General features: G+C 43.3%; 7 protein-coding genes across 9 annotated transcripts; 5 read left to right on the top strand and 2 right to left on the bottom strand.

Annotated features, from left to right (window-relative positions):
- Positions 1-2,090: 2,090 nt before the first annotated feature.
- On the bottom strand, positions 2,091-22,049 carry C1AH12orf4 (chromosome 1A C12orf4 homolog). Of its 2 annotated transcripts, none has more exons than XM_030960973.1 (14): positions 21,916-22,049; positions 20,549-20,743; positions 20,147-20,292; positions 18,868-19,049; positions 17,316-17,415; positions 17,115-17,236; positions 15,799-15,905; positions 14,095-14,292; positions 12,431-12,559; positions 11,318-11,386; positions 9,629-9,831; positions 4,640-4,697; positions 3,318-3,385; positions 2,091-2,336 (listed from the first exon to the last, which is right to left on the bottom strand). In XM_030960973.1, the coding sequence occupies exons 2-14, from the start codon at positions 20,724-20,726 to the stop codon at positions 2,244-2,246; spliced, it is 1,653 nt and encodes a 550-aa protein (XP_030816833.1). In that variant the 5' UTR covers positions 20,727-20,743; positions 21,916-22,049; the 3' UTR covers positions 2,091-2,243. The 2 variants fall into 2 exon arrangements, with proteins under 2 accessions (XP_030816833.1, XP_030816831.1); XM_030960971.1 differs by lacking the exon at positions 21,916-22,049 and adding an exon at positions 21,650-21,877.
- RAD51AP1 (RAD51 associated protein 1) lies at positions 22,041-28,382 on the top strand. The gene is made up of 8 exons (XM_030960974.1): positions 22,041-22,095; positions 24,071-24,120; positions 24,373-24,499; positions 25,150-25,259; positions 25,583-25,657; positions 26,089-26,241; positions 26,872-27,018; positions 27,868-28,382. The coding sequence occupies exons 1-8, from the start codon at positions 22,076-22,078 to the stop codon at positions 27,993-27,995; spliced, it is 810 nt and encodes a 269-aa protein (XP_030816834.1). The 5' UTR covers positions 22,041-22,075; the 3' UTR covers positions 27,996-28,382.
- Positions 28,383-41,460: 13,078 nt separating this feature from the next.
- DYRK4 (dual specificity tyrosine phosphorylation regulated kinase 4) lies at positions 41,461-58,490 on the top strand. The gene is made up of 14 exons (XM_030960237.1): positions 41,461-41,484; positions 45,067-45,150; positions 46,504-46,653; positions 47,733-47,868; positions 49,032-49,195; positions 49,555-49,691; positions 50,524-50,664; positions 52,294-52,432; positions 54,660-54,741; positions 55,466-55,638; positions 56,234-56,294; positions 56,828-56,957; positions 57,676-57,821; positions 58,264-58,490. Exons 1-14 carry the CDS (start codon positions 41,461-41,463, stop codon positions 58,488-58,490), a joined length of 1,794 nt encoding a protein of 597 aa, XP_030816097.1.
- An 11,108-nt stretch (positions 58,491-69,598) lies between these two features.
- Positions 69,599-76,470, top strand: LOC115910462 (C-type lectin domain family 5 member A-like). Its single transcript, XM_030960640.1, has 7 exons — positions 69,599-69,717; positions 71,748-71,822; positions 72,395-72,481; positions 73,906-73,965; positions 74,525-74,667; positions 75,313-75,422; positions 75,976-76,470. The coding sequence occupies exons 1-7, from the start codon at positions 69,636-69,638 to the stop codon at positions 76,115-76,117; spliced, it is 699 nt and encodes a 232-aa protein (XP_030816500.1). The 5' UTR covers positions 69,599-69,635; the 3' UTR covers positions 76,118-76,470.
- Positions 76,471-77,871: 1,401 nt separating this feature from the next.
- LOC115909995 lies at positions 77,872-89,324 on the top strand. Its single transcript, XM_030959766.1, has 11 exons — positions 77,872-77,953; positions 79,379-79,480; positions 80,762-80,878; positions 82,295-82,387; positions 84,964-85,056; positions 86,373-86,446; positions 86,494-86,506; positions 87,363-87,405; positions 87,746-87,887; positions 88,520-88,629; positions 89,183-89,324. Exons 1-11 carry the CDS (start codon positions 77,872-77,874, stop codon positions 89,322-89,324), a joined length of 1,011 nt encoding a protein of 336 aa, XP_030815626.1.
- A 6,055-nt stretch (positions 89,325-95,379) lies between these two features.
- LOC115910212 (C-type lectin domain family 2 member L-like) lies at positions 95,380-103,140 on the top strand. 2 transcript variants are annotated; one of them, XR_004061184.1, is made up of 6 exons: positions 95,380-95,717; positions 96,367-96,450; positions 97,250-97,434; positions 98,146-98,246; positions 99,884-100,109; positions 101,676-103,140. XR_004061184.1 is itself a non-coding variant. In XM_030960166.1 (5 exons), the coding sequence occupies exons 1-5, from the start codon at positions 95,669-95,671 to the stop codon at positions 99,999-100,001; spliced, it is 537 nt and encodes a 178-aa protein (XP_030816026.1). In that variant the 5' UTR covers positions 95,380-95,668; the 3' UTR covers positions 100,002-101,655. The 2 variants fall into 2 exon arrangements, 1 of the variants encoding a protein (XP_030816026.1); XM_030960166.1 differs by lacking the exon at positions 101,676-103,140 and having other exon boundaries at positions 99,884-101,655.
- Positions 103,141-103,336: 196 nt separating this feature from the next.
- LOC115910211 (killer cell lectin-like receptor subfamily F member 1) lies at positions 103,337-111,726 on the bottom strand. Its single transcript, XM_030960165.1, has 7 exons — positions 111,645-111,726; positions 107,390-107,467; positions 106,138-106,236; positions 105,376-105,516; positions 104,873-105,024; positions 104,331-104,443; positions 103,337-103,726 (listed from the first exon to the last, which is right to left on the bottom strand). Exons 1-7 carry the CDS (start codon positions 111,724-111,726, stop codon positions 103,594-103,596), a joined length of 798 nt encoding a protein of 265 aa, XP_030816025.1. The 3' UTR covers positions 103,337-103,593.
- Between the last annotated feature and the right edge of the window lie 22,977 nt (positions 111,727-134,703).

Below are 134,703 nucleotides of genomic sequence, written 5' to 3' on the forward strand. Positions count from 1 at the left end.
CAAAGAGAAGGTACAGCTTAGGTCAGCCCATCTCTATATTTTGCTTTTCTCCAAAGACAGCTAAAATTCTGCTGTTAGCACCACTTCTTTGAGAACAGGTATGAAAAATGGGAATATTAAATGCTCTGTCACAGATCCTCCAAAGATTCTCAGGCAGGCTTATTCAGCATTTACAAGGGTCACACTTCAGCAAGCAGAATTAATGGTTTTCCCATACCATTCCTTCCATTTTGGCTTTCCAAAACCTCATCACTAGAGAGAGACCAACTGGTTCTTCTGATGACTAGTTTGGATGCAATCCTCTGAAGACTGAAAACAAACATTTCAAAAATAAAAGGCAAAAAGCTGAGTTATTTTCCTAGAATTTAGTGGCAGTTTCACCCAAGTGGTACTAAATTAAATGGAGTCTTCACGCTTTGGCAAAAATACAAGGCATAATTTTTATCACCAAAAAGTCTTGAAGTAGATGCAAGATGTTTGCTTAAGAACTGTTGGTGCTCCTCGTTGGTACATTTACTGACTGAAGGAAAATATAAAAGTTGTGTAAGTAGGCAGCACAGATCTTTTTCACACACAGATAAGCATTCCAGCTTCTAAAAAGGAATAGCTCTGCCACCACACCTTTTCCAGACAGAATAGTGTTAGAGCACTTGCTTTTCTGGGACCAGAGTTTGATTTCAGTTTAAGGCCAGCAATGTAAAATGAGCTGTTACAGGATTAATCCAGCTCCTTCTAGAGGAATTTACATCCTTCTTTTCTAGAACACCAAATTAGGTCACGTTACTTGCATGATTCTTCTTTAGAAGCTGCTGGCAGAGGAAAAGAAAGTTATGTGACAGTTCAGCAAGAGATGTTTGCTGGGTCACTTACATGGCTTCCTGCAGCATGCAAGACTTGATAAAAATACTGAGTCTGGTAATTACACAGTGACTTTACAATCATCATAAAATGGTGAATATTCCTTTGGTTCTCTGTGAGAATTTTAAATTATACAGCTTCCCCAAAACAGAGCTTTTCAATCTTTGCCTTTATTAAGCTAAATAACATTTTAAAAAAATAACTGTGAAGAAAGAAAATAATTAGGGTTTTAATTGGCTTCCAGGTTCTCCAGTTTCCAGTGCAGAATTTCAGCAGTACCTAGGAAGAGGTTTCTGATTCAAAGCCAGGTCTGCCAGGATCACCATGATTCCCATAGAACAGAACTGTGGATTTGGAAATCCCATCATCTGGAGCCCTCACACCCACAGCTGCTTTGCTGTGAGCCCAGTGGTTCTGGCAATCCCAAGAATCCCAGTTCCTGACAGGACTTTCCGTGTGGCCATGGAAAAGCTGCTTCCAGCTCCTGGCTCCACAGCTGAGTGCCAAGATTGTCCATGATGGGGGAAAAGCAGTTCCCAGGGTCCCCCTTCTCCCACATCACTGGGATGCAGGGGGTGTCTGGTTGGGGCTTTTTTGACTGGATTCAAGTTTGTCCCAAGAACTTTCATAGCTGCATCCTGAATTGTCTCCCTGGCACTTCTGATTAGTCATAAAATGTTAATAAGCAGCAAATTTTATCTGGATAACAGTGTCCAGAACACTTTAGTGTTTCTATAAAGTTTTTCATATGATAAACTTCTCAATCTGAAGTCTGGAAATAAAGCAAAAAGGATAAAAAAAAGGAACACCTATACTTCAAAATTTCTAATTATTGTCACAAGTATATATTAATTTTTTTAAGCACTTCCACAATCTACAAAATGCAACAGGGTAAATGTTTGATTCAAGTCTTTCATTTTGCAGCAGTAAAATGAGGCAGTAATACATTTTATTCCATGGTCACTATGACAAATTCCACGGGTTATTCTGACATGCTCCATATTCTTCTAAAAGTCACTAAGAAAATTCAGCAAATGTTTGTAGAAGGCAGAAGACCCCATCCCTAGCATAAGCTCTTATTGCTACTACCTATGTATGAGAATCACCTAGATATTTCTGTAGATTTCTTACAAGTTGTAATGAATGTTTTTCAGATAAAGGTGAGGAATTCATCATCAATCCTGTGCTGAAACAAAACAGAGACCAAAATCAGCTGCTACCAGCCAAGAACAGACAACATTTATCTTTTATTACAACACAATTCTTGAAATTGCAACAAATGCCACTTTGGGGTCATGAGTCCACAGGAAAGAGAGACATCCTAGTCCAGAATCTCCTTAATCTCATCCTCTGCCAATAGGATACAGGTTAGTGCTCCACAGAAATCAGTGCTTGGAGGTCAGAGTCAGTGTGGAGGACACTCTGAAGATCTGTGGCAGCATGTTACTCAGCTGGTAAAACATTTCCTCTGAAATTGTCTGGGGAAAAAAAAAAAACAAAAAACAACACACCAGTAAGCTTTGTCTTTTTGTAGTTAGGAAGAATTAAGTCTCTCTCAACTTTGTTTCTTGGTATTTAAGAGAATTGCTGCTGTTCAGAAGCCAACAAAAGTAATTTCCAAACTGTGTTATAATCTGAATTCAATTAAAAGACTGACCTAAAAATACTGGTTGTATATTTATGTGACATACCCACATAACCATTTCCAGTAGATTTCTTGTTCCAGGGATTGGTTACTTCTGCCAAACATAAGCAGGACAGTGATGCTTGTTATCTACAGGACTCCTGCTCTCTGCATTTCAAGACTAGCTTCAAATTTGGAATTTATTTGTGGCTTCCTCCTTGCTCAGCAGCTTTCTAATTTGTCAAGAAATACATGTTACTCCTTTCCTAACATTAACTCTACTTTTACTGCTTTTTAGAACAAACCTCATGCTGGCCACCTTTGGATATCTTCCTGTTTCTGAAGATAAGCTAGAACTCCAAATTAAATAATTTCAGAATATAAATCAGAACTAACTTCAAATACCTGGAGTAATTTTTTTTTGTGAAAGCATGACTGAACTTTCTGCATTGCAGCTTTCCATGTTGTTAGACAATAGGACTAATAAACAGCTCAAGTTATGTAACACAAGGTTGGACCACTGGAGTAATTAACAGAAAAATGTAATTAAGTAATTAACAGAAAAAAGTACCTTTTTTCAAAGGTGATGCATTCACTATTTGTAAAGGTGAATTTTGAAATTTTAGCATCCTCTCAGAAAATACTGCTGGGTATTCAAAAATATAAACCCACCCTTACTCCTCTTTTATAGGCAAGGAAACAAAACCAGACAGATTACATTAAACTCACTCAAAAGGGGCAGGCAAGAGCAAAAAAAATCACAACTAGATCTGCTGACATGTGACTTCTTACCAGCAGTCTCTCCTAGGCTGGATATGACTTTGGTTTCACCTACCTGTGGTACCAGGAATTGTACAGTCCGAGAAATTCCTCCATCCCATGAGGCCATTTCCATCATGAAACCTAAAAAAACCAACATTGACACAGTCTGGATTACCTGTGCAACACTCCCCAGCAGTTACAGCATGAGCAGGCAGTGAGGGAGCTTTCATACACAAGTAGGGTGGGAACTGCCTTAATCAGGGATGTCCTCAACTGCCTTTAAATCAGACTTGGGCAATGTGAATGAAATGTAGAAAAATCTAACGATGAGTTCTGCAGAATACCTACACTGAGGACAGAATTATCAGTCCTTCTGTGCAGCACAGTGATGCACAGAAGAAGTGAGGGTTTCTCCAAGCAGTGTGCCAGGAGTTCTTGCTGTGGCTTCTTTTCACTGAGAAACAGGGATGACCTCACTGTGGCCTCCCAGTGCCTGAAGGGTTGGAACCCACAGGAAAGATGGAGAGAGACTCTTGACAAGGGCCTGGAGTGACAGAAAAGGGCAATGGCTTCACACTGAGGGAGAGCAGGTTTAGATTGGAAATGAGGAAGAAATTGTTCCCTGTGAGGGTGGTGAGGCCCGGGCACAGGGTGCCCAGAGAAGCTGGGGCTGCTCCAACCCTGGCAGTGTCCAAGGCCAGGTTGGAAGGGGCTCTGAGCAACCAGGGATAGTGGCAGGTGTCCCTGCCCATGGCAGGGGGTTGAAATCTTTAAGATGCTTTCCAACCCAAAAAATTCTGTGATTCTATGATGATTCTATACGGAAAAACCTCAGCACTAATTTATTGCTCAAGTAATGAACTACCAAAGGCCACAGGAATTCTCTTGTGGCAAATAACGACACTAAAAAAAATACTTGTTTAGTAGAAGTGGATGATATAGATGATATATCTATTGTGAACTACTAAAGGTCAATTACTACAGGAAGAGGTTCCTCAAGCAGGTGGTTGAAAGAAAGTGACTGGTTCAACTATTTAAGTGCAGCTCTAAAAATGCAGAAAGTAAAAACACCACATGGAAAGACAGAAAACCATGCTGAGTCATAAGGACTATTTTTTCCAGATATCCAACCTAAACCTAAACCAGTGTGAAGCCATTACCCCTTGTCCTGCCACTCCAGGCCATTGTCAAGAGTCTCTCTCCATCCTTCCTGCGGGTTGCCTTCAGGCACTGCAAGGGCACAATGAGGTCACCCCAAAACCTTCTCTTGTCCAGGCTGAACAATCCCAATTTCCTCAGCCTTCCCTCCCAGTAGAGCTGCTCCAGCCCTTTAATGAGTTCATGTCCCTGCTCTGGACTGGCTCTCCAGATCCCACTGGGGCTCCACTCCCCTACCTTTGACGCACTTGAACACGAGCTCTGCCCTCTTCAGGCACCATGGAATGGTCATCTCCTAAATGAAGAAATAAAAAGCCTCAGTGCCCCACAAATCTAAACAGCAGGAACAGCAGGGAAATTATTAAAAGCAATACGTTTTTTGCCCTAGAACATAATTTTCAAGCAGGATTTGGACTTAGTTTTCAGAACATTCTAGGCAGGTGTACACACCTTACAGGTGACCATAAAACACCATCACTTCTTATTTCTAGGAGAGCCAGTGTCAGAACAATATTAACCATTTTTAAACTGAAGGGTTGAATAAAAATGCTGTCAAACTGGAAACTGGGCTATTCGATTCCCCTGTGGAGCTCTAGAAAAAGTCAAATATTAAACTGATAATTGTCAGGTTCATGCTTCAGCAAATCAAAGGCAGGCTCCTGACCACATCTTAAAAGCACCACGATGACTTCTAACTGTTCTTGATTTTGTTTAATATTTCTTTGCATTCCCACAACCTTCAGTAAAACCTTCTCTCTAATACTGGAACTGGAAGAAGCCCTTCCTCCTTAAGATGCATTTATGGTAAGAGGGAGAACAAACAAATCATCTGCATCTGATGAAGGAGTTTCAGATAGCAACAGCCAGCAAATCCTTACCTGAACTTAAATAGCAAAACATGATATGAAAACCACAGTGGTTTAAGATATGGCAACAAGCACTGGGATAAATAATTTAAGATTAAAGTTCATGAAACATATTTTGGCTGTATGCTAGAAAGCCAATTACACCATGATGATGTAATTCCATCAGAGACAAAATGACTCACTGCAAACACTTCTCAGGAAGAACAAAACAATATCTGTTTGTTTCTGCTGTAATCTTCAACATGAAGATGAGCACTTCCTATTCCAAATACAGGAATATAGATGTGGAAATTGATTTATGATTCCAAGTACCTTTTCAAACTTAAGCTTTACATATTTTTCTATTCACTAAAGCCCAGTCTCTATTTTGCAACGTCAAACACACAGTGCAATCTGTTGTTATGAGAAAGCTTAATTTCAGGATTAAAGAAAGTTATTTGAGAGGCAAGGTTATCTAAGAATGCTCAGTGATAGCATAACTGATAAACTGGATGTGTGGCTTCATTAAACAACTACTGAAAGCCAAAGTTCCTCCTCAGGTGGGACGATCTCCTCAATCCCTCAAAATACACTGTATGTTAAAAACTGGGTAAGTTTGAAATATCTTATCCCTACATGCTGCTTTTAGGGTATACACCACATTAATCAGACAGAATAGTGCTGGACAAGTTTGGGTTTGTACTTTTGTTGTGGTTGCTTTTTGACTTTAATTTTTAAGCATTCTGGAAGCATCACTTGGTGTTTATTATAACTCATCTGCTCATGTGTGCTTTCTGTCAAAAGTAAGGTTTATAGCTGGTTTTGATCACTGCTTTGGCTTAGCAAAAAACAAGTAACTAAGAACATTCTCTCTCAGGAGCACCTTGAGCAATCAGTGATGGGAAGTGAGCCTTAAACAGACTGGTCAACACAGCAGGATATGACACCGTTCCTTGGACTATTTTAGAGGAACAGAGAGATTAAATTTTGTGGGCATCCAGGGAGATAACAGAATGTTGCTCCATGCAAGCCACAAGAACTGAAAATGACATAGCAGTGATTCAGTTCTAATCCATCTTCACACACCAAAGTTCTCATGAATTCACCACATCACCAGGAGTTTTCTCTGGTGTGGAAATGGAGGCTCAGCTAAGCAACAAAATACAGAGAAGGACATCAGAAAGCAAAAAAACAAACAGCCAACCTCTTAGAGGGAGTTTTGGATAATAGCGTTCAACAAAGTTAAAAAAAAAAACCCACCTGGAACTTTGGGTGTTTTTCACTAGCAGAGACATTTCAACCCTTTTTAAGAGACAATTCTTTTGTCAAATTAAGATTTCTTTGACTCATTTAGGAAAAAAAAAGGGGGGAGGAGAGACATCTTTTTCACAGTGAGAAAGATATGCTGCAATCCTTTTGATTTTGTTTTCATTTTATTTATGACAGGCTCACTACATGGGGCTGCTTAGGGCTTGGGCCTTTGCAGAACCACGTCGTAATCAAGTGAGTAAAACAGTAAAGTCCACATACATCATGTGGAAAAATATTTCAAACTAAACTTCAATGGGTGATTTCAGTAAGAATTAGCAAGGTGTTTAACTCAGTGCATCTGTGCAAATCCTAAACACTGGATGAGCAGAGAAAAATTTAAAGGCAGGAAACTCAGATGAGAAACATTTGAGGTCAATACACCCATCAGTAAGCTCTCTATGGACATAAAAAATGTTCATAAATATTTGTTACACAGCTTACACTCCTTTCATTTCTACTTTTTAAAAAATTTTTATTTTAATTCATGGTAATAGAGACTACTGGACTGAGATCACTGAAGAGTCACATTTTTGCCACTGTTGCTGTGTGGACGGCAGCAATGTTGAAACTACCAAGGGAGCGTGCCAGCTGTGGCATTTTTAGCTATGCCTTGCTGTTAGAGCCATTTCATTCCCCAGTTTATGGCAGATTCCAGTGATCAGTAACACCTCACTTGGCCTGAAATCAAACTTGCCTGCTTTTGCCTTTTTCAGGTATCAAATCCAGTTTCCTTCCTTCATTTAATTTAAGAGAGATCTGTTTTGGTTGTTCTTGCCATAAGAAAAACAAAGGAAAACAGAACTCTTGATTTTATTTTTTTTTTTTCATAGAAATAACAATGAAATCTAACAGCTTCTTTGAGATCAATACAGTCAAACTGACAGAGAGCAGATTTACATTGGAGGGTGGTGAGGCCCTGGCACAGGTTGCCTGGAGAAGCTGTGGCTGCTCCATCCTTGGAAGTATTCCAGGAAGGGTTGGATGGAGTTTGGAGCAACCTGGGAGAGTGGAAGATGTCCCTACCCATGGCAGGTGATGGGACAGGATGAGCTTAAGGTCTCTTCCAACCCAAAGCAGTCTGTGATACTGTAATTACTTTTGTGAGGCTATAAACACCACTCTTCCATCTACATCAGGAGAAAACCTTTGGAAAAAGCACAGAGAACACTGCTAATGAATGCCTGTCCCAGGGAAGCATGGAAACATCTCTGCAGCTGGGCTCCTGGTTAACCACCTCACAAAAATGTTCTTCTGTGGGTGGTAAATGCAGAGTCAGAGCTGCGGCTGCCAAAGGCACCGAGTTCAGGGTAACTTTCAGAAATCTGTCATTACTCACTTTTCCCTCAACAAGGAGTTACAGATTTGTGTGTTTCAAACCAGGTCAGCCAGCTGCCAAGCACTGTAATAAGCAAGCTGCTAATGCAAGTCATACAAAGCAGTTGTGCCTAAACACACAGTTACCATCCAGCTCACCTTCTGCTTACTCTGCTAAGACTTACAGCTTAATACAAAAGGTAAATTGTTTTACCAGGACCTTTTAAGAATCCAGCACTAGACAAGAAGATAATTCTTCAGTTTCACACATCTCAAGGTGTGCTGAACACTTGATCATGTGCTTTATTTGTAGTTTAAAATAACAAACAGAAGCTAAAACTAACCAGGTTTAAAGGAAACAAAAACTAGAAGAACATAATCAGGTGGCACCTTGATTAAGAAAAAGGTCGATATATTTAATAAATTTCTGAAACACAGCAACTGGGTCCCATGAGTGACCCAGGCTGCTGTCCTGAATGTTGCTTACTTACGTTTGTGCCCAAAGAAAGGTCTTAGTACAATAGATGAAAAAATTCATAAATAATCTCATCTATTCCTAAAAGTCTACTTTTATGTATGGAAACACATCCTTTAGAAGCTTCATTATTGTCTTTTTACCTTTTCATTATGATAGACCCTGATCCTGCAAAAAAGGGCGACTTCTACTCTGTGTTCCAGTAAATTATATTATAAAACCTGTCACTGTTAAAGGTAATCCACTGGTGAGCATTTATCTTTCTGAGTCAGCCACTTTCCACAAAGGAAAGGCAACACTGAGTCTAAAAGTGAAAAACCAAAGGGTTATTTAAAAAAGAAACCTCTCCAACAGACTGTAATTATTACTGATATCCTTGCATGGATGACAGAATTATCTTCCTTTTCTCATTTCTTTAGGTTTACAGACTTTCTAGCTCTTCAGGATAGGAGGCATATGGCTATGCTCCCTGCCCATCACTTCTTTCCCTGCCTTCCTACTCCTTTTCTTCTCTGTGAGCCAGGTGTGACAGAGAAAGGAAGCTGCCAATAGATTTAAATTGCTGTGCACTGAGAAATGTTACAGCTGATTGAGAGACAAGCCCTACAGCAGAGTCCCACTACAGAAGAAAACACAGAACTCAGCACAGTAAGTAAGAACACAGAGCATCAGCAATATGCTGCCTCTTGCCCAGACAAGGGGGGGACTTAGGGAGGGAACAGGGACAGAAATAAGGCAGTGAAGGAGGAGACAGTTCAAAGTGAAGGTGAATTTTGGTTGCTCCTGTGTAGGGCTGAGGTGGTAGAAGATTTACAGAAGGTAAAGGCAGTGTTTAGATTTACAGAATTCTAAGCCAAGCTTTGCCAGTTCTGCGGCTCCTAAAATTTAGTTTTAATGTTTACAGCTAATGATAATTAAAAGAGGGGATCTGGTATCACTACTGCATCAGCAACTCCAAAGGTAGAGTTTCTGAGCAAGAGCTTCCAGTTGTGGTACAAGTATTAATAGAAGATGAGACTGTACTGCAGTGAGATGGATCTAGGAAGTCAATTGTCCAAAAGGAGGAGTGGGAATAAAAACTTTGAGTGATTGAGCTGCCTGAGATGTTTTTAATTGGTCTAGCTCCTTAATTTGGGTCATCATGTAGATACAAGTACCATGTGGTGGGGCAGAGGCCTGTGAGTGAGAAAAACCATCCCATTTGGCCTATATCAGCATGAAACACACCATTTGCAAAAATCCAAGGATATAAAACCAGCCCAAATGTTTCCATTTACTTACTTCTGACATTTCATGCACCAGCAGGAGGGGAATGCTGATGGTGGTGATGTCGTGTGTGCAGCAGACCTTGAGGATGTTCCTGAGCCCCATGATGGCCGGGTCCCGGGCAGTCACGTTCACAGACCTGACGTTGTCATCCACGCACAGGTGAAAGGCAACGTGGATTTCTGAGAGGTTTGAGTGCCGTGTGATGTAGAACTCTCCTGCACAATAAGGCAAAGCAGGAAGGGAAGAAATCATGGTAGTGACCTGTACCGAAATCCAATTGTTTGGAAGTGTAAGAAAGATAAAAGGCAAATACAAATATACAGCAGAGATGAGGACGTACACAAGAGATCTAAAATCTCTTGGACTGTCACTGTTTTACATCCATCCCACACTCTCTCCCCTGCTTTGATGGGTTCCACTGGCATCATGGCCACATGGTGTAATGAACCGTAACAGTGCCAGTACAGGATATGATCTCTATATAGCACAAAACAGAAAAACAAACCCAGAGGAGGTGCAATACTCAAAATACACAATGCAAGCACGGAATTGCAGACAGATGTGGGAGGCGGAAAGGCCAAAAAAGGATGGGTTCAAATAAAGGATGCATAGAGCCTGTGGAAAAAGATAGTGGGTTATGTAACAACTGAGATATGGCACTGGAACACAAAGGGATCAGTGACCATTAGAATTTAAAATAATTCAGAGTAGTGGGAAGGTGAGTGACAGAGTTGTTTGAAAAAAGGAACCAAGACATCTTGTTGGGGGTATTTTTAGATTTAGTATTCATTTATCAAGGGTGAGAGGCAGTGAAATCCAGGTCTCTCCATTGTTCCTTTGCACTGGAGATCTAAAGGCCACAGTACAGTCAAGGGAAAAGCAGATGTGCAATGCCCCCACTGTTTCAGTTAACAAATAAACATCTTCCTTCAAACCTATTCCCACTGGCCACTGAAGTTAAGATCCTTTCTTTGAACTGGAACAGCTGCAGAATGGGTCTGTACCCCTTCTGGGTGACTGCTAAGGAGGCAGGAATCCCCAGCAATGGCCATCTATGAGCAGTAACACAGGCCACTGCTACAAGACACCTGGATTTATCTGGTCCAAGTTGATTTACAATCCACTCCCACTAAAAATATTTAAGACAGTCATGAAATCAATTTTAATAAGCCCTCACTCAACCATGGGTTGTATGGACTTGACTCCTGCCCCAACTGCATATTCATCTTCAAATTCAACAGCAGCTTTCCTTAGTAAACATAACAATATACACAGAAGATACTTCCCCTGAGAGAGGGATTTCCAAAAGTTAAAAAATCCACTCAAAACTGCTTTTCTGTACCACAGCAATGATATACATATAGCCATTTCCAAAAATAAAATTAGCTGCTAGTATTGAAGTTTCACCTTTCCCCCAAGATTCTCAGAGTTCTTTTTTTTTCACCCTCAAATTCCAAAAGGAAATTTTAGGCAAAGAGAAGTGATTTGCCCCACGCCATGTGATGCAGTGGCAAAGCTGGGAATAGAAACCAGATGTCCTGACACCCAGTTCTCTGCCTCAGCCACAGGAACATCCTTCTCCTCTGATGGAGGTCAGCTTGGGTTCAGTTTAAAGTTTATGTTCTGACTTTAGAGCTAAAAATGTGGATGTATAAAACACAATGTGCTTCAGGAAGAGGGGGTCAATGCCACACAACTCACCCGGCAAAATGTTCGACTGGTTTCGTTCGATATTCTTTAATTTATCTTCATTCCCACCGATTTTATTTTCTGTGTATGAACACATGGAACAAATATTAATCATATCCTCTATTAATTACACTTGGGCATGAAAAGGTTTATGTACTGATATCTGGCTTGAATTTTGACCACAAAGTTACCAAAATGCAAGGGGGATGTGTAGAAGAGTTTTTGCTCTCTTCAGCACATCCCAGACTGAATCCTACCTCAAATCCCTGCCCTTCTTACTTACCATCCCATGATATTTCTTCATTTGGACAAAAGCAAACAATATTCTCAGACATAACATGAAACTTTGGAAGTTGCCCCCACAACCACATAGTGTCTTGCTATTACTCTTTCAATAATGTAATAAATTAAAACAAATTTGTTCCTAAGAGATTTACAGAAATCAGCAGCATAAAACCAGCTTTCACCATTTCCCTTGAGAGGCAGCAATATGCAGGTTCTCAAGGGAACTTGTTTTTCCGTGTACTCATAAGTGTTCATGTTCTAGATGCATTTAAATCACATAAGTAGCTCTCTGGAGGGAAAACAAAGTTACATGATGTACAACTGCACTGCCTAAACACCACGTGGTCAGAGCATTTCCCAGCCATTAGCAAACACAAATGTAAGGAAAACCATTCCCAAAGCTTTGGCCAGCACAAGAAAGCTAAATACACATTTAGTCAATTTCGTATTTGGTTTTCAGCATTCACTTTCAAGGAAGGGGGAAAAGTAGTAAACTTCTTTTTCTGCAATTTTAAAAGATTTAAATATAAAGGGCAATAAAAAGGTAAAGACAGATAAAGTTTGTGCTGCTACAGGCAGTTCAGGAAAGCAGAATAGCCTGATGTACTTCCCATGCTGTTAAAATGTGACTTTTATATGTTGATTCATTTTAAAGGAGCAGCAATGACACCACCCAAACACCACATTCTCTGTGAATTTCGCACAGCTTCTTGATGAACCCAAACATTCCATTTTGCAGATGAAATAACTGCAAAAGAGTGGCATGGACTCTGCCCTGCCCACAAACATCCCTCTGACCACTGTTCTATTTCAAGGAGGGTAATTTTGGTTGTCACTGACCATGGTGTCTTTTTGTCTTGCTGCTACGCTGTGCTCTGGCCTTAAGTACAACCTTCTGGACAATTTCAAGTTGTTCTTGGATTCCAGGAAAATGGAAATCCGTGCATTCTTGGCAAACGGTTGCGAAATCTAGGAAAAAATATAAGATTGAAATGCATGTCCTGAGGTTGTGCTCAGTAACCTTATGTAACTCTACTCTACTGATCAAGTAAATCCAGCTATAAAGGCAAACTCTCCAAAAGCAGATAAAGCCCTACTGGACTTCTCTTCCAAAATTTATCGAGGATTATATTTGACAGATTGTGACATGGTCCCATACTTTCCCCTCTACTGTGGCTACAGGATCTAGTTGGTGGCTACAAGATGCAATTTTGTGTTTAATGGCATGATTTAAATTTCTGCCTTCTCTCATTGCCTAAAATTTAGTTTAAAACCAGATACTCTCCTTTTGTTATTCACTTAAATACTTAAACAGTTTAAAAAGTACCTGCAAAACAAGTACAAAATAAAATTGTTACAATTAAACTACTTGGAAACCATGAACAGCAATCAACAAATACAATTGCAGTTTTTCCTGGTTCACCTCCCTCTCCTTCTTGCTACAAGCCTGACTCCAACTGCTTCCAGGAAGTATCAAGCACAACTGGGCATTTTTTTTTATGGCATGCAAGAATAATGACAAGTAATAGTCAAAAAAAGACATTCCAAGTGTATTTGTAGCAGCATATGTCACAGATGAGACAGCCATGATACACAGAGTACCACCATACAATTTCCAAAGGCTTTAAGCATCAGCCAATACAGAGTAACACCAGATGACTTCAGAGGGCTTCAAGCAGCCACCCCCTTCTGGTTCTTTAGCCCAACCTTTCATACCCCTCACATTCATGCATTGCACCTGTGTGCCCTCTGCTCCCTTTGGCGATTGGTCAGCACACCTGAGCACTCCATGGCTCACTGTCTTCAATGCTGTTCCCCTGTCCTGCACAGCTGTAGCCACTGGGGATGAGGCTGGGCCACAGCCCCACTCCCAATCACCACAAACTGTGTGCCTGCAAGTATTTTGGTATTAAACTTAAAGACAGAAGTGGGAGAGTCAAGCAGGAATAAACAAAAGTTCCTTTGGTTAACCTTGATAGAAAACACCATCGTTGTGCTCACTTACTCAAAAGACATGCACTTGAAATGGCTATTAATCAAACTTCCCAGGAGTAGGGAAGTCATATTCCTGTTGTTCATTTTTAATGGCATTCACAGTATCAAAAGGATATGCTATTTTTATATATTTATCTATCACTTTAAAATCTGGGCATATTTCTTTTTCATTTTTGCAAATAGGTTTCAGTGTGATAATCTGGTATTAAAGAGTTAGAAACTCCTATAATAAATTTGTCTAAATCAATATTGAAGGGTCCTCTTCAATATTGTTACTTAGACACAAAATGTAGGGAAGAGATGAGAGATAACAGCGCACTATCCCCCATCCTCATCCTTATCTCTTTTTGCATTTGTAACCCTTTTGTAATACATGTGCAAAACATGAGCGCCTCCACTGAATTTTAATTTTACAAAGAATATTTTTCTCTGAGAAAAGACAGCCAGATTTTATTCTAATTTATTTTATTCATTTTCCCTGACATGATACCTCCCATTCAAAGGCTCACCTCTTTTGATTCCGCTGTATGAGCTGATCCTGTTATCCACCAGTAACACCAGGCCACAGAGGGAAGTTGAGTAGAGGGACATGGCAGTCTGAAGCCTGTGCAGCTTCACCCCACTGCGCTGATTGCGCTTGTGTTTGCAGAAATCCAACATATCAGCTCTCAGCAGCCTCAGGTTGTGCATGGTCTTCAGCTGAGCTCCTGCACAGAGCAAACGTGTCTCAATCCCAGTGGAAGTCTAAACTCAGGACTGGGATTGAAATGCAAGGGCACAAAGTGCTTCCCTAAAGATCTGGAAGGGAGCTGTAACCAGTAATACCCAGGGAAGTTCTCAGCCACACATCCGGATTTACAGACACATCAGCAATTCACAAAGTAGCAATAAAAACGCAGTGTTTTCACAAAGTGAGCCTTGTTCCTGCTGCAGAATCACAGATTTATTAAGCTTGGAACGCACTTTCGAAATCAAGTCCAACCTGTGCCCAATCCCCACCCTGTCACCAGCCCACTGAGTACCATGTCCAGGCATTCCTTGGACACCTCTAGGGATAGGGACTCCCAACCTCCCTGGGCAGACCCTTCCAACCCTTTCTGTGAAGCAATTCCTCCCGAGGAATACTGCAGGGCTAGGGATGAAATACTGATGTGTGGTGGTGTATCCTTCCCCATCCTCCCCAGAACCACTCCACAAGCTCAGAACTCCTGCTAGGCCTCAGCATTGGTGCAATGAGCTGGGCACTGAGGCACCCCTGGGCCATCCCAGGAACTGCTGCATGGCTGAAGTGGGAGCTGCATGGAGAGGAAGAGATCATCAGTCAGCCCCTGACAGCCTGGAAACATCCCCTACCTGACCCATGGCCCAAGGGGAACAGCACCATTGCTGCTGGAGTTTTGGAAACTCCAGCAATTCAACCTGAGGATGAATATTTTCCAAATGACTAAAGGCAATCATCTCATGATCCTATGGACCATGGTCCTAAGGGATGTCCTTTGAGCTTTCCTGCACCACAGCAGGCTGCACCAGCATCTCCCTCTGACAGAGATGCCTCTCAGAGCTTGCAAATTCCCAAGTTTGTGATACTGGGAAGGATTGTTGCTGCCCATCTCTGCCTAAATCATTTTAGATTTGGTTATAATCCAATTTTCCTCTCTGTGTTTTATCTATACAGTATAGAGTGAACCTTGCCTTTGAATGTTTTGGCTCTTTTGCAAATCTGTATCAAACTTCCTCAGCCTGATGCCTTTGCTGATGATTTTTTAAGTGACCTAAACCACTCCTGCACAACAAAACATGGTGAAAACAGCTCAAGAAGACTCTACTGCACAAACAAAAATACAAATTGCAAGTATCTATTCTGCTGTCAACTGATCACAGGAAGTGAATTTCGTAAACACATTTTTCTACCAAATGTAAGAAAAGTCAAAGCATCATTTTTGGGCAATATACTTTGCTGTTGCTGTGCTTTTTCATACGAGTCACCCAACCAAAATGGATAAAAATTTGCTTCTAGAATATTTTCCATTAAGATTGCCACCTATTTCAGACATTGCTTGATACAGTTTATGCTGCTCTCTTACACATGTAAAGAATAAACACAAAACAACTCCAAACTATGGATTATACACATTGAGAGTTAAATAGTGTAAATAATACATGCCTTGGATATATTATTAATTACCAGCTTTACTTGGGTTTACTCCACTTACCTAAATGAATAGTAAAGCTTTCTTCTAACAGCCTCTGCTCTTCATAGATTCTCCCATTTCCTTCCACAGATTCCCTCAGCTGGCTGGGCTGAACTTTAATTTCATCACTGAAATAATAAGAAAAGTACCAAAAAGGTAATCCTAATTCTTATTCAAGACCAACAACTTTGGGAAAGTTATCCCAAGTTTTCTCAGCTGGTCTGTGGAAACCAGGAGACCAAACCTATGAAGATGAGCTCCATTCATGAGGTTTCACCTTTGCCTTCCTGGCAGCAGGAAGAGGAAACTTCATTGTTAGATTTACATTACTTGGCCCATTTGTAAAGCATTCCAAGACTGAGAATTAAAAATAAGTCACAATACCTAGTTATAACATAGTAAGAATGTAGGAATAAAAGGAAAACAAAAAGAATTCTCTTCAACCTATTTACAGCAGCTAAAACCTTATTTATGAAGTTATTGAATAAAGCATTTCTTTTCTTCTTCCCACACAAAACGGGAGATTAAAAACCACCTTATCAAATGTTCCACAGTGTTCAAACTACCAGGAAACATTTCAGATATCAGTTTTAATATTTTCCCTAAATTCAACTGTCTGGTAGTATACAACAAATACTGTTCCTAATACATGAAAGAACAGCATCCAGTTTGTCTCTGCATTAGTGAGAAGTTTCTGTTTTCAAAGTGCCTCAGCTCCAAAAATCTCCTATAAACTTGCAAGCAATTCTACTGATTTCAACTGCCAAGCATCAATGTCCTAGACAAGAATAAGGATCCCATCCAATTTACAAATTCTAATTTCCCTGCCATTTCCTCAAACAGAGGAAAGCTTCTCATTCAACTCTCTCCACAAGCGTTCATGCTAAAAAATTCCATTTTTAGCCGTCCAGTGCCATACATACAGAAAGAGAAAAGAGGCTTGTTAATTCAAACCATTGTTAACATTTTTTAAAGTACCATTATTCTCCAGAACATGCTTAGGTGGTAACAGAAAGCTTTGTGAAACAGCGTTAAAGACAGATATAGGAGAGGAAGGCAAAACAGGAGGAAATTCCACTCATGTCAAGCTGCACTTTAGTGCATTACAACACTTTCGGGTACAGAGATGTTGTAACATCACACAATGAAGAAACTCCTGAAATTATACATGTTCCTTTATGATGGTCTATTTGTCTTTGATTATCCTAAGCAAATTATTTATAGATATTATAATGTCATAATAAATAGGACTATAGTACCCTATTTAGAAGATTATGTAAACACAAATACTTTGAACTATTTCAGCTGAAATTCAGCATCACAGAGGAATTAAATACCTGACTGAGGTGTTGTTGGGATTCTTTAGGTCTTGATGAAGCTTTATCACCCACTCCTGATATTCCTGCTTCTGGATAGCAGTAGTCTGTTTTAATTCATTGGTCCATTTGTTCTCCAAATCCTGACAGGAAAGCAGTGATAGTTTGAGTGGTGTGGGTGCTCTTTTTAAGGTGATTATGTGCATGGCATATTCCAGTTACCTGCTGAGACTCAAAATGCTGAGCTGCTAAGGAATTCACATCCTGGTCAGTCAGGGACTTCCCAAGCTCCTGCATCACCTTATCCATTTCAGCTCCTTGCCTGAAAGAGAAGCAAACACAGAATTCAGAAGACTGCCAGCAGAATACCCTTTGCTGTGATACAACAACAAACTTGGTTGTTTGTTACTGACAGAATGAACAATCACAGATTTAGCAATGAAAATCCACAAAACAAACTGGCCTTAAGTGTCAGGTCAGTCAGCCCCTGTGTAAACAAAACATCATTTACCCTCATCTGGGACAGGCTCAGCTGCCACCAACATAGAGATGTGATAAATTCCAAGAGAATCAATACACAGCTACATTACACCTGAGCTCTACAACAATACTGCTCTTCCTTGTGTATGCGTGCTTGAGAAGAGGCAATAGCAACAAAAAGATTTGCTAACACCTTACTGGCAACACTGACCCCCAAACTAGAAATACATACAATTCAGTCCAGAAGAAACCATAGCATGAAGTGATTATGCACTGTCTAATGTGAGCTTAGACACACACAGCTCAAGAGGAATAGTGCTACTCAGAATGCTAAACCAGACCTACTGGAATTCCTTTGACACAAAAAGAAAAATCCACACTCAACGTGTTCCCTCTTGTGGATAAAGGAGTCACCTGCAGCTATGCAAGTCTATTCCAGAACTCCAGACTCAAACTTGTCACAACATATGTCACAGTTGAGATGACCATGACACACAGAGTACCAACACACCATTTCAGAAAGCTTCAACCCATACAGAATAACATCAGTTCAGAAAACTACAAACATCTGCTCATCTTGTCCTTCAGCCCAACCTTTTACACCCCTCACATTACATGAATTGCACTTGTGTGTCCCTTTTGTGACTGGTTAGCACACCTGGGCACTCCATGCCTCATTGCCTTCAATGCTGGTCACCAGCTTTTCACAGCTGTAGCCCACGGGGGATTAGGCTCAGTTGCACCACTCCCAGCTACCACAAACTGTGTGCCTACACAAACTCAACACTTTCTGGAAATCAGAACTTATATTCTCCTCTGTCACTGAAAATAATAGAAGGCCACCAAAGTCATATAAAGTAGCTGACCCTAATGACATCGTAGAATCATGGAATGGTTTGGGCTGGAAAGGACATGAATGTTCATTTCATTCCAACCCCTGCCATGGGCAGGGACACCTTCCACCTGACCAGGTTGCTCAGAGCCTCGTCCAGCCTGGCCTTGGACACCTCTAGTGATGATGGAGCCACAGCTTCTCTGGGCAAGCTGTACCAGGGCCCCACCACACCCTGAGTAAAGAATTTTTTCCTAATATCCAATCTAAATTTTCACTCTTTCAGTTTGAAGCCATCCCTCCTTGCTCTAAATACTCTTGTGCCAGCCAAGTGTTGTCTGACTTTGGGTTTACACAGACAAATACAAGCTACACACGTTGTCCTATGAGTTTACACACCCAGTGGCACGTACCCCTATTTAATAAGAGAAAGGGAAACTTAAATAATAAAAAAAGTAATACCTTTCACGTAGCTTTTTCAGCTCCACGTCCCTTTCACTTATTAATTCTGAAATGCTAACAAAATAATTGTGTTCCAGGTTTAACAGCATTTCAGAAGCTGGAGAATGGATCAGATCATGATAAACATCTGCAAAATCTTCATCCCAGCTGGTTTCTTCAGGTTTGGCATGTTCTAATGTTGTCTAAAGAAAAGGTAAGAGATTTTAAAGGATAAGATTCCTCTTAGGACATATAAAGATCCCTCATGATGGTGGGGTAAAACCATGGGGGTCCACACACAGCCTGTACCATACAGAAATTATTTTCCCTAATTTAAGCTTCCGGGCATTCTACTTTAGCTTTCAATTTTCTCCTCTCCCATTCTTTATCTTTCAAAGAACTAAAGTCAGAATCATTAAGGCTTGGACCACAGTAAGGAATTACCAATTTTCACACAACACCAGCTTGGAAAGAACAGCAATATCCACAATAATATTTGCACCTGATGAATTTTAGATAAGGCCCAGAACACCAGCTGTGCAAACAAAAATGCTTTGCTAGTGAGGATGACTAACTGCTGATGTCACTAAGAATTCTATCAACAACACTGATTTAAGAAAAGCTATTTTTATTGAACAAAGAACAGCCCAAGAAAGCCAGTTTTGCAAAGTTTTAGTGGATTTTTTCACATTTTTCTATATTTCATGAGAAGCAAATTCAATTCCTATAAACTTTTCCCCAAACACTGCAGGCTTGTCATTAATTTTTTCTTTTCACTAGGACTCCTCCAGTTCTTTTAAGATCCCATATGAAACTGGAGACATTATTCCAACTAAAGCCTCCTAAATAATCCTTCCTAAATAATATGAACCCAAAAAATGAACTGAAAAGTCTCTCTCAACTATACACTTCCTCCTTCTAGCTTTAATTACTGGTACTGAGTTTTAGGATAGGAGTGTCACTTCATTACCTCTTGCTTTAATTCTAAGCCACCATGAGCCTTATGCCTATGTTTTGTTTGAGTATCAACTGTTGAATGAACAAACCTCCATTTTTTACCTCTCCATTTTTTGCCTCTCCATTTTCTATCTTTTTACTCTATTAAATTTAAGAAAAAGATGACTAAGAACTTGTAGAATGAAGACTTGATGCTCACTTTCAGATAAAAAGAAAAAAACTGCAAGAATTACAGTGAATTTTAGTGTAATAATTCATCCTCACAACTGTGATTGCACACACACACACACACACACTCTCACAAAGCAAACCCTGTATATTAACTTTCCAGCCTTAATCTTACCTCTTTATAAGCTTTAGCCCAAGTATCTGCCAGCTGGTTGATGTCTACTTTTCCTGATTTCACTGCTTCCAGAGCCACTTCAGCTTCTCTGTCATAATCTTTTATGGTTTCCTCTTCTACAAATTTACTAAGAGATTGCTTCAGGTCTATTACAACAAGAAGAAAATGGTCTATCAATAGAACACATCAGTAATCACTCAGGAAACCTGTAAGTAAAATTTTTCACCGGAAAACATTTTCCTTGCTAGCACTGACAGTAATTTTCTCTGAAGTTCTGCTGTTTAAAAACCAATTTTGTAAACACTGTTCCAGTAAAACACTGTTCTTTTGGTTTCTTAGAGCAAGCTGTAAGATACTTGTGGACAAGGATACATGAGATTAATTTAAGAAATCAGTTCATACCATTTTCTATAAAGCATGGCAGGTTGTGCAGAACCATCAGACGTCCATGTAAATGACTGATATTCTCTTGCACAGGGAATTTGAGAGGCACAGTAAGCACGAAATGTTCATTTCCAGCGCTGAATTTGTACACATAGTCTCTCTCTCTAGTTAAAGTCTTTCCTTTATTAGGCTTCATCCTCTTAAGTTTGTTTCCTGCAACAGAAATGGAAGTAACAAGAATTACATTTTCATAAACTCATAAGTAAAAAATGATAATGAAAAGCCATGGCTTTGCTAATAATTAACAGCCAAAAATACTTAACTCCCCCCAAATTTTCATAGATACTCAGTTTTGACTTCCAAACACATGCATCTGGAACTGAAGCATAAACACCAGTTTCCAAAATATCAAATGCTTCAAAAATGTATTTGAGTGTGTTAATATAAAAACGTGGGTAATTGCTCTTAAAAATTACAGAGCAAAGTCTCCTGACTTAAAAGCAGAAGCAGGGCAGATGGGAATCCTGGTAAGTAGAAAATTAACCAAAACACCTTGACTTCTGTCATGGATGCCTCAAAAGCTAAAATCCTGCAGAGTGCACAGAGATTTTATTTCCTCCTTTCTGCAGGTGCAAGGCCTGGGGAGTAGGGGAGCAGATGTTTGCAACCTTTTTTAGAAAGAGCTGATTTTGTCTTTTTGTAACCTGCATTAAAAATAAGCCAAAAGAGATGCAAAGGGGGCTATGTAGAGTGAAAATACAGGCTGAGATAACTGTCCTGGTATTTTTACCCTCCACAGGCCTCCTCTGCTCATTCACATGCCTCTGTTTTGAACATCACCTACAAAGCTGGACACATTGATTCAGCTGAACCCTCCCCAGTGCTAAAAACCACACCCCGAGGAAAAGAAAAAAACAATAAAAAATTCTACAGCACAATTCACGGTTTAGGGTTTGGGTTTGCTTTTTGGGAGGGGGGTTATGTGAACAAACATATGTGTTAGACACAGACGAAACAAGTCAGTTTCAGAAACATCTCAGGACAGCCAATATTGATGTGAGGCTGTGTCCCGGCCTGTCTGTGAGTGGGATTCAAAGGGAAATCCTGGGAAACACAAACCCGACCACGCTTTTTCTGCTGCTCCCCGATGCACCAAGGAGGTGGGGGGGAAGCCGACAGAGAGGGAGTGGGGGACAAACCCCGTGTTCCAAAGAGGACCTGGAACCGCAGGCTCGAAGCCGGCAGGACACGGCCTGCGGGAGCCCATCCGCGCCCTCCCCGTCGCGGGCAGCTCCCGGTGCCCGCATTCCCTCCGCTGGAAGCGGCAGCGCCCGCGGGCACCGGGAGCCTCCCGGCCGTGCCCGGCCCGCTCCGTCCCGGCTCACCTGGCTCCAGGCGGGCAGCCGCGGGTTAACCGGGCCGGAGGGAAGGGAGAGCCGGGATGTTCCGCCTCCCCGCTCCCGTCATCGCAGCTGCGCGTCCGCAGCGGCACTTTCGGCGCGGCGCCTGTGGCCAGGGCGCCAAGCGGCGCCGGCGGCGGCGGGGATGGCGCGGCCGGCCAGGAGGTGCGTGTGCCGGGCTGAGGGACGGGGGGCTCGCCCGATCCCCTCGAGGCCTCTGCGGGATTCCAGGGTGGTCCCTTCCCCTTCCAGGGGAGCGGTCGTGATCAGTGGCACAGGGTTTGTCGTTTGCGTTGGAGGCCCGGCATTAGTGGTGTCCCCCGGGGTTCTGTCGTAGAATGGTCTGGGTTGGAAGGGGCCTTAAAAACCATCCAGTTCTAACCCCCTGCCATGGGCAGGGACACCTGCCACTATCGCAGGTTCCTCAGAGCCTCATCCAGCTTGGCTTTGCACACTTCCAGGGATGGAGCACCTAGAGCTTCCCTGGGCAAGTTCTGCCAGGGCCTCACTAGCCCTCACAGGGAAGAATTTTTTGCCTCATATCCAATCTAAACCTCTTCTCTGTCAGTGTGAAACCATTGCCCCTTGTCCTGTCACTCCAGGCCCTTGTCAGGTGTTTTTCTCCATCTTTCCTGTGGGTTCCCTTCAGGCACTGTAAGGCCACAATGAGGTCACCCTGAAGCCTTCTCTTCTCCAGGCTGAACAATCCCAATTCCCTCAGCCTTTCCTCCCAGCAGAGCTGCTCCATCCCTCTGATCCCCTTGGTGTCCCTGCTCTGGCCTGGCTCCAGCAGCTCCCTGTGCTTCCTGTGCTGGGATCCCAGGGCTGGATGCAGCCCTGCAGGGGGGGGTAGTACTGGGCTCATTATTGTTTAAATTGCTCATCCATGATTTGGAAGAAGGGTTTGATGTCCCCTCAGCAGTTCACAGATGACACAAAGCTGGGAGGAGTGGCTGATACCCCAGAGTGCTGTGCAGCCCTTGAGAGGGACCTGGACAGATTGCAGAGATAGGTAGAGAAGTGTCTAAAATTCAACAAAGGCAAGTGCAGTATTCTGCACATGGGAAGGAATATCCCCATACACCAGCACAGGCTGGGTGGGACCTGCTGGCCAGCAGCTCTGCAGAGAAAGACCTGGGGGTCCTGGTGGGCAACAGGCTGTCCATCAGCCAGCAGTGCCCTGGGGCACAAGAAGGCCAATGGAATCCTGGGGTGCACTGGGAAGAGCATTGCCAGCAGCTCAGGGAGTGATCTTGCCCCTCTGCCCAGCCCTGGGAGGCACATCTGCAGTGCTGTGTCCAGTCCTGGGCTCCTCAGGACAGCAGGGACAGGGAGCTCCTGGACTGGGAGTGGAGGCTGCAGAGATGATTTAGGGCCTGGAGCATCTCTGGCAGGGAAAGGCTGAGGGAGCTGGGGCTGTCCAGCCTGGAGAGGAGCCCCAGCTGAGAGGGGCCTCAGCCCTGGGTGTCCCTGTGTGCAGGGAGGGTCAGAGCAGGGCCCAGGCTCTGCTCCAGGGGCCCAGCAATGGCACCAGAGGAACGGGCAGGGACTGAGCCCAGGAGGTTCCACCTGGGCAGGAGGCAGCACTTCTGTCCTGGGCAGTGACTGAGGACTGAACAGATTGTCCAGAGGGTGTGTGGAGTCTTTTTAAAAAAATCTACAAGCTATTCCTAATAAGCCATTGTGTACAGTTGCACTGGTTGTAGATTTATCTCTGCTCTCTGTGCCCAGGGACAGGACCCCGGGAACAGCTGGAGCTTTGGCAGGGGAGGGTTTGGGTGGATATCAGGACAAGGTTCTTCCTCCAGAGGGTGGTGGTGGAGTACTGGAACAGGGAATGGTCACGGCCCCAAGGCTGCCAGAGCTCCAGGAGTGCTGGGACAGTGCTCTCAGGGATGCACAGGCTAGAACTGTGGGGGTGTCCTGAGCAGGGCCAGGAGCTGGACTGGATGATCCTTGTGAGTCCCTTCCAACTCATGGATAATCCGTGATTCTGTGATTCTGTCCACTTGAACATCTATTGCTTTTATTCCTTGTAAAACATGATCTACCCAAATGTGTTACCAAATCAAGATGCTCAGTCAGAAAGGATTGATAGTGAGTTTTTTTGTTTTTGTTTTTGTTTTTGTTTTTGCCACAGGAACAAGAAAGTGGTTGATTATTCTCAGTTTGGGGATTTGGAAGATGATGGTAAGTGGGATGTTCTTGTACATCAAGAATTTGAAATCATTGCCTCTTACATAAGAGCACATGTAAAAGAGCGTCTGTTGAATTTTCATTTTAAATACTTTTAGGGATAGTGCAGTTGTGGTTGTTGTGTTCTTTTAAAATAGGATCAATTTCTAGAAAACGTTATCTTGATATATTTTCAGTGTGCAATGAAAATGATGAGATTTAAAAATATAGGAAAACTCATGAGAGCTTGTTGCTGTTTTCCAACAGATGAAGACTTTGCACCTTCAAGCAAAAAGTCCAGAACACAGCTCAAGGAATCAAAGAAGGAAAAAAAAGAGAAGTCAAAAAAGTCAAAAGAAGTGACTCCATCACAGACACAGACACTTAGTAAGAGGTAAGAAATGTTGTGGTCAACTCTGTATAAAACTGGATTTCAGTAAGAATATTTGGGTTTGGTTTCTTTCCCCTAGAGTTTTATGCAGCTGAGAACAAACAAGGAATACATGACTGTAATAAAGATTTGAGCTGTATTAATGCACCTTCAGATAACTGGAAAAATTCTGAGTTTCTTAGGGACTCCTAAACCAGAGAAATATAAAGACAAATTTGATTTCTTCTAAAAGAACATATTTAAAGGAAGATACAAAGTCAGTATCAATGAAAAAGAGAAATCTAATTTTTATTAGTAAAGTTGTGTTTAAATATTACATTTTGGTGTGGCATTTCAAGCAAAGACAATCACATTTTTTCTATAGTAATGCCAGTCAATAGTTCATATATTTATATATATATAGGTATATATATGCACACATACACTGCTTTACAATCATAATGCTTTAAAGTATAGAGTACTTTAAAAGTTAATGTGTGTTTTGTCTAAATAATTTCAAAATGTAATATTTTAACAATATATGTTATAAATATGTATTGAAATATTAATCTCCTCACAAGTACCTAAATTTAAAGAGTTTACTGAGCAAGAAATAGTTCTATAGCACTCATGTGATTGTTTTATTATTTAACATGTTGTCATTTTTTCCCTAGGTTATCCTTGGATGAGAAACTTTATAAAAGAGATTTGGAAGTTGCCTTAGCCTTATCTGTCACAGAAAAACCTGCAGATCCTCAAGAAGTGCAAAATTCAGAAGAAAAAGGTTACTTTACAGTTCCATGCAACACTCTTTATTTATATGCAGTGAATTTGAACATAACAATTTATTTTACACTGAAATAGATTGAAAATGATATTTTATTTCAAGATGTCATGACAAGAGAGAGTTTCTAGGTATTGCCTGTTTTCTTATATTCTTGGGGCTTTTTTCTGTGAGAGAAGTAATTCTTCTATAAGATTATCCAAATAGATACTTGGATTAGAGACTGATAAAAACTTCAGCTATTTTAATTTCTTGCTGTTTTTACTTTTTATAGTGTGTTTTTGTATAGTATTTTTAATTTTTTTCCCTGGATGTTAAAACAGGTAAAAATATTGAATCAGAAAATACTCAGAGGAGACCCCCTTTTTCCAACTGCAGTGTAGACAGTGAACTTTTAGGTAAGTTGTTCTCACACTCTTTTCACAAAAAACATTTAAGTACCTTATCTCTTCTTCGTTTCCATTGGTTTCTCTTTTTTTTTGTTTGTTTTTGGTTGATGTGGAAAAAAGGTCTTTATCTTAAATAAAGGTTGAAGGATGTGTCAATTCTTTCATTAAGAATTTGGCCCCAGTCTTAAAATGAGGAAGCCTGTGGATTGGTGAATTTTTGGTCTCTGTTTTGTTTGCCTGATTACAGGTAAATGTTGATAAATTTGACAATGAGAAAATAAAATGAGAAGCACATGAAAACAAGTGTTAGTGATGTTTCTGAACAGTATAACTTCATATCACCAAAATGAATTCTGGGCACTCGGATACCAAATTATTGTAGAGGAGGAAAATAGATTTACTGTGAATTTGAGCTAATTGATTCACTTTCTGTTTTGTAGGTCTCAATCAGGTTATGGATGATGATGAGGGTGATGGGAGGCAAAGGACCGAAGTTCCAGCAGCAACCGAAGTTCCAGCGCATCACAAGTCACTGGTGGTTGACAGTGATGACAGAGCCCATGATCCTGATTCTGACCCAGAGTCTGTACCCAGTAAGTTCTTCACCAAAGCCCTCTCCTTAGATGTGCTTTGGCTGCGATGCATTACATTTAGTTTGGATTTTTAGTGGAATTTGTGCTGCTTTGATTGCATTTTCCCTTACTCCCCCCTTATTTCCCCATACTCATGGCATCTCATTTGCACTTTGACACTAAATTTACTCACTGGAGCTTATTCACTCCCAAACCAGCAAAATGTCACTGCTTCTCTGCAGTTTGTATGTGAGGAGAAATTCCTTCTGCCCTCCTTGTCCAGGAAAGTTTAATCTCTTTAAAGATCCTCTGTTCATTTTTGCAGTTGTTTTCTGGCGTTTGTGTCAAAACAGTGACTCTGGGGTAGTATCAGGTGTTGGAGCTTTCACTGTTGGCTTTGTTTAAGCTTATTTTAAAAAGCAAGTAGCCTCCCTTCTTTCCTTCCTGTGACTGTCAACTTTTGGAAGAGCAAGCTGCATCCATGTCTGTGTCATTCCCTAACAGGCAAGGTGTCTGGGTAAATATTTACTGCTTCAAGATGGGACAGTCTAGTACCATCCTCATTATTCCTGCTGTGCAATGGTCTGTCATCTTAAGTGATAATTTCTCTGCTAAAGAGCATCTTTCTAAAGTAATTTTTTTCCATCCCAGCATCACCTATAGTTTCTCCTTCCTGGATAATGGAGCACAACTCTGAGCCAAGGCAGAAGGTGATGTCCAGTCCCTTGGAAGCAGCTGGGAGGCCTCTACATGCATCAAGTCCTGTCACAGACAAAAAGCCTAAATGGACACCGCCAGGTATGGGTGAGGTTGCAGCTATAGACACATACATGAGTTGACTTTAGCTTTTAGCAATCTCTCCTAAAAAAATAAAACAAAAAAAAAAAGCTATTCCAGGAAAATGCCTGCCCTCTGGATACATTTTATAGAGATCTTCTTTAAAACAAAAAAGAGAGAAAGGAAGAAAAGCTATATCTATGTTTCATTGACAGTATTATCCTTAACTGCTTTATCTGCATGGGGCTTACAAAATGTTTTCCAAACTGTGGATCAGACCTTAATCAAAAGATCTTTTCATGTCCGTTTCTCATTTAGAGTTTGTTTTCTTTCTGGCATGTGCTAAATTATTATCTGTTCTAAACAAAGAATATTTAAAAAATGCTGCAGTATTTTAGCTGCACTAATAAAGCAAATGCTTAAAAGTTTTATTTTCTCAAGGTGTTTGAGCATGCAGCTGCTGACTCCTGATTCTTTGATTTTTCTTCATATTTGCTTTTCTTTTCTGTACATGGTTCTTTCTGTTTGGCTACTTTCTCTCAAGTCCTCGTTTCCCCATTGGAGTTGTGTTCAGTATTTCTCTGTGGAGTGCCTGAAAATGCCCAGGACACTGGGAACAGTTGCCCAGTGTTGCTACAGTGCGTGGCTGGGTAATTAACCTTTGCAGCATTCCTGCTGCACTGGCTCCCAGAGGGAGGAATCCCTGGTGAGTGATTTCCATGTGCCCCTGTGCTTTGGACCTTTTTGCACTTGCTTCAGAATGCTTCTTTTGTCCTGCTAGGAAAACTATTAGAAGACAGCAGTCATATGATACTTTTTTTCCCCCTTTAAACCTCTAATACCTTCTTTTTGTTTCAAAATCATCTCCAGCTCCATCAGGAAGCAGTAATGCCTCGGTGAAATGTGTTCCTGTTAAGTCACCTACTCACTGCCTAAGACTTGGCCTCTCCAGACTGGCAAGAGTCAAACCTCTCCATCCCAGTGCTACCAGCACTTAATGGTCAGTGACAAAGTGCCACACAGAGGAAAGGACTGTGGAAAGGGTTTTACTGATAAACAGAGGGTGGGCAGCATCCTGGAATCATCCATTTTGGAGGACTCTTATTACAGATGTGTCTGATGTTAGGATGAGTTTTTATTCGGCAACTTGCTAGGCATCTTTTAAGCGCTACTGAATACTAATGTTGTTTAATCAAAGTGACATCTGGCCACCAGCTTTTTTGATGTATTATATTCAGAGATGTTGGTTTGTGATAATTTTAATTCTTTAATACCTACAGTCTTGGCATTAACATAGTCTAGACAGCACTATGGCAGTATGATGATAGGGAAATGTTTTTTAGAATGTTGTATTTTTTAAAAAAAACTAAAATAAAATATTTTATAATGTCTAACTGTATTCCTTGAATGTATTAATTTTGAAGGTCACTTTAAATATTGGTTGCAGTCTGGCAGATATTTTTGCCTGTGTATGCTCTTACTGGAAGTCAGCAGCATTAGTCAGGCTCAGACAATGAGGAATTTCCTTGGAGCTCCTGGGGCTTCATTGAGGATCATGATACCGTGCTAAGGTAGGGGTTTTGTAAAGCAGTAAAGTGATTGCTACTGATTAATGAAACTGAGCTTTTACTAATCCACAGTGTCAGTAATTTCCTATCTAAGCCTATTGATTACAGGGGATGGCAGCAGATCCATTTATCCATGTATTACTTGTGACTCAGGGAATTGCATTAACAAAGGAGTACAACAGAATCATGGAATGGCTGGGGTTGGAAGGGACCTTAACGATCATCCAGTTCCAAACCCCACCATGGGCAGGGGCACCTTCCATTGTCCCGGGTTGCTCCAAGCCTCATCCAGCCTGGCCTTGGACACTTCCCAGGGATCCAGGGGCGGTCACAGCTTCTCTGGGCAACCTGTGCCTCAACCCTTACAGGGAACAATTTTTTCCCAATACCTAATCTCAACCTACCCTGTGTCGGTGTGAAGCCATTCCCCCTTGTCCTGTCGCTCCAGGCCCCTGTAAAGAGTCTCTCTCCATCTTTCCTGTGGGCTCCCTGGAAGGGCACAATGAGGTCATCCCAAAGCCTTCTCTTCTCCAGGCTGAACAATCCCAATTCCCTCAGCCTTTCCTCCCAGCAGAGCTGCTCCATCCCTCTGATCCCCTTGGTGTCCCTGCTCTGGCCTGGCTCCAGCAGCTCCCTGTGCTTCCTGTGCTGGGATCCCAGGGCTGGATGCAGCCCTGCAGGGGGGGCTCAGCAGAGAGGGGCAGAGGGGCAGAATCCCCCCTGCCCTGGGGCTCTGGGGCTCTGGGTGCAGCCCAGCACAGGGGGGCTCTGGATTGGGGCAGGGCCAGCTCTCACCCACAGCACTCCCAAGTCCTTCTGCCGGGGCTGCTCCCTCTGCTCATCCCCTGCCTGGATTGATCCCAGGTACAGCACCAGCACTTGGTCCTGTTAAGCCCCATGAGATTCCCATGGGCCACTTCTGCAGTGTCCAGATACTTCAGGACCACATCTCATCCTTCAGGTGTAATCCATATCTTTGCAAATCCTTCTGTTAATGGTTTCAGTGATGCCTTGCAGATTGGTTGTCTGTTTGCTCCTGATGCATTATCATAAGGCAAAGATCACTGTTCCAGCTTTCATTATTTCTGAAGAAAACAGAATTTCATTTTTATTCAGAACCCCTTAGGTGTGTGACTATTACCTTCTGTAATTCAAAATATCCCAAACCTTAATTTCCCAGGTCTGTGTGGGTTATTCTCAGATATTCTGTTAATATGAAAACTTGTATCTTTAAAGTGGCTAAATAATAAAAATGTATCTTAATCCTCATTCAGAGACGTGGGATTTAATAAGGGAAACAAATCTTTTCCCATTATTTTCCTTATAGAAACAAAAATGCTCAAATGTCATTTCCTGAGATCAGTTCCATCAGGAATTCCATAAACTGCTCCTTAATTTTTAGCAGAGGGGTGGGGTGTAATTTGCTCTGAGCAGATAAATTTATTCTGCCTTTCATGTCAGATCACTTTTGTTGTCCCAACTTTCGTTAACCCAATGGGCTCGAAAGCGTATCAGTGCAAACCACAAAGATGAAAACAGGATGTAACCACTTCTGGTGACCCTCTGAACAAAACCCTGCTCTTTGCATTTAAAACACTTTGTCCTGCTGCTTACAAAGAATTTCTGTCTGTCTCCACTCAGGTGTGACATTATTCTCTTGAGAAGAAGCCAAAAAGCTGTGATTAAAAAAAAAGAACTTTTTTGGGTCGAGGCTGTTTCTGCTCTACTGAATCTGTCTTCACACCCCCAATATTTATAACACTTGTGTACATTTAAATGAAGACTTGGACCATGAATTTTTCCTGTACATTTGGGTTATTAAAAAACAGAAATTTCTTTTTCTTGCATTTTGTATTTTCCTCTTTGTTTGGTTTTGTAAAAATTGTTTTTGAATGTAACTCAAAATTTAAGGGTTGATTGTTTCTAGCCTCAGCTGAATAAGAGCATAGAAGGACTTAACTCACCTCGAGTTTAAAAGAATCTACATGGTCCTTAGTGTATTAAAGCTCTATTTAATGCTCAGGCATCTCAATTCCTTCACCAAATTCTCTTTCATACTGACAGCCCTTGGGGACATTTACAATACTCCAATGTGCAAAGAAATCATGAGAAATAGAACTGATTAAAACCCAGATGATATTTATCTGCTTGGTGATAGACCATCTTGATAGAGCCAAAGATGACAGATTCTCTTTCTGTTTGTCTCCTTGAACAAATGAGAGATTTGTTACACATTTTTTTACTTACAGTAAATCTGTGTAAGTCTTGCTTTCATTTTATTATCTTTGCAGGATTCATTAAGCTGAAGATTCTAAAGAGTTATAATCAGGCAGTTCTTTCAGAAATACCTTGTGAACCCCATCCCAGAATAAAGGTTAGTAGATAGGTGCATATTTTTTTAGAATATTAGAAGTCTGTAACTATGTAGGAAGTCAACATTAGAGGGCATAATAACATCAAGTTATCATTCCAGTGCAGTGGAGCTATGTGGCTATCACTTGTATTTGCAGTGTTTGCAGGCTGGAGGGTCACATGACAAGTGTGAGGAAATATCAAGAACAGAAAAACAAATTTAGGAATTTAATAAGCCTTAACCATCTTCACTTTTGTCAAGTATTATCAACAATACAGCCTCACTCTAATACATTTTCACAGATCAGTGACTTATAATGTTAGTAGGTATTCCTTGCATTATTTAATTCAGTTATAAGCTTTAACATACAGTTCTTCTACAGATGTTTGCTATAATTTTTCTTGAGCATGAATTAGCCCCTCCCTGGTTAAAAGCTGTGTTGATGCAATTTGTGAGTGGGGTTCACAGTTGCTTCTGAGTCTCTCTCACGATTTCATAAGGAACAGAGTTCCCTGTAAGTCAAAAATGTAAGAATGGGCAAATCTTACTCAGTCCTGGGAGGCACATCTGCAGTGCTGTGTCCAGTCCTGGGCTCCTCAGCACAGGAGGGACAGGGAGCTCCTGGACTGGGGCCAGTGGAGGCTGCAGAGATGATTTAGGGCCTGGAGCATCTCTGGCAGGGAAAGGCTGAGGGAGCTGGGGCTGTCCAGCCTGGAGAGGAGCCCCAGCTGAGAGGGGCCTCAGCCCTGGGTGTCCCTGTGTGCAGGGAGGGTCAGAGCAGGGCCCAGGCTCTGCTCCAGGGGCCCAGCAATGGCACCAGAGGAACAGGCAGGGACTGAGCCCAGGAGGTTCCACCTGGGCAGGAGGCAGAACTTCTGTCCTGGGCAGTGACTGAGGACTGAACAGATTGTCCAGAGAGGGTGTGGAGTCTCCTCACTGAGAATATTCCAGAACCATCTGGACACAATCCTGTGCCCTGTGCTCTACGATGGCTCTGCTGGAGCAGGGAGGTGGGACAAGATGACTCACTAGTCTCTTCCAGCCTTATGCTTTTTTCTGGGATTCCTTGATCTTCCCCAGCATATCTAAGTCAGGCAAAGGGATGCATTCAGGACAACAAAGTTAGGAGAACTGCATAGACCCCAGAAGACAGAGGCAGAAATGGAGCTCCCCAGGAACTTAAAGTGCTATGGTGCTTCCCTGTATTAAAAATATGCAGCAACTGGCCAGTTTTTGGAAGAATTTCTTCACAGAAAGGGTGATTGGACATTGGAATGGGCTGCACAGGAAGGTGATGGAGTCACTATCCCTGTGAGGGTCATGAGGCACAGGTTGCCCAGAGAAGCTGTGGCTGCCCAATCCCTGGCAGTGTCCAAGGCCAGGCTGGATGAGGCTCTGAGCAAGCTGGGATAGTGGAGGGTGTCCCTGCCCATGGCTGGGGAGCGGAACTGGATGGGCTTTAAGGACCCTTCCAACCCCAGCCATTCCATGATTCTATGATTCTTTGAGTACTATGATGGACCTGCTGTGTCCTCACACACATGGATACAGAGTTTTAATACACATCACCATCCACACAGGGAAGAATTTCTTCATAATATGCAATCTAAACCTACTGTCTTTCAATTTTAAGCCTTTCCCCCATGTCCTGTCACTCCATGCCCCTGTAAATAATCTCTGATAACATCTAGAAGTCCTGCAGTGATTTTAGGTAGAACTCAATTCCCTTGTAAAAAATGTTCCCTTTGGCTGTGTTCACGCAGCTGTGGAGATGTAACCATGAAGTTACTGCCAGGTTTTGGGAAGGCAGGCCAGCTGTTTTGCTTGAGAGAAAGATCATTAACTGAAACTCTTTTAAGCTCATTTTCGTGCAACATGGATGGGTTCTGGTGCTCCCACCCAATCCACCTGCACTTCCACCTGCACAAAGCCTGTTCTAGGAAGGCTGAATCTTGCCCATAAATCAAAGGCAGATGATATATATTTGCCCAGAGTTGGCTGCAGTTAGGCTACCTGCAGAGGAACTGCAAATGTGGAGAGCTGCCAAAGATCCTGGGAACATTCAAACCAGCCAGAGAGATATGTAGCACTGAATAGTTTGGAAGTGATAATTTTAAGAAGAATCATGGCCAGTTGGAGATGTGTTTTCCACCTCTGATTTGGGTGGGGGGTTGTGTATGGAATAAAGTCTGATTCTCCTCATCCATCACCTTTGTGCTCTGTACCTTCACTACCCCCAGTGAGGTTGCAATAATAAGTGATGATGGAGAACACATTCCCTGCTGAGCTATATCCCCTTTGGAGCTTGTCTGAGATCAGCTCCTCCTTCCCCTTTCCTCATTTGCTTTGATTCATCTTTCTTGCCAAAGAAATTTGGAGACAGATTTTTCCAGCTGCTCCCAAAAGAGTGGGAAAGCGTGTTATTGAAGTTGATGGGAAGCATTCTGTCCTCCACACATCACAGCCTGTTCCTAAGTGGGAACACTGCCTAACTCCTAATTTTTATCCATATCATTCCTGAAACATGTTACCCAGCACAAACTGCCAGTACCTCGTCTGTATACTCTTCATTTCTTCTGTGCAAAGGAAAAAATGGATTTATGAGCAAATTATGCATTTGTTAACATGTAATATGATTTATTACTGTCCTGATGATTACATTAGTTTGCACTCTGTAGCTGAACATGCAGGGAGGTCTTACAAAGGGTTTAAAGTGAGTGTTGTTGTGCAAAGAGTGAGACAAGGCTGGGGTGCGCTCCTCAAAACATGGCTGGTGTGGTAAGAGTGACACTGCAATATCATTATCACGGAATTGTTTAGATTTGAAGCCACTGCTTGAGATCCTCTACTTTAATTCTAATTATTCTTTGTACAGTAATGTGTATGAAACAGTTCTCCTTTGAAATCTCCCTAATATGCTGAGAATTTATAATTCACATTAGCAGAGTACTATTAAAATATTTTCTACAAATAATAGGAAAGCTCTTTTAATAAATACATATTTCTCCTGAAACACCACTGGGGGATGATTTCTGACAAATTTCTCCTCCCCAAAGAGAAAGTGAGGCAAAATACATACTTGAAATCTACTCTTTAATGAAGGACAGCAATACACATGTACCTGACATGGACTTTTTGGCCCAGTTATTGTCAATATATTGAGATTACTGTACTAAAATTCAGTGTATGTAGATACTAAGATAGATACCTAAAGAGTGAGTCCCGTGAGGAGTGACTGGAGGTGTTCAGCCTGGAGAAAAGGAGGCCAAGCACATTGTTCAAGACATATCTGAGTACACAGCATGTGAAATGCAGACAGCAGCCTGAATCCCAGGGGTTTCCAGGACTCTCTACTTCCTGGGAGTGGGAAGAAGTGGACAGCAGTGAGCCGCTGCACCAGGCATGCACCTGCATTCCTGATACGCCCAAGTGTCTGCAGTGCTCCTGAAAACTGGCTTTTGGCCTGTGCAGCTAAATGCAGACATCTTGCAAGAGTTAAAAGTAGATTACAGCAGAAGGCCATCCAGCCTCCCTAAACAAGATCCCTGGGCTTCTTATACAGCCCTTGCAAGAAGACAGAGCCATCCAAAACACTCAGAGCTGGTCTAAAGGAAAATGTAGGCACAGGGATGTCCTGGGAAGTTGCATCCTGCCTTTGCATATTTCCATGCAATCAATAGATATGTTTTTAATTCTGTTTAAAAACCTATGGATAGTACTGTCCTTATTTTTTTTTTTTTAGTAGGAGCCATGTAATTGCAGTTGTGATGATTGAGGTTATAAGTGAAATCAGGTTTGGAGAGAGAAGTGATTTCTTTCATGAGCCAAATTCAAAAAGTTGGGAAGGCACAGACTTACTTCTTTTTTTTAGTTGTTGTTATTGTTTTTTTGTTTGGTTGATTTTTTTCCTTTTTCTGGTAACAATTAGGCAGTTCACTTACAGAGATGAAGTTCATTCCTGTATTTATCCCATCATTCTGATTGCATTTGTCAAATGCCTTTTCTGTTAAATGGTTCACTGGCACTTTCATGTCAATAGAAAGTTTTCCTCTGGTTTTCCTCCTGTGAGCAAAGGCTGAGGGAATTGGGATTGTTCAGCCTGGAGAAGAGAAGGCTCCAGGGTGACCTCACTGTGCCCTTGCAGTGCCTGAAGGGAGCCCACAGGAAAGATGGAGAGAGACTCTTGACAAGGGCCTGGAGTGACAGGACAAGGGGCAATGGGTTCACACTGACAGAGAGAAGGTTTAGATTGGATATTGGGAAGAAATTGTTCCCTGTGAGCGTGGTGAGGCCCTGGCACAGGGTGCCCAGAGAAGCTGGGTACTGCATCCCTGGGAGTATCCAAGGCCAGACTGGATGGGGCTCTGAGCAAGCTGGGATAGTGGGAGGCGTCCCTGCCCATGGCAGGGGGGTGGAACAAGATGATCTTTTAGGTCCCTTCCATCCCAGGCCAACATATGATGCCATGATTAAAAAAGAAAAGCTGATTTAAAGATCTCTTTCATGTTTTTTTAAAATTCCAAACCCATTGTGGCTTTATTGTTTTAAGGCTGGCATTGCTCCTCGGCTTTTAAAACATTTTTCTTTCATTTTAATAAAATTTGTGTCCGCATTTTTTCTGCATTTTTAAAAAATATGAATTGCTTTATTATTCTCACAAGAAAAGTAAAGAAAATAAGGAATTGAGACAAAGCATTAGATATTTCCCCATGGAGTCTGCCAGGAATACTTGAATAAAAGACCACTGAGGTCTGTTCCTTTAATATTCCAAGCTGAGGCTGCTCCAGCTGCAGGCATTTTGCTGATGGAATATCTAAGGGGTCCATAGAGGATTGGGGTGTAAACAGAGACAGGACTATGTAGAAGCTCTCATTCCAGGATTGTCCAGAGTTCTGAATGCTAAGGGGGACCTGTGAGTGTGGTGCTCAGGGGCACTGCTGGATTCTCAATAACGCTGGGAATTACCTTGGATTCACCCTCATTAGACAGTTCATGTTCAGAGCAGGTGAGCTAAAGCTGCAGCTCTGTCTTTGAAAAAGAATTTAAAAAACAGAAGGAAGGAAAGCAAAGCAAATGAGGCACCCCAAGGGATGGGTTTGTAATGCTGCTGAGCCTAATTGACAAACATGTTGTGCTGGTGTAAAGTCCTCAAAGATTTCATAGAGCATCAGCTTCCCAGTTCAGCTCAGTTTGGTTTGTGTCATTGCTGGGGAACATGGTAAAACAACCTGGGACTTGATTCCAGCCAGCTCACCCTAAAAATCATCAGTCAGCCCAAGCTTTTATTCACAGAGGGGCACAGGTTGGATCAGATTATCTTCAGTGTCAGGTTTAAATCACAAAGAGAACAATTTAATGGAGACTGATTTAAAACACGGAGCTTTGTCATTATGGGAAAAGCAAGAAAGGAGCAGTGAGAGCTGCTGTGATTTCAGCTTCTTCAGTAACTCTTGTTTACAAGTGAGAAGAAATAAAAGAGTCCAGCCTAAGGTAATCATGGTTGGCATTTTTTTATTATTTGATGTAGAAATGTTTGTATTAGGATGTGACATACCCGTTGTGAGGAACTGAAAATAAACAGAAGGAAGATAGTTCAGTCCGTTGTACCACCTGCCATCAATTTCATATGATATTTTTATTGCATTAACCATTATTTAAATTTCTTTGGAGAAGTAGGATTAAGATGTGTGATTCTTGAGACTGTCCTGTGCAGAGCTTTAGTGATCCTTGTGGGTCCCTTCCAGCTCAGGATACTCTATGAATCTATGATTTTTTGATGGCCATTTTTAATGACAGCAGTATCATTAGTATTGCTGCAAAGATAAGAAATTAACATTTTTAAATTACAGGGGGATCTTACAGGTTTCTGCATAAATAGTAAGCAAATAATTAATTTATAGAATCACAGAGTACCTAGGGTTCTGCAAAAGACTTCAGATTCACCTTTAGGTTTAAGTAAAAGGCTTTGTGGTATCTTAAAAGTATCTGTATATTGTAGACAGCTTTATTTTTTATTTTTGGTTTATTTTGGTTTATTTTTTATTTTAGAGGGGGAAAAATGCTCTATAGAAATACTTACAGTAAGTTGCTTTACTCTGAAATCAAAAGTCCTACATTATTTTTTAAAAGTGTGTTTCTAAGTTTAAAACTGACACATGATGCTTTTGTTTAAAGTGACTTTCTGGAGAAAAATTACTGTGAGAGGTCACTCATTGCGGAGGTACTGATTTCATACCCCCTCTGAAGTGATGAGGTTGGGAAATTATTTCCCTGGTTTTCCTCCTCAGAGGGCATTATTTAGGAAACATATCTGAGTACACAGGTGAATGTGTGATGTCAGTAGGATTTGGGGAGGTATTTAGTAACTGTAATTATGAACTACACAGGTTCTGAGAGACCTTGGTTCTCGTGGAGTGGCCTCCAGCTTCCACTTGAGGCAGCACAGGGATAACACAGGCGCTCCCCACATTTCACCTGCAAATGGGTAGAAACAGATGGAGCTTTTTCTTGAAGGGAAGTTCTTGCAAAGCTTTCAGAGCTTGAGAAGCAAGCCAAAAATCTTCCATCATGATCTTACCAAGCCCAGCATCGCTGGCAGAGCCAGGGAGGGGATTGTCCCACTCTGCTCTTGGGTTGGCCTCACGTTGAATATTGTGTGTGGTTCTGGGTGCCACAATATAAGAAAGATCTAAAGCTGTTAGAGAGCACCCAAAGGAGGGACATGAAGATGGTGAGGGGCCTGAAGGTGAAGCCACACAAGGAGCAGCTGAGGGCACTTGGTCTGTTCAGCTGGAGAAGAGCAGACTGAGGTCAGAGCTCACAGCAGTTCTGCAGCTTCCTCAGGAGAGGAAGAGGAGGGGCAGGCCCTGCTCTCTGCTCTGTGTGACTAGGAACAGGACCCAGGAACGGCTGGAGCTGTGTCAGGGGAGGGTCAGGGTGGGTATCAGGGAAAGGTTCTTCCCCAGAGGGTGCTGGGGCACTGAACAGGCTCCCCAGGGAATGGTAACGGCCCCAAGGCTGCCAGAGCTCCAGGAGCGTTTGGACAGCGCTCTCAGGGATGCACAGGGTGGGATTGTTGGGGTGTCCTGTGCAGGGCCAGGGGTTGGACTGGATGATCCTTGTGGGTCCCTTCCAACTCAGGATATTCTATGATCCTATGATATGTTTGCCTATCAAATTTTGGGAGTTTTTTTCCTGCCAATGACTTTTCAACTTATCTAGACCTACATTTCATCTGTGCACCCCACTAGATTTAAATCAGTTTATCTGGTTCATGTCCAATTCCTGCTTCTCATGTGATTCCTCTTCAGTTTGTGAGTCCAGGAATAACCACATTTTTTTGTTTTTGGAATAGTCCTGAGAACAGATTGATGCATTAGAAAAATCAGTTGGAGCACTGATTTCTGGGCTGTCATTTCTTTGCCCCGTCTGTTTCTAGAAATGGTGATGTCGCTGGGGTCCTTTTGGCTTTATGCAGTCAGAGAGCTGTTTGGAAAATCCCCATGTCCCCAAATTCTGTTTGAATTCAGTCAAGGACACTTACTCAGATGTTAGGAATTATCTCAAAAGGTTCTGGCAATTACATCCTTAGCAACACAGCGCCTTAATTCCCTCCTATGTAAAATCGCATTAATGATTCTTACTCAGCTTTTGAGCACATTTAGAACAAACAGCATTGTATTTTTTTTTCTTGTTTGCTAGGAGAAAGAGCAGATCGTAAGTGTGATAGGAATTGTTAATAAACTTTATAGAGCCAATTTACTAGCAGCTAACTTAAATGTTGGAATCTTGACGTTATCATATCCCAATCTTTTGCAGTTTTCTGTGGAAGAAGCATTCTAGAGGACCCAGAGTCCATGACTGGCTTTTCTATTTCTATCAGCCTTGGACCAATTGGTTCATCTGGTGGGTTCTTTGCCCAAGTAAATGTATGCAAAACCTAAATCACCCATTCCCTTTGCACTGATTTTGCAAAAGGCAAAAAGCATGCTTCCTATGCTTTATTAGAACAAATAGAGCAGGAGTGGTTTAAGAAGTTTTCTGTCAACACCAATCACCTTGGGAATTTGGTATTTATCTTCCCCGGTTCAGCCTGTAGTGGCAGCATCGGATGTCGCCTGTGGCACTGCTCAAGCCTGGATTGGTGCCATAGCACAGCACTGAGACAGCTCAGTTCATTGTTCCTCTGTGCTTTTTGCACTCATTCAGATCAGGAGGACTGAAGTGCGGGAGTAGCAGAGTAAATGCTATGTAGAGTAGAATTAATCTAATCTAATTCTAGGGATGTAAAAGTTTGGGATATCTAGTCTACATTATTGGAACAGGCTCCTTCTCAAGAAAAGCCAATAAAAAGACAGGGGTACTTCCACAGGGAAATTGGTTTACCTTGAATGTTTAGCTAAGATGAAATGAATCCTCTTCCTACTCCATGATGCAAGGGTTTTCTTTGCATTCTTTACCACTAATACTATTCTACTTCACAGAGATGTTGTCAAACTTAGAAATTTGGTAAAGATATTTTCTGTGTGATGAACATGGGCAGTGATCACATCCATAAGGAATTTATGTACTATTGGATTTAGCTCCTTTAATTAGATGTCTTTGTGAAGTGGGTAATTAAAAAAATTAGTTACAAAGATAAATATTTACTTCAAACTTAAAAAAAATCTGTTTAAAATTTATAGCTGAAACATTTTATGTACTGCTTTTTACTTCATTGTAGCATGACTGAAACTTAGTAAGAATCCTGAGGAGTTTCTCTTGTTTTGAGACTATTGTTGAGAAATGGAGGGGAAAACTGTATTCAATGCCTTATGCCATCAAAAATTAATTGGTCCTCTTCAGATAATATAAAAGAATGATCCCGAAGGTTGTTTTTATTCCTGCATGACTTATCACAGCAAATTTGAATATGGTTACAAGAATGTAATAAAATGAAGAGGAGAGAAAACATTGCAAAGAGAGGAAATAAGGAAAATAAAATAGAGGATGGTCTTCTAAATGAGGGATGGCTAAAACATGGGCAGATCTGTATTTCACTCCTTTCTATGGAGGCTATCCTGGGACTGCTAATGGAGAGAGACCATTGACAAGGGCCTGGAGTGACAGGGCAGGGGGAAATGGATTCCCACTGAGGGTTTAGATGGAATTTTGGGAAGAAATTCTTTGCTGTGAGGGCGCTGAGTTCCTGGCGCAGGTTGCCCAGAGAAGCTGTGGCTGCTCCATCCCTGGCAGTTTCCAAGGCCAGGCTAGATGGGGTTCTGAGCAACCTGGGATAGTGGCAGGTGTCCCTGCCCATGACAGGAGGGTGGAACTGGCTGATCTTTTAGGTCCCTTCCAACCCCAGCCATTCTAGGAGATCTGCATGCCTCCCCTCCTGGCATGACAGCCTGAGTGGTTATTTGGTGAGAAAAGAAGAAGTTTCTCTTGCACATGAGGTTTATTATACCGGGGAGGATTTGTTGCTTAGAGGGTTGCCAAGCTTGGATGAATGGAAAAGTGGGAGTGATGGAAGTGGGAGCAATGTGCCTTTTAGGAAGGTGCAGCCCAGCAGCAATTCCGTCAGGAGAGGCTTTGCAGAGACCACCATGGGTGCAAAGGAATAACTTTGTCCTTTGGCCATTCCAGCAGCATCTGTAAATGCAGCAGCCTTCAGTGGGTGAGCATGTATTTCCTCCTTGAAAACCCTGGTTTCTGAGTGAAAGTAGAACTATTCTGGGTTGTTGAAAGATTTCAGACCATCAGGGAACATGTCATTCTTTGGCTGTATGAAGGAGGAGACCACACTGTATTTTTGCTTTAGATATTCCCCTAAGACAGCTGGGGAATAGGGACGCCTCCATCAGTGCCCATACATGCACAGCATCCAAAGGAGAAAGAGGAAAGACAGGAAAGACAGGAGGGCAGCTAAGTTCTGTCTCATTATCCACACCAAAATAATCCACACACTCATCCCACAGGGCAGAGCAGCTCTGCGCCAATGCCCTCAAGAACCTCAGACCAAGGTGCCACAGTTTGACACATAATGCCCAATAAGAAACCAACCCTTAAGGAATTAATTAATTTTCATTTTCCAGTCTGTCAGTCTTGCTGAAGAGATTTTGCTCAGTGTATAGCAAGGTCGCTGTGACAAATTCTGACAAAATCCAAGTTCAAGTGTTTTTTGGTTTCGCAAGCACATGAGCTCAGTGAGAAAGAACAGACTGAGATGACAAGGAGAACAGCCAATCCTGTTATATTTGTCTTTCTTATTACTGACTTGCCATGATAAATATGGAAAATTATATTTGGCTAGAAGGAGGCTGAGAAAGGGAACAGATGGCCACCAAAAGAATACTAGAGCAGCTAATAGTCACTGGCATATTTCCGGGAGAAAAATTTAAATCTGAAGCCAAGTAGAAGCATTATCCATTTTTTCTGCTCAGGGCACTGTGCATGGAACTGCTCCTGCTATGCTCTGACTAGATGAAGGTGGGCTTCCTGAAATGCCTTCCCTGAATGGAATAAACAGCTCCTGTCCTGCACTTAACAGCTCTCGCAGTAATGCTGACAGAAATAGTTGACAAGGTGGGGAAAATGTTTGTGTTCCTACTGTGTTTTCAGTGAGAGAGTGTATTTGCTATGGCTTTTTAATGTATTGCATGATTTAGCACCTGCGTTGTATTTTCTCCATGTGTTCTACAGGCTTCATTCACTTTTGAGAACAGGGGGAGAGATTACCTATGTGAATGAGGGGGTCTTTTTTTCATGTAGTTTTGTATTTAAAAATGTCCAAAATTTTAATGCATTTCTGATTTCTATGGTTAACATGGTAGTGAAAAAATACTCTGATATTTTAAGAATTATGGAAGTGTGTCATGATGCCTGATTTTACAGAATGCTGTAAAGCTAAAACTTTGTGACTGTTGGCTAGGTGGTGGATGAGGACCTTGTTCTGTTTCTTTGGTGGTAACTGGAATGAGCAAGGTGGTCCAGGATTTGAAGGGCTGGAATAGCAGGAGATGATAGTCTGGGATTGCAGCATTGGAGCTGTAGAACAAGGCTGAGTGCCACAGGAGCAGGGAAACCAGGAATGAAATGGCGTGGAATAGTAACAGGTGCTGCAGTTTTTCTTTGGAGTGCATCTGCCAGAATGAACACAGCCACAACAGCTCGGCTGCAGAGCCCATAGGGCAACTCCAGGGTGTTGCTAGAGCAGTTCTGCTGGGTCACTTGGATCAAGACCATCAAATAAAACCACTGTGTGAACTGTCCAATAAATCCACCTGCTCCCCATTCAGCCACCAGCAGGACTGGTGTAGGCACAGATCAGTTTTTCTATAAATAGAAGTTTGTTATTTACCCATTTGGGGGAATTTTATGAAGGTTAGTCACTTACTAGTTTTATTGAATAAATTGCCTAAAGAGCAGTAAAGCCTTAATAAGTAGGTTTTGAGAAAGGGGAACAAAGAGGATCAGAGATTTCCATGGTTAAAAAAAGGCATGGACTGGTTTTGCTTTTACACTGTAAAAGGAGAAATGTCCACCTCAAAATCTTGGTAATCTTTCCTCACTGAATGGAAATGAAATGGATTCCAAATTCTGGCTGCACATCTTGGAGCCCACTCACATTCTTCCTTAGCTCTTGCTTAGTTTTAAATATGTTTTTTAAATTTTTCATGCTCTGTTGTTAGTAAATCTACTTTAAAAAAATGTAGGAATATAGACGTAGCTGCCTAGCTTTTTAAAAGAATTGCTAAGAAATACAATGCCATTTTGGAGTGAAGATTCTGCAGTCTGCACAGGTATGTGAAGTCATTGTTTCTTTGGTTTTCAATGATAGCTTTTTCTCTACAAAATCCTGGCTTTGTATTGACTTGTAGCTAGAAAGGCATGAAGCAGTTAAGAAACTACCTTGAAATGAAATGCAATATTTTCATCAGCTCCAGAAACTGAAAATCATAGCTTGCTGGGAATGAAGTATGGATGAAGTATGAGGAAAAAGTAAAACATACACTAAAATTAATAGTCTTACTAAGAGCTGGGCTGATATAATTAGTAGAGTTTTGAGTGTGTATCCCAGGCTCACCTTCATAACAAACGTGATTGTCCCTTGAAATGCAAGACATGTAGATTGCATGAGAAGATTGTCTGTAGATTGTCTGGAAAAATACTCTGGCACTGAGTTTTCCATGGAATCATCATCTAAAGAAATTCATACAAGGATATTTGGTGCTCTGGGCAAACTGTGTCATGCTCTGGGACACTCCTGTTTAGGATGCAGTAGTCTAGTGACCCTCTTCTCTGGCATTTGCTGTGTTGGCACGGATAATAATTTGGATTTACAGCATGTCATCCCTTATCCCTGTCTGGGTGATCTCCCGTTCCAAAGAGGGGAATTACCATGTCCAGCTTTTAGTACTTATCCCTTTTCTGCTGTTCTCCTGTGCCTCACGGCCACCCTTCATCTCACGACAGAGCTGTTCTCAGTTTGTTCTAGATCTGAGATTTGCCCTTGCGGAAGGGTTTGTTTATTCATTTGTGAACAGGAAGAGCACACACAGACCACAGTTCTCTCAGGGGCAGTTTCCAGCTGGTCTGCCCAGCTTGAGTGGTGTCTTGCTGGCTGATGGTGAGACAGCTGAACCTGTCAAAAGGCAGCATTCCCTCCATGTGGTCAGGTAGATCTGTACACAGAGATTTTGCTCCATATTTAGTTTGGAAAAGTCTTTTAGAGTCTCTAAGTGCATATGCAAGGGTGGATATGCCACAGGCTCTGGTGTCAGTTGAGAGGAGGCCATCAAGATCATCAGAAGGGTGGAGCAGCTCTGCTGGGAGGAAAGGCTGAGGGAATTGGGATTGTTCAGCCTGGAGAAGAGAAGGCTTTGGGGTGACCTCACTGTGGCCTTCCAGTGCCTGAAGGGAACCCACAGGAAAGATGGAGAGAGACTCTGACAAGGGCCTGGAGTGACAGGACAGGGGGCAATGGCTTCACACTGACAGAGGGCAGGTTTAGATAGGATATTTTCCCATGGGAAAGGAGAAAGAAATGGGAGGAAGAAATTGTTCCCTATGAGGGTGGTGAGACCCTGGCACAGGTTGTCCAAGAGAAGCTGTGGATGCCTGGAGCCTGGGGCTCTGAGCAGCCTGGTCTGGTGGAAGGTGTCCCTGCCCATGGCAGGGGTTGGAACTGCTTGGTTTTTAAGGTCCCTTCCAACCCAGACCAGTCTGTCATTCTGATCAGGGCGGGATGTGCCAGAGCCATTGTCAGGGTGTGTTCAGTTTGATCTCCCTGTTTGCAGCAATGCCAATGTACCCTGCATATATCAACGTCACAGTGTGTGTGTGTGGATCAGTTTGCATGCAAGCATCCCTCACCCACTACAGCTTTTATATATAAATATATGTATGTGTACTTATGTTTATCTATGTCTATATCTATGTCTATATATGGATACCTGCAGCGTATTGGCACAGGTGCAGCATCTAATCTGAGTTGTCCCTGCCTCTTCCAGGCTCAAACAGACTCTTTCAGGAGCCCTTTTGAACAGACCCGGTGGGGTTCACTCCAGCCTATAGAGCAGAGCTCCAGTCTGCTTTAGCCAGGGAGTTTTCTTGGTCTAAATTATCCTGAAGATTTCCCTATGGGTTTTTTTTTTTTTTGTATTTATTGCTAATACTGTCTGCCCATTGGAGCCAATGGAGTTTTTCTATATTTCAGTAAACATAAACCCTGATTTTATTTTTACAAAATCTATACCACAAGCTGAATCAGTTTAATGCTGCTTTTAGCAATGTATGGGCTCACAATCTACGTCATGAGGCAATTTAAAGTTGTTCTTCCAAGCAGACTCACTACCAGCTTCCAAGTACATATTTAGGGATGGCAGAGGGCCCCTTTGCCCTTGGCTGAGCACAGGGGCACACCAAGCATCTGAGAGGCATAATAACAAAATAAACTGCCTCTGCCCCAGCCCACAAAACAGCTGCTCAATTGAGATAGGCATTGCCATAGTGTAACATGTTTTCAGCAGTTTTTGTGGCCCTCTCTCACACCTTGTGTTGGCACAGGCATTGCCACAAAGGAGGGAAATACCGAAATCAGGCAGGGGTTCCATAATTTGTTTCCTCCAGAATAATTTCTATTAAAGCCTTGCTTTATGTTTGCAGTCTTCCCATGTGGATGCTTTTTCTCAGTCTCAGCTGACTGTTCAAGAGAGGGATCATCTGGGCTCTAGCAGAGTCTTCCATCAGGTATGTGACTCTTGAGCTGACTTCAACAATACCTGAATGCTTGTTTTTTAAGTGATCTCTTATAATAAATGAATATGGGCAGAGGGCAAGTCTTCTATTCCTTGTCCTCTTCCATTTTCTCTGTGGTTATGTGACTGTCCCAGATGCCTGCAAGTATTTTGGTTTTGCTGTGTTCAGTAGCATTTGAGGCATTTCTTCTACCACAACACTTTTGTTTCTTGAAGCTTTTGGGAAAAGTCCACTGGAATGCCAGTTCTAAGTTTTTAAAGGCTATTCCATTATTTATTGGAATAAAAAATTTACTCATTACAGTTGATTGGCTTGAGAGCATTGCTCCTTTGCTTTTTAAGAAAATATCAAACCTCACCTTTGTTGTCAAAAGCTTGCCAAATATGTTTCTATGCTTCTCTGAGGAGAAAAATTTCACAGGTTTATGTGGGCTGTAGCTTTAGCTCTCTAAACTTTATTCTGCATTTCACAGTGCATAGTTGATCTATTTCAGATCTGTTTCAAATAATTGTTTTATTATTTACCAAAGTTATAGTCTACCTGAGTTTTCTTTGCTGCTAAGAGTTTGACTTCTCTGACTTGAGATATTCAAGACATTGGTAAGACATACAAGACATTCATAAAACTGTGCCCTTTAATGACTGGCTGCAATTAAAAAATTATATAGAAGTGTTTTGCAAATAATAAATGGAAGAAGTCAGGAAGGACTAGTAATCCTGGATTATTTAAATGACCATTAGCATTTATTTTTAAGCAAAGTTTGCTGAGAGCTTGTCTTTTCCTTACCAGTAAGGAGTGCAACAAAGGGGCCCAGTCAAACTGAGCTCCATAGGAAATGAGGGGGAAGGAAATATGGAGAAACCAGTGCAGGGAAGACTTCCCACTGTGTGCACCCCTGGTGTTTGGCAGTAGTCCAGTCCCAGTTTCTCTTTGCCACTGGGAATAGTTAATGATATTTTCTGCCGTTGACACTTCATGCCTACTTATTACCCTGTGTGGGCTTTATTTTCCCCACTCGGAGGAGTCCTGCTGCCTGGAATGGCTGCTGGCTTCCAAACCCAGCCACCCTTTGCAGCTGAAGCAGTCACTGCTCTGATGCTGGATGGAAGTGTTCTTGTGAGGAGTCTTATTCCCTAAATTGTGCTGGATTGCCTGGACAACCTCGTGCTGCCTGTTAGTACAGTTGGAGCTGCCTCAGCATCTGCTCATTTCCCCTTTGCCTTTAGGTGTCAGAAGTGAACCACACACATTTTCCAAGGAGTTACATCCCTCTGGTGTTCATAGGTGTGGCACAGAACTGCTTGCTAGGTTGTTATGTGACATTTCCTTGTGCTTTCTATTTAGAGAGTCAGTCGTGGTGTCCTTTCCCTCCCACACCTGGAAGGTCAAGTGAAGCATGGTCTGGCTGCAGATGCTGCAAACCCTCCCCCATTTGAGAGCGGCCTGCCTCAAATAGCAAATAAGAGCTTGCAGAGTGTCCTCCCCTCTTTTCAGGTGAGTTATAAAGCTCCTGGACATCTCTTTTGCCTGGTGAAACAGCCTCTCTCTAAGTACCACTAACAGAGTGTTAGTGGCAAAGTGTCACAGGTGTGTAAGTGTGGGGGAAGAGAGAATAAGGGTCAGAATTAGAGACAAGTATGGAAAAATGCTTCATTTTGAAAAGAACTCGTTTTTACTTGCACACATCCTTAACTCAAACCACACAAGCATCAAGATGCTTTTATTGAAGTGGTATTTCTTGCAAGGATATGGTGGTCCAAGCTTTCCCACTTATTAGTCCATATCCCATCCCCTGGGTTCTCCTTGTCTTGGCAACCATGTGCTGGTTTTTGAATATGGCTTTGGTAGCCTTCTGACACGGACAGATACTGAGCTGGTTTTTGTCTCCATCCAGCCCCACTTCTATGAGGACTTCCTCAAAGGATGAGAAATAAATAAAGGAATCATTTAGCTTGGAAGAGACTTCTGAAGGACATTTGGCCCAGCCTGTCACTACAAGCAGAGCAGACTTTGAGCAGGCTGCTCACATTATGATCTATTTATCCAGTTCATTTCCCACTCACTGGGCTCCAGTGTCACAGGCCCTGCTCAAGGCAAAGTCCATGATGCTCACTGTTTTTCTTCCACTGGCCAAGCCAATCGCTCCATCAGGGAAGACAACAAAGTAATTCAGACACCATTTGCTGGCATATCCATACTGATTATTCCAAATCACTTCCTGTCTTTCACTTGGTTTGGCATGGTTTCCGAGCGGGATTGTTCCACAGCCCTCCAAGGCTGACCAGCATTGGTATAGATAGCATTTCTAGAGTCCAGATACTGAATGAATCTGGAAGATGAACTTCCTTCTCTCATTTATAGAGATTTATCTTTCCATGGTCCAACAGCCTTTAGTGCTTTTGGCAGAATTTGCAGTTTGAATAAGCAGGTTGTTCTAGTGCCCGAGCTTGCTTGTTCTATCTCAGCACAAAATTGACATAGAGATTACTCAACTAATCCAAAATAAATATATTGCAGCCTTGTCTCTGTGAATATAGCATTTTTAATTTTTAAATTTTTTTTCTGCTTGGCAGGAAAATGGAACTCAAGGCAATTTTCCTCAATTTAACCTTCCAGACAGTCTTCCTGAGAGTGATACCAGAGCCCATACAAAACCATCCGAACTGGAGAGCACCAGCATTGGGGTCAAACTGCCTATGACAGCTTCAGGTAGAATATCCCTGGATAAACTGAAAGGACTGGAGTGACAGGCTGCCAGCACAGATAAGGAGTGTGTACAGTCAGGACACTCAGGGACCAGAGGTGCCATGTTCAATGGCTGCTGAAATATTTAACAATTTAGAGCACAGCAATACGGATGGGACTAAGTGATTTCTAATTATCCAGCTTGGGGAAGTACCCAGTAGGGGAATGATTTGACTAACACAAATACAGAAGAGAAACATGAAGTATCAAAAGGAATGTGTATTTATCTAATACTTAGGTGGGGTAGGTGAGAGCAATATTCTGTTACAGGGATAAAACCCTTTCCCACTTCCTTGTGGCTGTGTCCCATTTTATTGATGTGGGCTAAATTGCATTTTGGGAGTTCTCGGATCTAGAAAGTTTCTGACAGAGTTAATCTATTTCTAGAAGGAGTCTAGGAGAAAAAAGTAGTGGCCTTTTGCTTTGAAATGATTTAGCATCCCTGCATTGCTGGATGAAGATCTGCCACTGTTTAACAAAACACCCACACATGCATGCAACACACAGATTTATAATGCTCCTGTCTGAATATATATCCACATTTAAATGATGGGAGTGGAGGTGTTAGGGCAGCTGAAATTTTATGCAGGAAGAATCAGAACTAGGAGAAAAGCAGATTTGGACTCCATCTAATTCCTAACCTCAAGCATCTGACTGATGATTTTTGTCAGAAAAACAAGTACTTGAAAGCTTTGGTTAACTAGACGTTACTGACATTTTACAAATATAGCAATCAAACCAATAAAAATGTAACTTTTCGTGTAAGTTATGGAGCCTGAGGGAGCAGATAGACAACAGATGGGATTTTCATAAAATCTATATACGTAACTTCCCTCACAATTAAATAATTTTTACCTAAACTCTATTAAAAGTCTTGCTGACAGATAATGAATGCTTTATTGAACTTAATACTGCAAGCCAGAGAAAATAAAAAAATAAATAGAAATTTGTATGAAATTGTAGAAAAAAGAGAAATCTTAATTGGAAGGGAGCTCTAACAGCTTTTCTCAGCATCCTGCTCAAAGTGGTGGGCTCTACTGTGAAATGTTCCATTGTACAAGCACTTTGCCATCAGGTTTCTGACATTTTATTGATTTTTGGTTTTACGTTCTTGTTTTCTGATTTAGAAGCCTTGAAAAATTTTAGAAACCAGTTAACAGTCTATGAGCAAAAAGAAATTTTCAATTATACAGAGCTCTGGTTTCTTGGCCTGGAAGCTAAAAAGATTGAAGGTTTGCCTGAAACCCAGAATAATAATTGTTATGATGATGAGCATGGTTCCTACTTAAAGGTAAGTGGAAAAATTATGGTATTTGTTTTGAGCTCAGTAAGTTTGTAGTGATTTTATGCCAACTCTTAAGTGTTGTCTGTGAGATAAATTGTTTCTAGAAGATAAATATTCACATAGTGAAACATGCCTTTTAAAGCTGAGGGGAGAATTCACTTTGCATGTCATGCAGGGTTGATGCAAGGTAGCTGGGCTGTGGAAGCATCACTTGGGATTTTCCTTGTTACCCTTATTTGATGTAGCCTTCACCTGCAGCTAGCCCACCATCTGTCATGGAGAGCAGACACAAACACACAGGAGCTACTGGGAAGCCTGGTCTTTGTTGTACTCCTTGAATCTGAACCCTTTGTGTTGTTTTGAAGGTTTTACATGACCACATTGCCTACCGCTACGAAGTCTTGGAGGTCATTGGGAAAGGGTCGTTTGGGCAGGTGGCCAAATGCCTGGATCACAAAACCAATGAGTTAGTGGCATTGAAAATAATAAGGAATAAGAAAAGGTGAGATACCTGCTGACTTTAAACCAGTAAAATCATCCCTCTTATATACAGGCAAACTGTGACAACATGAACAAATAAAAATAAAACCTCCTGTACATTCATTAAATACAGTGAGGGCAGAGTGAGGAAAGAGGATGTCAGGAACTGGCCTGGACCTGGAGGATAGACAGCCTAGGAAAGCAAGCACAGTTTCTCCAGGCTCACAAGGTCTCTCTATCTGTTGCACAGTGAATACACAACCCAGGTAACCAGCTGTGCAGGACTGAGAGCAGGGAGCATCCCCACAAAGTTCCAAAACCACAGGAATATGCTGGAAGACACCCATCATTTGCTTGAACATGAAAAATTCTACACTGTGGTCCTAAGCAACCTGTTCCTGTTAAGTGGCTGGTTACAAATCTGTGAGCTTGAAGCACAGTCAGTGAAACAGATGTTCAGCTGTTCCGTTTTCCCCCTCACTGAACACTAAGTGTAAAGATGCTTTTCAAAATCTCCTGTCTGACTGTGGTAGGTGTGAAACATGTTCAAGGAAAGTGAAGCATTCCTATAGACTTGAGAGCACCAGGATTTTAGTCTGGATGCTCGCTGGAAACCTTTTCATTTGAAGGTTTTTCAGACAAGTCAAATTAGGTACCCTGAAATGTTATGTAAAGCCAGTATATTTAAACTAGGAATCAACAGTAAGAAATCAAAATTACAGTGGTCAACAGGCTTGAATGAAACATTTTAATAATTGTCCCGCCTGCTGAGCTCATGGTGTTTGTAGCATTTGCAAAAATACAAATGCTACCCTGAGTTGATGTCACCATTCCCATGTCATGTGATATTTCAGATTTCACAGCCAGGCTTTGGTAGAAGTGAAGATCCTTGATGCTCTGCTGAAGAAAGACAAAGATGATACTCACAATATCATCCACATGAAGGAGTACTTCTACTTTCGCAATCACTTCTGTATCTCCTTTGAACTGCTAGGGTAAAGTACATTTTCCTTTACATACACCTTGAGGAGAATTGTAGCTCTTGTGCCTTACAAGATTTAATTTTTATGTCTTCTTCAGAAGAATTGGCAGCTAGAAAGCAACACTGTCTAAATACAGACTGCATAACTGAGCCTTTGATCACCCAAGGTGAACTGAAAAAGGCCACGTTCAGACTTCACACGGGCAATGACATGATCCATCTCTTATTTTCTGTGCTGGGTATTGAAGGCTTCTTCCCCGAAAGACCTGTGAGGAAAAGAGTAAATTCAGGACTGGTAAACTTCAGGGTATATAAATATGAATAATATCAAATAATTTAAAAATAAAACTGCATCTTACTTTTTATGAATCTTTGCTGCAGGGCATCTTAGGAGGAGTTCTGGAGGAATTTTGGAGAGGTCAGATCATTTTATTCATCAGCCTTCTTGTAATCAGGGAATTGAACCGGAATTATCCAGGCTACCCACAATTCTCCAGCCCCTAGAGTAAAGCCCCCATTGGTGCATGTGCTGCAGTCCCTGCTGAAGATTCAGCATGATATGGACAGCTTGATCCCAAAGAAACCTAAATCCCTTGTGTTGCTGCATGTGAGTCTGTCACTTACAGGCACACGGGGTAAAAGGTGACTCCTCTCCAGGGAAGACATAGACCACTCTTTTCTGAAAGCTGCTATGGAAACACACAGGGAAATGGGAGAGCCACTATCTTTAGCTCTCCACAGAGGAGTTGAAGACTGGTTGTCATAGAAAAATGTTTGTCTGGTAAAATTTTCATTGCCTTTAAAATACCATGAAAAGCCTGTGATTTGTGATTTTTTCCATTAAGTCTGGGCAACTTTAATTCCAAAGGAATGGGCCGTGCCTGCCACCAGTGGACACTCCAGTGAGGAAGGCTGAAAGCTCCAGTTGGTCATGTCCTTGCAGACATGTGCTAGTGCTGAGGACACCTCTCACAGGGAAGAATTTATTCCTAATATCCAGTCTAAACCTACTCCTTTTTCAGTTTGAAATCATTACCCCTTGTCCTGTCACTATCACTATCAAAAGTCTCTCTCCCTCCTTTTCATAAGTCCCTAAGGCACTGTAAAGCTGCAATGAGATCTTCCAGAACCTTCTCTTCTCCAGGCTACTGGGCAGGGCCACTGGAAGTTGCTAAGATGTGATGGTCACAGGGATATACAGAGGGCTATAAAAACCTACTGAGACCTGAATTGATGGGGGGGTTATCTAAAAATATTTACTGCTGGTTAAAAACCTTTAGACAGAAATTATTTACTCAAGATGCCAAAGCAAAGAGAAATGACAGCAAAAGGAGACAGAAGAAAATTATTTTGGTTCCTGAATGATTATTGTTCTTGGTAAAAATCAGCACAGCTGCTTAAAAACAGAGAGTTTAGCAAGAAAGCTCACTGATTTTACATCTGCTTTAGATCTGGGAGGTGTTTGTGCGTAACAAATGCAGAGCAGCATTTGCAGGAAGGAAAATAGCTGTCATTTTCCTGTGCGTGAGTCCTCCATGTGGGAAGACAAGCTCTTAATGCACTGGAAACTAATCATGCCTTTAAAAATAAATTCTCCAATCTCTTATCTGCTCTCTGTCTGCTGCTTCTTCCTCCCCCACAGAATAAATTTGTATGAGCTGATCAAAAAGAACAATTTCCAAGGCTTTAGCCTGTCGTTGATTCGCCACTTCACTCGGTGTGTGCTGAGGTGCTTGCAAGTGCTCTACCAGGAAAAAATCATTCACTGTGATCTGAAGCCTGTAAGTACAATCATTTCATCACCTAGTATTCTGTACAGAATAAACGAGCTTATCCTATTCTTTATTGATTGAGACGAACTGTCAGGAGAAAATCTAAAAACCCAGTATGATGTTTGTACAGAAGCTGTAATTTACTTCAGATTATGTTCATGCTACAGTCCACTGATTATTACCATTGATTCAGTTCATTCACCAAAGCATTAAATGAGATTATTTGGTTGCCAAAACATATGCAAATATGAATCAAATTCAGGTAATGACTTCTTTGCTTAGAGAAAAAGAAAAGTACTTGTAAAATTTGGTATTTCAAGATGAGGGACATTGTAATGAGAGGAGTATTCACAAGTCAGCCTGTTTCAGGTTATCTTCTTAAGTCTATTTAATTTCTTAGGCATAACTATTAAGTACTAAATTAAGTAGCCTAGTAAATGGCAAAGGAATTCTGTGGAACAGTATTTAGGGTGTTCACCTGTTTTTGGAGGAACATCTGTCCTCCAATTCCCTCTGCTGTATCTACTAAGCATTCATGCTAGGTAAAACATTTCCATTCTCCTTAAGCCCCAAATTTAATATTTTGCAATTTTCTGAGATTTCTGAAGGATTTAATTATATTTTCACTTCAGATGAAAGTTTCTCTTGATTTCCTTTTCAAAAGGGCAAATTAACCAATAAAGAAATAAATAAGTTCTCAGGTAAAAATGCTAAGGATAAAATTCTGTTCTCACTTTGTTAAATGTATCTTGATTTAGAATTCTGTGAAGTCACATACTGTCTATACCAATTGTCTTGCCAGTATCTTTGCCAGACCAATTTGCAGTGAGAAGAGAGGCTTGCAAGATAACCCATATATATGAACCAAAAACAATTAGCCCAATGGAAAATCTGTTTCCAGGCAGCCGCTGACAAGGCATGACGTTGGCAGCATCAATTAGTGTAGTCTGTATTTAAATAGAGCAACATGTTAGTGAAAATGTACTGAGTTAACTAAAAGACAATTTTGTTCTCATTCAACAATTGTACAGTTTCATGAATTTATGTTGTCTGAAACTCACATCTGTTATCCCATCTGCCTCCTATGATATTTCTCAGCATTAGGTAGAATATGGAGTTTCTCTGGCCTTTATGCTAGGTAATCACTGCCTCCAAAGCCTGGTTTTTCAGTAAAGCCTGGTTTTCCAGCTTTAACCAGTTCCCTTGCATTGTGAGGAATTCAGTATAAGAGACAGAGTCCTACCATGAGCAGGAAGGGATATAGAGCTGCAGAGAGGGGATGCTGCTTCCCTTACCAGAGCCAAGAGCACCTGGATTGTGGAAGTCAGTCCTTGCCTTGACTTTCACCAGTAGCAGCTTCTCCTTCCTGGCACATGAAGTATTTCCTTATTAGCTAAAAATTACCCAGGAAACCACTTCATAAGTATTTGGCATCCACCTGGGAAGTGTTCAGTCCTTCAAAGCCCTGTCATATAATCACTGTAAAACTGGTTGATAAAGGTAACCATCTGTCTGCTGAGGAGTGGAGAAGGAAATCCTTCATTTAGACGGACTTTTAATGAGGATAAAACTCAGCTCTGCAGAAGAGAGCTGAAGGCTGTGTTTGCTCATCAGTGCACATATCCCTGAGCTGGCTGTTTAAGGATCACTTCTCCAGCTGATATTGCAGGAACCCAGTGCTGTACCCTCCTGCACCCAGCTAAGAATCTGCAGGACCCTGCCTTGTCCATTTATCCCTCCCTTGAGACTTGTGCATCACACAGGTGGGGAGGGGTGAGCTGACACAGAATCTGGGGCAAGCAGTGCAGGGAAGAACTGTGGAGTGTGGCTCCTTCATGGGCCAGGGGCTTTCTGTGTTTACAAAAGGGTGGTTCTGGTTAATTCAGCACAGCACAAAGCCAGGTGCAATTTGGCTTTTACTAGATAAGCAAACCTGAGTTTTGGGGAGCTCAATTTGGCTTTTACTAGATAAGCAAACCTGAGTTTTGGGGAGCTCCCTGATGCCCTTTCTGGCTCATCTGCAGCCTGGGTACCTTTCCAAATCTCCCCTCTGCTTGTCACAATTGCACATTATTGCCTGCCTCCTCATGTTAGCAAATGCATTGTAAAGGAGGTTGGATTTTGAAGCTCTCATTATGAAGAGAAGTGTAAATGTGATTTGCATTCTGATTTTAAGTGTGCACTAACTTAATATGGTGCTAAACCCCTCTTTCCCTGTGATTTTTTTTCTTTTTAGGAGAACATACTATTATACCACAATGGGCAAGGTTCAGTCAAAGTTATTGATTTTGGATCAAGCTGCTATGAAGACCAAAGAGGTTTGCAGAAAAGTCAAGTTGATGTAATTTTCTTAATAAGCTTTCTTAATTTTAAATAATGTGGAAAAACTATTTCTTGGATTGGGCTAGTATATTGACCTATGCCCCTAATTAGAACCTGGTGAACTGTTCAGCCACTGGTGGTGGAGCAAATACTGGTAGAGACAAGTAAGATATTACCATTCTTTTGCTTTGTCCCAAGCCTGATCAGCTCCTTTACTCCTGTTGAAATCAGAATTGCACTTTCAAGAGTGGTTAGCTGGAACAAACTTAAGAGGATAATCCAAATATTTCACTTATCAAGAAGTTTGTCAGGTCCAGAGAGCCGTTCTCTGTGAGATGGTTAAATTATAATTGGTACTTTTTGTATGAATACCACAGGGAGGGAAATGGGAACTGTGGTTTTAATTTAGAGAACTGTTGATTTTTGCAAATGGAACACCTTCAAATAGGAAAATGAGCATGGATAAACTGAATCACAGCATTAGGAGAACAATTTCCTTCAGTGAAACTTGTTGAAAAACAATTTCTAAATAGAACGGGGGAAAGTGTATCACCCATTTCTTTTAGGATGAGATTAGAAAATGTTTCCAGAGCCTATGTGAGCAATCTGTGGATAGACAGATTTATGATTCCTGAACATATGCCTCTTTTCTGTGAAATCTGAAAATTGACATTTCAGTCCCAACTGTGATTTTTGCTTTTTGTCTAATTTTTGATGCAGTGTACACCTATGTTCAGAGCCGCTTTTATCGCTCCCCTGAGGTGATTCTTGGTCATCCTTATGCTATGGCTGTTGATATGTGGAGCTTAGGCTGTATCATAGCAGAGCTTTACACAGGCTACCCACTCTTCCCAGGGGAAAATGAAGCTGACCAGCTTGCCTGCATCATGGAGGTAACTTTTGGGATTGGTTTGCACACCCATTTGATAAACTGCACTACCAGAAACAAAGAGAAACCTCAAGCAATAATGAAATATGATTGGCTACAGCCTGGCCTTCCAGAGGGAGGTTTATTGCAGCCAAATGGCTCTTTGAGCCAGAAGGGCCCCTCTGAGCCTCTTTTCCTCCAGGCTGAGCCCCTTTCCCACCTACCTCAGCTTCCCCTCATCAGACTTGTGCTCCAGCCCCTTCCCCAGTTCTGTTCCCTTCTCTGAACACGCTCCAGCCCCTCAATGTCCTTCCTGAAGTGACAGGTCCAGAACTGAACACAGATTTGAGGTGTGGCCTCACCAGTGCCATGGAGAGAGGGACAATCACTGCCCTGATTCTGCTGGCCAAGCTATTTTTGATGCAAAGATGTGTACAGGCAGCACTAAGGAATCCCTTAATTCCTTCCACAATAAGAGGAAGTATTTTGCAGATATTTCACAGTAAATTGCAACATTCAACTTCTTTTCATAAGGAGGGCAAAATGCCACACCTCACCTGATGGTTGTTGTGTATCTTTATGAAATGAGGAGTAACTCTATGAATTCATTTTCTATGAAGGTATTGGGTCTTCCACCAGCTGATTTTATCCAGGCTGCGTCAAGGAGGAGAACATTCTTTGGTAATTTCTTCACTTATTTGTCCTTTCTGGATCCCTCCCTGGTAGTTAATCACTAATTAATAGCACTGGTAGAGAGTAGGGTCACAGATCTTTAGCTAATTCCTAGCTGATAAAAATACTGCCAGGAAGAGGTATGGAAAAAAGCAAAAGGATAAAATGAGGCCTAGAAACAAACCTGGAGCTCTGCTCTTCATGTCTTATGGGCCTCTAATTGCCAAAGTGATAGAGAAGTTGCTCATTAAAAATATTGTTGCTCAAAGGAATGCAGTGGGCTCTGGGAACTAATTTACATTTTTAATTTCTCTGTATATAAATCGGATTTGGAAATTGCTGAAAGCAAACAAACCAAACAAAGTGTAGGATGTGATCTTTAGGATGTAATCAATCCTGTTTGCCACAATTCTGGTAGATTATCAATCCAACAGGGCAAAACTGGAGTTAGTGGGATGGACATGGATACTGTTTATGCAACTTTTTAAAGTATTTAGTGAAGGTTTTTAATGTAATTTTTTGAGGATGCCTTTTTTTTTAAGATTCCAAAGGTTTTCCTAAATCCGTAACTAACAGCAAGGGCAAAAAGAGATGCCCAGACTCCAAGGATCTAAGCACAGTGCTGAATACCCATGATGCTGGTTTCTTGGACTTCTTGAAAGGATGCTTAATGTGAGTTCATACTGTATGCAACAAGCTACTTTTGACTTTGCTTTCATTCTTTTATGCCTTTAAAATCCTGGTATCTGTTGTGTTTGCTTGTTTTATTTTTTGGTGGGGTGTTTTGGGTTTGTTTTGTTTTGTTTTCCACGTGGCATCATTTGTATAACTATTATTATTGACACTTTACTATGCCTTCTTAAGCAGTGACTTCAAATTTCTTTCTAGCTGTTCAGTCGCACTTTCCTAAAGAAATTCTAAAGAAACTGCTAACTTGTGATAACATGGGGAGGGAAGAAAAAATCATCCCACCATGTTTCCCAAGAGGGTTGCTTTCAGTGTTCTCTGTTTGCCAAGTCTGTGTGAATCATTGATTCATTTTGGTTTGCTGGTTGAATAAGAATTTTCAGAAAATAATTTCAGTGGAGCAAAAAACCAAACCTTAAACAAGAATGTTGGGTCCCTACCCTAATAGAAGCAGGAACTGCATATTAAAAATGGTTTGATGCTGCAGAGGGTTTGATCAGCACAGTGCTGATGTAAATAGGTTTTGAAGGCTGGAGAAGATCACATAAGATTTTTCCATGGGTTTGGGATAAAAAGGAAATTATCTTGTTTCAAAAAAATGTCCTCATGACCTGACTTTCAACAGACAGGGCTGAATCTCTTGCCTCTTACTAATTTTCAGATAGAAATTGTTGAATAATGATTTGTGTCCCGTGGATTTAAGGTGGGAGCCCTCCCTGCGCATGACTCCCGATGAAGCGATGAAACACGCGTGGATCCAGGAGCCCAAAATCTTCTGGAAACCACAGGCCCCGAGGAAGATGAGTGATGGCTCCTTCTCTGCACTGGAAAACAGAAGAGAGACTATTCGTAAGCATGTTCCACCTCAGGACTAAGGGCATTTATACCACCAGTGTTTGGTGTGTCTTTGTGTTCAGTGTCATCTGCCTGGAGTAAGGGGAGGTGGAAGTGTGGAGATAATGGATGGCCCCTGAAATGGGGTGGGTACAGGCACCATTCCTCACTTGTGTAGAACTGCATGCCTTATGTTTTAGTTCAGCTGCCTGCAAGAAGACTGGAAGTGCTGCAGATTCACACGGAAAGCCCTTTTCCCTGCTGAGAGCAAAACAGTATCTGACACCACACCACAGTGCATGTCACTTTCAGAGCAAAAGAATGCAGCAGTGGGGGTTGTAAGATCCCTGTGAAAACTTTCACCTCATTTGCTGGGAGTTTGTGTCAATCCTGTGTTTTACCTTCTGTTAAGAGTCTGCAGTCTTAACCCTCTCATTTTAATGATTTATTGTTGCAGAGAATCTCTGGAAAAATGCAGCTGACAAAGTGAGAAGTGAACTGGCTGACAGACTGACTCCTTTCACAGGCACAGCAGAAAGTGATGTGCAGAACACAAGGAAGCATGCTATTCCAGAGAAATACTTGGAAAAACACATGGAAAAGCCTATTAAATACGATCAAGCAGAAGACAGTGGTGAAAGAGCTCTTCCAAAAACTTCTCTTTTTTTCCCACCAATTAAGTAACACAGAGCACAAGCTGAGATTGGCTCAGTTGCATACCTAGTGTATTTGTAGGTATTATTTGTACTCAGGAATATAAGCTATATCTGTCTGTTCATGGGCTGTGCACATTGTAAGTATATTTAATGTTCTTTTTACCCTAAAATCATCTAGTCAACCAAAACAGAATTTGAGAACCATTCCTTTTCCTCATCTCCATCTTTGTGATCAGAGATTCTTCACAACCAGCAGCAATAAAATGGAGACTGTAGAGGTGGAGAGTGGCTTATTCTTGGTGTTCTAACAGACTTTTGAATTTTATGTTTTCCTGGATCTAAAAGAACAGATGTGTTGACTGAAGAATCTGAATCCTTTTACTTACAGCAGCATAAGTCAGGAATAATTCATGGATAAGATTACTGAATTTACTTATGTATAAAACAAATAAGAGAAATCAAATCCAGCATCCTCATTTTCCTCCTGCTACATCTTTCTCTTTTTATAGTGAAGCTGCTAGATGAAAACCATTGTCACACCTTCCTAGCAGATTTAGAAGTGCAAATTATGCTCTTTAGCTCTCTAGCAACAGCAAAGCAGAGTGGTATTCTGGGCCCATTTCTGCAGGGGCTCAACAGGAAGAATGGATTAAAGCAAGCTAGTTTGATTTGGGAAAATTGTCCTTCATGGCAAGTTTAACTTAATACTCTGAAAAAACCCCAACAAAAACCAAACTAATTTCTATGATCCCTCTGGCTTATGTGCTTAATGTGTTTAATTTAGGTATTTCACTCTTTGAACAGCAGACTGTCTTTTCACTGCATTTGTAATGCACCCACCTCATTACACCTCTTACATTTGGTGGAGCTTATAGCTAGAAATTCAGTTGAAAAGGAATAATGAGAAAATTTTCCTACGAAAATCAGCTGCTACTTTAGCAGTGACACTGCAGCAGCCCCAAGGGAAAGAGGTGTTCAGAGGTGTTTAGAGTCACCATAGCAGCAAACTCCCACAGGCTCTTTTGCAAAAGGAAAATCCGCAGGATATGGAAATGGTCCTCAAACGGTTCCAGTGTTAGAGGAGTAAACAAGCCACCTGACAGGTACAGCTGAATCACTTACTGGTAGAAGTCACCTCAGGGAAAATGGACTGCTTTGATTGTCCCCTCAGCTTCAGGCAAATCCTGGGACTCCTGAAGAAACACCTGGAAAATGAGTGACCCAAGAAGGGCCCATTATTAAGGGCAATTGAGCAGAGAATTACAAGGGTATTTTGGCAGACAAATACCATCCTGCTGTGATGCAGGCATTCCTAACAAGCAGGCAAGCTTGCAGTGCCAGAATTATTTGTACCTCTGGTGTCAGAGAGACTCCTTTGCAGCTGAACCCTCACGGAGACCATAAAATGCTCCTATTCCCATTCTTCAGCAGAATGATATACTGGGAAAAGTGAGTTCTGTTCTGCACCAGGTTGTGGCACAGCACAGCCAGGGTGGGTGCGCTGCAGAGTGTGGCCAGAGCCCTCATCACATTTCTCAGACCCTTGGAACAAGAATTTACTAGTTTGGTGCAGTTGCTGCTCATTCTTCATCTGCTGTGTCACATTCCCTTCACTGCTTAGGCTGCCCCAAGTTACAATATCTGATTCTCACAACTGTGCGCTTGGGTTTTGTCTGTTCTACCTCAGGGGCAAAGTTTGGGATCAATTATATTGAGATGCCCTTGACCCCTGGAATGGATGTCACCTTAATGAAGGTATAATCCTCATTTGATAAATGGGCTTCTGTGCTGGAGCCATGTTTTCTTCACAATTAGTATATTTCAGTAGCTCTTTGTAGTAAGCATCATCATACTATTTCTCATGGCATATTCTGGTGGGTTTTCCAAGGCATTCAGTGTTGAGGGAAAAGTGGCAAAGTCATCTGAGCCTGTAATTCCGTTGGATCATCCTTCCATATAGAAGGCAGATAGATGGCATTTCACTGTAGCTGCCATGAATTTGCTGTCTTCCCTTCCTTGCTGACCTGCTGTTCTGGTTTAATTCCTGCAGCCTTCATGGCGATCTCCATCTTCAAAATCTTTCCTAATAAGGGCTCTTGTGGATAACTGTTGGATTTTTTTCAGAGATGACAAAAATAAATAGAAATTACTTGGCAGAAATAGCCCTGAGATATCATCACTGCTTTCACATTCCCCTGCAAAAACAAGTAGATCCATCAGACACAGGTAGCATCCTCATCCCTGTGCCATTTGAAAGCAGATAATGAGAAAATTCTCTGTGTAAGAGGGCAACCTACAAAATGCTGAGAAGAATCCTCTGACTCATGCTCAGCTGGAGCCACCCTCAGACTTTCCATGATGCAGTCTCACAGAGGAAAGAAGCACTGATAATTTACTTTCTTGAAAAGCCCAATCCATGCATCATGATTAGTTTCTCTATGTATTGCCATTTTTTAACCACATTTGCCAAGAAAATGAGGTGGCTGCTTTCTTGTCCATCTCGGCACATTGGCCTGTCTGTCTGGTTGAAATGAGATGATCTTTAAGGTCCTCTCCAACCCAAACCATTCTATGATTTTATGAGACTGTCTTCCAGTTTTTGGGCATTTTTACAGCACAGATAAGTGATTTGGGGAGTGAGGTTGGGAGGGGTATCACAATATGGAGAAGTTCTGGGAATCCATGTCACTGAGTTGAAGATAACGTGCAGCGGCCAGCGCGGTTGCAGCAGTGGGTATTTACAGGATGTCAAATACAGATCTTCAGATAACTGAGCTGTGAGGACACAAAGGCTTAGTGACCAAGCTGTTAGAACACTTCTGTCTCTGAAACCTCATTACAAAACTGTTGTCTGTAAATAACAACCTTTCTGGAATTGAATGCTTTCTGCATAATTGCACTTCAACCACTGCTCCTGGGAGGGTGTAACTGCAGTACATCAAATGCACAGCCATTGCAGAGCCCACATCAGTGACCTTCAAAAGCAGTGACTCTCCTGATTGCTCCTGATCTACTGTGCAAGGATTTACCAACAGGCATCAATTTCTGCAACTCTGGGTGTGCCTGTGCCCTCCTGTTTGCTATGTAAGACAAGTAAAGCCAATTTATCAGGCTGGGAACTGCTCATCTTTGACCCTCCCTGTGCTTCCAGTGCTCTGAGCTTTCAGGTGACAAGTCAAGTCTGTCCAGAAAATGGCTGTGTAGACACTGTTTATATTGGTTCCAAAATGCCTTTAGCCATCACCTAGGATGCCCCTGCCTTTAGCAGTATTTTGGCACCCCTTTAAATCTTGAAAAGGGAAAGGAAGAAAAACAGCTGCAGTCCTACAATTCCCCATTCCGTAAATATCCCTCACATGCTGATGTATCTGTCCCTGCTAACCCACTTAGCAAATTACTTATTATAAAGAGAATCTCCACCTCTCTATCCTCAGGTTTTTGGGCATCCATGATTTTCAGCCTGTGAAGAAGGAAAGGGCTTTTCACATCTGCAGTGGGACAACTCCTGGAACAGGAGGATTTGTGCAACACAGCTATGGATAAACAAGCCCATAGCAATGAAAGAGCTGAGAAATTACATTAAGTAAAGGTGAAGTCATTTCACAAGGCAGCTTGTGAAAAAATCTCCCTTATTCCACCCCCTTTCCTTCAGGATTGCATATGTTATTCAACAAGGAGCTTTACAGCTCTTCTGCTGCTTCCATATGATCCATAGGATTTGGAAGAAGTAGTCCTGCAGATGTGTGGCAAAAGGTGAGTCAGCTTGGCACCATCTTCCACAAGGGCTATAGCTTTTTGAAATATAGAGGATCTGGGATGGATTCATGGAAAAGAGGGCTGTCAAAGAAATGAGTAGCTGAATGTAAGGATATTTTTTAGCCTAGTTACAATAGTTTCAAGTTACCACTCTGTTAAATACCTATTTGGGTATCAGCCTTCAGACATTTTTAAAACCAATTTCTTTTTAATTTTAATTTTTTGTTAAAATTTGTCCTGAAAGAACAGAGGTATTAAATAACCTCACCAGAATGCAAATACTGTGAAATGATACATTGCTTCAACTGGCTCTATATAACAGTATTCTGCTGCTTCCTGCACTGCAACAGGGAGTTGCTGAGCTGGGGAGGTGTGGGGTGGAAGTTGGCTGTGAGTCGGGGATGTGTGTGCTGCCAGCAAAGGATCTCAGCAGTGGAACAATCAGAGAGTACTGGGCATAGCATTTTCCTTCTTCTTCACCTTCTGAGTTTGTTGCATGTCATCATAATCCCCAGAGAGAAAACTCAGTGCAACTTCACTGCTTTCCTCTCCTGTCTGTCTCTGTCTTTTGCCTGAGGCAGATACTCAGAGGTGCCACTGCATCCTGTAGTTCTGACTCTCTTTCTTTTCACACTTGGCTCCTGTAGGAGCATCTAGTTTTCTACAGGAAGCAGATTTTATCTTCCTCCCTCTTCTCAGGTCATCTATAATTTTAAAATCTTCTTTGGCATTCTGCTCACTGCCAATCTGTGGTATCTTCCTGCACATCTCTCCCACGCCCCTTAGCAGTGCCATGCAAACACCACCACATCCTGTTCCGCCCAAGAGACCATGCAACTCCAATCCTTGTCACACAGCCAAACCACTTCTCCTTGTAATTCCAGGAGAGTTGCACATTCCAGCAGTGTCTCAGTTGCATCCTCCAATCTCACACTCTTCTCCATGTGAGGAAAGGATTTTCTGCCTAAATGTGGAGAACAAGCCGCAGTGAAAATTTCTCCCATGGGCAGCTCTGCAAGATGCAGATTCTGTTTTTCACTCCCCACTTCATGATTAGTTCTGTCTTTGATTCATCTCCCGGAGGGGCCAGTCTCTGAGTTTTAATATTCCTGTGCTGTACTAACCTCCAAATACTCAATTTGCATTACTGTATTCCTCAGCCCTGGTTCCCCCCAAAAAGAGTCTTGGGCCTCTCTGGAGCCGCCAGTATAAAAAGTGTCAGCATTTGATTAGAGAACTGAATTAAGAAGACAGGATATACAGCCCTGTCTAAAGCAGGACTGTCAACAACATGACCTGAGATCCAAGCAATCTGTATGCAATTTGATCTCTTTAAACCCTATGCCAGAAGATCAGATCAGGTAACTCTCCTTCTCTGTTGTTCATCTGTTCTTCCAACACTTGCCCCAGAAAAACAAAACAAACGGCGTTTCTACATTTCCCTGCAAGTTAATAGGAATAAACTACCATGTCCTCCAGAATCCACAGATCTGGGATAAGTTTTGTAATGGATTATGCAACTGGGCAAATTGGAGATGTCCTGACAGAACTGGTCAGAAACCTGCTGAGGGTTATTGTTTTTATGTCATTAGCCTGAAAGGTCTCAGGCAGCACAAGAGATGATGCACTCTTCTCCAATGACTCACTCTCACCAAGGTATAGCATATGGAGCAGAGGCATTTTTCTTATTCTACTCTACCAGATTGCTATCACAGGACCCCTTTCCATGTGCCACAACAGCTTCCTCTGATAAGCCATGGCATTAAAACTTAGCCTCTTTCCTACAAATTTGTCCATAACCCTCCCACCACAATGGCACAGTCGGGGTTCATTTTAGAATCTGCAGTGGCAAGACAAGTCCATCAGAAGAGCCCCTTTTCCTTGGTGAGGAGAGCCAACATTCACCCACCCTGAGGAGTACTGGGTAGGAGGTAAACACTTGGCTGCCTTGTTTTGGGTCTGTAGGACAGAACAGCTGTTAAAAATGTTAAAGGATGTATATGAGATGGCTTAGTACAGTTTCACTCAGGCAGGCTGCCAGGGCATGTTATGTAAAAGTGTTGATCTTTCCTACATTTTAAATTGAATATAGAACAGTTGGGTTCCAGCCCTCCTTCCTGGCAACAGGCCCAGCTGGCACTTGCATATAAACTGGGCTTCTCCTAACTGCCCAAGGTATCAGCAAGACTTGGAGACTGAGAGATGATGTTGATGTTCTTCCCAGGAATCAAGAGAATGCTCTTCCTCTTGTTCCTCCCATGCTTTTGTTCTGGCCAGCTTGCATCTCCTCTGATGCTTTTCCCCACCTTCCTGGATCCTTCCAGCGTGTTCTACCTCTGCTGGGAGCACAAGGAACAGGAGCTGATGGGGTTGAGCTGCACATCCACACTGGGTGGATGGCATGTGGATTCAGCCCTCATGGAGAGCTGCCTGGATCTGACATTGTGAGAGGAGGTGCCTTCTAAAATGGCAGCATCTGCTTCTCTGTAAGTTGAACAGATTTCCTCTTCACCCCCCTTTGCCAAGGGTCACGCTTCAAGTATGTTGGAAAAAAAGGTATATTGAAAGGCTAAGAGGACTGGGAATCTTCAGCCTGGAAAGGGAATTGGGAATTGTTCAGCCTGGAAGACGCAGAAGGCTTTGGGGTAACCTCATTGTGGCCTTCCAGTGCCTGAAGAGAGCCCACAGGAAAGATGGAGAGAGAGTCTTGACAAGGGCCTGGAGTGGCAGGACAGGGGGCAATGGCTTCACATTGACAGAGAGGAGGTTTAGATGGATATGAGGAAGAAATCATTCCCTGTGAGGGTGGTGAGGCCCTGGCACACTGAGATATGTCAGGTACAGGATAGGACATCCTTGGGAATTCTTGTTTTTTCCACTGTCAGGCAACCACTAAGTATAGATGTCTGATGTTAAAGCAGCTGGAGTTTAGAGGGGGAAAAATACCACCAAGGCTGCTAAAGAAAAACCAGGCTGTTTTGTTTTGCTTTAAATATAAAAGAGAAACAGCTTAATTTTATCCAGATACAGAGAGAAAGAGTTTATACCAGTTTCAGTGGTTTTACTTTGTTCAGCTGTTTTCAGTTCCTCTTTCACACAACAGTAAAATATATGTTGCACAAAATATGTCACAATGTTTGTCTAAAAATGGGTAAACTTTGGAGGGAGTGAGGTAGCTAGCCTTCCTTATGGTCATGAGTCGGTTGCAAAATAATTCTTATTAAAACCACTTTTTAAATCTTTCTTGGGTTGTGACCCAGACAGGGACCTTTTGGCTGTGAATTACTGCAGGAAAAAATGGAAGAAACACTTCTTCTTATTTGTTTAATAATGATTTTTAAAAAGTGATTTGGGGTAAACCCAAAGCATTTAATTTCTCCTAAAAGAACATCCTGAAATGAAAAATTGAAATGTTTGATTGCAAAAGTATTAAACATTCCATTATTTTCAGAAAATATATTTAATGTTAACAATGATTTTTTTCCTCCTTGGTAGCAGAAACTCTTTGTTTATATTAGAAAATAATTTTGGTCCCAAAAAAGTTACAGGTTTTTTCAAATCTGTTACATATCAGAAAATATCTCCCAATTATTATAGGGCTGGATACAGTAAGGAAGCACATTAAATCCAGAAAAAATCACATTTGCTTAGCTGTCAAGCACATCCACTGAACCCAAGGAACAGATAGTTTCAGGGAAAGACCTCCTAGGTACTGTAAGTGGAATTTTAGTGAGGTTTTCTATTTCAAATCTTCCTTATAAGCCTCTCTCTCTCACATTCTTGGTTTTTGTTTTAATTTTCCTTTTTACTACAATGAAATAAAAGTCATTATCTGGAATTGCCAAGGGGTGAAAAACCAGCCCAGAAGGCTTGCTTTCACAAAGGAGGGTTGTTTTTCCAAGTGTTTACTGCATTCTTCGTTCATAATGTATATTTCATTTTAAAATATTTTATCTATTTCAGAATAGCTGTCTTGCAGACAACTAATCTTTGAATTTGGATCTTGTAATGAAATCTTTACCAGATCTGTTTTCTTGATGAGGTACAGAGACACATAGGACTCAACTGACCCCAGAAGATTCTTCACTTCTGACCTGAGGCTGCACAATGTAAGTATTGGACAAGAGCCTAGTATGTTAAAAATCTCTCTTTCTTCTGTCTTTCTTGGTCATGGGCACTGTGAGTTTAGGATTGCAGAGGCCAAAAGATGGACATGACTCATCTTGGAAAAATGGAAATAGAGCTGGCAAGAGTAAGAGTGAAGTGGGAGTGTGAGGGCTTCTCTGTTAGGAAAATGCTGTCAGATATTACCCATGCCCTTAGCTAGTGTTTAGGAAGCCAAATTCATTAGGTGCTAAGGAATTGCAGCAGAATTATTAACACAGACATGCAGGGCCATTGTCCCACCCATATAGACCCACATGAAAATATCTTTAAATTACTGAAGATATTTACCCATCATAGTTTTGTGGGAAATGCACAGTACCACAGAGAAAAAATGGGTATACATTTAAGTGCTGAAAAGTGTGGCTAAGTGCTCAGAAATACAATACAAACTACCCTGTGTTCTATCTCCAGTATTAAGTTATGCAGCATCTCAGTATCACATAAAAGGATTTACAAGGGGAGCTGGATCCCTGTTTTAACTTCTCCCCCATGGTATTTGCACCATCCTTGTCAAATGGAGTTCAAAAGCATCAACTCAGTGGGGTATTGCACCTTCTGTCTTCAAACAGCACCAGCCCACACAGTCAGCACTCCCTCAAGATGCAGCAGAACCTGCTGATGAGCGTAGGCAATATTCCACAGGAAAGAGGAGCACTATTTTTATGGCAAAATTTGTGGGATTGATGCTATCATGTGCTTCTCACTCCAGAAAACCAGCAACAAAAACCAAAAAAGTTGATTTAACTCAATGGATGTTTCCTACACTCAGTCCATGTTACAACTGTCAAAATAGCAATGCAATTCCCTAATAGAAAGGAAAATTCCGAATGAAAAAAGGAATTGAGACTTGGTGGAGCTGAAAAATCACAGAATACTTTGGGTTGCCCTGAGAAGCTGTGGCTGTCCCATGCCTGGAAGTGCCCAAGGCCAGGTTGGACGGGGCTTGGATCAGCCTGGGAAAGTGGAAGGTGCCCCTGCCCATGGCAGGAGTTTGGAACAAGATGATCTTTAAGATTCTCTTCAATCCATTCCACCTTTGTGGGGATGTGGAATGGCTTCCCAACTTTGTTGTGACAGTAGGCCATTTTTTATACTCTTAAACAAACAAGCTGACATTTATAATTTCTAGTTTCATTCCCCCATTGGATTCCCCCCAAAGGCTTGACAAGGGCTCAAGGGGGAACCAAGGGAATTGTCTTTGATTGCGTACTCCCCTAACTAGGCCAGATGTGGCCTTATCCAGTTTCTGGATATGGAAAGGTAAATACATGTTTTGCCCATAAACAAACACATATAACAATAGTTCATTAATAATTGAATGTATATAACGTTTGGTTGGAAGGTTCATCTAGAGGCAACTTTGGCTCAGGGCCTGTTGTTCAGGCCTCAGTCAGGGCCTATTGTTTAGGCCTCGGTATTTCAGCCTGCCACAGATTTTCTGGACACATCTCCCTGTCAGGTCTGAGGGCCACTACAAACCTTCATTTAACTGCAGTACAAACTTCTGAGTCAGCAACCACCACAGAAACCACTTCACTTCCTCTTCTTTCTCTCACACATTTGATGTTTGCTTGGCTTCTCTGGGCCTGTGATTATGGGACATGAGGCACAGAATACCAGAACACATCCCTGGCCTTTTGAAGAAGCCTCTGCCATGACCACTGGAACCAGAGAGTGTTTCAGATCTGATGGCCCTGAGAGAATATGTCCATAATAGAAAATTGTCTTTCTGTGGAAGAAATAGGTTCAATTAGAATTAGTATTTATTTTATTAAAAACCACTCAACTTTTCCCTATAGTTTGTTTTAAACAAGAAAAGCAATGTGTTATGTTTCTATAAAGGCAGGAATACAGTAATCATAGAATCATAGAATGATTTGAGTTGGAAGGGACCTTAAGATCATCTCATTTCACCTTCCCTGTCATGGGCAGGGACGTCTTTCACTATCCCAGCTTGCTCAGAGCCCCATCCAGCCTGGCCTTGGATACTCCCAGGGATGCAGCACCCACAGCTTCTCTGGGCACCCTGTGCCAGGGCCTCACCACCCTCACAGAGAAGAATTTCTTTCTAACACCCAATTTAAACCCAGTCTCTGTCAGTGTGAACCCATTGCCCTTGTCCTGTCACTCCAGGCCCTTGTCAAGAGTCTCTCTCCATCTTTCCTGTGGGTTCCCTTCAGGCGCTGGAAGGGCCACAATGAGGTCACCCCAAAGCCTTCTCTTCTCCAGGCTGAACAATCTCATTCTCTCAGACTCTCCTCATGGCAGAGGTTCTCCAGCTTCTCAACACTTTGTTGGCCTCATCTGGACTCTCTCCAACAGTTCATGTCCTTCCTGTGCTGAGACTCCAGAGAGAAAAGAGATCACCCCTCAGCCTCCTTTTCTCCAAACTGGACAAACCAAACTGGAATCCTCAGCTGTTCCTCACAGGAACATTTCTTCCAACACTTCCACCAGCTTTGTTCCCTTCCCCTGAACCTACATTCAAGGACCTTCACATCATTAAATTCTGGGGCCCTGGGCTGGTTTTGGTTGGGATAGAGTTAATTTCCTTCATAGCAACTGGTATGGACTACATTTTGGACTTGTGCTGGAACAGTGTTGAGACCACAGGGATGCTTTAGTTCTTGCTGAGCAGAGATTAAACCTCTGTTTGTCATCCCACCCAACCACTGAGGGGGCTGGGGGTGCACAAGGAGTTGAGAGAGGACACAGCTGACCCCAATTGCCCAGAGGGATATTACAAACCTAGAAAGCCAAGGGATAGTTTTGTTTAGGCCGCACTATTCCAGTTGCTGCCTTAAGCACCTTTTGTTCTTCCCAAAACAGGCTGGACCAATCCCTCTTTCTGATGGCCATTTTGACTCCAGAATTCCCTTGTAGAGAAGCAGACAATGTCTGTGAGCTGCACAGAGCCCACAGTGCTCAGGACACAGCAGGGCAAAGTGTTTTGTGTGTGGGTGGGTGAAGCTTTGAGAACTCAAGATACTTCCAATCCAGAACCACTTCCCAACACAGGTGACCTCAGGGAGGCCATGAACTTGTATTTCCTCATGTTACTGACACAAAACCCTGCGCCATCAAAAGATGAAGTAGAAATAGACTTCTCATTAGAAGTTGATGCATGACCGGAAGAGTCAAGAACTTCCTGCTGAAGGTTTGAGAGGGGAGGGAGCTCTGAATCGTGCCCAGCCCAAAGTGTCACTGTCACAACAGCCAAGGGAGGGAAAAAGGAGAAGCGGGAACAAGAATGGCAGAAAAAGTCCTTTATGCTGACCTGAACTTGTCTGAACCAACCAGATCCAGAATCCTGACAGTCCCTGATGGCCAAGGTAGGTCCAGTGCTGGGCACTGAGCTTTCTTTGCATTCTCCACTCTCTCTCCCACATCTGTTGAGAAAGTTCCTTGCAGCACCAAAGTCCCAAAGAGCCCAAGGGAAACATGAGGGCCAGGGCTGGAAAACTGCAGGTGGAGTGTCCAGAGAGGGTTGTTGATATTTACAAAGGCAAGTTGTTGGAAGATCTACTTTTCTCTTGCTAAGGTGCAAGTGTGAGGCAGTGTCTCTGGTTGAGATTAAGAGTCATTTTTTATCCATTTTGGAGAGCATTCCAGAGCAGGACATCCATTGCTGCTGGCCCTGGCCTGTTATCCCCCAGCAGACTGAGATTGCTGCAGCAAACTGCTCAGGATGGTCTGGATGCTGTTGCTGGTGCTCACAGCAGTCTCCTGCACAGCTCTTCCTGCTCCCTGAGCACATCAGGTACTGCCTGGGGGCTTCTCCTCCTGCTCTGGCTGTACCAACTGCTTGTTGAATGCACAAGTCTGAGAAAATGTTTCATGGACAGATTTAGTCTGATTTAGGATCAAACACTTTGCAAAATTCTAACACAGGATTTATCTTTCGTTAATGAGTTTAAAAATTTTGCATAAATGTTTGCACTGGTTTTGCAATATCTGCCATAAAAGTACATCCTAAAAATTAACCGACTTCATAGAGTGTCTCTGTATTTCATTTTCATTTTTCTTTCCTTTCTTTCTAACCCTGCTTTCACTCTGGCAGAAATTATTTCTTGCCATCCAATGCTTGTCTTTTGCACAAAGTGTGAACCCTTTGCATGTCTTTTCACATGGGTGTAGTTACTAACACCCCAGGAAATGGGGTTTTACCACCACTTTCAACAGATGAATGCAGGGCTCAATTGACCACAATGGATGCCACCTGATTACAAGTTCCGTTTTCCTTTGCATTTAACCCATGTATTCCTATTCAGAATTTTGATAGATTTCTAGTAACATTTGGGTGTTTCTCTAGTTGTGCCTTTCAGGGAAACCCCTACCAACTCTTCTGTGTGTTCACTGAAATGATGCACAAGATTTCCCAGATATTTCTCCATCTTCTGAAAAGAGCTCAAAACCCTGACTTCTGTCTTAGCTCTATACAGTCATAAGACCCAGGGGGCTCAGTGTTGCATATCACAATGACTTGGAGAGTTTTACAACATTGCAATGTCCTATTTTTGGCTTTTTACCCACTTTTTATCTCCCTCTGACCTTTCTTTCCTCTCCATATGTTTTCTTCCCTACTGCTCTGTATTTATTACCCGCAGACGATGGAATAGATTCCACTACTCTCCCTATTATCTTGTTAATTTAGATAAAATCTCAAACCCCTCCAAATTTAGCACGATCTGCAGTTTTCAGGCTTTGATGTTTTAGTCATTCTTATCATTCCTGTGAGGATGAACAACCTTAGGCCACCCTTGGCACATTCCTCTCTTTTTGTCAAGATTGACAATGCGAGTGTGTGCCCCTGTGCCCTCTGGTATTGTCTGCCTTGAAAAGAAATTGTTCTGTTCCTGCCTACAGCAAGTGCTCCAAGGGTGAAAGTGTCATCATGGAACATGGAATCAGAATATCCTGAAGGGACCTGAAGGGTCCTGGAAGGGACCCACAAGGATCATCCAATCCAACTCCTGGTCCTGCACAGACACCCCAATAATCCCACCCTGTGCATCCCTGAGAGTGTTTTCCAAATGCTGCTTGAGCTCTGGCAGCCTTGGGGCTGTGACCATTCCTGGGGAGCCTGTGCAGTGCCCCAGCACCCTCTGGGGGAAGAACCTTTTCCTGATATCCACCCTGACCCTCCCCTGACACAGCTCCAGCCGTGCCCTCAGGTCCTGTCCCTGGTCACCACAGAGCACAGATCAGTGCCTATAATGGAGAAAAAGATAATTTGTGCATAGTTAACCACAGTCACATCAACCAGATGCTGTCCTGTGTTCAGCATTTCTCACAATTTCAGTCATTTTTATTTCATTTAAGTTGATTCTCAGCTCTCTCTGTGCTCTGTTCTTGTTCCCAGGCTCAGACTGTACCTACGCAGAAGTGAAAGTGAAAGCCCAAGACACAAACGCTGCAGCAAACTGCAAATCATCAGGTGAGTTTAGCTGTCTGATAAAGTGATGGGAATTTAAACAAGAAGGGGAGAGGGGCTGATCCTGATGTCCCAAACATGCAGTGACACAAAACCATGAGGGGGCAGGAGGATACAATTGTTTGCTTTCTACACTCAGAGCCCGGGTAGCTGAGGTGTTGCATTCTGTGCCCCTAAACACTTGTTGGCTTTCCTGGCAAAGGAATAGAAGGATGTGATGGGCCACACCCAGACCGCCCAAGCCCAGGCTCCTGTCCCCAGCAGCAGGGAAAGTGAACAAAGAGAGGAGGAAGCAGAGGGCAGTCATTGATTGAGAGGACCCTCCTCCTTTTCCCCTCTCCTCAAACCCATGACAGGTTGGGATCTGTTCAGTTCCCTGAGCACAGGGGTCCAGAGCCAGGGAGGAAGCACCAGGACATTGAGCCTGGCTCCAGCCTGCAGATCTGGAAGGCCCCAGATTCCCAGTGGGAGCCTGAAAAGGGCACCTTGGAATGCAGGGGAAAGGGGCTTTTGTCCAGCTGTGCAATAAAACATCCAGCTGTTCCCCTAATCTTTATTTTTCTGTCCCTCTGTAGGTAAAAGCCATTGTTCCAGAAAACATGTTGCCATATTGGTGTTGATAATCCTCGTACTGGTCCTGGCAGTATATTTAATAATCACATGTAAGTTCTTTTGTTAGTGTCATAACAGGCATTTATTTGTGTCTCTCTCCCACTGACTGATGCCCAGGCCATGACACACGAAGCCAGTAGGAACAGAAGTTTGGCTTGAAGGCAAAGGACAGCAGTATCTAGCCAAGCATAGCTGTAAGAGAAAATGTGCGAGAGAATCGAGTGGTTTTGAAAGTTTAAAATTCCAACAGGTAAAAAAGCCCAAATCCCAAGGAAAAACTCCCAACATTCAAATGACAAAGAATTTATTATACAAATGTTTTGAAGAAACAGGTTAAGATTTGATAATGCCTACTGGTAATACAATTGCTAGCAGTGAGAATCCCACACAGTGATGAGCTTTTATCATGAGACCAAGATGTCCATAACACCAAAAATCTTAAAATAATTATGAATTAAAGTTCATTTGAAGGAGGAACTAAATCACATCTTAAAGGAGTTTCCTTAAGATCATAACATATTTTTAGCTACATAAAAAGATAAATTATATTTTGTAGAAAAAAAAATCTTACTTCCATCAGAAAAAAAATTAATAGATCCATTTGGTATTTCCTTTAAAATTTTCAAAGAACCATTTTTAAATTTCAGATGGTTTTGCTTGTTTCTTTCCATCTTTTGGTAGCTGAGAAAGCTTGAGAAGCTTCCACAACCAATCACTCTCGAGTCCCAGACTTTGCCACCTGCTCAGAGATGCACATGGGGAAGACATGGCAAAGCCTTTGATTCTTGGAACTTAAAAAACAGGGCTGGGGGTGGCAAGTCATTCTTCTCTTTCAGGGCAAAGAGTTCAGGATTGATGTCTGACAGTGCCATGACATTTACAAAAACAGCAAAGGGTGGGGCAAATTAAAAACAAATAATAAACCAACAGAAAAAAAAAGGTGTAATTAGTATTTAATGCAGCTTCAAGTCTAACATTGAAGGAGGAGTCCTTAGATTTAGATCTGGGACTGGCTTCAGTTATAGTTCTTTTGTGGGGCTCAGTACTGGCTCAGAATAGCTATGAAACTGAATAAGTACTCCTAAGAAACTTGAGAGCGAGGCAAAACCTGAAAAATGAAATTAAGGTAGTTTTTAAGTGCAAGAGCGCACAGGTCTCACATGTTCTCCAAATAAAAACTGTTGCATTTTGAGTTTTTGCTAAGGTTTAGTTCTGTATGAATTTTCCACAGGGTCTTCTTATACCGGATACAGTTATTAAGATACAACTTGTGCACATGAACTCATGTGTTGCCTTTTCCTCAGTGGAACCTGACCTGACCAATTTACGATTTTCATAGTAGACTCCTGAGCAAAGGGGCAGAGTTTGCATTCTGTGTTGGGTGATGGGGGGGTCAGAGAGATCCAGCAGAGCTCTGACAGTGCCTGGCACAGTGGCCATTCCTTGCAAGCAGAAATTGTGTTCTTATTTCCAGATGGTCCAACTGCAAACAGCCAGCAGGACTCCACAACAAGCATCCCTGAAGAGGCACTAGGTAGGCAATCCTCTGTCATTCCAGAGGCAGTTTCCAGAAGCCTGTGGAATTGACTGTGCAGGGGGCAGGGGAGGGTGTGTGACTGGATTTTGTTGAGAAGGGAAACAAAGAAAGAAAACCTCTCCCATCTCGGGAATACAAACCTGATCCGGGACACTCCCAGGATGAGCTTGGGAAGGCACAGGAAGAACAATCCCTCTGGAAGCCCAGCACTGCAGGGAGCAGGATGGATCATGTGCCTCCTCTGCTTTTCCAAGGCCCCCCCATTACCAGCCTTTGAACTCAGTGCAATTCTCTGTGGCTGTTTAGGAGCTGCTGAGCAAAGATGGGAAAGGCTGGATCATGTTTGCTGCGCTGCTCCCTGTCTGGCTCCTGCCTGCTGATTCTGGGCTGCCATCAGCTCCAGAAGCTCTGGGGGATCCCTGGTGCTCTGCTGACAATTCTCAGCAGGAGCACACAGACGTTTCTGGGGCTGGAATGGTCTCTCTGACCTCTCTTTTGTTGTGGCATCCTTTGGTCAGTGTGAACATGGATTTTACACATCTCTTCCCTTCTGCAGGCTGCCCCCCACCATGGGAAAAACATGGGAGAAAATGCTACATCTTTTTTCCAGAAGAGAACCCAAAGGAGTGGAATGCCTCCCGTGCAGAATGCACAGCCAAGGGCTCAGACCTGGTGGTCATTGACAGCAGGGAAGAGCTGGTGAGATCCAGCTGCTGGGCAGCTGCTCGGGGGGCTGGAGCTGCCTGGCCAAGGGCTGAGCAGTGACACTTGTGCCAGCTCCTGTCCCATGTCCCTGGGCTCTGGGACCTGCTGCCAGCCAAGGACAGCCCAGGCCTGGCAGTGGCAGCAAAGGCCTGCACAGGGAGAGGCCTCCTGGGCCTTGGAGTCCTGTCCCTGGAAGCTTCTGTGCCCAGGCCTGATCCCATGGCAAGGAGCAAAGTCCCTGCCCAGCTGGCTGGGCTTTTCCAGGGATTTAGCACCCAGGCCATGGAGCTTGAACACACACTTCTTTGTGAGAGCCATGGCTGAGACAAAACCTGAAAAGGCTTTGCCACTCCCATCCGAAGGGAAAAGTGTCCCCAGCTATCAAGTCACACCTGTCTGACTGCAATATAAGGGCACCACAGGTGTACTATACCATTTATTACCTTCAGAAGGGGTCTCCAAAAGGGAGATGATCTTCAATAGAAATGGAGAAATGCAATCCTCTGGAGCTGTGGGCAGAGGTGCTGTGGCTGGATGCACACTGCACTCTCTGTGCTGCCTGTTTAGCACTGAGCCTTCTGGGCCTCTGCTCAAGAAAATGGCATTTTCATGTGTTCCCATTGTTGGCTTCCTTTCCAGAATTACCTTAGATCACAATCAAGACATAAATACTACTTACTTGGTCTCACACGCTCTGCAGAGGAGCAGAAGTGGAAGTGGATCAACAACGTGGAGCATGACCCAGCCATGTGAGCTCCTTCCAGCAAGTCCCTGCCATGCAGTGTCTGGGAAGAGGAAAATGCCAAAGGCAGAGCAAAGAGCAGAGAGCCCAAGGGAGATCAGGGACTGTGCTTTGGGGGAAGCTGATTGCTGGAGATGCAGGTGCTTCAGCACAAGCCTGTGCCAAGGAAAGGGAGCCTTGCAGGGCCAGGGAACACAGGGCTGTCCTGTAGGGATGGCAGGAGAGGACACAGCTGGAGTTCTGCTGGGGAAGGAAGGATCTGGCTGGATGCAGCTCCCTGGGGAAAGGAAGGACACAGGAGGCAGGGACAAGAGAGAGGGAGATGTCAGCACCATTGGCTGGAGGGGACCAAAGCCGGGGAATGTTTCTGGATGGGAAAGCATTGCCCAGAACTTTTGTGGAGATGTGGGGAGCAGCAGTGAGGAATGGGAGGGAGATTCCAGCACGGTAGTTCCTGGTCCCAGTGGCAGTAACACAGCTTAGCAGCCAGGCCACGTGCCACTCTGCCTTTCACTGCATGTCAGGAATGTAACCAAATTTGACTTTTTTCCCCTATTCAGGTTCCGTATAGTTGGACCTTCCACTGACTATCTCTGCACAGTCATTGGATTTGGTGAAGTACGAACTGCACCTTGTGGTGAATCCTCAACAACACAAAATATGTGTGAAAAAGCTGCAACAATTTCCAACAGGCATCTGTAGAAGAGCTAAAACCAAGAGGTGCAGGCTGATCTGTTCTGCCCAGCTTCCTATAGGAACCATGGATGGGATGTGTCTCATTTGCCTTGAGCTGCCCAGTCTCTGCTCCCAGGCTCTCCTGCTGCCTCTCTCCAGCCTCGGGGCTGAGCTCAGCCCAGCCTTTCCCTGCTGCTGTCTGAGCCTGGATGGATCCCCTCTGGAAGAGCTGGCCCTGGCACACAGGAGGAGTCTGGCACTGTCTCATGCCAGAGGTGGCACTGCCAGGCAGGCACTGCCAGGGGAGAGGAGTCCAGCCTGGGCACAGGGGTGATCCCAAACAGATCCTGACTCTGCAAGTCACATCCATCCACAGCCTGTGTTCCCAGCCCTGCCTGGGCACAAGGAGACCCTTCCCCAGCTGGCCACAGCCTGGCCTTGCCTGCAGCCACAAGGGAAGGGCAGCACAGATTTCTGCCTGGGATCCTGGAGGGAAGGGCAACCCCACTCCTTGCCAGGATGGACAGGATAAAGTCAGGTGTGGGTGTGGATAAACCTTCCCCTGTCCCAGACTGTTCCAAGAGCACACAGGATCCCAGAGCCTGTGAGGGGAATGGCAATCATCCCAAGGGAAAGGATCCCACAGCAGCACAGCTCTGGGCATAAAATCAGCCCCAGTCCTGTGTGGGGAAGGGAAGGAATGTCAGATTTAGGATCTGCTGGGGAAGGCCAGAGGCTGGAGACCAGCAGAGAGCAGCAAGGCCTGGAGAACAGAGACCCAACAGAAGCTGAGCTGGACAGAAAACAGAACAATGAGACCCACAATGACCTGTGAAGGAGTTGGTGAGAAGCATGAGAGTGACCCACAGGGAATGGCAACACGGTGCTCTGCTCTCTTTTCCTTGGAGATGGGTCACAGGACCGGGCAGCTCTATGGATGGGCTCTGGGTCCCCCCAGAGAGCTCTCCTCAGGTGCCTGGGCTGACAGATGGGGCCTGTAGAGTTCTTCTCCTTTCCATTGCATGGAATAAAGCTTTTCTTTGCAAAACACAAAGTAGTGCTTGTGTGTGGGTGGGTGAAGCTTTGGGAACTCAAGACATTTCCAATCCAGAACCACTTCCCAACCCAGGTGACCTCAGGGAAACCATGAACTGTGGTGTTGTGAGGTTCCCAGGAGGAGGCGAGAGATGAGAATTGGACTCCATGTTCTCAGAAGGCTGATTTATTATTTTATGATATTTTATTATATTATATTAAAAGAAATTTTATGCTAATACTATACTGAAGAAAGAGAAGGGATCCTTCAGAAGGCTTCACAAGTATGATAATGAAAGCTTGTGACTGACTCCTCAGAGTCTGACACAGTTGATGGTGATTGGTCATTTATTGAAAACAATTCACGTGGAACCAATCTAGATGGACCTGTTGGTCCATGGAAAATGATCTCCAGACCACATTTCCAAACAATCAGACAATTATTGTTTTCATTCTTTTCTGAGGCTTCTCAACTTCCCAGGAGAAGAAATCCTGGGGAGGGGATTTTTCAGAAAATAACATGGAGACAATGAACTTGTATTTTCTCATGTTGCTGACATAAATCCATGTGCCTTCAAACGATGAAGTAGAAATAGACTTCTCTTTTCATTTGAAGTTTCTGCATGACCAGAAGAGTCAAGAACTTCCTGCTGAAGGTTGGAGAGGGGAGGGAGCTCTGAGTCATGCCCAGCCCAGAGTGTCACTGTCACAACAGCCGAGGCAGGAGAGAGCAGAGTGGAACAAGAATGGCAGAAAATGTCATTAACTCTGACCTGAACTTGCCTGAACCACCCAGATCCAGGCTACACACCATCCCTGATGGCCAAGGTAGGTCCAGTGCTTGGCACTGAGCTTTCTTTGCATTCTCCACTCTCTCTCCCACAGCTGTTGAGAGAGTTCCTTGCAGCACCAAAGTCCCAAAGAGCCCAAGGGAAACATGAGGGCCAGGGTGGAAAACTGCAGGTGGAGTGTCCAGAGAGGGTTGTTGATATTTACAAAGGCAATTTGTTGGAAGATCTACTTTTCTCTTGCTAAGGTGCAAGTGTGAGGCAGTGTCTCTGGGGTGAGGTTAAGTGTCTTTTTTATCCATTTTGGAGAGCATTCCAGAGCAGAACATCCATTGCTGCTGGCCCTGGCCTGTTATCCCCCAGCAGACTGAGATTGCTGCAGCAAACTGCTCAGGATGGACTGGCTGCTGTTGCTGGTGCTCACAGCAGTCTCCTGCACAGCTCTTCCTGCTCCCTGAGCACATCAGGCACTGCCTGGGGGCTTCTCCTCCTGCTCTGGCTGTACCAACTGCTTGTTGAATGCACAAGTCTGAGAAAATGTTTCATGGACAGATTTAGTCTGATTTAGGATCAAACACTTTGCAAAATTCTAACCGAGGATTTATCTTTCTTTAATGAGTTTGAAATGGTTGCATAAATGTTTGCACTGGATTTGCAATATCTGCCATAAAAGTACATCCTAAAAATTAACAGACTTCATAGAGTGTGTCTCTGTCTTTCATTTTCATTTTTCTTCCCCTTTTTTCTAACCTGCTTTCACTCTGGCAGAAATTATTTCTTGCCATCCAATGCATTTTCTTTTGCACAAAGTGTGAACCCTCTGCATCTCATTGCAGATGGGTGGAGTTACTAACAGCCCAGGAAATGGGGTTTACCACCCCTTTTAATAGATGCATTCTCAGCTGACTTGACAGGGATCCAGAATTGATGTTACCTGATTAAAAGGTTCATTTTCATTATAATTTCAAGTTTTTATACATTTTCAATAACAATTTAATGTTTCTCTTCTTCTGTGTTTTTTGCAAATGCCTACCATTTTCTTATTTTGTGCACAAAGCTTCCCAGATACTGGTCTCTAGCTTTCAGACAAGAGCTTCTTTCCTGCCTGGATCCCATTCTCTCTGAGCAGTTCTTTTTAGTTCCTCTTTACTGAGCCCCCTCCCCTTTAGGCAGCTCCCTCTGTCACCCACCCACCCTCTGTGTGTCCTTCTGCAGTCCAGGGCTTGGAGAACTCTCCTGCTTTTCCCCTCTCCTCAAACCCATGGCAGGTTGGGATCTGTTCAGTTCCCTGAGCACAGGGCTCCAGAGGCAGTGGGGAAGCAGCAGGACATTGAGCCTGGCTCCAGCCTGCCAACCTGCAATGCTCCAGAGTGCCAGTGGGAGCCTGAAAAGGCATCTTGGAATGCAGGGCTAAGGGCCTCTGTCCAGCTGCTCCCCACACCTTGATGTTTCTGCCCCTCTGTAGGTCAAAGCCATTGTTCCAGAACACAAGCTTCTCCTCTGGTTGCTGTCCTGCTTGTGATCAACCTCCTGGTGGCCATAGCCCTGTATCTGACACTCACCACGGGTAAGTCCTGCTAGAAATGGAACACTGGCAATTAATTTATGTCTGTCTGCCACTGACTGATGTCCAGGCTATGACATTCAAAGCCAGGAGGAATGGAAGTCTGCTGTGAAGGCAAAGGACAGCAGTTTTCAGCCACTCATGGCTGCGAGAGGAAATCTGTAAAATAAATGCTAGGTGGTTTGAAAGTTTTAAAATCCAATAGATAAAAAGCCAAAACCCAGTTTAAAACTGACAAGGTTCAAACACTGCAGAATTCATGATAGAAATATTTTGAAGAAACAAGTCAAGATCAGATAATGCCTATCCTTGATCTGACTGCAATCCTTGAGAATATTTTGAGATGGTGATATTGCATCATGGCACCCAGGTGTGGCACCAAAACCCTTAAAATAATTAGGAATAAAAGCTGGTTTGGGAGAGACAGCAAAGTTACACCTTCAAGGAATTTTTGTCATCTTACTGAAATAAAAGCCTTGTGCTCAGTGTCTGCATAGATTTCACTGAGCTCATCACAATCTCTGACCTGCCTAGACAGACTAATTCCATAGAAAGAAAACATTCTCATCTCAATGAAAAAATGTTAATAATTATTACAGCCTTTCCTTTGCAAGTTTTCAAGGAATAAGTTTTAACTGTCAGCTATTTCTCATTTTCTCTTTCCATCTTTTGATCATTGAGTAAGTCTGAAAGGTTTCCACAGCCAATCACACTCAAGTCCCAGACTCTCCCAACTACTCAGAGCTACCCATGGTGAAAAAATGTCAAAATCTTTAATGGATTTGGTGTAAAACATAGGCTTGGGTGGTGTAATTGCTTTTTGGTTTTTCAGTGCAAAGAGTTCAGGGCACATACCTGATAGTGCTCTGATGTGTACAAAATGTTCAATACCAGAGCAAGGACAAATTAAAAAGGAATAATATACTAAGACAACAGAAGGAGGTGAAATTGGCTGCATTTAATAGAGCACAAAAACTGGGCTTGCTGTTGTTTGTCTCTCACTGCTGTGGTTCCCTGTGTGCTGTGCCTCACACCCACCTCTGCTCTGGGAAGGGGCTGGAGCAGTTCTGGGTCAGTTCTGGAGTTTGGCCCTTGGGAAGGGAACACCTTGGTGTGCGCTGCAGCTGTGAGGGTTGTTTGCCATGAATGAGCAAAGAGGTGGAGGTGGCATTTTGTGTTGGCTGATGGGGCAGCCAAAGAGGTCCAGCAGGGCTCTGCCAGTGCCTGGCACAGTGGTCATTCCTTGCCAGTAACAATTCTTATTTCTGGATGGTCCAACTGCAGGCAGCCAACAGGACTCAACAGCACTGACCTCCAGCAGCCAAAATGTCTCAGCACCATTGTCCCCCAGCAGCCAAGAGGAGTCAACAGAGTTGCCCCCCAGCCATGAGGAGGCACCAGGTAGGCAACCCTGTGTCTTTGCAAAGGAAGTGTCCAGAAGCCTGTTGGATTGATGGTTAAGGTAGACAGAAAAGGAACTCTGCCAGGATTTTGTTCAGAAGGAAAACAACAAAGTACAACGAAGTACTGACATTTATTCCATAAGCCAGAATGTCCTTAAGATGATAGAAAACCTTCTCTCTGGGTCTGTGTTGGACAGCAGGATGGTTTTGAGTGTTTCAGAAATATGGAACATTCTATGTCTTATTTTGTGCCCATATCATTAAACTTTACACTTGTCCATGTGCATTCTCCCCTGCTGGTTTGCATTTAGCCCATAACTGTGTCACACCTCCACATTTAGCATGATCTGCAGTTTTCAGGCTCCCACATTTTAACCATTCTCCCCATTTGTGTATGGATGTGAACTGAATGGGACACTCAGAGACCAGCAGTGAAAAGTGAACAACAGGAGATGAGGAAGAAGAGAAAGGGCATTGAAGATACTTTGCTGTCAAAGTTTCACAAGCAAAACTCTCACATTTTCCTCAGGGAATTCCTAATGCTGGAAGCTGTGGAGCCACCATCCCAGAGAGATTCCAACCTGCCTCTGCTTGGTCCTGGACATCCTGCTCTGGCCAACCCCTCAGCAGGGGAGCTGGGCTCAGGGATGTGAAAAGATCAATTCAGTCCTAAACCACTCTGTTAGTGTGTGCTCAGGACAGCAGAGCAGATGTTCCCAGAGATCCTCTAGAACTTTCTTGTTTATTTTCTTGTGGTGAGTTCACATCAGATCTGTTACCTCCCAGTGCCCAAGTGGAAAGAGAGCTCTAAGAGTGGGGTTAAAAAACAGCATTAGCATTATCTGCCAGCAGGTATCCCTTGGGATTTGTTAGTACATCCATGTTATATTTAGGGCATACCTTTTATAGTCCTTGTGGCTCCTCCCAAGGAACTGCCTTGAACTGAAAAATCTGCCCAGTTCTGACTCTGTCATTCCTGACACAAGGGATTGATTCATTCTCTCTACCATGACTTTCTCTGCTGAATGTTTCCTGCAGAGCCAACCATCCTGCCTGGATCCCATTCTCTCAGAGCAGCCCTTTTTAATTCCTCTTTACTGAGCCCCCTCCCCTTTAGGCAGCTCCCTCTGTCACCCACCCACCCTCTGTGTGTCCTTCTGCAGTCCAGGGCTTGGAGGACTCTCCTGCTTTTCCCCTCTCCTCAAACCCATGGCAGGTTGGGATCTGTTCAGTTCCCTGAGCACAGGGCTCCAGAGGCAGTGGGGAAGCAGCAGGACATTGAGCCTGTCTCCAGCCTGCCAACCTGCAATGCTCCAGAGTCCCAGTGGGAGCCTGAAAAGGCATCTTGGAATGCTGGAGAAAGGTGGATTATTCAGTGTTGCCATAATTTTTACTTGTTTCTGTCTCTCTCTAGGAAGAAGTTGCTGTTCCACAACACGAGTTGCTGTCCTGGTCACTGAGATAATCTTGCTCCTCCTGCTCATTGTTGTGTGTCAGATACTCCAATGTAAGTGCTCTACATGGAATAACAGCAATTAACTTGTGTCTCTCTGCCACTGGCTGAGGTCCAGGCCATGACATCCAAGGCCAGCAGGAACAGAAGTCTGGTTTGGAAGGCCAAGGACAGCAGTTTTTAGCCAAGCATGGCTGTAAGAGGAAATGTGTATGAGAATCAAGTGGTTTAAAAGTTTTAAAATTGCAACAGAAAAAAAAAGAACAAGCCCCAATGAAAACTGACAACGTTCAAACACTGAAGAATTCATTATACAAATGTTATGAGGAAACAACACCTGATGATAACTACTGGCCTTTTAATTGGGATATGTGAAAATATTTTAAGGAGAAGATAACTTATTGTGACTTCAAGATATGACACCAAAAATATTAACATAATTAAGAGTAAAAGCTCATTTGAAAAAGACAGCAAAGTTCAAAGTTACATCTTAAAGGCAGTTGATTTCACCCTATTCAGATAAAAGCCTTTTGCTCAACTTCTATATACATATCCAATTTATAACAACGCATTATATGTTGGAAAAAGAAAACATCATCATCTCCATCTAGAAAAAAATCGGGGCCATATAGTACTTCCTTTGAAAGTTTTCAAGGAATCATTTTTAAATTTCAGATGGTTTTGCTCATTACTTTCCATCCTTTGATAGTTGAGTAAACTTGTGACACTCCCACAATCAATCACAGATTCTGACTAAATCATGTAAATTAAGTTTAGAAATTCAGTGACACCAAGGGCCTCACACAAAAACCTCTGCATCAAGCACCTCTGATACCAAATTACACAAGGAATCTTGGGAGGCGCAGGAAATGTTCCCAGTGCAGCTTCACTCGGAGAGAGTAGCAACCAATTCCCTTGGATTTGGGAGACAGGTTTGGAGCGTGAATAAGAATTGTTATTGAATTAATTCGTATAAGTCTAAATTGTTTCAGTGCTGGAAAGCTCTTTTTAATTAATGCCATGTAGTTTCATCAGACATGATGAAAATGCAAAGTGTTGGCATCAGGGATCCCAGATCCCTTCTAGGTCACAGGGCAGTGCTCTTTAAATACCATCCAGCTCTGATGGATGGTGCCTCTTACTCACATCCAGACAGAATTCTGACTGCCAGAGTCCCCTCACTAACCCAGTTTGGCAGTTCTCCAGGAAATTCACTCTTCCCAATTCACTCTTTCTTGGGATGGAAGCTGCTCTCCTGGGCCTGGCTGAAACCCTGCCTGCCCATGGCAAGTGGGCAATGAATCCCCTGCTTTGCTTTGCTTGCATGCATGCTTGCTCTTCTTCTATAAAAGCACCTTTATCCCAGCCCAGGAGTTTTGTCCCTTTTAGCCTGGCCCATCTCCCTTCTCCTCTCTCCATGGAGGGGGCAGGGAGGCAGTGGCTCCATGGGGATTTTTGCCAGCTGGTGTCCAATGGCAACAGGCCCAGAGCTGCCCCTGGGGCTGCAGGAGATGCCAGCCAACGCTGAGCACAGCAGGGTGATCCCCTCTCTCAGGGCTGCTGAGGCTGTTTGATGTCCCCAGGACAGGCTTTGCCCTCTGGGCTGCCAGGGCACCTCTGGCTCCCCCTGAGTCTGGTGCAGAGCAGCACATCAGCCTGGGCATGGGACTGCTCCTGGCAGCTTCCATCTGCCCTGGGCACCAAAGCCAAACCAACCTGGCATCTGCAACGGGCAATTGCTGCTGAAACAGAGGATGTATCCTCCCACAGTTACTGCCAGCACCATGTCCACACAGCTGCCACCTCCTGTGTGGCATTCACATTCCCTGAAAAAATCCCTTTTTTGCCCACGATTTTTCTCCTGGGAAGTGGAGAATCCTCAGAGAAAAAGAAAACAATTCTTATCTCATTTGCTTTCCCGGTGTTGTGCTCACATGTGGAATGTGTTTGGGGATTGTTTACCCACAGGTGATTGTTTCATTGGACTCTGGTGTGATTTGTTTTCATCTTGGCCAGTCAGGGCCAAGCTATGTTGAGACTCTGGAAAGAGTCATGAGTTTTCATTATTAGCTTTGTAGCATTTAGTATGTATGCTTTCTGTATTCTTTAGTTAGTATAGTATAATGTTCTTTAGTATAATATAGAATTAGAAAGTAATAAAATACCCTTCTGAGAACACGGAGTCAGATGCATCACTCCTGCCTTCGTCAGGGCATTTCCCAGCAAATACAATACTCCAGCTCTAGGAAAGCATTCATCCTGCAGGAATTACAAACCTGGAAAGCCAAGGCCTTGTCTTATTTAGGCTGAAGTATTCCAGCTGAAATTTTTGCATATTAAGCACCTTCTGCACTTCCTGAAACAGGCTGGACCAATCCCCCTTCCTGAATGATGACTCTTCAGCCTTTCCCCTCTCCTCAAACCCATGGCAGGTTGGGATCTGTTCAGTTCCCTGAGCACAGGGCTCCAGAGCCAGGGAGGAAGCACCAGGACATTGAGCCTGGCTCCAGCCTGCAGATCTGGAAGGCTCCAGAGTCCCAGTGGGAGCCTGAAAAGGCATCTTGGAATGCAGGACAAAGGGGCTTTTGTCCAGCTGATGTCCTGATCTTTATATTTCTGTCCCTCTGTAGGTAAAAGCCATTGTTCCAGAACACAAGTTGCTGTCCTGGTTGTTGTCCTGGTTCCCATTGTAGTGGTCCTAACCCTGTCTTGGACACTCCCACGTAAATCCTGCTGGAAATGTAACACTGGCAATTAATTTGTGTCTCTCTGCCACTGACTGATGTCCAGGCCATGACATCCAAAGCCAGGAGGAGTGGAAGTCTGGTGTGAAAGCCAAGTACAACAGTCTTTAGCCACTCTTGGCTGTAGGAGGAAATCTGGAAAAAAGCCAAGGGGTTTGAAGGTTCAAAATTCCAAAAGAAAAAGATCTGCGACAAAAGGGAAAACAGCAGTGTTCAACCAGTGTTTATGGTACAAATGTTTTGAAGGAACCAGTGAAGATCAAATAATGCCCATTGGTCTTATGATTGAAATCCTTGAGAATATTTCAAGATTATGATGATGTCTTATGACATAGGGATGTGACACCAAAAATCTTACAATATTTTGAATTAAATCTCATTTCAAAAAAGCGTCAAATTTGGAAATCAGAGGAATTTATTTGCAGCTTATTTCAATGAAAACCTTGTGCTCAGTCTCTGCACTGGGTTCATAACAATTTTTAAGTTACATAAATTGATAAATGATATCTGGTAGAAAATGTATTCTTATCAACATCAGGGAAAAAAATAGATCCATTTGATTCTTCCTCTGATGGTTTTCAAGGAATCATTTTAAAATTTCATATGTCATTTCTTCTTTCCCTCCTTTGGTAGCTGAGAAAGTTTGAGAAGCTCCCACATCCAATCACTCTTAAGTCCCAGAGTTTGCCCCCTGCTCAGAGATGCACATGGGGAAGACATGGCAAAGTCATTGACCCTTGGAACTCAATAAACAGGGCTGAGAGAGGCAAGTCATTCTGCTTTTTCAGGGCACAGAGCTTAGGATTGATATCTGACAGTGCTCTAAAATTTATAAGAAATATATTCTATCCCACCCAAGGATGGGAAAAATTAAAACAAATTCTAAACCAGCACAAAGTAAAGATGTATCATTAGCATTTACTGCAGCTTTAACATTGAAAGAGGAGTCATTAGATATGGATCAAGGGCTGGCTTTAGTTCTAGTTCCTTTGTGGGTTCAGTACTCCCTTGGTGACCTGAAATATACAGACACTAAGAAACGTGACATCTAGATGGAACTCAAGGAACTAAATCATAATTAAGATGCAACTTGTGTAAATGAATTCAAATGTTGCCTTTTCCTCAGTGGAACATGACCTGACCATTTGATGGTTTTTGTAGTAGACCCATGAGCAAAGAGGCAGAGTTTGCATTCTGTGTTGGGTGATGGGGGGTCAGAGAGATCCAGCAGAGCTCTGACAGTGCCTGGCACAGTGGCCATTCCTTGCAAGCAGAAATTGTGTTCTTATTTCCAGATGGTCCAACTGCAAAGAGCCAACAGGACTCCACAACAAACATCCCTGAAGAGGCACTAGGTAGGCAATCCTCTGTCATTCCAGAGGCAGTTTCCAGAAGCCTGTGGAATTGACTGTGCAGGGGGCAGGGGAGGGTGTGTGACTGGATTTTGTTGAGAAGGGAAACAAAGAAAGAAAACCTCTCCCATCTCAGTGTTATGTTTGCCCAATTATCCCATCATAAAAAAAACCAAACAAACAATATGTTAGATAGCAGCAATTTTAACTGAATAGTTTAGAAAATATATATTGACAATATAATTTGATTAAAATAAGGGATAATTTGGTTCAGATAATAGCGCATAAGCAAAAGATAACCGCAGAGTACGGAGTGCAGGGCTCTTGGACCCCGGCCACCGCATGTACGAGCTTGCCAAGTGAAGATTCCCCCCTTATAAGCCAGGTATCAGTGTCATCTCCTCCCATTTTCGATTCATCACACTTCTACCTCTGCCCTCATCACCACCTTTACCGCGCATGCTCCACCACTCGTTTTGGTGGTCTCACAAGTGTTTGGGGGTTGTCACTGATGAAGGCCTCTCCTCTTCCTCGATGTCCTTTAATTCACCTTTGGGTTACACATGCACACCAAGCCAGTACAATGTAAGCCAGAACTAACATATTACTTACATTTAAGCATCAAAGCAATAAATCTCTTATAGCTGGCATTTTCCTGGGACCCAACCAGATTTCCCCTTCTTTCTGTTAATTTTTAGTAACTGTTGTCTCTTGCTTTTTCCTGTCCTTGAACATCTGCAGGGAGGGGAGGGTGGAGCCCCTCCTCTCCCTTTCTTTCTTGGCATTACAATTTTAACTGTTTTATTATTTCCAAATATTAATTACTGTATCAATATTGTTTACTGTTTCAATTTTGTCAGCACGAATCATACCTATTTACCACATCAGGAATACAAACCTCATCCTGGACACTCCAAGGATGAGCTTTGGAAGGCACAGGAAGAACAATCCCTCTGGAAGCCCAGCACTGCAGGGAGCAGGATGGATCATGTGCCTCCTCTGCTTTTCCAAGGCCCCCCATTACCAGCCTTTGAACTCAGTGCAATTCTCTGTGGCTGTTTGGGAGCTGCTGAGCAAAGATGGGAAAGGCTGGATCATGTTTGCTGTGCTGCTCCCTGTCTGGCTCCTGCCTGCTGATTCTGGGCTGCCATCAGCTCCAGAGGCTCTGGGGGATCCCTGGTGCTCTGCTGACAATTCTCAGCAGGAGCACACAGACGTTTCTGGGGCTGGAATGGTCTCTCTGACCTCTCTTTTGTTGTGGCATCCTTTGGTCCGTGTGAACATGGATTTTACACATCTCTTCTTCCCTTCTGCAGGCTGCCCCCAACATGGGAAAAACATGGGAGAAAATGCTACATCTTTTTTCCAGAGGAGAACCCAAAGGACTGGAATGCCTCCCGTGCAGAATGCACAGCCAAGGGCTCAGACCTGGTGGTCATTGACAGCAGGGAAGAGCTGGTGAGATCCAGCTGCTGGGGCAGCTGCTCGGGGGGCTGGAGCTGCCTGGCCAAGGGCTGAGCAGTGACACTTGTGCCAGCTCCTGTCCCATGTCCCTGGGCTCTGGGACCTGCTGCCAGCCATGGACAGCCCAGGCCTGGCAGTGGCAGCAAAGGCCTGCACAGGGAGAGGCCTCCTGGGCCTTGGAGTCCTGTCCCTGGAAGCTTCTGTGCCCAGGTCTGATCCCATGGCAAGGAGCAAAGTCCCTGCCCAGCTGGCTGGGCTTTTCCAGGGATTTAGCACCCAGGCCATGGAGCTTGAACACACACTTCTTTGTGAGAGCCATGGCTGAGACAAAACCTGAAAAGGCTTTGCCACCCCCATCCAAAGGGAAAAGTGTCCACAGCTGTCAAGTCAAACCTGTTAAGCTCCAAATTACACCTGTAATGGTACCACAGGTATATTCTTACATTTGTTATATTCATAAAGGGCCTCCAAAAGGAAGAAATGCAATCCTCTGGAGCTGTGGGCAGAGGTGCTGTGGCTGGATGCACACTGCACTCTCTGTGCTGCCTGTTTAGCACTGAGCCTTCTGGGCCTCTGCTCAAGAAAATGGCATTTTCATGTGTTCCCATTGTTGGCTTCCTTTCCAGAATTACCTTAGATCACAATCAAGACATAAATACTACTTACTTGGTCTCACACGCTCTGCAGAGGAGCAGAAGTGGAAGTGGATCAACAACGTGGAGCATGACCCAGCCATGTGAGCTCCTTCCAGCAAGTCCCTGCCATGCAGTGTCTGGGAAGAGGAAAATGCCAAAGGCAGAGCAAAGAGCAGAGAGCCCAAGGGAGATCAGGGACTGTGCTTTGGGGGAAGCTGATTGCTGGAGATGCAGGTGCTTCAGCACAAGCCTGTGCCAAGGAAAGGGAGCCTTGCAGGGCCAGGGAACACAGGGCTGTCCTGTAGGGATGGCAGGAGAGGACACAGCTGGAGTTCTGCTGGGGAAGGAAGGATCTGGCTGGATGCAGCTCCCTGGGGAAAGGAAGGACACAGGAGGCAGGGACAAGAGAGAGGGAGATGTCAGCACCATTGGCTGGAGGGGACCAAAGCCGGGGAATGTTTCTGGATGGGAAAGCATTGCCCAGAACTTTTGTGGAGATGTGGGGAGCAGCAGTGAGGAATGGGAGGGAGATTCCAGCACGGCAGTTCCTGGTCCCAGTGGCAGTAACACAGCTTAGCAGCCAGGCCAGATGCCACTCTGCCTTTCACTGCATGTCAGGAATGTAACCAAAATTGACTTTTTTCCCCTATTCAGGTTCCGTATAGTTGGACCTTCCACTGACTATCTCTGCACAGTCATTGGATTTGGTGAAGTACAAACTGCACCTTGTGGTGAATCCTCAACAACACAAAATATGTGTGAAAAAGCTGCAACAATTTCCAACAGGCATCTGTAGAAGAGCTAAAACCAAGAGGTGCAGGCTGATCTGTTCTGCCCAGCTTCCTATAGGAACCATGGATGGGATGTGTCTCATTTGCCTTGAGCTGCCCAGTCTCTGCTCCCAGGCTCTCCTGCTGCCTCTCTCCAGCCTCGGGGCTGAGCTCAGCCCAGCCTTTCCCTGCTGCTGTCTGAGCCTGGATGGATCCCCTCTGGAAGAGCTGGCCCTGGCACACAGGAGGAGTCTGGCACTGTCTCATGCCAGAGGTGGCACTGCCAGGCAGGCACTGCCAGGGGAGAGGAGTCCAGCCTGGGCACAGGGGTGATCCCAAACAGATCCTGACTCTGCAAGTCACATCCATCCACAGCCCTGTGTTCCCAGCCCTGCCTGGGCACAAGGAGACCCTTCCCCAGCTGGCCACAGCCTGGCCTTGCCTGCAGCCACAAGGGAAGGGCAGCACAGATTTCTGCCTGGGATCCTGGAGGGAAGGGCAACCCCACTCCTTGCCAGGATGGACAGGATAAAGTCAGGTGTGGGTGTGGATAAACCTTCCCCTGTCCCAGACTGTTCCAAGAGCACACAGGATCCCAGAGCCTGTGAGGGGAATGGCAATCATCCCAAGGGAAAGGATCCCACAGCAGCACAGTCTGGGCATAAAATCAGCCCCAGTCCTGTGTGGGGAAGGGAAGGAATGTCAGATTTAGGATCTGCTGCGGAAAGCCAGAGGCTGGAGACCAGCAGAGAGCAGCAAGGCCTGGAGAACAGAGACCCAACAGAAGCTGAGCTGGACAGAAAACAGAACAATGAGACCCACAGTGACCTGTGAAGGAGCTGGTGAGAAGCATGAGAGTGACCCACAGGGAATGGCAACACGGTGCTCTGCTCTCTTTTCCTTGGAGATGGGTCACAGGAGGAAATTATGCCTGAAGGCTTTTCCTGCTCAGAAATGTTCAAGCCAACAGCAGAACCAGGTGGCACCTGGAAAACAGAGCTGTGATCAGGAAAGAGGGAATATCACCTAAACTCTGCCCATGTTCTTCAGTGGTTCTTGGTACCCTGGGTCTTGTGTGACTCCAATAATATTTCTTCTTGCTGTGTCCTTTAGGCAGAATCATTCCTCCTTTATTGGTGCCTTTCATGGCTCTCTCCTTCAGCTCCAGGGTGGAGAAAGCTCTGTCAAGTCCTTGAAGAAGTGACACTCACATCCTGGTTTACCACTGGGGAAAAAATTTGTTCAATTAAAAAATCTATACACAGCATGCTGTGGCCATTGGAAGGGAAAATGGAATCCTACAGGAAAAACTCTCTCTTTCTAAATTGAAAGCAGATTTTGACATCCCTCACACCAGCCATCCTCCTCACTGACTGCTTGCATCAAGATGCTTTGGAAATGTGTTTGCAGTTCTTTCCCTGACTTTCCATCCCCAAAGAACAGAGTAAGAACATGGAGCTGTAGCAGAACTATCCCAGTGTCAGACCCCAGGATCTGTACTGTTATTCCAGAAGGAAGATAAGCTGGAGGGGCTCTTTGCTTGCACTCATTTTACTGGAGAGGGTGGGAGAGCATTCTCTGTTGTGTTATAGATTTTTGCCTTCTATTTTCATATTCCAGCTGCTGTGATCCCTTGGATCAAGTAGGCTCTCCTGAAGGCAGGGCCAGGGAAAAATCTCTTCCCTGGGAGCCACTGGCCCTCAGTTGGAGCCTTCAGCAGGCAGCAGAGGCAGCAGCTGTGCACCAGAGGGGTGGGAAGGGGAAGCCACCCTGGGGCCACTGTGGAACTGCACAAACCCCATCAAACCCAGAAAGCCACAGGAGGTCTCAGGACTCCAGAGCAACTACAGCTTGCAAGGAAATCCCTACCAAGGGCAGAAGTTTAAATGAAAGTGCTTTGTTTCCTTTGCCTCTGTGTTGTTCTTGTTCACAATTCTCTGATCTTGTCAGCTAAGTTTTACAATAAACTTCCACTTTACAGCTTGTGATTCTTGGATTACCTCTGGCATCCCTACTGCAAGAGAAGGGTGAAACATTTCCTCCTCACTCTGGTGTGGTCAGGGTCTAATCCTGATGCCAAGGCCGAGCAATCCCAGTGTGACCTCTCGCTCCTTCCATGCTCAGTGCCTCAGGGAATGCCAGGCTGGTTCAATTCTTGCTGCAGCTGGGCAATGGGTGACACTCCCTGGGACAGGCCAGGCTGGCAGCACCAGCCCCAGAAGGGCACATCCTGGACCCAGGACTGGCTCCTTTAGTGACCTTTATCAAGGAAAACCTGTGACAGGGACACCTCCAAGAGCTGATCCTCGGGGCTCACCCTACTTCTATGGACATGTATCACAACTGTGTCTCAAGCCAGCTGTGGTATTTAGGATGCATTTAGTGGAAAAAATGGTCTGAGTATCTTGGCAAAAATCACAATCAGGGGATTTTGATTTTATTGTAGGAGAAAACAGTGAATGAAGGCAAGGTTCTCAAAGAAACCACCCCAAGCCATTGAAAAGCCCAGAAGCTGTTGCATAGAAGTAACTAAGCAGAGACAGACATGAACAGACATCTCAGAGACAAGTGATACTTTATGTAAACAAAAGAAGTTCATGCAGTATTGCACATGCAAACAATTTTACCTGGTTCTAAATGACAAATGCACCAACACAAGAAATGCCTAATGGGCAGTTCAGGGAGGATGCACTGCCAATGCAGACTTGTTGTCAGAACAGCAAGCAGGGTTCAGGGCATACAAAGAGCACCTTAAAGGAAGCACTGACAGTGTTACAGAGCTTGCAGCAACCACTGGCAGGTTGGGTTCATTTTTAGCACACACTGGACTTTCTGGAACCATTTTGGGTTTGTGGCTGCAAAGGCTTCAAATGGGGACTGACTTTTCAAGGTGCTCAGTGTGATGTTTGCTCTGTGGTGAGTCACAAATTATCTATAGAGGAATTCTGTTCTTTCTTGGGAAGTGGCCCATGGCAATCTCATGGGATTTAATAGGACCAAGTGCTGGTGCTGTACCTGGGATCAATCCAGGCAGGGGATGAGCAGAGGGAGCAGCCCTGGCAGAAGGACTTGGGGGGGCTGTGGGTGAGAGCTGGCCCTGCCCCAACCCAGAGCCCCCCTGTGCTGGGCTGCACCCAGAGCCCCAGAGCCCCAGGGCAGGGGGGATTCTGCCCCTCTGCCCCTCTCTGCTGAGCCCCCCCTGCAGGGCTGCATCCAGCCCTGGGATCCCAGCACAGGAAGCACAGGGAGCTGCTGGAGCCAGGCCAGAGCAGGGACACCAAGGGGATCAGAGGGATGGAGCAGCTCTGCTGGGAAGAAAGGCTGAGGGAATTGGGATTGTTCAGCCTGGAGAAGAGAAGGCTCCAGAGTGACTTCATTGTGCCCCTCCAGTGCCTGAAGGGAGCTTGTAAAAAAAGAGGGAGAGAGACTTTTTACATGAGCAGATGGGGACAGGACAAGAGCAAACAGTTTTGAACTAAAATAGAAAAGATTTAAAGCAGATATTAGCAGATATTAGGAAAAATACCCAGAGGGTTGCTGAGCCCCTGGCAAAGGGTGCCCAGAGAAGCTGTGGCTGCCCCATCCCTGGCAGTGTCCAAGGCCAGGCTGGATGGGGCTCTGAGCAACCTGGGATAGTGGGAGGCATCCCTGCCCATGGCAGAGGGGTTGGAATTAAAGTCTATTCCAATCCAAACCATTCCATTATTCTATGAGTGACAAAAGGTAATCAATGATTATTTGGGGTAGCAGCAGGCAGGAGGCAGCACCACAGGATCCAACTCTGACTTTTCAAGTCAGTCCCATGAAAGCCCTCCTGTACAATGCCATGCTTTTTCCTTAGAATGTTTGCATTTTTATCCCTACATCATGGCAGTATTTTAAAGTAACTTTCCAGTGATTCACTTTGGAGGGTATTTCTGCCTTTAGCCTTCAAAAATTCCTATCTTGTTAACCAACTTTTATTTTAGGAATTGTCTGGAGGCTTCTTAGCCAAACTGATCAGGGAAAGTGAAGGTGAAGGTGAGTGTCTCAGTTACAAGCATCTGGGGTTAGTAACAGTAGTTTTGGAGGTCAGATGATTCACAGCTATGTTGACAGCATTTCTCAGGGTTTTTTTGCCAGCCTGGAGAATCTCGTGCAGCTGTGAGAATTACCTTCTGTACTTGTGGGTGAGCACGAAGAGAGCGCTCACTTCAGAATGCTCTGTGGTTAAAAGCCACAATGCTATTTTTGACCTCAGTGACAGGCAGGACTGAATGGCAGGAGCCCAAGCCACTCCTTCAGAGCAAATAAATGCTGAATAAACTGTTCTTAGAATGCCAGCTGTGCCCACGCCAATGTTGCACTGTCTCCTTGTATGTAAAACATGCTCTACATCAAGCACATACTGAAACTCCCTGCTGCCCTAATTCCCCCCTCTCATATTCTGCCCCTCTGGATTCATGTCTTGGAAAACCTCTGGAAAAGTCTCCAGCTTGTGCTCTCTGGACCCATCACCTCTTTTCTCTCCTGGGGATCCTCCTTCCCCAGCCTCCCTGAAGCCACTGTGCCTTAAGCCTTGTCACACATATCTTTTGGATTCTTCATCCTTTTATCTTTCCTTTTCCTCCCCAGTGCCTTCCTGGGAACTGTGACCAGTCAAGCTCTCCCAGTTCAGTGCTTAAATGAATTCCTGCTGCAAGCAGAGGCTAAAATCAACTGCAATTTAAATTATCCTTATGGAAGTATAAAGATTATATGGTTCTTTCTAAGCTGTAAACATAAACACCTGGAGATGATTTTCAGCAACTCACCACTGCTCAGAATACGTGACAATCAAAGTAATTGGAGACTGCAGTGAAAGCTTAAAGTGTAACCCCCCATTCCAATGGTTTTCTGTTTGAAGTTTTCTGCCCAAGTACAGAAGGATGCTTATTTTGGATAAACCACTGCTGAACTCCTCACCAGCCTCACAGAGAGCCCACATGATGATTTGGAGAGAGCTGTGTTGCTCAGGCCGTTTGAACACACAGCACAGCCTGGATCTCTTGTAAGAACAGCAGTTATTGTGCAAAACTGCCAGAGGAAATGGATGATAGATGTGGCCCTGTCTTCCAAGCAATGCTGAAATTTCTATTGCACCTTCATCCCCACGGGCAAGCCAGCATCATCAGGCTTTATGTTCTTCTAGGTAAAGCAAATCACTGGCCAGGTTTTCCAAAGAGGTTTAAGTAATCAACGTTTAAATACTTGATTTTACTCTCCTTCTCCAAACAAAAGAAGAAAATTAATAAATATGAAATGTGAAGAATGTGTATTTTACGATTGACTTTTCGCAAATATTAAAATGAATATTATATGTGTTGTGTTAGAAAGTTATGCTGTATTAATTTTCTTAAGTGATGTGTTAAATATAGTTTTAGGTTATAACAAAATGTTGAAATAGAAACTATGCTATGTAGGATACTTTTTAAAAGAAAGGACTTGCAGCGAGATAGCAGCCACAGGACACCTAAATCTTTCAGAGAAAAAGAATTTATTGCTCCATTATCAGAAGAAACCAACTTCTTCCTACCTCGCTCAGCCCCGAAGGCGCTGTTAGGATTCAGAGGAAGAAGCTGACACTGACCAGACAGAATCCTGTGTTTGAATGGAATTTATGCATCATGTATGAGGTGTATGAATATGCAACAGGCTGTTGTTTTCGAGGGTTAATCCTTTGTTAACCTGTGTCCTTTTTCGGGCTCGTGATGCCCAGAAAAAGGTACTTGGACGTCCATAACTCTTTGTTTTTATTGTCTCATATTGTCCCAATTCAAATTGTCCAAATTATTACTACTCTAATTGTATTACTATTTTTATAACCATTTTATTACTATTGAACTTGACAATTTTAAAAACAACTGATTGGCGTTTTTCACATTAAATAAATAAAAAGGGGGGGGGGAACAAACAAACCATAAAGAAACCAAAACACCCGAAAAAAGCAAAACAAAACAAAACAAAACAAAAAAAATCCCACCAGACAAAACCAAGCCAAAACAGAGCCTTCTCCCTTCGTGTTAGTTCCTGGAATTTGCTGATGTCACAGGATCCCGGTGAGATTTTGCAGGAGCCGACTTCTCCTTGAAAGCGTCCCCATTTCCTATTTTTCCGGAGTTGCGGAGTGACTGCCCGGGCTCCGTGGCCATGCCCCTGGGGGCTGGCAACGAGAGCAGCGGCATCGAGGGCAGCGAGAGCAGCGGCAGCGGGGCCAGTGTCAGCGAGGGCAGCGGCATCGAGGGCAGCGGCATCGAGGGCAGCGGAGGCAGCGGCAGCGAGGGCAGCAGGGGCCGGTCTCGCTGCGGCCCGAGCGCGGCCGGGCGGCGCCGGCCCTGCCGGCCCCGCGCCCATGGGCAGCGGCGCCGAGCGCGGCGGCTCCGCGGGGCGCGGCACCAAAGGTGACGGGCGGGGGACACCGAGGGGCCGCGCTGGGATGCGGGGGGGATGCGGGATACCCCTCCGGAGCGCGGGGAGCCGGGGATGCCCCCCGGGAGCCGCCGCACCGCTGGAAAGGCGCCGGGCTGGCAGAGGAGAGACCGCCCGGAGAGGGGGCCCTCCTGAGGGGACAGCTCGGCCCGGCACTGCCCGAACAGCCGGACGCAGGGCAGCGGCAGGGCCTGTGTGCTTCCACAGCCCTGGAGGGGACAGCAGCAAAAGGCGACTAAACAGCTGTGGCTGTGGCATAAGGCTGGATATTTCTCAGGAAAAGTTTTGGGCTTTTCTTATTTCACTTTTCCGTGCCGTGTTTAGGTACTTATTGTCCACCGTCATCTTCCCCATGCTCGTTTCTTTCTCTTTGGATCACTTTAAGTTCGGGATGATGTAACTAACATTTACAGTAACTCAGAGTTCTTGTTAGATGATAAGCCTTGTGAAGATAAGCTAAATGTTTCTGGTCCCAGCCTGGTCTCCACAGAGAGCTACATTTGTTTTAAACAGCTTTGCATGTCCTGGGCTCTACTCCCCTGTCAGCTGGTTCTTATTTGTTATTTTGGGTTTGTTTTGTTATTTGTTTTGTTTTTTAATTCCTTGCATTCATTTTTTCAGGTCTGTTCTCAAACATCTGGCTGTGGCGTGCTGTTGCTGGAGTCCTTACTGCTGCTGTCATTTTGATTTCATGTATCCAGTTTGGTAAGTAAGGAATTTCAAAAGAAAATATAATTAGCAATAGAAATTAGCGGGGTTTGGGTTCCATACTGAGAGGGTGCTGAGGCCCTGGCACAGGCTGCCCAGAGAAGCTGTGGCTGCCCCATCCCTGAAGTGTCCATGGCCAGGCTGGATGGGGCTTGGAACAACCTGATCTCATGGAATCTGTCCCTGCCAGTGCCAGGGGGTGGAACAAAATGATCTTTGAAGTCCCTCTCAACCCAAGCCATTCTGTGATCCTGTGTGAATCTGTGATTTCTGTTTGAAATTGTGGGCCAGTGCAGGAGCAGCTCCACATGCTTCAATGGGGCTAGGCAGGGCTCAGTTTAGTCTTAGTTTACTTTTGGTATCAAGTTTGTCACATCACTCTTGGTCTTAATCCAAGTTCAAGAAAACCAATAACAACAGGAAGATTGTCCTACCAATCTGCAGTCTGAAAATGCCACTACAATAAACAAAATTATTAATTCAACTGTGAGGAAGCAACACATGCAAAAACTGGAGTTGTTGGAATTTTTAAGCTGTAGAAGAGTTCTTGGGTGATTCTTTATGATCACCTTCTCAGCTACTTCTACCAATGTGTCCCTGGCCATCCTTTTAAGGATATGTCAAGAGACAGAAGGGTGCAGGATCCAGAATGTATCATTAGTTTACAATAATTATTTCAGCTGGGCAGAAGTAACAATGCTGTGGCTAGACTGGGATTATTTTAGATGATGTAGTCAGAAAGTAAAACCATTCCCAGCTGGAAGAAATGGGTAGATTGTTTTTTGTCTTTTCCCAGTAAAGCCTTCTCTGGCCAAAGCGTTTCCAGTGTGTCCTCCCCTGGAGCTGTGTCCATCAGGCTGGCTGTACTTCCAGAGGAAGTGTTACTTCCTTTCAGAGAGTGAGGCTGCCTGGAACTCCAGCCAGAGCCAGTGCTCTTCCCACAACGCTTCCCTGCTGGTCATTGAGAATCACCAGGAGCTGGTAAGGGAACCACAGGGGGATCCTGGTTTCCCCCAGTTCTCTTCCAGGGAACTGCTTCTGCATCCTCCTCAGCTGAACAGTTAGGAAGCTGATGTAAGACCACAATGAGTCACAGCCTGCAGAAGACTTCGTGCCTCTTCTCCCTGAAAACAGGAAACATCAGTTTGAGCAGTTGATGGTTTAGAAAACCTTTGAGTACTTCTCTGAATTAAATTTGGTGCTGCTCACAGCTGTAAATTGTCATATTGAGGGTCTCTATCAGGGTAAACACTGTTGCATCTTATTTATCTTTAATTAAACAATTGTTTTCTCACATTGAGATAGGTTAATGACACACAAGTTGGTAAATATGTTAATTGTGACCTTTGGAGTTAGGAGATAGTTACCCAAACTGCAGCTTGGAGCATTTTTTTCTATATTATACCACAGTATTAGGAAAGATTCCACCCTGAACAAAGGCCTAGGAGAATATATTCTTCTGTATCTGTTCCAGACCTTGATAACAGACCGTGATATTTTAGAATAGCCTCTGTCTAGGTCAGTCAACCCTATCCCAGTCACCAGTCTCTGTATATTTAGGTTTTAATATTGTTTCTTCAGCAGGAAAGGTTAGATTGCTGTTTTGCTTTTGCCCTGGATCAAAGACTTTGTATTTTGATAGCCGGACTGAACGTGCAGGACTTCTTTTCTCATGTGGGTTTATTCCTACAGAGGTTTATGATGAAGATAACAAAGCAAGACCCATGGATTGGACTCTATAAAAGAAATGAAGAGTTCTTCTGGGTAAATGGAAAAGCGTTAGACAATGAACTGTAAGTTTCTGTGGAGGGGTTTTGCTGGTGATATTTGATTATAGGGGAGTAAGAAAAATAATACAGATCTTGTGACTTGTAGGAAATCTCTGTTACTATGTTGAAGGGATGGAGAGGGTATGGAATGCAATGAAGATTTCACATGGCATTGTTAAAGCTGTGGCAGATGAAGGCTAGGGGACGAGTTTGTGATGTTGAGCAGCAACACGAGGCAGGCTGATGGTAACAGACATTAGAGAAAGTGAAACCAAGAGACACAAAAGCAATGGGAGGAAGGGAATTGGGGGAGGAAGGGAAGATTAACAGTAACACGAATTCCTCATCATAGAATATATTTTGAAACAATACAAACCTGCATGTGAGCTGTGTGAGGTTAATAGCAAAGGGATTTGGGAGACTGCTAAGACATGTTTTCATTTTTATAGAATGTTCCTCAGAAAGAGGCTGCTGGAGGGAAAGGAAGATGTGAATATATGTTGCATGAGCTGCTCTGTGGCCAGAGCCCTGTGTTCTGTGCCAGCGGTGCCAGGTGTGGGGCACTTTGTTCCTCTCCCTGGCAGCTGTCCCATCTCCTCAGAGGCTGCTGCAGCTCATCCTGGAGCAGCTGCTGGCAGGAGTTGGCACAATTACCATTGATAGGCATAAGCAAGATTTCACAAGTCTGAAATTACCTTAAAAAGTGGAAAATTTAAATACTTTTAAGTCTGCGACACTACTGGTGATGTGTGACTATATTCACTTCATCCCCAAGCCCTGAAGGCTTGATCTGACAAAGGCATTTAATGTGAGATGTGAGGAACATGTGGGCACCTCAAGTTGAAAACTGCAGTCCTTCCCACTCTTTTATCCCCTGTCTGCGGTACAAACATCCACTGATGCTTTCATTTTCAGTGAGCTTCTTCCCATTCTTAGACTTCTGCCTCACTGCTTGCCTCAAACTGCCCCTCCTGAAGGGGAGGGCAAACACCTTGATATCTAAGCTCAGGTGTCACTACACTGGTGGGGATTTGTCCCTTGGCTTTTCCAGAGACCATTCCAGTTTGCTTGGCCTATCCATAGAGCTTTATAGCCCTTTGTTTGAAAACACAGTTGCTGAAGGAGTCCCTTACCTCTTATGTAGGGACACCTACAGTGTGGAAACTGAGGTTTGCTTCTTGTTCCCCCACCCCCTTAACCATGGTGCCTGTTGGGTTCTGAGGAAGGGAGAAATTAGAAATTAGAGATGCATTTCCTTCACAGCTTCTGCTGGAACCTTTGAGCTGGATAGGAGGATGTGGAGGTGCAAGGTGGTGGTGCCCATCTTGATGGCACAGCATCCCTGAGAAAGGCAAACCTAAGTTTCAGTCTTTGCTCCAAGGGTGTGTTTCACATTAAGTGACCACTAAACAAGATGCAGGAGTACTACAAGTCCTGGATTTTGTATTCTGGGCATGAGATACCATTAAGAAAAGATAATCTCCATGGTGTTCTCTTCAAGGCACAAAACATCATCCTCCTCTGGTGCCTTGCCTGAGATAAATCAGGCTTTATTCAAAGAAAATTCAAAGAGAGCCTGAGATGCTCATAGCTGCCTTTGCTCTATTGCAATATTTGATTGTGGATGTCCAAGTAATCCTGTCTTCCCTTCTCCCTGACAGATTTGAAGTAAAAGGCTCTGGCAGCTGTGCCTATCTGGAGTCCAAAGGAGTCTCAGCCTCAGGATGTTATTTAACCAGGAAATGGGTCTGTAGCTTGAATATCAACTCAGCAAGATAAAGATGGACAAAGCCACCACCCCTGACTCTCAGAGCTCTGATATGATGCCTACACAGGCCATGCCTACACTTTGGGACCTGGGAATGGGTTCCCAGCTCCTACCCAGAGGTGAATGACTTTTCTGGTAGCCAGAATTCTCCACCCATGGAGGAAAGCTTTAAAGATACCATTTTAAAGGGTCTCTTCAGCATATTGATAAGTCATTTCCTTGCCCCATTTTTCCAGCTACTGCCCAGCTGTATTTTATTTTTGCTGTGGCATCAGTATTTCCTCCATTTACTCTTCTCTTGTAGGAGCAGCTGCTCTTTCTTTCCCCTTTTGGGTGTGCAGTTGGAGGTTTTTGTTCTGCTTTTCCTTTTGCCAGGCTCTGTGTGCATGGGTGGTGGAGTGGGTCTGTCTGTCTGGAGAGCTGCCAGTGCCTCGTGGATACAGGGCAATGCAGAAGTGAACACTGTTGTTTTAGACAGGACCACAGCAAATTCCTTTCTTTCCATTTGATGGGATGTACCTTGCATTGTATTCCACGTTTTGTTAATGTTACGTTACATTAATTTTGTTAAATTCTGGTGATAACACTGTCAAGCTGATTTATATAGCTGCACTGCACCTGAAGTTATCCCAGCAACACTTTCTTTGGCCAAAAAAATGGTCACAGTAGATAAGAATATTTATTTACCTGAGCATCTGCACTGATGGGGGGGAGAAGAGTTGGAACTGGAGGAGTGATAGTGAAGCTGCAGGCATTAATGTGTAAATGTAGGACTAGTCCTTCAGTCCAAGGAGGCAAAATCAGGAGAAGGGAATGAGAAAATTTACAGCAAGGGATATTTCTCTGTGTTTCCCTTATGCCCTGTGCCTGTCATGGTGTGAGGCTTGTGAGCAAGGGGACATTTCCAGATGGACAGTCAGTGTTTCCTGGTGTAGGTGACATTTTCAGCAGCAGCCTCCAGTGCTCTTGGATTGCTGGGAGCCTGAACAGAATTAGGGCACAATCCCTCTGATTGTCTGAGTCCCACACGTGTCTAGGAGGTTGTCCAAAGATTAAGAGTGTCGTTTGATCCAGAGGAAGTAAATTTGCCTGAAAGGAATATAACTGTGAAGTTTCCAGGGAAGGAAGAATGGGAAGTTCACCCTCATTATTTTCTGTGACAGAAGGACTTGACTGTAGCAGGACCATACACATGGATACTGTCAACAGCTTGTGCCTTTCAGATGTTTATTTAAATATAATCATTAATTTTGCTGGATTACACTTTTCTTAATTGCTTGTATTCTTTATAGGCATAGTAACAGGACTCTACAGTATTAAAAGCCTAATTATCTATTTATTTATATGTTGGGGGGAAGGTGTTATTCTGCAATGTTTTTACATTAACCTGATTCTGAAGAATATGGTATGTGCAATAGTCCTGAAAAGATACTTAATAACTATCTTTACAGAGCCCCTGAATTACAGTGGTTTGTATCTTAATATTGAGATATTAAAAATATTTTTCCTCTTAGGCACCATTTTGGTGAAAAAAAAAATCTGAAGCGAAGTAAAATATTCATGTTTTGAACATGAAAAAATCTTTAATCGTAATGTTGGGGCTGACATGAAGCAGAATATTTGATCCAAAAAAGAATGCTTTTCCCTTTTTAACACCTCATAATGAGTCACACTTTTAACAAAAGGTTAAAAAGTGAAAGCTCTTCTGGAATCTGACTCCTCAGGGATGCTATGAACTTCCTTGGTGATGTTAAGAAAAGAAGAGTGAAGCTGCAAACTCTGCCAGCGTGCTTTACTCAGAGTGGAGTTTGATGAAGTACTTCAATGGTAATTTCTTTTTCTTTTTTCTTTTAAATAAGTGACTGCTTAAATTGTAGGTAAGAACTTCAGTAAGGCCCTGCAAAAACTTTTTTAATTACATGAATAATAGCAAGAAGGCTCAAATTGTGGATGTTTCATGAATATTGTTAAAACCTAAACACCACAACTAATTTGAGAGAATCCAGCATGCAGGAGTTTGTTTTTCTTGTAAAATTCAGCATGAATCAAGATCTGCCAGAAAACCAGCAATTGTCAACTCCACTGCATGGAGAAGGGTGTGCTGTGAGTACCCTGAAGTGAAAATTTCTCAGCAGTCAGAAAGTCTCTCTCTATAAAGCATATATTATATAGGTATAGATGATGATCTTACTCATTTCAAACTTTTTCTTTGCTTCTCTGTCTAGCATGAACAAACCAATCCTCTTCCCCTCACGTGCTGTGCTGAGTTTGGGGGATTTTTGTTCTTTCCTCTTACATAACAGCAGTTTCTCATGAGTCTTGAGGTGCTGATGCTGCATTCTGCGTGAAAAATCTGTGCTGGGATTTTGTTGTTGTTGTTGTTTGAAGGGAAGTCCCTGAGGGTACAGTTCACTTTTTAATCTGCAGCCCTAAAGTGCTGCACATTAACCCTCCCCAGGCATACACAGGTATGAAAAAACATCTCTGAGAAACTGCAGCTGCCTTTATTTGTGTGCATCACAGCAAAGATGAGGTAAAGGCTCACCATCTCAAAAGACATGTTAGACTTGTTTCTCTTTCTCATTGCTGCAAGGACTTAAATTCCAGTTGGTGCCATTTTTGTTAGAGTAGCACCTTCAATTCATGACATTTCTTCATTTTTGTCAAACATGGGAAACTAATAAAGGCACTAGGTCAGATTGCTCTTAGCATTTTTGTGTTCTAGACCCAGAAATACCATTTATTCAGACACTTCAATGCCTAAGTAATGCATTTACTGAGTGCACTCCCAGGCATTAATTTCACCAGTCTTTGGCTTTGGTACCTCATCGTACCATAACTGTGGAATTTACAATGTAAAGGGACAAAACATAGGTGGAGAAAGCTTATCAACTTTATCTCCTTGCACTGCAATGTTGTCTTACAGCCCAAGCCCCTTCCCTAGTTAATCTCTTCAGATTCCAAGGCTCAGCAGCAGAAGAGGATGGGAGCAATCAGCACATTAACCACAAGTGTTAGAAGTCACTCCATGTCTGCTCTGCTGTCCACACCCAGTAGCTGTGCAGCAGCTTTGAATAAGACACTGTCCAATAAATGCATTTTTTCCCAGCCCTCAAGTGACTTCTGTGACTCACAATTAGACCCCAAGGGAAAAAAAAACCACAAAACCCCAAGCCCACAAACTTCAGCAAACACTAAAATCCTGAAACCCAAATAAGAAGTCCTCAGCTCAGCAGCTGCTTGCAGGCAGGGGTGACAGCAGAGGGCCCAGCACACCTTTCATGCCCCACAGGGGCCACAATTCCTGTACATCACACTGTTTATGTGCACAGTGCTCCTCCCCATGAGTATCTCTTCTGCTCTGACCCTTCCTGAGGCAGCTGCTGCCAAAATCTGTCTGTGTGAAGGCTCAGCACCCTAGAATCCTCGTGTGCCAGCTTGCAGCCCTGTTGCAGGACCTGTCTTCTGACTTCTTAGGGAGCACAGCACAGCAAAGTGCAAGTTTCCCTGCAAGTCTGATGAAAATTATTTACATCACAAGTTGGTTTGTCTGTAAAATGGGTCTTCTGATGAGAAGCTCTGCCTGCTGTCTGGAAATGTGGCTCAGAGCACCAGCAAAGTTGCATTCTTCTTACAGATCCACTCCTTTAAGGTCTGGCAGTTATCTGCCTGGATCACGTTTTTCCTTCTGTAAACAGCACAGTTCTTGTCAGCCTCATTGCTTTTTAGAGCTGTCCTGCTGAGAGACCAAAAGGAATGCAATGAGTTGCTGTGTTTAAACTCAGCACTGCTTAAAAATCCTGGTGGTGCTCTGGATGAGGGGGTGGATGATGCCCACTTGACCACCCCCTTGAAGCGCAGCAGCTGTGCAGAGGTGCAGGGACTGCTGGCTTCTGAGGGATGGATGCTTGGCATTATTAGTGTTACAAGGATAAGGATCCTCCTCATGCAGCCACAGTGCTGAAGAAAGCTGCAGAGGTCCCAGCCAATGCTATGTGGTGACAGGCATCACCTTCAACAGAGGCAGGCAGCTCATGGTCTGCAAAGTGACAGAGTTTGTTGGCAGAGATTTCAGCAGAAGTGTGTAATAATATCTCTGCATTAATAAATATATGAGCTGTGCCTGTGGTTAGTCCTGGAGGCAGGAATCAGTTTCCCAAAGTGCCCAGCAGGAACCTGTTGACCTGGAACTGGCCATGAAATGGACACTGAATAGGTACCTGAGGCTGCAGGCTTAGATCTGTGCTTTGGGTAATTAGCTCAGATTCAGAATTGTATTTCCAAGCAGGGATACCACACTTTGCTTTCTCCAAAGATATCCTCCCCCCAAAAATCATCACCTCTTTTCTTTTACTCTGTGATCTTCCACTGAACTCCATGTTTTCTCCATGTCTTCAGTGTCCAAGCCAATCCAGATATATTTGGTGTCTTTGTCTTTGTTGTCTATAAATTCCTGTGGAATGATTAGAAGGATGTTACATGACAGAAGAGCTGTCCTGCTGTGCCCAGGTCATGCTCCTGCCTCATGCACAGCTTTTATTTCCTCTTGAAGAGCAAGGGCAGGGATGCAGCCATGGCAGAGCAGCCCCTTACATCAGCCCACACACACAACCAGCCTCCTTTCTTCCCAGAGCCAAGCAGTGGAAAGTCCCCAGCATTTCCTCTTCCCAGTCAAAGCTACTCTGGCTTCCACACTTGGCACCTCTTGTGCTTCTCCTCTTCAGCTCTGCTCTGCTGACTTTCCCAAACCCAGCTCCTGGGCAGGGAGACTCAGATCCCTTCCCTGATGGGGCTCTTGCTTGTCTATGTGTACTCTTAACATCCAGGCCATTTTCTCTTGGAGAAATGTTTGGCTGAGGCCTGTCACTGCTGTAAGACTCACCATCTCAATTTCATCCTCAATGACAAGCAGCTGGGATTTCCTGGCCAGGCAGTTTTTCTGGCTGTCCTCCCAGCTCCTGGCCTCCTCGGAGAAGAAGTAACATCTGCCCCTGTGCAGCTGCCAGCCAGGGGGACACAGCTCACACGTTGTCCCTGTGGGTGGACAGGGGGAATATTTAGCTCCTGCAATGGATGGAATTCCTCCCCCTGTTTATGAACCATTGTCTGGAAAGTGTTCTCCAGGACAAGAGGAGGATATATGGCATTTCTGACAGCAGCTCCTGGCAGATAGAAATGTAATGAAAATACGGAAACTTTATATCAACAGAGCAGCAAGACTATCGTGATTAAAACGTTAGTTTAGATTTTGTTACCACTGCTCTGCAGGAGCACCATGCTTCCTGAGTTCCCATAAACTGCAGGGTGTCATAGAAATGGGAACAGAGACAACAGAACTGTGCACACCACACATCCTCTCTGCTGGAAAGGAGTAACATGCCTCACCCTGTCCATCTTCACACAGCTCCTCCATGAGCTGTTTCAGGAGTGCTGCTGAGACAGTCCCCTCTGAAGAAATGTCACTGCTGGTGCTGTTCAGACCATAGTGGGGCAAACTTCCTGATTTTCCTGCTCTGCCCTTCAAAACTGGAACAGCCCAAAGTTAAAAAAATTAAAAAAAAAAAGAGAAAGAGGTCATGGTTAACAACAAGGATAAGGAAATGCAGTCTTTGTACCCAGAGCTGGACTGTGAATGTGAGGATGTCTCTGTGTACATTGCCTGGTACAGACACAGTTAGGAGCAAACTCAGTGAGTAAAGCTCAGTGAGCAAAGCCCTCCTGAGAAGATGTTCATGGAATGGCCTGGCTTGGAAAGACTTTAAAGATCATTTCATTCCAAAACCCTCCTGCCATAGGCAGGGACACCTCCCACTATCCCAGGATGCTCAGAGCCCCATCCAGCCTGGCTTTGGACACTTCCAGGGATGGGACAGCCACAGGTTCTTTTGGCACCCTGTACCAGGGCTTCAGCACCCTCACAGGGAACAATTTCTTCCTCATATCCAATCAAAACCTGCTCTCTGTCAGTGTGAAGCCATTCCCCCCTGTCCTGTCACTCCAGGCCCTTGTCAAGACTCTCTAATTTCCTGTATTTGTGTACAAGTTGACACCTTTCAGTGTGACACTAAGGGAATTTTTTCTCAGCTCTTTCAGAGGTTTAACCATGTCTGCAATGAAGGGGTGAAGCAGGAGGCAGGATCTACTCACACTGCTTGGCTTGTATGGCCACGACTCCCAGCAGGACGAGCACGAGGACTGCCAGGACCAGCGCCACATAGAACCAGGCTGAGCTCCTGTGCCAGCAGCCTGCAGGGAGGCAGGAGGAACAGCAGCTTAAGGTCCTGCCACTCTTAAACTTAACACTGGAGAAACAACAGAGAAATCATCTGCCTAAAATCAGTCTGCTGTCAGGAGGATGCAGTAGCATTTAACTTATTAAAAATCTGCATCCATTTTGCACATGTGGAAGTGAAATCAAAATGTTTTGTCACATACAGCAAGTGATTGTCAACCATTAAGAATTTGCCTTTTCTCCTTTGATTTATTTTTCTCAAACATTGCCTCCTCCCACCTACCCACACACACCCTGCAGGACCTTGCAGAGCAATTCAGGGAAAGTATCAAGGATGGGCTGTGGTGTCAGGGACAGGCTGTGGTGTCTGTCAGGGATGGGCTGAGGTGTCAGGGATGGTCTGTGGTGTCTGTAAGGGATGGGCTGAGGTGTCAGGGATGGGATGAGGTGTCAGGCATGGTTGTGGTGTCAGCGATGGGCTGTGGGGTGTTCCTCCTCTCTGCTCCCAGGCGTTACTGTTCCTGTCCTGCAGTGCAACTTCCCTAAATGCACAGGAAAAAAAGCCCCATACTGACACCCCCTGGCACGGCACAGGGAAGTGCATCAAACCAAGCATCTCTCCAGCTGTTTGTCATTGGTCCTGTGACAGAGGGAAACACTCAGGAAATCACCCGAGGAGATTTGGGGTTAAGGTGCCAGTGCCACAAGACACAGATGTGCACCGTCATAACCTCTGTTTCCCTGACCTTGCCTGCATAAGAAGAGCAACTGCTCCATCCTCTGGCTGCCTTACCCATCTGGTATGAGGTTCCCAGTACAGGGAGGGTGACAATCACCAGGCACTAATGGCACATAGAGACCTGGGCATTACCCTGCTTCCAAAGCCAAATGCATCCCTGGGACTCTTTCCCCACGAGGGTTCTAAAAAACATGGAATTTTTCTTTGCTTTACTACATTTCCCAGGTAGGGCACAAAGGCATTTTTAGAAATTATTTTTAAAAGGAAAGTATAAAATCTGAGAAGCCAGGAAGAAAAGCAGCAGATGAAATGACAGATCAGGCCTTCATTGAGAGAGTGTACATAAAGGCTCTTGATAGCAGGTTTCACTGGTGAGCAATAGGAAAAACTCCATCTATAATTAGTAACCAAACAAAATCGCACAGTACCAGGAGCGGAAGTCTCTGCTCTGCTGCTCCCTTGGGGCTGGGGCTTCACATGCAGCTCAGCATACGTGATGGTGTTTCCTGTAAGGAGAGGGCAGCGCTGACATTTGTGGCTGTGCCAGTCACCAGGTGGAGGAACAATAAAGGCGGAGCCTGTCTGAAAAGGGGGGTGTGTTTCCAGGGCTGCTTGTTCAGCATTTTCCTTTTCCTAGGCAACGGCAGGCAAGATGATGATTTACCACTTCCTCCTGCTGTCAGGCAGGAAAAGCCTCCTCCATAAGCTTTGAACTGCTGGGTGCTGTGTGGCTGGAGCAGGAGCCAAACAAACAGGCTGAAGGATGGAAAGGACCTGGATCCTATCCATGGCAAGCATCCCATCTGTTGCTAAGCCATCTCAGAGGGTACCACAGGGGCTGCGGGGCACCAGACCCACCACTGCTTTGTGGGGCAGCGAGGTGCCAAATGCAAACCAGCACTCAGAGAAATGCTGCTGCAGCAAGGCAATTCCTGGGGGCATTCCTGACTTGTGAGTGCTTATCCCAAGATATTTCAGGTGCTGCCTGTAGCAGCAATGGACCTGATGTGTGAAGACATCCTTTTCCAAAAGCACGTTGCCAAAACAAAACCAAAACTGGTATTAAAATCGCACGGTGCGGGTTCAAGGTATGTGAATCTCTCTGAAGATGTTTTCAATATCATTTACCTGGGTATTTTGCAGAGCTACTGATTATGGAAGGTATTTGGACCTTTGGGACACTGCTTTTGGCTCCATAAATGGAGAGATTTTTATCCATCTGTATCAAGAATAAGTCTCTGTGCTACCACTCCAGTTTGTGACCACTGCGGCTTTTAAAAAGAAGTGTTTTATTAAATTTCACTGATCAGGGAAAAACTCAGCAGAGGAAGAGAGTTTCATTAGGTTAAAATGAGGCAGCATTTCATATGAGAATTACTGGAGTATGGAGAGGTTTTACAGTTAAAAAACCCACTGAGAACCTGATTGGCAAGTAAGGGTTATTCATATAGGGGAGACAGTCTGTGCTTTAGAGAATATGACCTAATACACTTGGCTGTTTGCTTTCTTTCAATTTATTAATTCAATGAACTACAGAAAATTTGTAAATTAAATGTAATTGTTCTCAAATCAAATGCTCTAAAAGTTTTTCTTCTTAGAATGTAAATAATTTTCCAAAAACACTCAGGACTTTTAAACTTTTAAGTGTACTAGCCCTGTAAATGGAGGTACTTCTAAAATAAGTATTTTAGACATTCTGCTACTATTAGTAAATAATTTGTCTCTCAAATGCACATTTATTCCTTCAAAGAATATCTCTAAGCCTGTAAGGAAAAAACTCATCCATGCAAGCTGAATATTTAAGCAAAATCATTCTTTCTATTACAGTGTGTACAGGCTGGTATGATTATTTGAATGCAGAGTCCTCAGAAGTCAGCAGGGGGTTTTAAAACACCACATAACCTTAATTCTGCCAGATGGTTCCACACCCTCACCTAATTCAACAACAAGGTGGAGATCTCTGTCAGCCACTGAAACTGAAATTTCACTGCACTTCCCCATGCCTGTTGTCAGGTGCAGAAAAACATCTCTGTATATTGGAAGCTTCTGCTTGGTGAATGTGCAGCCAGGGAGTGCTCCTGGGAGGTCCATTGGGGAATGTTGTGTCCAGATGTGGGCCAGCACACCCAGGGTCTGGGGGAAGCTCCAGAGGCTCCAGGTGGCCCTGGTCAACACCTGGAGCAGCCCAGGAGGTTAAGGAGGGGAACAAGAAGTTAAGGGCACAGCCAGTAGCCGGCTACAACTGCTTGTGGGTTAGTTTGGTGGTAGACTTGAACTCTCCTTGGTTTGTCCTTCTCCCAGGGAAAGTTCTGTGTAGCCACTCAGGATTCATAATCAGGCAGCTCTTAAATTATCTGTGAGGAAACTGGGACACAAAAACTGCTGGAGTCTTTTGCTGGAAAATGGATTCTCAGTTGTGCTTATCCTTGCTGGGATTTGGGAACACTTTTCTACTTTTAAACACCTGTTTTGAAGCACATGCATGGTAACAGCACCTGCACCTAGCAAAGGCCTGGGCACAGATAGTGCCATTGCTAAATCCTCCTCAACACACTCTGGCAGAGCATCCAAGAATCCCCTCGTCCCTGTTGTAAAGCAGGGGACCCCAACATCTGGGAGAAATTATGCATCTGACTCCATGGATATCAGAAGGCTAATTAATTACTTTATTATACTCTATTATTTTATACTATATTACACTATATCTAAACTGAAGCTGCACAGGCACTCAACTCAACTGCACAGAATCTCGTGACTCTCTGCTGACCGACAGCCTGGACCCGCACTTGGCCTTGACAGACCAAGGAAACAAAACACCATCACTCTGGGTAAACAATCTCCATATTGCATTCTACTTTGGCACAACACAGGAGCAGCAAATGAGATAAGAATTGTTTTTTTCTTTCTCTGAGGTTCAGAGAATGTGAATCCCAGAAATATCCTTGGGAAGTTGTGCCTTGCTTTTCTCTGTGAAGAGAAATGCGGCCACACGTCCCTGTTATCCAGAGCACCTGAGTGACAGCTGAAGTCCAGCTGTAGTCCAAGCCCAATCAAACAAAATGTATGTGAGTATAATCAGACATAAGAGTGGGGAAAGTGAGACTGGGAGCTATAAACACTGAAGAAAAGATTAGTTAAGAGATTTTGTCTCTGTATATTTGAGATAGAATAACTAAGGCTTGTAAAACTCTTGGGTGGATCTCTGGCGCCTGTTTTTTAAAGGAGATGAAAGCACTGGACTATGAACAGAAGAATATTCAGAAAAATGAATAGCATTTTTGAGAAGTTAAATATTTAAAGGGAAAAGGGCATTGAGAAATCACTTAATTACCATGGCCAGTAACTTCATGTGAGAAAATATCAAGAGTTAAAATCAGTTCAACAAAAGTCTACTAAGAGCCATCCACATATTAATGATAAATTTCATTGGAACCGGCCTGTCCAAAAGTGAGCTTTTCCTTTAGGCAGCATGATCAAGGACTAGTTTTGGATGTCTTCTAATCAAGATTTGATGTCTGTCTCCCTTCACAAATAAGTTTTATCACTTTGGATATTGAGTAAAATTCCAGGCAAGAATAGCAGTGCAAACAACATCAATAGGTGCATGAACACAGAATTTAAGGTAGTATTTCATGCCATATATATAATAAAGTTTATATATATATATATAAAATATCTATATTATATATAAATATATATATAAATAAGATATATAATATATATTAATATATATAATATAATGAACTAGTTTTTATCTTTTGGATACCACTCTTGTAAAAATATGTAAAAGTTATTATTTTCTGTCATTTAAGTGCATGTATTCAGAGCACCATCACCACTATTAATCTCCATTGTAAGTAGAACACCTAAAAATGCTCATTATGCAATGCTGTTTCCTTAAGGGATTAAATACAATAATTACTAATGAAAACATAAAAATATCCTTAGTCTGGTGCCACAGGCATTTCCTATTTGCTCACAATAAGCTCTCATTCATGTTAGATGTGATCCAGAATTTTGTCCAAATGCCTTCATGAATGAATTACTTTTTTTTTTTCCAAGTAGTAGAAATGTCACTTCTTCAGAAAATTTAGTTCAAATCATCTCCTTACCCTGAATACTGGCTTAATCCTTTAGGGCTTTTTTACAAAAATATGAAGTGATCACAGATTGATAATTTGGTTCTGGAAAATTAGCACTGGAAAATTAAAGAGAAAGAGCAGGAAGTTTTTAGGGGACATTCAGTACTTCCTTCAGTGACAGTGGCTGCACTTTAGACTGCTACTAGTTTCCTGATTTCCTGGTTAATTTACTGCTCCTTTTCCATGAACATAAACATTGATCTGATTTGTGGACTAGGTAGTAATTCAGTGGAGCATTATCTTGATCATGTTACTCATTTAAAAAGAAATATTATGCTCATTACTCAACCAATGAACACTTTTTCTTTCTCATTCTGTTACTTAAAGCCTGGGATCAGACCTGAGCTACGGCTTCTTGGTGGTTCTGCTTCGGAGCAGCTTGGCTGATTTCTCCTGTGAGGATCTCATCCACTATTCCACCTTCTTGCCCTTCCCATGCAGCAACTTATGGCATTCTTCTAGTTTTACCCAATTTAAAATGTGAGAAGGAAAAAGAGAGAGCGCTCAAGAGAGCGGGGAGTGTGTGCCCAAGAGGTTTTACCTGGGTTTGCTGTCCCTGAAGGAGCGCGGGGCCTTTCCCTCGGCAGCATCGCCACGGCCGCGTAGGTGACATCCCCTGCCATCCGTGAGCCTGTCCTCGGAGCTATGGAAAGAGCAGCTTTAACTCAGTCATTTGCATCCTGTCTCAGCTCTGCCTGCCTCCAAAACACTCACATGCTGTGCTATGGCTCTGAGGAAGGCTGAGAAACACAAAAAAAGGAAGTCACTGAGTTACTTTCAGCACAGCTTCAAAGCCTGTTTTCAGCCACCATTCTGTCTCTTCTTGCCCTTCAGTATACAGGAGCAAATGAAGATTAAAGCCCATCATTTTCACTAATATATGAGAATTGTTGGTCAAAGCAGAGGGAATTCTCTAAGGAATGCCCAAAAATGCACTTACACAGGTACGAAAGGTTTGCTAGTTCTCAGGAGAATAGAGAGTACAATTTCTGTGCTGTGGCTGTTTGTGCTCCTGTGCATGATCTGACACAGCCTATCCACCTGAAAGAAAGACAAACAAGAAGTACATGTAACAGTGTCAGACGTCTTGGGGTTAATGTACTGCAACCACACAGCTTCAAACATGTAACTCAAATTCTAACCTGCTCCACCCACGGAGCGCTTCAATGGTTTAACAGCTGAATTTAGGTGATATTGATGATGCATTAACATGACCTCAAAATAAAATTAAAAAAAATATGATCAATGCTTTTTACAAAAATGTTTCCATACTTTACTGTAACAGTTACAGTAGTTACAAGGAGCTGCTGTTCCTATTGCTTGAACTATTTCCTGCTTGAGCCAACAACTCCACAGATGGAAAACCTGAGTTGCCTTTATTACCTTAAACTCCTTTTTCATTATCCACGTGTTTGCTGCAGGATATTTTGATGACATTGGTTTTGTCCTCTATTTCAGGTCAGGGGGAAGCCTCACAGATTTTAATTGAAACATGAACACCTTCTAAAACCTAAAAATACATTTAAAGCACTCAGACATGGAGACTTGTGCATGACATTTCCTGCTCTGGGTTTTGTACCTTATTCCCACTTAGAAAATTCCCTCCAAGTTCAACACAGAAAAGGTCTGCAAACCTACATGGGTCTGTTGAAAATAACATTTATACAGGCTGTTTGCAGGGTTTTGTTACATTCAAAGGGACCTGAGAAAAACCCAAAGTTTGGGGCTGTGAACTCCTATTACTGATTTTTCCCTTATGATGTTCAACGCTGGTAACGGTGTTAAGTGCACAAACAAAAAGGTGTTGGGGGGAAAAAAAAAAGAAGAACCTTTGATAGTCATGGAACAGATTAGTCAGAAGTGCAGCCTGAGTATGATTTATAAGCAATGTATCTAAATCATGAGGGGTTCATTATCTGATAATGAACGATAAATCGATGCCGTGAGCTGCAGCCTGATAAGGTTTGTTTCACAGACACCTACAGAGCAGCCATACCAGCAGCCTCACATTCAACAGAACTTTGTCCTCTGAATCAGTTTTCCCCTGAACTTCTCAGCATCCTTTACAGCAGGATAGTCAGGCTCTGAAATGGAAAAAAATGATAACCAAAACCCAGCCCTGAACTAAACACCATTTCCTTATTTGGGGTTTTTCTGAAACTTTAGTCCATAAAGGAGAGTTAGAAGGTGGGTTGTTTGAATTTTCACTCTCTTTCCATCACTGGACGCACACTTCAGCAGTCTCTTCTCACATGATTTCCCCCTAAACCAGTCACAGCCATCCAGACGTAACCATGTATAGTCTTGAGACCATTCCCTCTTGTCCTGTCCCTTGTTCCCTGGGAGCAGAGCCTGACATCCCCTGGCTGCCCCCTCCTGTCAGGGAGTTGGGCACACCCAGAAGGTCCCTCCTGAGCCTCTTTTCCTCCAGGCTGAGCCCCCCAGCTCCCTCAGCTGCCTCTTCACGAGCTGTAATCTGGGTTGAGTTTAATTTATTGCATGATCCACCTTCACCTTGTGTCTTTTGGGTTCTCCAGGTAAAGCCTTGCCTCAGCCTCTTCTTTCCTCCCAGGAAATGAATCTGGATTAATATGCAGACCTTGCAGACCTGTGAGGTCCCTAAAATACCAGGGGCTGTGTATCAAACATCCATATGTCTGGGGAGGGGGAGTGGTGTTTTAGCCTTGAATTTTCAGGCTTTTTGACAGAATGTGGAGATATCTGAGGGTCCAGACTCTCTTGCAGCACCTGCAAGGAAGGATAGTGGGATTTTTGTGTGGGATTTCTCTGCACATCATGTGGAACTTGACAGCCTGGAGCTTCAGGGGCTCTGTGGGGGGAGGCAAAGGGATGTGAGCTCATGTCATTCCCCATCCTGACGTGCTCCTGGGTGCACACAGACTCCCCCCTGCCAACTGCCAAGCCTGGGTGATGTCACTGAGGGATGTTCTGGTGGCAGCACAGTTACCAGCTCCAGCTATGCACAGAACAAACGTGGTGACAACTGCAGATGCCACCTCTTCTTGTGGGTGTGACAGCATCACTGTCACTGCATGTTTAGGCAAAGGCAGACTGAAAACAGCAATGTGGGCTGCAAAGCAGGATCCAGCCCCTCCTGCCACAGAACAGGCAGCTCAGCCCAGGACTCCAGCTGCCTCATAATGCACATTTGAAAGAATTTGAGCTGCCAGTCTGACAATAAAATTCCCAAAGGCTGAGCTGCAACACAGAGGCTTCCAGGCTAAACCAAGGGAGTCCCATGAGTAAATGTCCAGTTTGGGTTTCAGTTCTTAGCCTCTGCTGTGTCACAGTGCCACTGTCATATTTTTGAAAAATCCCTTTGCCAGGATTTCTTCTCTTGGGAAGCTGAGAAGCCTCAGAGAAGAATGAAAACAATAATTATCTGATTACTTCTCCCTGTTTTGCTGCTTTGGAATGTGTTTGGAGATTGTTTATCCAACAGGTGGTTGTTTGATTGGTTTCATGTGAATTGTTTTGGCTTAATGACCAATCACAGCCAGGCTGTGTCGGGACTCTGGAAGCAGTCATGAGTTTTCATTATCATTCTTTGTAACCTTCTGTCTGTATCCTTTCTCTATTCTTTAGTATTGTTTTAGTGTAGCATTTTTTAATATAATATAATACCATAAAATAATAAATTAGCCTTCTAAGAACATGGAGTCAGATTCTCAATTCCTCCTTCGTCCTGGGGACCCTGAAAATACCGCATCACAGCAGAGCCTGTTTGTATGGCAAGGTGCAAAAGCAGCGCCCAGAAGGCATGATCAGAGCTAGGGCTGAAACACAGACACCTGTTGCCATAAAGGAATGTCTGTGCTTGGTTATCCCACACTGCACCAGGAAAAAAGATGTCCTTTAAACTTTTAAACTCACAGGCTGAAATTTATTTATCTGTTTTGTTAGTCCTTCCCTGCTGTGCTCTATTCTGCCATACAGACACAGCCTGCCTTGCTTCAGGTCTGGTAGAGCTCCTGTCTCTTACCCTGGCTGAGAAAGTTTTGGGTATCACTTTAACCTGTGGGTTTGAGAGCACTTAGCAAAGAAGGGCATCAATCCCAGGAGGCAGCTGGAAGAGCAAAAATGGAAGGACTTGCATGAGCCCATCAGCAGGCAATCATCAGAAGGTGCTCAGCACTTCTATCCCTCAGCACAGCACCCTTTTCTGGAGGTGGGCTGGGGCACAGCCCATTTCATTCACCATGGATTTGTGCTGGGAGCAGTGTGGGTGACAGCTCTCAGTAACACAGGGGTGGGTTGGCTGCTGCTGAGCACTGATTGCACAGCATCTTCTCTGCTTCTCACCCCCCAGCAGCCAGAGGCTGCACAGGAGCTGGGAGGGGACACGGCTGGGACAGCTGAGCCCAGCTGACCGCAGGGATTTCCCACATGGCATCAGGATCAGCATTTAAAGCTGGGGGAAGAGGGCACAGGGGGGATGTTTTGGGTGTTTCCCAAGTCACAGTTATGTGTGATGGAGCCCTGCTCTCCTGGAGATGGCTGAGCACCTGCTGCCCATGGGGAGCTGTGAGTTAAATACTTCTTTTGGCTTTGCCTCGTGTGTGCAGCTTTTGCTTTATCTATTAGAGTGTTATCTCAGCCCAAAAGCTTTCTCACTTTTACTCTTCTTGTTCTCCTCCCCATCCCCCAGGTGTGAGCGATAGAGTGTTTCTGAGCTGCTGATGGGGTGAACCATGGCAGCTGACTGCTGATACCTCACGCATTTGTGGGTTGTTGCTTCAAAAACTGTAAAACCTGAATTCAGATGCATCAGTTCCCTTCTTTCCATGTATTCCAGAGCTCTTTCTGGAAATACATGCCCATGTAGAATTAAAAATCCCTTAGCCATTAATGCATTTATTTCATGTCAAAGTGCTTTTGGGTCAAAAATTTCTGTCTGCTTGTGAAATTGGAGGCAAAGCAGGACCATCTATAAATTCTGTAGAGTGAATGGACAAATGATGCTTGTAAGCACACACAGCTTACAATTCTTCCAGAAGTTATTGGAATTAATACCCAATGGAAGGAATGAAGAACAAAGAGCACTCCCTTCCACAAAATTTCCAGTGCTCTCTAGCCTTATTTCTTTACAAGTATGTGACACCTTTAAATTTTTCCCCAGGAGGCAGAAATACAACTATGAATGAATTTTTCTTGATAATTTCAAGATTCAAAAACTCTTATTACACTGGCCTCAGAACAAATTAGTATAACAATGCAGGTGATACAGCCCCTAAATTATGATGTTTGTATTGGAGGGGGGTTAAACTTAAGAGAAATTTGATGTATAAAAATCCAGCTTGAGTAACAAAGAGTGAGCAGTAAGATCATGTATTGCTTGGATGGAATTAACACGTTGGAATTAGCCAAGCCTGTAGTATTTGCTACCAGAGAACTGCAGCAGTGGAACTGGAGTAGGAGGCTAAGTGTGAAACAGGTGGTAACAGCAGTGCCCAGTGTTGGGTGGACCTTGAATGTGGAAAAACAAGGAAGTAGAAAGAAGAACAAGAAATCCTTTTCAGTTCTAAGTTTCTCATCACTGAGAGGTTTCAGTAAAGGATCCCAGGATGGGTCAGGCTGAAAGGGACCACAGTGGGTCAGCTGCTCCCACCTCCCTGCTCCAGCAGAGCTATCCTAGGTCTCTGTTTCAGTCCTCAGTCACTGCCCGGGACAGAAGTGCTGCCTCCTGCCCAGGTGGAACCTCCTGGGCTCAGTCCCTGCCCGTTCCTCTGGTGCCATTGCTGGGCCCCTGGAGCAGAGCCTGGGCCCTGCTCTGACCCTCCCTGCACACAGGGACACCCAGGGCTGAGGCCCCTCTCAGCTGGGGCTCCTCTCCAGGCTGGACAGCCCCAGCTCCCTCAGCCTTTCCCTGCCAGAGATGCTCCAGGCCCTAAATCATCTCTGCAGCCTCCACTGGCCCCAATCCAGGATCTCTCAGTGCAGCTACAATAATGGACAAACTGGAACAATTCATATCACTAACACTGCACACAATTTATCTGGCTATGCTGAGAAATTGATGCTGGCTCTTGATTTCTCTTCTGTTAAAAATTGTTCTTATATAAACATCCAGCTAGTATTGCTCATGAACAGAACATCAGAGCTAATTAACTGTTTGGAAACTGGATGTGCAAGTTCTCTGAGGGTTGGGATTTTATCATCTGAGAGGATCTTCCCTGGGACACTTCAAAGAAATACAGATTAGCAAGAGAAGCTTGAAAGCCTTCCACCACAAATCTTTGTATTTTTTTCCTTGCTGCTCCTGGTGCTTTTGACAAAATCCCCAAAAGTTGTTGGAAAGAGCTTAGGGGACAGTAAGTTACTGTCTTACAGTGTTGATTTCAGTTATTCCTAAATATTCCTTAGGTGTTGCTCCTGCAAACGAACCAAAGTGAAACAAACATACCAAACAAAAAGCAAAACCAAACAACAACACATGGACACACACAGAGAAAATCCCCCAAAACCTATAAAAATCACCACCAAACCCAAGATGACCTCTAGGTGGGATTCTAAGTGTGCTGAAGGAGAAGGAGCTGCAGGTGGCCACTGTGCTTTGAAGTGAAGCCAGGCAGTAGCAGGACTAGGAAAGAAACTGTGCAGTGTAAATTACACAGACAAGCGAACTCTTTCTCTGTCCCTTTTCTCTTCCTCTGTCCTTCTCTGACAAACTCCAGACCCTTCTGGCAGGTAGTTCCAGCACTGCATTTTCAATCTCACAGAGCCCAAAACCACTCTTCCTTCCATTGCACACACACTCCTTCCTGCAGGGAGAACAGATTTGAGTCCCTCAGGTCCCTTTTACTGGATTGGTGGATTTAATTTCATTTAGCTTACATTAAAATCAGCTGTCTTAACTTCTGGGTTTTTTTTTTTCAAGTGCTGGAAATTGCTTCTTACTTTACCAAAAGAAGATGGTGTGCATAGGTCTCATTAAATAGCTGGAAAGGACATTTAAATATATATATTGATCCTTAGTTCTGCTTTGTTCCTACCCACTTGAGGAACTTTAGGTACATTTGAGCAGCTTAATGCCATTATTAAATGGAGCCTTGTGAGGCCTGGAACTACAGAAGTAGCTTGGTTGAAACCTTACAGTTTGCAGTATTTCTGTAGCACTTCAAAAGGACAAGCCTGGGCTTTTTGTAACAGCAAGGATTTGTTAACTTTGAAATTCCCAGGCAAGGTCTTTTCCACAAAAGTGAAGTGGGCATTTTAGCAAGCCCTTGGTGATCTTTTAAGTGCTTTGTCTGGAATATTTCTTTCTGAAAACTGAGAGTTCAGTGGAAAGTTTGGGTTTTTTCCCTTCTGAAATGGTTATAGTGATTTCTGTCTGCTGTCAGATTCAGCAAGGTTCAACCAGATTTTTTGGGGGGTCAGGATTACATCCTGGCTTTACCTTTAATGTGTCAACAGAGTGTCTAACAGTGATAAATCATGGGAGTGCAGTCCAGGGAGGATCAGCCCTGGAGTGGGGGAACAGTGTGGGGTGAAGGAGAAGCAGAGAGGAGCTGTTGTGGACTGACCCCATTGCCCCATCCCCCTGTGCCTCTGGGTGCTGGGTGAGGAGGGGAGTGAAGCCGGGAATAAAGCAGTGAAATTGAGGGAAGAAGGAGCAGGAACAAGGTGTTGCTTAAATCTTTTTGTCAGCATATCTCACTTTCCAAATCTATTTTAATTTGTAAAAGTAATTCACTTTCCCTAAGTCAAGTCTGTTTTGTGCATGATGGTAATTGATAAGTGATTTATCTGCTTTTATCATGACCCATGACCTTTTTCCACTTGTTTTCTCCCCTGTCCTGTTGAAGAGCAGGAATGAGAGAGAGGTTGGATGGGTGTCTGGCTGCCAGCTAAGGTCAGTCCACACAGCCATCTTACCAGCCTATATTACTCTACAATTTCCTTTTTTTCTTATATATATTTGCTAAGCTATGTAAAGTTCTAGTAAAACAAAGGCAGTGGATCCTGTGGTTATCTCAAGAAGTTCTTAAAAATATTAGCAAGAAACCACCCATGGGAATATTGACAGAAATCGACTCCCAAGTGAATTATCCTCCTGAACAGTAACAAACCAGTTTTAAAAGTCCAGCATCTGCTAAATGAGCTGTTCAAATATTTTAGTCTTTTGTTTCACTTGCACTAAATCCCCTTTACATTCTCAAATTAGTTTTTGAAAGTTTGGAGTAGAATTGAAAATATTTTCATGTAATGATACACAAAGATGGCAGAAAGCCCACCCGGGGAAAGGAAAACCAGTCTCTTAGTCTGACAAGAGTAAAACCCCTCTCATGTCCATCCAAGTTTAACTCAAGGCTATTCCCAGGTGGGCAGCAGAAATTGATACCAACGTTGCAAAGATGAAGGTCAGGGACAATGCCAAGCCTTGAAAATCCAGAGCACTGTCTCAACAGAAGGATGAAGGTCCCAAAGGGGAGCAATCCAGGAAAACACAGGCATGCTTGCATTTAAACATAATGTTCCTCTGGAATTTTCTGAGTAGGTGTGTACCTGCAGATGATGTGCAGTGTTTTTAAAGACCACAAACCTTGTTCCTCTTCTGCACATTCAGAGAACTGGCTTTGTTTTTCACCCTCTTGTTACTCAAACACACTTCGCGCTTCAGATTTTATGTCACCAGAAAGAAAACTTCAAAGCCACTCACACACATATATAAAATGCTTTATCACTTCCTTTTCTTTTGTGAAGTCCAGCACATGCTTTAACTGAATAAACAAAGAGCAATTCTGAGAAATGCAAATTCTTTCTTGGCAACGTGGTGTCATGAATGCAAGGCAGAAACACTGGGATTTTTCCTTTATTTCAGAAAGATATTCATACTCCTTTTACTGAGATGATGGATCCAGGAATAATGGCAGAGATAAGCAGCCAGGCAAGGACAGCAAGAAGCCAGCCTACAAAAAGGCAGATGCTGAAAAGAAGCAAAATGAGAGAACTCTAATTTCTATCAGGTTGGCAACCTGTCACTAGTGGGGGTTCCACAGGGCTCCATCCTTGGCTCTGGTCTCTTCCACATCTTTGTAAATGACCTGGACACAGGACTGGAAGGGGTACTAAGTAAGTTTGCAAATGATCCTAAATTTGCAACAGTTAGCACAATGTGTAAATGCATTGCTCCTTTTGACATCCTATTTTGTTCTTCTAGCTAGGAAGCATCCAATTCCTAAATGCTATAACACTCTGTTGGGTCAGTGATGTTGCCCATAAAATATAAAAATGCTATGAAAATCCTGAACCACAAGAACTCAGAGTTTCTGGTTACACAACTGGTGAAGACTTTTTGCAATATTTGGGCTTTATGTCTGAGAAATCTCTTTACATGCCTGAAAGCAACCATGGTTTTAGCAGGTCTCAGTGGTTCATTATCACTCAGATATGTAGAGAAAATCAACCTGTTTAAGTCTGATGTAATAACATTTACTTTCATGAATGTCCTTACAGTGCAACATTAATAAAACCCCACTTCAAAACATGTTTCATGTAAATGAAGACCAAAATTCCTGTAAGTGGCATTGGCACCATCTAAATAAGCAGGAAGCTGCCTAGAGGTTTTATGATACAGATCAAAGGACACTAAAGGTGCTTTAATAGAATGTAGATGCTCTCATACAGTCAGAACAAAAATAAGAGGAAGTAAATTTTGCAAGGCTTTCACATTACTAGTGCCCATGGAAGCTCTTATCAGGCTCCTGATGTTCACAGGTTCAAAACTATTCTTGTCTGGCAGCACTGTGGTCACAAAGCTGGCACCCTCTTTTTCCATCCTGTGTTCTGCCTTTGGATTTCTTCTGCAACTTCCATCTCAACTTTGCCTTCTGCAGAGCAGCCTGGAGCAATGTGTTGTGTTGTAGAATCATGGAATGGTTCGTGTTGGAAGGGACCTTCAAGATCACCTTGTTCCACCCCTCTGCCATGGGCAGGGACACCTCCCACTATCCCAGGTTGCTCAAAACCCCATTCAGCCTGGCCTTGGACATTGCCAGGGATCCAGGGTCAGCCACAGCTTCTCTGGGCACCCTGTGCCAGGGCCTCAGCACCCTCACAGGGAACAATTTCTTCCTGATATCCAATCTAAATCAATTCCCTTTCAGTTTAAAGCCATTCTCCCTTGTCCTGTCACTAACTTCCCTTCTCCAGCTTTCTTACAGACCTTCTTCAGGCACTGGAAGGTGTCCAGCTCTGAGGTCTCCGCACCTTCTCCAGGCTGAGCAGCCCCAGTTGTCTCAGCCTGTCCTTGTAGGAGGGATGCTCCAGTCTTCAGAGCATCTCTGTGACCTCCTCCAGACCCACCCCAACAGGTCCCTGCCCTGTGCAGATCCCCAAGCTGCACACAGGCTCATTTCCTAACCACCTCCTTCTAAAGCTTTCTTACTGGGAAATAGGTTCCCATTCTGCAGCCACCTCTTATTTGTGGATGATTTTTAGGAAAAAAAATGCAAATAGAGTGTGAGGAAGCTCTTGGACAACCTGATTTGAGCCACCAGAACATAGTACTGTAGTTTCAACAACCTTTAATCCTCTGAGTAATATGAAAATGGTTGCTGCAGGAAGTGGAGGTAATTTCTACACATGGGCAGCTTCTCTTCTCTCCTTGCCAGGGCTGAGGTGAGCTCTGCCTGTCTCATCCATGGCCTTCCAGCTATACCAAGGCTGGATGGATCCACTGGTACCAAGTCAGAGGTGAAGCCTTGAGAGTGGAGCTGAAAGTGTCTCTAGTCTTGACAAATACCCACCTCTTCTCTGTACTCAGACTTTCCATTTGCAGCACCTTCTGTGCCCATCAGCACAAGTTCTTTAACTTGCCATTCATGTCCAGCTGGTGCTCTGCTCTTTGCAGGAGGAATCCTTATGAATGGGATAGGAAGTTGGAATGTGAGACCTCAGGCACAGTTCTCACAGGTATTTGTTCCTGCACTAAATGTTACATGTCCTCCCCCACCCCAGAGGATCGTCAGGGGACCCCCCAGGAATCCTCAGGGGTGTTGGGGTTAACAAGGGAAGGAAGGAAGGTATCTGTGGGTGCAAATAGCCCTGACAGGGGAGAAAAGCTGCTGCTGCTTTTGTCAGAGCCCTGCCCTGGCAGCCACATGAGTGAGTCCTGCCATGGCTGCTGTGGTGATACCCAGGAGACAGCTTCTGCTTCACCAGCCCCCCTTCCTTCCCCTCTGAGAATGAGAGGGGCTGGAGTCCTGGAGACCTGCCTGGTCAGGAGGGCTGTGAGGGTCACCCTTTTGGGTTTGAGAACACCAAAACCTCAGAGGCTGTGGGCAGCACTGATGGACTCTACAGTCACTGCAGTTTGTACACCCTAAAGCCTCTGGACACAGTAGATCCCTATACCAAGCTTTTAGAGAGCTTTAGTGCCAGCAGGAACAGGACTATGTCCACTAACCTCTGAATAGAAGTAAACCAGGCAACTAAAGACTCAATTTGAATGGCTGTGGGCTTTGAGATTGCTATCTTTGAGGAGTGTGTTCTATTTTTTAGGTTTACCTTGCATGGCTGGAAAATAGCTGAAATGGGGTGTTTGCAAGAAAGGGATCTGTTTGATAAGTTCTTATGCAACTTAAAGGAAAAATTACAATTCTGCTGGACTTTAAGGAATCATGCATGGTCAGGCACTTAGACCTTCCCATCTCCCTTTAGAAATGTTTCAATCAGTTATTGAAATGTTTGATATTTAACGTGGCAATATTAATATTGATATTTAACACTGCTGCTGTATTATCAGTCCCTCTTGCATAATTCCCTCCCTTGCAGCTTTCTGTGCACAGTATTCTGTGTCCTCAGCACCTGATCCTGAGCAGCAATTTCAAGCAGAAGGACAGTGTGTGCAAGTATCACTGATGGCCAAACAGCTGCTTGTGCTGCCTGAAAGCTGCTGAGCTCAAGTGAAACCTTTCTTGTAACAATAACAATGATCCCTGAAAAAAGCCAGCCCATGCTGGGGTGTCTTTGGTAACAGAAAATAGCTCAGTTTGGCCCAGACAAACACAAACCAAAACCTGTAGTTGTACTTAAGTGCAGTTCATTCAAGACAGTTTTTGTCTGTCTTTTTCTCTCAGAATCCTAGAAGGAACATCCAAGGTGCAACAGCTAAAAGCCCCAAACTGCCTTACAACTTCTCCTCTCTCAAAAAGCCTCTTCCCAGGAACTCAGCAAGGGAGCTTTCCACACTGTAAGTTTGAGAGTCACTGCATTCCTCTTAGAGTTCTGTGTTTGCATCAAAATTAATTATTTACATAGGTGATAAACCACCTGCACAGCTCCTGAAATGCAGAGCATCAGCTCTGATTTCAGCTGCACCAGAGGAAAGCAGGGATAACCTTAGGGCAGTTGACTGTGGAAATTCCTGGGTGTGAAGTTGGCATCAGTGGGACCTTCAGGACTTTCTCAGCAGGTCCACCTCCAGTGTATCTTGTCACCAGTGGAACACCCACCACCCTCATCTGAGTGCTTTCCTGTGAGTTATAGGAGCCAGTCAGGCTTTAATAAATTGAAACAGAAAAACTCTGGAAAAAATATGTGACTTCATTAATTGTAGAATTACCATTTATATCTCTTTTCATTCCTTACTATGCAAATAACACTAGCTCAAAATCATGCAATTATGCAATCAAAATTAAACTTATAAATGACAGTTTAGGTCAGCTGTGCAAGGAATGGACCAGAATTCAGTAGTTTAGCTTTTTAAGCCCATATTCAAACTAGGACAGATTTCCATCTAATAACAAAAACAAACTGCTATGATGTTTCCTGCAAGAATATGATGTTTCCTGCAGTATTAGAACTTCCAAAATTTCATTAACCTATTTTTACAGGAAGTATGCCTGAAGTATCAATGCTTCCAGTAGGATTTCACAACCATTCAGAGTTTATCTTAATGCATCATAAAATCTTTAAGATCAAGGGGTTTTGACCATTGTGCATAAAATACTGCATTACTTTTTGGCAGAAGGCAGATGATTGTTAATTTCAACCCAGCATCACATCCTTGTTGTCAATGTTCTTTATGATATACGTTGTAGATTGATCTGCTCAGACTCAGGAAGATCTTAAAATATTTCAAATCAGGTTATCAGAAAAAATTTTGAAGGTACAGCACCCAGTACTCTTGAATTTGAAGTATTTTTTTTCTATACCCCTTCTAGGAAAACATATAAGGGAAAAGGTGGTTAATTGTCAGATGGGAAAGCCTCCCCCTCCTGAAAATTATTTATTAGGATTTATTATCCAGGGATACTAATTTTGCATTTGCAGCTCATAAAGATTGCTTAAAAGGGAAAAATAAAAAGGGGGGGAGGGGAAGAAAATATTTTTTCAATACTATTCTCAGTGGCTTTTATTCTGCTTGTTCAGCTTTAGTCAGCTCCTCAGTTTATACTCAAAAGCTGTAAACTTAAACAGTGGCCTATATCCATGGAGATTTATATCCATAAATGTGCTTGTTTTGGATTTGAATGATGTGAATTTGTTCTCCATAGTGAATAGTTCAAAACCATGAAGTAAAGAAAGGCTTTCCCCTTCCTTCTCTGCCCAGTGCAGGAATAACAACCTGCTATTATCTATTTCAGGAGGGAAAATGCTGGGTTTTTTTAGCCTAAGCCAGAGGATTTCCTTTAACTGGGAACTAGCAGGGCTTTAGGTGCTGGGACAGAGCAGGTTTATCTGCAGAACTCCAGGAATCAAACAGGTCAGGGTTGTGTAACTCATACTTCTGAAAAAAGGCTACATAAGCACTTCAAATTTCCATCACTTTAAATGGAATAGAAATTCTGACACATTTTATGGTGAAGTAGAGACATCTAGTGACTATTTTGTGTGATTCAAATGCAAAGGATTAATGTAGGAGGGAAAAAAACTTCCAAATTCTTGAGTATCCTTCTAACAGTAGGTACACCTTTATATATAAAATAAATTTAGTCTGGCTTTGCATTACTGGCACTGGGGACGGTTTAGTGCCCAAGTACTAACACAGTTACTAACTCTTATTGCTTTGTTAAAGAATCTTCCTCAGAACAACTTGGCCACAGTCTCAAGCAAAAAATGTCTTATTCTACAGAACCATCACCTGGCTGCCAAGGGAAGGGGAAGATGCTGGAATTAGAAGGGAAAGGATGCTGGAATTAGAAGGGGAAGGATATTAGAACTGGAAGTAGGCTGGAATTAGATGGTCTTTAAGAGCTCTTCCAACCCAAATCATCCTGGGATTGATTCCATGCTGACTTGGACAGAAAAGCCTCAACCCTGTAATCTTCTGCTCACCCACCTAGACGCCTAAATCTCAGCTGTTTACAAACTTCTGCTTTCCAGCCGGCACCTCCACAGTCCTCCCACTTCCTCCTGAAAGGTCAGTCAGGTGCTGCAGCACTCTGGGACACTTCACATTTTCTCATTTTATTTCAGCAGCCAAAGAGCCCATTTTCCTAGAGTATGGGAGAGTATCACTTTCTCTCTCTGCTGTCCTCCTTTCCATGACAGAAGAGGACATTGTGGTTCTTCTCCAATCTGCTGAGCACCCCCTGCAGGGCTGCATCCAGCCCTGGGCCCAGCACAGGAAGCACAGGGAGCTGCTGGAGCCAGGCCAGAGCAGGGACACCAAGGGGATCAGAGGGATGGAGCAGCTCTGCTGGAAGGAAAGGCTGAGGGAATTGGGATTGTTCAGCCTGGAGAAGAGAAGGCTTTGGGGTGACCTCATTGTGCCCTTGCAGTGCCTGAAGGGAACCCACAGGAAAGATGGAGAGAGACTCTTGACAAGGGCCTGGAGTGACAGGACAAGGGGCAATGGCTTCACACTGACAGAGAGCAGGTTCAGATCGGAAATGAGGAAGAAATTGTCCCTGGTGAGGCCCTGGCACCAGTTGTCCAGAGAAGCTGTGGCTGCCCCATCCCTCAAGGCCAGGCTGGATGGGATTTGGAGCAGCTTGGTCTGGTGGAAGGTGTCCCTGCCCATGGCAGAGGGGTTGGGACTGTATCATCTTTAAAGTCTATTCTAATCCAAAGCATTCCATGATTAATGCAAAACCTTTTACTTCCAAGGATTGTGAAGGCCCCTTCTCAAAACATCTCAGTGATAATGAAATTATAAACTGAAAATGCCAAAGTGTTCATCTTTCTTCTATGGCTGGTCCCAAGAGGGCAAAATATTGACTCCTAGACTTACCACCATGGTAACTCCAAAGAACCCTATTTTCTGCCTTTATTGAGAAAATCTGAAAATCAACACGCAAAGGAAGCACAGGTCAGACTCAGCCCTGGTTTAATTCTGAGCTCAGTAGTGCCCCAGTGATATGAGGATTAGCATGAGGTATAGGGCTGGTTGAAGAGCAGAAGTTCCTCTGTGAGAAGAATTCAAAGTTTGGGTATCATTCTAAGTTACCAAAAACCCCAAAAATTTAGAAAAAAACCCCCAAAATTTAGGCATTTCTATGGGGAGGAAAATGCAACTAAAAAAGGAAGTAGGCTTTATAGAAACATTTTTAAACCCAACTTTTAAAATTTATTTTATTCTGTATGAAATATTTTGTTTTAAAAATTCAGAAAAACATTATTTAAAAAAAAATAGGTTTTTTTTCAGCAATATCAGATATTCTTTCTGTTCCTCCCCATATCATTGCTTTCTGGTTTCAACCCTGAACTGTGGAAGTTTAGGAGGAAGTGATCTGATTATCACAAAACCAAAGCAATCTAATAATGACAAAATAAGCAATCTAATAACCATGAACTGAGTTTTCTGTTGAAATAAATTTTAATGTCCAGTTGGTTTGAGGAGAATATGAACACACTGTGCATGTTGCCAGTTCAGGTTCTAAATAAAAATTATGTGTGGGCTGAAGGTCATAGTTTATGAGAAAATTGATCAAAATCTCAGTTTTTAATAGAACATACAAGAGAAGGGAGTAAGAATTAGGAATGGTTTATCAAAAGCTACAAGGTGAGAATTTATATTTGGAAAAAACAGACTGTGATTTCCTTCCGCTTTGCAGACCTCTGAACAGTTATTTTGACCTAATGTGGTGTGATGGGAGGAGATCAGAAATGGGGCTGTGTTTTCTTCAGTGAGTCCATTTTGATGGCAGACCTGAGAGCTGAAAGGAACTTTTCAAAATGGCAAGTGAGGTGCTCTACGCCGTGGTGTCACCCAAGGAAAGAGTGACTTTTGTTTCAGAAGCTTCAGATACAGGTAAGAAAATGTTCATCTTAATATTACTTATTTTTCTTTGCTCACTGATGCATTCTTAAAACTTTCAGTCTTTCTTAAATCGTTCACAAGCAGCTGAAGTCATGTGGAAAGCCTTTTAAAACTATTAATACCCAACTCTGTTTATTATATATATATCTATTGGCATGGGAAATTCATGTCTATTGATAGAATGAATGCTGAATTCTAGCAAAAGTGAAGCTTGACCTTTAAAATCCCATTCTGGCTTTCAGTAAGATGGCTGAAATAGAATCTTAAACACATTAATGTTCAGACATTGAAGAGCTTTCAGCAGGTTATTGGAAACTCATTGACAGTTGAAGTTCACTGGATGGGCTTCTCTTACCTGCAGTCCACTTATATTTTGTATTTTAATTTTATTCAGTTTCTTAGACATCAGAAATATTTTTAAATTCTAAAGTGATAGGTCTGTTTCTATTTTCTTGTTTCCTTCTCTTTCTTTTTTCTTTCTTTCTATCTTTGTCTCTGTCCCCCTTTCTTTCTCTTTTAAAAGTTCTGTGTTGAGAAAAATACAAGTCAAGATTTAATAGAACTTTCTAGAATTTTGAAAACTGTTAGTACTTCAATTTGTGCATAACCTACTGATGCTTTCAACTATAAAACTGCATTGCTTAAAAAATTATTTTCAAAAAATAATGTGCAAAATATTGCCATTAATGGATTTAGGTAGGAAATAATTTATAGTTTTAAAACAAAAGTATCAGATTTTACTTTTTCAATTCTGATGAAAAAATAGCTCTTTTTTTGTTGTAAGAAATTGAGCGTGGAAAATTTGTTTCAAATTATAATACTCAGAGGTTCCAATAGGAAATAAAAATATGTCCTGAGTATACCAGTAAAACAATATTTATTCTTAAAAATTAAATATGTATATTCACTCATTAGAACAGAGTACAAAAAGCACCTGTACAGGTATGAAATCCTTGTCTTTCATTGTTAACTCATCTTGCCCCTTAAATTACATGACCAGTTCTCTGCAGAAGAGCTCCACTGCCAGGACAATCCCTGGGACTCCAGTGTGAAACTGTCCCCTAAGGATTTATTGGAGATGCACCCTCATGCCCAGCACAACTCACTGTGAAAGTGTCTCAGACTTGGAGAGTGTAAAAGTCTGTTCCATCTCTTTTTATTTTTTGCCTCACCTGTCCTCTAAATTTCCAGTTATATGTTATAGCTTTAAGTGCTTTCACACAGCTTCACTTTAGTGAATCATGCTTAAAAATTGCTGTATAAATTCTGAGAGCCCCCTAAGCCAAGATCATACTTCTGAAATTTGCCAATATAAGGTGCTTGGAAATTCAGAATCTAAGAAATTCTAATGGCCAATTATGAGGCTAATTAAGTAACCAAAATTTCACACAAAATGTTTTTCTTGTGCTTTAGAGAATGCCAGCATGGTGTTTACCCTGTCATAATTTTTTTTTTTAATATTTTTAATTGCAATATCTATATTCTTGTCACCTCTGTGTAGCTTGTATCCCTGTTGGAGTCCCAGTAAATGCTTTACTTAAATAGCATCCTAAAGTAAGGACTTCCACAGGCTGATTGTAATACCTTGCATGAAGAAATACTTTAAAATCAGTCTTGAATTTGGCACCTGTTAACAGCAGCAGTGTGTCCTAGTGAGATAGGAATAAATAAAATCACCTATTGGTATAGCTAGTATTTTTTCACATTCTTATAGACATAAAATCATATCTTTGCATTCTTACATTCTTCAATTTCTTTGTGTGTTCCATTGCTTTCAAACTTGAGAGACCAAGTGCAGGAAACTGAGCCCTCATCTTCTGCCAGATGCTGTTAAATTGTTCTGACCACTCTGCTGCTGCCTGTGAAAGATGCTTAGTTCTGAAAATTGATTTGGTTCAATATTTTTTGTAAATCTAAGGTTGATCTCAGCAGCTTTGGCACTTTTAGGAGGTTGCTTTTCTTCAGGAAAGAAAAAAAATCTTATTTCATACACTATCAGTGAGCAAATTTTTTGAAAGTAGCTCTTGGGCAATGAGGCAAAACATGCAAAGCAGGCAGCCCTGGAGGTTGTGGTGCATTGCAGTTGGTATAAAAATACAGCTCCTTCCTTCCTTCCTTCTGCTGCCACACCTACCAAAAACTGCTGGGGTCAGTGACACCTCCCACACCTTTGGGGAAGCCCACCCTGACAACACTTCTTATGCTCTGTTGGTTGCAAAATTGTTGTAACACAGGATAAAGTACTTTCTATAATGCTTGTGACCATGAGTGTCATAGCCCAGCTTGTGGTTTATGAGGAAGTAAATGGAAAAAAAAATTAATTTAGCCAAAGAAAGTTGCCAGTGATTAACTTCTGCTTAAAGATTGACATAATGTATGAATGTGTATGTAAGATATGGAATGACAACGAAAAATTAGAATTCATAATAGAGTAGCTCGGTGTATAGTAACTGAGAGTCACCTAGAAAGACTTGTAAAATTGTCTAAAATTTAATAAATTAATATTATTTATGTGTTTATTTATTTACTTGGAATACTGCACTGAAGAACCATTGTTGCAGGAACTCTTCTTGTACCTTCAGCCCTTTTTGTCCCTCCAGGTGATTCAGTCACATATGCTGAGGTGAATATGAAATGCAGATCTGACAGCCCCGACAGCACACCCAAAATTACACGTTCAGGTATGGCAACACTGCAGGACGCTTCATGTTTTCTCATTCTATTTCAGCAGCCAAGCATCATATTTTTCCAGAGTATGGGAGGGAGTCGCTTTGTCTCTTTGCTGCAGGTGATTTCAATCCATTTTTCCCTGCTCCTCACTCCTGAAGGATGCTCAGAACATGCTTAAAATTAATTTTACAGTAGAGGCACTTGAAAACTCTTCTATTCATTTTAGCAACAATTTCCATGTACTGCTTTTCACTTCTGAATGAATTCTGGGTGAATGAACAGGCCAACAATAGTATTTAAAGCAAAACTGAGCTACTTCTGAAAAGCAATAGCCAAAAAGCAAAAATTCTGAACAGCTTTTTGACAATTCCAGAAAAAAATCTGTCTTTTCTTACGGTAAAATTTTAAGATACTTTATTTCAAACCGTGTAATCAGCCCTGAAAGAAAATTTTGTTCTGCAAAGTGAAATAATATATTGGATATGAGTTTTGACTCTTGTGTATGAGGTGAAAATGAAGAAGAGAATATTGCATTCATGTGATGTATAAGAGCAATTAATATATGCATGAAAAAAATGTTAGCTGTGGGAAATGCTAGTGCAAACTAACATTTCCACTGGGGTTTAATTTGGTCTCACAACAAGGAAAAAGAAACTGAAAGCTTCAGATGTGTTTTCTGAATAAAAGTGGCAGTCAGGCCACTCCCAAAGAGGGAGTGGGCCAGGTGGGCACCCTGTTACAAAGACAAAACTAATTTACTGGCTTCACTGAAATGCCCTATGATTCTTTCACAGTGGATCCAGGTTTGGAATGCAGCATGGAAAGTGTTGTCAGAAATGCAATTTTGATATAGGGCCATTGACCTGTCTGCTTTTTGGCTCCTTTTTATATCCCAGTCCTCAGTCCCTCCCTTCCTTTCTCTGATTCTGGCTACACTGTCTAGGTTTTTAGAATTTTCTTCAAGGAGTATCAAAATCCATATATGCTCTACATATGGATAAATGCTACTAGGAGAGCTCTGTCCCTTCACATTCTTACTTGGAACCTCTTTAAAACCACAGAAGCTCAATGTTCTGATTCTTGTTTGGATTGGGGAGCAGTTTAAATGGAAAGTATTAAGGAATGAGGATCAAATGAACACTGTGATCCTAGCCAGGATTAAAGTTGGAGGAGAAAATGATGGAGGCAGGGATTTAGAGACCAATTAAACAAGTGTGCCTTTGTTGTGTTTAAAAATTATGGTAATCTGGGAAGAGTCTCTAGGATTTCAAATTACCTATAATTTTTTTATAAAGCCTGAATGGGACCTTCAAGCTTTCCTTGTGGGTCTTCAGTTGTGCAACCTCAGACAATTACCACAGGATAGCACAACCAGTGCAAGCCATTTCCCAAGGAAAAGGCAGGGCATGTTCCAGAGTGGGAAGCACTGGCAGTGCTGTGTGTGCACGTGGCAAAACTCTGGCACAGCTTTGCCACTAAAGGCAAGAGGTTGTATTTTTAGGTTTCTTCTCAACACCTGTGATGATAAAAATCTAGGACTGATCAAGAAAAGGTTTCCTTCTGACCCTGAGAGTGGGATTTTAATAGTTACACACAGGTTTGTATACATATAAACCTGTATGTATATGTACATACACACACACACACACACACATATATATTCACACTATATAGAGGGAGATATATAGACTATATATATAGTATACATACAATATATATATACTATATACATACTATATATATTTATATTTTTATATATATATATATATACACACACACACACACACACACAAGTGCTGGATCTATAGCAGGAGGGACAATGATTTTTCATGCTCCATAACTCAGAACAGAAGTTTCCTTGCTTCTGCCCACGGTGACACCCCTGTCCATTGTCCCTTTGGCAGTGACCTGCTCGGAGAACTCCCTCTGGTGCTACCTTGTCTTCGCCCTGCTCTTCTGCTCGGCGGTTCTGCTCATCACGGTCATCCTGCTGGCGGTGAAATGCTACAGCCGGTGACCCTGCTGCCACAGCGGGTAAACCCTTCCCAGCCCTGCTGGATTTCCTCGGCATTGAGCACAGGAGGCGCAGGGAAGATCCCAAAGCTCCGGGTATTTTTAGGCACCCACGGTAACACTCACAGCAGGCTGAGCTTCAGTGAGGTTCTCTAATTCTAGCAGCTTTTGTCTCTTTCATTTCCAGATAAGTCAGCACAGGAAGGTTCTGATTCTTCAAATGGGATGTGGTGGCTGTTTTATTTTACATTATTTTGGCTGAAGAGACAAAATGAAGACATGCCATCAGTCTGATCACTCTCCAGTTATGTCATCCCAGATCTCTGTAAAACCTCTAAACTCTCCATATATGGACAAGACGTGTATTCATTTTATTTGGAATTTTCTTAATCCTGTAATACCAGCAACCATCCGGCTATATCAGTGCATGTATCAGGACATGGGCTCAAGCTCTTGAATCAAAAAGTGGATTTGGGCCTTGTTTAGACAACAAAAATGATCCGGTGGAGACATACTTTTAATTCACATCTGACTTGATTCTGCACTGATGTGCAACACAGAAAAGTTTCTGGATTATATGCAAGTGCAAAAACTCACAGACAAAACAGGGAATCTGAAAGGTTGCAATGAGCTTTTTTATAAAGCCTGGCCTTGGACTTGATTTTTCTTCTTCTGACAGCCTTTAGTTGGATTTGTATGAAAGGGATATTGAACATTCAAGAAACTAAATGTTGTTAGTAGAGACGTCTCAGTTTCACCTTCTCATTGGCTTGAATTAAATTGTTCTGTTCCATTTGTCCAGAAGAACATCTCACAATATATTGTTTCTGTCTTGGGGCAGTAATTGATTTTTCTATTTGTTTGGGTTTGGTTTTTCCCCACGTGCCATAGCTTCAGTTAAAACTGAGTCCTCCACTGGAACTGAGGCATTGAAGTTCAAATACATTTATTTGTAATTATGACCTTATCGTCTGGTTTTATATTATTTCTGGATCTTATCCATTTTAACTTCTCTGTGGCAGGCTGCAGAGGATTTGCAGACTCTGAGTAGAAGGAGTCTATATAGCAAATATTTCTAGAATATTTCTTGTATCTAGACTTACCTGTACTTTAGCTGTTGCTGCTGTTGGTAATGTACCCTATCTTTATAATACATGAATGCACAGAAGTCAATAAAGGGATTCAGTAAAGCACTTTTCCTGGCATTTGTTTGTTTGTTTGGTTTTGTTTCCTCCAGTCTTCTATTAGTCAGACTGGAGGAAAAATAACATTTGGAATTTGTATGAGTGCCAGTTTTTGGGGGACAGCCCATTTATAGCACACCTGTTTTATAGATCTTTCTACTTACCCTCTTTTTTTTTTTTTTCAGACTTACCCTTGCCCTCCCCTCTTCAAGATAAAAATGTAGCACATAAAACTCAAAAAGCCAGAAATCAGACCCAAGACACAGGTAAAATCAGGAGACTGGACATTTGGTAATATCAGAATATTAGAAATACTAGATGGGTGGTAGAAGAAAGTGCAAGATGAGGGTAACACAAGGCAATCGGTGAGGTGTCAAAACCAAATATACCAATATTACTTTTAATAATCTTATATTTTCTTAATAGTTGAATACAACTCTGTCTAAGAGGAAGGCTACATGACTGGTATTTCCAGGGAGGTCCATTTCTTTTATTTTTCTGCTTGCAAATGTTGTCAGCCAACAGCCTCACAAGTACTCTGTGTCATACACCCCTCAGATTTCAGTGTGTGATGACCTGTAGAGAGAAGGAGGAACATTTAATTGATTTTATGATAATTTCTTGGATATCAGCTTTGTAGCCTATTTCTTTGTGAAGTACAAAAAGAGACAGGAAAAAAGATTTTTATTGTTTCTGGCCTTTTCGTCATCCTAAAAATAGAAAAAATTTCATGTCAGGCCTCCTAGTTTAGTCAAAAGAATTTCTTGGAGGTCGGAGAGGGGCTGATTCCCATTCCCACATCCCGTGATGTGGGATCTGGACAGGCTGGGTAAATGGGCTGAGACCAAAGGAATGAGGTTCCACAAGGCCAAGTGCTGGGTCCTGCCCCTGGGTCACAGCAACCCCCAGCAGCTCCAGGCTGGGCAGAGTGGCTGGGAAGAGCCCAGCAGGAAAGGGCCTGGGCCTGCTGGCCCACAGTGCATGCCCAGGTGGGCGAGAAGGCCAATGGCTGCTGGGCTGGGCCAGCAATGGTGTGGCCAGCAGGAGCAGGGCAGTGACTGTCCCCCTGCTGTGGGCACTGGGGAGGCCCGACCCCAAGGGCTGTGTCCAGTTCTGGGCCTGGCACTGCAAGATGGACACTGAGGGGCCGGAGCGTGTCCAGAGGGGGGAACGGAGCTGGGCAAGGGGCTGGAGCACAAGCCTGATGAGGAGCGGCTGAGGGAGCTGGGGGTGTTTAACCTGGAGGAAAAGGAGGCTCAGGGGAGCTCTAGTGCTCTCCACACCTCCCTGACAGGAGGGTGCAGCCAGCTGGGGGCCAGGCTCTGCTCCCAGGGAACAAGGGACGGGAGAACACAGTCTTAAGCTGTGCCAGGGAAGGTTTAGTTCGGACGTAAGGTGGATTTATTTCATGGAAAGGTTGATTAGACATCGGAACGGGCTGCCCAGGGAGGCGGCGGAGTCCCCGGAGCTGTAGGAAAGCTGCACGTGGCGCTGAGTGCCGCGGT

This window comes from Camarhynchus parvulus, chromosome 1A, assembly GCF_901933205.1.
Source record: "Camarhynchus parvulus chromosome 1A, STF_HiC, whole genome shotgun sequence".
In the NCBI taxonomy this organism is placed as follows: Eukaryota; Metazoa; Chordata; class Aves; order Passeriformes; family Thraupidae; genus Camarhynchus; species Camarhynchus parvulus.

Coding starts and splice junctions, on each gene's coding strand:
- C1AH12orf4 (XM_030960971.1), bottom strand. CDS start 21,797: ATGGGCTCCCGCAGGCCGTGTCCTGCCGGCTTCGAGCCTGCGGTTCCA. Junction 19,050..20,146: donor GGGCTAAAGCTTATAAAGAG/GTAAGATTAAGG, acceptor CCTTTTCTTTAG/ACAACATTAGAACATGCCAA. Junction 3,386..4,639: donor CGTGTTCAAGTGCGTCAAAG/GTAGGGGAGTGG, acceptor TGGTTTTTTTAG/GTTTCATGATGGAAATGGCC.
- RAD51AP1 (XM_030960974.1), top strand. CDS start 22,076: ATGGCGCGGCCGGCCAGGAG. Junction 24,500..25,149: donor ACACAGACACTTAGTAAGAG/GTAAGAAATGTT, acceptor TTTTTTCCCTAG/GTTATCCTTGGATGAGAAAC. Junction 25,260..25,582: donor GCAAAATTCAGAAGAAAAAG/GTTACTTTACAG, acceptor ATGTTAAAACAG/GTAAAAATATTGAATCAGAA.
- DYRK4 (XM_030960237.1), top strand. CDS start 41,461: ATGCTGACAGAAATAGTTGACAAG. Junction 55,639..56,233: donor AGCTTGCCTGCATCATGGAG/GTAACTTTTGGG, acceptor TTTTCTATGAAG/GTATTGGGTCTTCCACCAGC. Junction 56,295..56,827: donor AAGGAGGAGAACATTCTTTG/GTAATTTCTTCA, acceptor TTTTTTTTTAAG/ATTCCAAAGGTTTTCCTAAA.
- LOC115910462 (XM_030960640.1), top strand. CDS start 69,636: ATGGCAGAAAAAGTCCTTTATGCTGACCTGAACTTGTCTGAACCAACC. Junction 73,966..74,524: donor CATCCCTGAAGAGGCACTAG/GTAGGCAATCCT, acceptor TCCCTTCTGCAG/GCTGCCCCCCACCATGGGAA. Junction 75,423..75,975: donor GTGGAGCATGACCCAGCCAT/GTGAGCTCCTTC, acceptor TCCCCTATTCAG/GTTCCGTATAGTTGGACCTT.
- LOC115909995 (XM_030959766.1), top strand. CDS start 77,872: ATGGCAGAAAATGTCATTAACTCTGACCTGAACTTGCCTGAACCACCC. Junction 79,481..80,761: donor GTATCTGACACTCACCACGG/GTAAGTCCTGCT, acceptor GTCCAACTGCAG/GCAGCCAACAGGACTCAACA. Junction 85,057..86,372: donor CCTGTCTTGGACACTCCCAC/GTAAATCCTGCT, acceptor TCTTATTTCCAG/ATGGTCCAACTGCAAAGAGC.
- LOC115910212 (XM_030960166.1), top strand. CDS start 95,669: ATGGGCAGCGGCGCCGAGCGCGGCGGCTCCGCGGGGCGCGGCACCAAA. Junction 96,451..97,249: donor GATTTCATGTATCCAGTTTG/GTAAGTAAGGAA, acceptor GTCTTTTCCCAG/TAAAGCCTTCTCTGGCCAAA. Junction 98,247..99,883: donor AAAGCGTTAGACAATGAACT/GTAAGTTTCTGT, acceptor TCTCCCTGACAG/ATTTGAAGTAAAAGGCTCTG.
- LOC115910211 (XM_030960165.1), bottom strand. CDS start 111,726: ATGGCAGGGGATGTCACCTACGCGGCCGTGGCGATGCTGCCGAGGGAA. Junction 106,237..107,389: donor AGCAGAGACTTCCGCTCCTG/GTACTGTGCGAT, acceptor GCCTCCCTGCAG/GCTGCTGGCACAGGAGCTCA. Junction 105,025..105,375: donor GCTGTGTGAAGATGGACAGG/GTGAGGCATGTT, acceptor GTCCACCCACAG/GGACAACGTGTGAGCTGTGT.